Source organism: Martes martes (genome assembly GCF_963455335.1).
Source record: "Martes martes genome assembly, chromosome: 10".
Taxonomy (NCBI): Eukaryota; Metazoa; Chordata; class Mammalia; order Carnivora; family Mustelidae; genus Martes; species Martes martes.
In genome coordinates, this window is record NC_137898.1 from 34,435,983 (window position 1) to 34,580,161 (window position 144,179).

Sequence of the window (144,179 nt, forward strand, 5' to 3'; positions counted from 1 at the left end):
GTTCACTATCACCACTGCTATTCAACAAAGTACTAGAAGTCCTAGCCTCAGCAATCAGACAACAAAAAGAAATTAAAGGCATCCAAATCAGCACAGAAGTAAAACTCTCACTTTGTGGATGACATGATACTATATGTGGAAAACCCAAAAGACTCCACTCCATAACAGTTAGAACTCATACAGGAATTCAGTAAAGTGTCAGGATATAAAATCAATGCACAGAAATCAGTTGCATTTATATATACCAACAGCAAGACAGAAGAAAGAGAAATTAAGGAGTCAATCCCAATTACAATTACACACAAAACCATAAGATACTTAGGAATAAACCTAACCAAGAGGCAATGAATCTGTACTCAGAAAACTATAAAGTACTCATGAAAGTAATTGAGGAAGACACAAAGAAATGGAAAAACGTTCCATGCTCATGGACTGGAAGATCAAATATCATGAAAACATCTATGCTATCTAAAGCAATCTACACATTTAATGCAATCCCTATCAAATACCATCAATTTTTTTCAAAGAAATGGAACAAATAATCCTAAAATTCATATAGAACCAGAAAAGAGCAGACAACAATGCTCTGAAGCTAGAACTCAATCACAAGAGGAAATTTGGAAAGAACACAAATACATGGAGACTAAACAGCATCCTTCTAAAGAATGAATGGGTCAACCAGAAAATTAAAGAATAATTGAAAAAATTCATGGAAACAAATGATAATGAAAACACAACAGTTCAAAATCTGTGGGACACAGCAAAGGCAGTCCTGAGAGGAAAATATACAGTGGTACAAGCCTTTCTCAAGAATCAAGAAAGGTCTCAAATATACAACCTAACCCTACGCCTAAAGGAGCTGGAGAAAGAACAACAAAGAAAGCCTAAACCCAGCAGGAGAAGAAAAATCATAAAGATCAGAACAGAAATCAATGAAATAGAAACCAAAAAAATAATAGAACAAATAAACAAAACTAGGAGCTGGTTCTTTGAAAGAACTAATAAGATTGACAAACCCCTGGCCAGACTTATCAAAAAGAAAAGAGAAAGGACACAAATAAATAAAATCATGAATGAAAGAGGAGAGATCACAAATAACACCAAAGAAATACAAACAATTATAAGAACATACTATGAACAACTCTACGCCAACAAATTTGACAATCTGGAAGAAATGGATGCATTCCTAGAGACATATAAACTACCACAACTGAACCAGGAAGAAATAGAAAACCTAAACAGACCCATAACCAGTAAGGAGATTGAAACAGTCATCAAAAATCTCCAAACAAACAAAAGCCCAGGGCCAGATGGCTTCCCAGGGGAATTCTACCAAACATTGAAAGAAGAACTAATTCCTATTCTCCTGAAACTGTTCCAAAAAACAGAAATGGAAGGAAAACTTCCAAACTCATTTTATGAGGCCAGCATCACCTTGATCCCAAAACCAGACAAGGATCCCATCAAAAAAGAGAATTACAGACCAATATCCTTGATGAACACAGATGCGAAAATTCTCACCAAAATACTGGCCAATAGGATCCAACAGTACATTAAAAGGATTATTCACCACGACGAAGTAGGATTTATTCCAGGGCTGCAAGATTGGTTCAACATCTGCAAATCAATCAATGTGATATAACACATTAATAAAAGAAAGAACAAGAAACACATGATACTCTCAAGAGATGCTGAAAAAGCTTTTGACAAATTACAGCAACCCTTCCTGATCAAAACTCTTCAAAGTGTAGGGATAAAGGGCACATACCTCAATATTATCAAAGCCATCTATGAAAAACCCACCACAAATATCATCCTCAATGGAGAAAAACTGAAAGCTTTTCCACTAAGGTCAGGAACACGGAAGGGATGTCCATTATCACCACTGCTATTCAACGTAGTACTAGAAGTCCTAGCCTCAGCAATCAGACAACAAAAAGAAATTAAAAGCATCCAAATCGACAAAGAAGAAGTCAAACTATTACTCTTCGTAGATGATATGTAACTATATATGTAAAACCCAAAAGACTCCACTCCAAAACTGTTAGAACTTGTACAGGAATTCAGTAAAGTGTCAGGATATAAAATCAATGCACAGAAATCAGTTGCATTTCTATACACCAACACAAGACAGAAGAAAAAGAAATTAAGGAGTCAATCCCATTTACAATTGCACCCAAAACTATAAGATACCTAGGAATAAACCTAACCAAAGAGGCTAAGAATCTATACTCAGAAAACTATAAAGTACTCATGAAAGTAATTGAGGAAGACACAAAGAAATGGAAAAATGCTCTATGCTCCTGGATTGGAAGAACAAATATTGTGAAAATGTCTATGCTACCTAAAGCAATCTACACATTTAATGCAATCCCTATCAAAATCCCACCTATTTTTTTCAAAGAAATGGAACAAATAATCCTAAAATTTATATGGAACCAGAAAAGACCTCGAATCGCCAAAGGAATATTGAAAAAGAAAGCCAAAGTTGGTGGCATCACAATTCCGGACTTTAAGCTCTATTACAAAGTTGTCATCATCAAGACAGCATGGTACTGGCACAAAAACAGACACATAGATCAATGGAACAGAATAGAGAGCCCAGAAATAGACCCTCACCTCTATGGTCAACTAATCTTCGACAAAACAGGAAAGAATATCCCATGGAAAAAAGACAGCCTCTTCAATAAATGGTGTTGGGAAAATTGGACAGCCACATGCAGAAAAATGAAATTGGACCATTTCCTTACACCACACACGAAAATAGACTCAAAATGGATGAAGGACCTCAATGTGAGAAAGGAATCCATCAGAATCCTTCAGCAGAACACAGGCAGCAACCTCTTCAACCTCAGCCAAAGCAACTTCTTCCTAAGAACATCGCCAAAGGTAACAGAAGCAAGGGCAAAAATGAACTATTGGAATTTCATCAAGATCAAAAGCTTTTGCACAGCAAAGGAAACAGTTAACAAAACCAAAGACAACTGACAGAATGGGAGAAGATATTTGCAAACGACATATCAGATAAAGGGCTAGTGTCCAAAATCTATAAAGAACTTAGCAAACTCAACACCCAAAGAACAAATAATCCAATCAAGAAATGGGCAGAAGACATGAACAGACATTTCTGCAAAGAAGACATCCAGATGGCCAACAGACACATGAAAATGTGCTCCACATTTTCTGCATCAGGGACATACAAATCAAAACCATAATGAGATATCACCTCACACCAGTCAGAATGCCTAAAATTAACGAATCAGGAAATGACAGATGCTGGCGAGGATGCGGAGAAAGGGGAACCCTCCTACACTGTTGTTGGGAATGCAAGCTGGTGGAACCACTCTGGAAAACAGCATGGATGTTCCTCAAAAAGTTGAAAATAGAAGTACCCTAGGACCCAGCAATTGCACTACTGGGTATTTACCCTAAAGATACAAACGTAGTGATCCAAAGGGGCACATGCACCCGAATGTTTATAGCAGCAATGTCTACAATAGCCAAACTATGGAAAGAGCCTAGATGTCCATCAACAGATGAATGGATAAAGAAGATGCGGTATATATACACAATGGAATACTATGCAGCCATCAAAAGAAATGAAATCTTGCCATTTGCGACGACGTGAATGGAACTAGAGGGTATCATGCTTAGTGAAATAAGTCAGAGAAAGATAACTATCATATGATCTCCCTGATATGAGGAAGTGGAGATGCAATATGGGGTGTTAGGGGGGTAGGAGAAGAATAAATGAAACAAGATGGGATCGGGAGGTAGAAAAACCATAAGTGATTCTGAATCTCACAAAACAAACTGAGGGTTGCTGGAGGGAGGGGGGTCAGGAGAGGGGGGTGGGGTTATGGACACTGGGGAGGGTATGTGCTATGGTGAGTGCTGTGAAGTGGGTAAACCTGGCGATTCACAGACCTGTACCCCTGGGGATAAAAATACATTATATGTTTATAAAAAATAAAAATAATAAAAAGAACCAGAAAAGACCCTGAATAGCCAGAGGAATGTTGAAAAAGAAACCCAAAGTTGGTGGCATCATAATTCCAGACTTCAAGCTCTATTATAAAGCTGTAATCATCAAGACAGTATGGTATTGGCACAAAAACAGACATATAGAACAATGTAAGAGAATAGAGAGCCCAGAAATAGACCCTCACCTCTATGGTCAACTGATCTTTGACAAAGCAGGAAAGAATGTCCAGTGGAAAAAAGACGGTCTCTTCAACAAATGGTGTTGGGAAAATTGGACAGCCACATGCAGAAAAATGAAAATGGACTATTTTCTTATACCACACACACAAAATAGACTCAAAATGGATGAAAGACCTCAATGTCAGACAGGAATCCATCAAAATCCTTCAGCAGAACACAGGCAGAAACTTCTTCGACTTCAGCCACAACAACTTCTTCCTAGAAACATCACCAAAGGCAAGGGAAGCAAGGGCAAAAATGAACAACTGAGACTTCATCAAGATCAAAAGCTTTTGCACAGCAAAGGAAACATTCAACAAAACCAAAAGACAACCAACAGAATGGGAGAAGATATTCGTAAATGACATGTCAGATAAAGGGGTAGTATCCAAAATCTATAAAGAAGTTATCAAAATCAAACACCCAAAGAACAAATAATCCAACTAAGAAATGGGCAGAAGACATGATCAGATATCTCTGCAAAGAAGACGTCCAAATGGCCAAGAGACACATGAAAAAGTGCTCAACATCACTTGGCATCAGGGAAATACAAATCAAAACCACAATGAGATACCACCTCCCACCAGTCAGAATAGTTAAAATTAACAAGTCAGGAAAGGACAGATGTTGGCGAGGATGCGGAGAAAGGGAACCCTCCTACACTGTTGGTGGGAATGCAAGCTGTTGCAGCCACTCTGGAAAACAGCATGGAGGTTCCTCAAAAAGTTGAAAATAGAGCTATCCCATGACCCAGCAATCACACTACTGTGTATTTACCCTAAAGATAAAAACGTAGTAATCCAAAGGGGCATGTGTATCAAATGTTTACAGCAGCAATGTCCACAATAGCCAAACTATGGAAAGAACCTGATGTCCATCAATAGATGAATGGATAAAGAAGATGTTGTGTGTATATATATGTATACACACACACACACACACACACACACACACACAATGGTATACTATGCAGCCATCAAAAGAAATGAAATCTTGCCATTTGCAATGACATGGATGGAAATAGAGAGTATTATAATGAGCGAAATAAGTTAATCAGAGAAAGACAATTATCATATGCTCTCTCTGTTATGAGGAATTTGAGAGGCAGGGCAGGGAGTTGTGGGGGGTAGGGTAGGAAAATGTAAAACAAGATGGGATCAGGAGAGAGAGAAACCATAAGATACTCTCAATCTCACAAAACTAACTGAGGGTTCCTGGGGGGGGGGGGTGGGAGGGTAGGGAGAGGGTGATTGGGTTATGAACACTGGGGAGGATAAGTGATATGGTGAGTGCTGTGAGATGTGTAAGCCTGATGGTTCACAGACCTGTACCCCTGTGGCAAATAATACATTATATGTTAATAAAAATGATTTTTAAAAATGTGTTAAAGAACATTTAGTCTGATTCCTTTGAGTCTTATAAAGGAAAACAGACCTCCAAATTAAATATAAACAGGCATGGAATTAATACATAAATGTGATGGTCAAATTTTACCTGACATTTGAATTCAAATGTTGTCAGTACAAAGAAACCTAGAAGTAAAGCACCATTTCTAGTCATTGCTACTCTTATTTGAGCATTTGTGTTTAATTTGCTAAACCCTGGTTTCATTGAATGATTGTATTATAGTAAAAACAGCATATTACATATGCTTATTAACTAGTTGTGTATTTGTTAGATGACAACCTACCTATTTTGAAACTAGGAAATTAAGATTTGCTGAAGATAAATTAGAGTAATTAATCACATTATCATGTGTCACTCAGACAGGAAAGAACAAGACTGCAGTGAAAGATAGAATCCAGTTTCAAATTTGTAATTTAGGCAAAAATCTGATACCTGCTGAGTAACATTCAGGTTTCAAACATGAATCAGCATCATTTTATTCCCTTAATTGGACAGCATCTTTATGAAGTTTTACTAAGCAGGCCAAGCTAGTTTTGATGAAAATATTTTGCTGCTAGATGCTTGGTTGCCTTGACATCTGAAATAGGTTACCCCAGGAACACAATCATTTCTGCCCTTCATAAATCTAGTAAATTGTCAAATCCTATTTCATTTTTTCATCTTTTCTTTAGTGATTTTTAAAGATTTAAGATTTGATTTGATTGATTGATTGATTGATTTTCCCCAACAAGCATGCCTAGGATGTTGCAAAACAGCTAATGAAGGTACTTTCTCACTCATCAGTCCATAAGTACTTCTGAACCCTTTGCCTGCCCCATACATCATTAGGACCACTGCCAGATTAATACTGGAAAATGCCATTTCTCTCTTCTTGATTCTATAACATCACATGGAATGTATAGTTTGTTATTCTACAGCGCAGTGATTTGAGTCTTTGTGGATACACCAACAAAGAATTTACTGGATATTAAAAAAGTCCCAATTTCAGAGAGTTTATTTTAAATATCCTTACAATGTCTACTGCAATTTTCTGTGCATATCCAAAGAATACTTAAGTTAATATTGCATAATACAGATGTCATATTGCCAAAGAATTCCTGTCATGGAATCAAGATTATACATACAAAACAGAAGACAAAAATAACTTCAGAGCACTCAATTTGGGCTATCAAGAATACATTTTGAGAGTTCAGTAAAGAAATCCTTTGTAATGACAGGTCATTTGACCATTGCTGGATTAGTATGAGGTAGATGAGAAAAGCATGAAGATACAAGCAATAGAGAAAACATCATACCATAAGTGTTTCTCCTCCTTGTTGCATTAAGTTTTTTACTGGGGAACAGTGAAAAACATTACTTGATAGGGGAAAGTGAGTTTACTTTATATAAGACCATGATCTTCAAAATTATTATCAGAGATATAAAATTAACAGGCTAGCTCTCCAAAACAGAGCCACTCTCAATTTTCCACTAATTAAATATATATATTGTAAAAACACAAGCAAAATCTCATAGCAAGAAAAGTCTGACCATTCAATTACTTTCAATATCTAGGAAAATGTCTATAAATTTCTATAAATGACTATAAATGGAAGATTTTCCTTAAAGGGGCAATAAATAATCCACCAATCCTGTAAAAAGTAGTCAAGAATATTCTTTGTTTCTGTCTTCTTCTCCAGTGGTTCAAAAAAATGGGTTGTGTATCCAGAAAAATTGCCATATGTTGTCACTGTATCTTACTTTCTTCATTCGGGTGAATATTTCAACACCAAGAAAGCTATTGAAAGGTTTGTTTTGTTTTGTTTTTGTTTTTGTTTTTGTTTTTTGGGAACAGGACACCCAAGGAGTTGTGGAATCTAGAAATAAAAAAACTGTACTTACTTAGAGGAGATAGAAAAAGCAGCACTGAAAGTGTTATATACTTAGGATTCTAGTCTTTCTTTTTTTCCCTACATGCACCATCGCTTTAAAAGTTTTAAAGAACCAAACTATGGAAAAGCAAATATAAGGTACTACTGCACGAGAACTTCCCATCTAACTGTGTCTGTTGGAAAGGGATTCACCTATCAACTGGGCATAAAAGGTGGACCAAGAAAAATTTCTACACATGGAAGCTAGTCCAAATTTAACAAAAAGATCCAGCAATGTGGGACAAGACATGACTTTTTGAACTAACATCAGAAAGTCATGAAAACAGGTGTTGAAAATAAAACACAATAGAATAAGAGCTGGAATCAATTTTTTAAAAATGGGCAGAAGTCATGAACAGACATTTCTCCAAAGACATACAGATTAACAATAGACTCATGAAAAGATGCCCAACTTCACTCACCATCAGAGAAATATAAATCAAGACCACAATGAGATATCACCTCATACCTGTCAGAATGGCTAGAATCAAAATACAAGAAGTGTTGGCGAGGATGTGAGGAAAAAGGAACACTCTTGCACTGTTGGTGGGAATGCAAATTGGTGCAACCACTACGGAAACAGTATGGAGTTTCCTCAAAAAATTAAAAATAAAATGACTATATGATATAATAATTCCACTACTGAGTATTTACTCAAAGAATATGAAAAAAGCTAATTTAAAAGATATATGCACCCCTATGTTTATTTCAGCATTATTTACAATAGCCAAATTATGGAAGCAGCCCAAGTGTCCCTGAATAGATGAAATAAAGAATATGTGGTGTGTGTGTGTGTGTATAACACACACACACATACACACACACTGGTATATGTGTATATGGGAATATGTATAAGGGAATATTACACATCCATAAAAAGAATGAAATCTTGCCATTTAAAACAACATGGATGGAGCTAGAGAGTATAATACTAACTGAAATCAGTCAGTCAGAGAAAACCGAGTATCATATGATTTCACTCACACATAGAATTTAAGAAACAAAACAAGCAAAGAAAAAAAAGAGACAAACTGAAAAACAGACTCTTAACTGTAGAGAGTAAATTGATGGTTACCAGAGGGTGGACAGATGGATGAGGAGATGGGTAAAATAGGTGAAGGGGATTAAGGGTACTCTTATCTTCATTTGCACTGAGCAACAGAGAATTGTTAAATCATTATATTGTACACTTGAAACTAACAGTCTATTAGACTTTTTTTTCTGTACAACAGAAATAGAAGAGAATGTTAAACTTGGGGCTTTAATGATTAGGAAATGTTTTGAAAGCTAAGGAAACCACCTTAGTTGCATTTTTAATTGTATAATTACAATCATAAGATATACTTCAAGTCCTTGAGAATATTAAAAATATTTCAAAATATTTAAAATATATAATTATGATTTTAATAAGTTGGTTTAAACTCCTCTATTAAAGGATGGATATTTTAATTAGGTCAAAAAATAATCTAAAGGGAAGCTAACATTATCACACAGAAAGGTTAAAAATAAAATAAAAATAAAATGACTATGTTTCAAGCAAACATATAAAATAAAACTTGGGTTGAAATATATGTATTCAATGAGTAGCCTCTAGGGCAAAGTTCTTAGAATCTAAAGTAAAAAACTTTTAACATGCATCACTTCTATTTTTTAATATTCTATAAAGTCACAGACTTTAATGAAGTTTTAAAAATCCCATAACTTTGAAATACACACATCAAAAATAGCTTGAAATAAAAGTGGAAAATAACAACTCAATCTCTGGGGTAAAATTCAATGTAATTCTCTTGTAGATTCCCAGAGAAAATTTTGGAAAATATAAAGACACGGAAAATTCAAATAGCAATTTAAATCATATTACTGATTTTTGTACCCTAAGAACATAGAGTACAGAATGTCAACAAGATGTCAGGATAAGAAGCCCCGATCCCTCCATTCCCCAAGGAGACACTTAACAACAATGCATTGACTAATTCCCTTTGTGACATATCCAGAAACAATTAAGAGGTACCTGTACCCCAGATGAGGGCAAACTAGCTGTATTGAAGCTGGTAGAAAAATTTGTGGCACTCACCATTATCCTTCCCTTTGGCTCAGCATGGCACAATCAGGAGAAAACTCAGAGTTCTGGGTTTCTCCAGGGGGAGGAAGAGGAAGTCTAAAATATACATGCAACCATCAGACATTTGGGAGTTGGGGACCTGCCCAAGGGACTTGTTTCTGTTTTGCCTGACTCTAAGCCCTAATAGGAAAATGTATCAGGTTGGGAAGCGTCGAGGACAAAAATGACAACTTGGACAAGCCCAAGCTCACTGGTCCTAGCCTCTCCCCCTAACTCAACTCACAACGAGCAGGAAGAAATCCCCAATGCCTGTCTCCTCCCTGTAAAGGGAAAGAATAGGAACATGCATCTAGTATTCTAGCTTTTCAGAGAACTGCCACAAGGAATGGGTTCCTTTTTTGTGAATTCCAATGTGCTTGTAGGACCCTGCATACTCTAGGTGTCCGGGACCAAAGAGAACAAAACAGAACTAGGAGGTTTGCCTCAGGACCAATGGCATAGCAGACAGAACTGGTACAGTTTGGAGACCTCTAGTAGTGGCAATGTGGGGGCCAAGGCAGGGAGTCTGCAGATGAAAAGTAGAGTTTGCATGCTATGTTCCTGACTTCAAGATAATTACAAGACTGCAACAATCAAAAAGATGTAACATTGACATAAAAACAGACATATAAATAAATGGAACACAATACTGCCCAGGAATACCGACAACCTAAGTTCCTAAGTTACATAGCACACCCTGCAGGCTCTAATTACTCACTGTATGCCTTCTTGGGAAATCCTATACTCCAACCACCCAGACTAGGCCCCTTCTGCTATCCACCCACCCACATCCAATGGTGTTCATAGGAAACGTTTCCTGATGGAGAACATTAGATAAAGAAGCCAGCTGCTCCAACACTGATTCTAGATGGGCTGAGTGTGAAACAGAGTAATGCCCTGAGTAATGCCTTTCAAGGCAAATGTTCGAGAGATAGGCACAGATGGCTTCCTGAAATGAATTTTAGATACCTTGAAGTTCCCAGGAAAAACAACTGGTCCTGAGGATACTGGGATGGGTGTGTCTGAGTTGCTATGGCCTTGAACCTTGACAGGGGTCCAGTGGAGACGCTGGTGGTCTGCACCAGAAGTCCATGCAGCTTCCACAGTCCCTTGCCCTCTTGGAAATCTATAGATTTGCAGCCCCGATGTGCACTTTACTGGCTTCTTCTGACTCCCAGCAGGCCTTCCCATGCACTGCTTTTGAGCCAGAGCATATTTCCTCCACCTGGCTGGGATTCTCCATGCGGGGCTGCCCCACCTTAATTCTGACTGGCATGGGTCAAGGAGTCCACTAGCACTGGGGATGGCCTGACAGGTGGTTTGAGCTAAACTCCTTATGGAAATCTGGGAAGAGGGGCTTTGACAATGGCACCTGAGTACCCAGATGTTTCTCATTCTGTGACAACCCTGCCAGCTCCCATAGATTAAAAGCAGTATCAGCAACAACAAAACTTTTGGACACAGGTGCAAAGATTTCCCAATGGAGAAAGGATAGTCTCTTTAAAATACAATAAAATGATGCAGGGAAAACGGAATATCTACATGTTAAAAAAAAAAAATGGAAGGGAGGGAGGAAGGAAGGAAGAAAGGGAGGGAGAAAAAAAGAATTAAACTCTTATCTCACACCATAAACAAAAATCCACTCAAAGTGGATTAAAGACTTAAATGTAAGACCTGAAACCATAAAACTTCTAAAAGAAAACATGGGGGGGGGGGGACATATTCACAACACTGGTCTTGGCAATGATTTCAAAAAGCATAGATAACAAAAACAAAAATAGATAAAGGGTACTACATAAAATTAAGAAGTGTCCAGACAGCAAAGGAGAGAGTGAAAAGTCAATCTAAGGATAAGAGAAAATATATGCAAACCACATACTTTATAAGAGGTTATTTCCAAAATATATAAAGAATTCTGACAACTCGTTAGCAAAATACATACATACATACATAATCCAATTGAAAAATGAGCAAAGGACTCGAATAGACATATCTCCAAAGAAGAGTTAAAAGTGGCAAACAAGAAAAGATGATCATCACTAATCATCAGGGAAATTCAAAACGATAATGATATCAGCTTACAAATGTTATAATGGATATTGTCAAAAAACAAAACAAGCAAATAAAAAACTAAAGACAAGTGTTGGCAAAGATGTGGAAAAACTGGAAGTCCTGTGTACTGTTAGGAAGAAGGAAAAGATTATGCAGCCACTATGAAAAACAGTATGGCGGTTACTCAAAAAATTAAAAATAGGACTATTGTACAATCCAACAGTTCTACTTCTGGGTATTTATCCAAATGTATTGAAAAGAGAATCTCAAAATGATATTTGCACTCCTGTGTTCATTGTAGCACTACCCAATAGGTGAAAACACCTAAATGTTCATCATTGGATGAATAAAGAATAGGAATTTTTTATTAGTCATAAAAAATAAGGAATTCCTGTCATATGTTACAACATAGATTAACATTGAAGACATTATGCTAAGTAAAATAGGCAGTCACAGAAGAATAAATATGGCATAATTTCACTTATGTAAGATAGCTAGTCAAACTCATAGAATAAGAAAGTAGGATAGTGGTAGCCAAGGTCTGGAGGAGAGGGAAATAGAGAGTTGCTATTCAATAGATATATAGAGTTTCAGATATGCAATGTGAACAGGTTCTAGAGATCTACCGTCAAGCAATTTACATGCAGATAACAGAGTACTATATAAAATTTAAGAGTTAAAATTTAAAACTTAAAATTCAAGAGTTGGTTTCAGGTTATGAGTTTTTTACTTTAATAAAATATATATGAATATATATCACACTTACTTTTAGAAAATTTATAAAATAAAATAGATCTCAAATAAATTTTAATTGAGCACCTAAGTAAGTCAGAAATTTTACACAATAATTTAGCCATGTCATTACAAAGCCAGAATTTAAAAATAAAAAATCTAGAAGGGAAATTTTAAAGTACACTATGGCAGAAAAATGTTGCATTGAAAACATACCTGGAATCTAAGGTATATTGGGGCACCTGGGTGGCTCAGTGGGTTAACCTTCTGTCTTCAGCCCAGGTCATGATCTCAGGATCCTGGAATTGAGCCCCACATTGAGCTCTCTGTCCTGTGGGAAGCCTGCTTCTCCCTCTTTCTCAGCCTGACTCTCTGCCTATTTGTGATATCTGTCTGTGTCAAATAAATAAATAAAATATTTTAAAAATTTAAGTAAAAACATCTGCTCTTCAACACACACAAACAGATAATCACATAAAAAAAAATGGGCAGAAGACATGAACAGACACTTCTCCAAAGAAGACATACAAAAGGCTAACAAACATATGAAAAAATGTTCATCATAAGCCATCAGGGTGATTCAAATCAAAACCACATTGAGGGGCGCCTGGGTGGCTCAGTGGTTTAAAGCATTTGCCTTCGGCTCGGGTCATGATCCCAGGGTCCTGGGATCAAGCCCCACCTCGGGCTTTCTGCTCAGCAGAGAGCCTGCTTCCTCCTCTCTCTCTGCCTGCCTCCCTGCCTACTTGTGATCTCTGCCTGCCAAATAAATAAATAAATAAATAAATAAATAAATAAATAAATAAAATAAAATATTCAAAATAAACACACACACACACACACATTGAGATACCACCTTACACCAGTTAGAATGGCCAAAATCAAGAAAACAGTAAACAACAAGTGTTGGAGAGGATGTGGAGAAAGGGAAACCCTCTTACACTGTTGGTGGGAATGCAAGTTGGTGCAGCCACTTTGGAAAACAGTGTGGAGATTCCTTAGAAATTAAAAATAGAGTTACCCTATTGCCCTGCAACTGCACTACTGGGTATTTACCCCAAAGATACTGATGTAGTGAAAAGAAAGGCCATCTGTACCCCAATATTCATAGCAGCAATGGCCACAGTAGCCAAACTGTGGAAAGAACCAAGATGCCCTTTAATGAACGAATGGATAAAGAAGATATGGTCCATGTATACAACAGAGTATTATGCCTCCACCAGAAAGGATGAATACCCAACTTTTGAATCAACATGGACAGGACTGGAAGAGATTATGCTGAGTGAAATAAGTCAAGCAGAGAGAGTCAATTATCATATGATTTTGCTTACTTGTGGAGCATACAGAATAACATGGAGGGCATTGGGAGGTGGAGTGGAGAAGTGAGTTGGGAGAATTAGAGGGGGAGACAAACCATGAGAGACTGTGGACTCTGAGAAACAAGCTGAGGGTTTTGGATGGGAGGGGGTGGGGGGTTGGGTGGGCCTGGTAGTGGGTATTATGGAGGGAACATATTGCATGGAGCACTGGGTGTGGTGCGTAAACAATGAATGCTGGAACACTGAAAAGAAATAAAATAAAATAAATTGAAAACAAACAAACAAAAAACACCTGCTCCTCATTAAGACTTAGGAAGCAAAGAATAGAATACTTACTAAAGAACATGATATCATAAAACAATACCTGGCGTGATACTTAATGAAACATTGGAAACATTCCCACTGACAGCAAAAGCAAGACAATGATGTAGACTATTTCGACTATTACTTAGCATTTTCCTGGAAGTTCTATCCCAAATCTAGACAATGTTAAAAATAAAGAGGTAGGAAAATTACCATTTTTTGAAGATGATAATATTACAAGCCCATAAATTCCCACATAATAAGTTGAAAATTCCTAGAATTGGAGAGAGTTGAATAAGAATATTTTTAAATTAACAAATATTTACTTTTTTATATAAAACAATGACAACCAGTTAGGAAATACAAAGGGAAAAGTTTTGAGTTACAATAGCTGTAAAATACAATCTAGAAATACCACATAGAAGAAATTCATAAGGTCTGCATGTAGAAGTCTACAAAACTTTTCAGAGATATATAAAAGAGAATTCAATTTAAATATGGGATGCAGTTATTCCATATTCTTCATGGGGAGACTAATATTACAAGGAGTGAAAAGGACAGTTTTTTCTATATCTTAGTAGCATGTCAATACTTTCCACTTTTTCTATGAACTGGCAAAACTCTCATAATAAAGGAAAGGTAATAAGTATACTGAAGGAAAAATGTCTGAATGAGATGCAGTTGCAATCCATTGTGTACTTTTCCAAAATAAATAATAAACAGAAAATTGAGTGATATAGCAAGATCATCTAGGGGAAAAGCAGAGTATGAAAGACCAGAAAGAATACAGCTGTGGCAAGAACTAAAGAAAGAAGGGAAACAGTGAAAAGGAGAAACATCTTTGAAACAGAATTGACAGGATGTTATTAGAATAAAACAGAGAATATGAAAGAAGAATCCAAGACAACCACAGGCATTTCATCCTAAGGGACTAGACTATGGAGTGGGTGAAAACCAATATGAGGAATGCGGAAGAAAACTAGATCATGAGGTCCAGTTTGGACATGGTGTGTCTCAGGAGCAGTAAGGTGTTCTCAACAAGGTCACAGGATAATCTATGCTGTTCACGTAAGTTAACTACAATAATAGCAGTACTTAGAATGCAAACACCATGTAACAAGTTAAAAAGCCTTCAAAGATAGAGGGCACTAAACTGGTGGGGGTTAGACAATAGTGATAATGAGAAATGGAGGGTTAAATCCTCAAATACTATGTTTCAAAAGAGAATGGAAGAAGGAACTGTATTTAAAACAAATATTAATGTTGTTGCTTAATTTAACAAAATGATTCTGTTATTTTGAAGAATATGCAGCATTGTCTATAAAATGAACTTAGTAGAAAAGCCATTATGATTCTGGCTTAAAAACGTAGTCTCCATGTGACTCTCAACAATTTTAAGTCTAAAAGTCAGTCTGTTTTATAATTCTATAGATCAGAAGCTCCTTGAGGGGTAAGGGTAAATCTATTTGGACTTTACCAAGTCTATATTTTATAGTGCAGTGCTAGGTTGCCTCTGAATCACAATGAAGAAAATCTGGCAATACAAAGTCCCACATAGTTATAAAATCTTTTGAGTCATCACGGCTGATACGCACGAAGTTCTTTAGCACAGGTGTTTCTGAAGTTGAGACACATTTGGGGAGTTCAAAATACCTATGGTTCTCACACTCTTATTTCTCCTGGTGTGATTCTGTGCTAATGTTAGTACACAGAGATGTAACATTAAATGTGCCATATTTCTGGGTGACTCATTAGCTGCTAGGAATTTGTTATAGGAGAGCCAGAGCTTTCCAACATGTCTATATTTATTTGGTAGTTTCTATAATTATATACCTTCATTTAAAGAAAATTCCAGAGACTATGTAATCACATGGAAATCATATGAATTGATTAAATTTTTTATACCATATATTTTTGATATACTCCTATCATTGAAAGTAGAAATTCCCTTGTCTGTGTTCCTAAAATATATGCATACATAATGTAACTATTTATATCCACATCTAACTTCTTCACTATCCTGAGAGACCCTTGGCACACAGACCACATTTCATTCATTTCTATATTATTGTTTATAAAAGCAGTGTCTTGCTATAGCAAGCATTCACTAAATTTTTCTTAACTAAGTAGATGAACTAATCAAGTTGCTAATTTAAAAGTTGCATTCTCGGGATGCCTGGGTGGCTCAGTTGGTTAAGCAGCTGCCTTCAACTCAGGTCATGATCCCAGCGTCCTGGGATCGAGTCCCACATCGGGCTCCTTGCTTGGCGGCGAGCCTGCTTCTCCCTCTGCCTCTGCCTGTGCTCGCGCGCTCTCTCTCTCTCTCTCTCCCTCTCTCTCTCTGACAAATAAATAAATAAAATCTTTAAAAAAAAAAAAGTTGCATTCTCATGAAGCAATTATAAACAATTCAGTAAGAACCTCCAAGGTAAACTATATTAATTATTCAATTTCCTGAAATGTGGGAGTTTGATTAAAGAGTTTTCTGGTTACCTCATCATTTCAATTTCCAAATATCATTTGGTTTGAATCCTGGTTTAGAAATTCTTTCTGTATACTGTTTTCTTGCCTTCAACTATTTGAGCAAAAGCAATATGTTGAAGGTATTTACTTAATTGTTTCATAATTACAAATTTTGTAGATTCTCAGAATTTGCTTCTCTGTACATCACTCTTAGTTGTAAAGGATGTGAAATAATGATACAAATTGTAAAGGAAAAGGAGATTTTAGTGATTCTATGCTATGTGAGTCAAGGATGTTATGCGCATCAATGATACCAGATTTTTGTAACTCTCAATTTTTCCTAAAACTTAATGCAACATGTTGCCAAAACAACAAAACATATGTTTTTTTATGTATTATGCAGATAATATATATAGTAAGACCTTATAAAGTACAGAATTTGAAAATTTTGGTACTGATATTACTCTGCATAAATGTGACTGTCCATATGCACAGAATGGAGGGCTTGAGGTCAAAATTAAATTCAACTCAATAAACATTCATTCAGCATCCATATGGGAAGGCTCTGTGCTGGATGCCACAGTCTCCATAGATACAAGCCCCTTTTGAGCTCAAAGTCCATTGGGAAAATCGTGCTTGTGAATTACAACTAAAGCTAATAAGTATAACACATGATGTTCTATCTTTATCAGTATAAACGAGTTCTATAACATTTATAATCCTGTTTCCTCATCTTCAAAATAGGGGAGTAATAGAACCTATTTCACATTATTGTTATAAGAATTAGATAAAATAATGTATATATAACTCTTAGCATAGTGTTTGGCATATTAAAGTCACTCCACAGTGCTATTTATTACTGGTAATTTATTTACATAATGCAGAAAGAGGTATCAGACAAAAAATAATTAGCTTTATTTGTAGAATTAGGGGGCAAGGGATTGAATTACTTCAGAATAATTTACAGAAGAATTTATATAAATTTATAAAATATGAAAAGATAACAAAGCCTCAGGTACAAAGATGGGTTTTACAATGTATGTGCCATGAGATTCCGTAAAGCCTTGGAGACTGTTTTTTGATCTGTGCAATAGAAGTTATGATATATATACAGTCCTCACAGGACTGTAATGAGGGGTAAATAAGACAATGTATGTGAAAATATTGCCTGACTCATAGCAAGCATTGATAAAAAGAAGAAAGGAAGCGATGGAGGGAGGGAGGGAGAGAGGAAGGGAGGAAGGGATGAAGAAAGGAAAGAAGGAAGGAAATAATAAGACTGCTAGAGTGTTATATCAGTTACCTATTACTATGTAATAAATCAGTCCAAAACTTAGTGGCTTGAAACATCTATTATTTCACTGTTTGAGTGGTCATGAATCCAGGCCCAGAATATCAGGTCCTCTAACTCAGGCTCTCTCACAAGTGAGAACAGTTAAGGTATTGGCTGAGTTTGCAGTCTTCACTAGGCCCAACTGGGGAAGGATTCACTTCCAAGCTTACTTACATGGTTGTTGGCAAGAGTTAGTTCTTCACTAGATATTGGACTGAAAGCCTCAATTCCTTGATGGCTGTTGGCCGTAAGCCACTGTTAGTTTTTTGCCAAGTGGGCTTCTCCATAGGACAGCTCACAACATGAAAATTTGCTTCATCAGAAGGAAAAGCCAGAGAGAGAGAGAGAATAATATGGAAGTCAGACTTTTAGAACAGGATCTCAGAACTGATATCTCATCGCTTTTGCTCTATTCTATATGAAGCAAGGTTTTAGATGTAGCCCTCACACATGGGGAGAAAATTGCATAAGGGTTGAGTGCCAGAAGTCAAGAATCAGTGGGGGCCATTTTACAAGTTGCTTATCACAAGGGTTCATAGTGATGGTGGACATTTATAAATACATAGTTAAAAACATGGACTCTGGAGCCATACTGCCTGCATTTAAATCCTGGTTCTGTTACTTAATTTATCATTTATAATGAGTTATTTAATCTCTTTATTTCTCTGCAAAGGGTAGAGGAAAACAACTCCTACAATACTCAGAGTAAATAATAAATGTATTTAAACAGTGACCCAAACAAAGTAAACCCTCAGTAAATGTTAGCTTTTGTTGTTGTCAACATCATTGTTGTAACTGTAGAAAATAGAGGCAAAATGTACCAAGTTACAGAATGACAGAAAATAAAGGAGAAAAATGACCCAAGTGAGTCTACTTATTCTTGCAACACTTCTCCCCAAGGTATCCTGGAAGGCATGTTGTCTGGATCAGGCTGGCAGTTTGAAGCAAACCCTGCAAATTGGGGAGTGCATTATGTTCTATTGCAACAGGAAGTCACATGGGGGCAAGGAGACAAGACTTCCCCAATGCCTAGAAATGGGATGAACCATGTCACCATTGCAAAAGGAGAGTTTCCTAGTAATTCCTCTGAGACAAGCCCACAATTTTAATTAAATATATCAAATCAGAATATTACATCCTAGCAACTCCCTCCCTCAGAATAGAAAATCTAGAAATATGGGAGAAGCAGTTGCAGTTTTTATACATGGGAAAAGCTGTTAATTTTGCAGTGAATTTTATACATGTTTTATCACAGCAGAGAAATCGTGTTATTTCCAGCTCCTCTTTTTATTGCTGGTAAGCCTTACAGAATTATAACCAGTGAAATATTCCCCTTTTCTCTTGGGTGGTAATGAATTTCCCAGAGGAAAAGGAATAGTTTCATGTTCTCACTACATAACAACTCAAATATTTAGGCATGTTGTAGCATAACACTTTAATTGTTTAATCAAGAAGGTGTCTTATATGCTTAAATATCCAGATATAGTTTTTTTTCTTTGTTAACAAGGAATTATATAGGTAAAGAGGGCTCTTCAAATGAAATAGCCTAATGCTCTCATTTTAAAGATGAAATGACACCAAAGGGCTAAGAAATTTTCCAAATTTACACAATCATTGGACTATAATAGAATAATTCATTTCATGTACTTATAATAATAATGTCAATGCTAAGTCAAACATTCTGCCAGATTCTTCCTATATTTTTTTATCTCATTTAAATCTCACAACAAGTATTATTATTATTCCCTTCCTAGATGAAGAAACTGAGGCTGGGAAATACATTTATTCATTACTTTAATTAATGTTTTTTGAGCACTTTCTGTGTGTTGCTTTGTGAGGTATTGGCTTTAGGATAATGAGAAAACAGACCTAGTTTCTGTCCTCGAGGAGTTTGTCTCAGTATAGGGAGCAGGAGGGTGAATAAACAGACATGTTAATTCAAATTGTGATAGGTGAAGAAAGTAACCAGAGAGCTGTGATGAACGCTAAAGAGTAGAGGGGTCAAGATCAGTCTAAAACAGGTGTCTTTGAAATAGTAATGCTTAAGCTGAGCCTGGAAGAATGAGAAGTAGTCAGGAAAGGAGAGGAAGTGGATCCACTAGAAAAGGAACAGAAGGGATAGAAGACCTAAGACAGGAAAGAATCCAACTGTTCAAAGAACTGGAAGAAGTCTGCTATGGTGAATAACTTGCCTGACTTCACTGAGATGAATACCAGAGTGGATGCCACACCAGGGCCATTTGGCTCAATCTATGCTCTTCCCTTCACTGTGCCCCCCAGGTGAACAGGTGTTAGGAAAAGGGAGTAGGGAACCATAATCCTAAACCATTGAATGTTCATAAAAGTCTACCTCCTAAAGATCTTAAAAAATAACAACGATCCTAACAAATCATAATAAAAATCCTGACCATTAAAATTGACCATGAGAAGACAGAGAGCCTCTTATGTTGTTTCCTCATGAACACAAATTTCTAACATGAGAAAGACCATACAGGAGAAACAGGGTTCCTTCCACACATCTCAAAGTAAGAATACACAAGAACTGAAAACAATAATGAAGCCAACTCCTCTCCTCTCCCTGAGGCACTGCCAGCTGAAGGTAATGCCAGCTCCCCAGAATTGAAGGCTAGAACCATTGTTGAAAAAAATATATATACATATATATTTTGATATAATATAATATATATAATAAATATATATATATAATTTTGATGTTCCAGTGGCAGTTCTAGCTACAAAAGTTACAAAGTATTAGCATTAAATGGAGAAGATCATTAATAGTTCTTGACCACCTATTGCATGTCAAGTAATCTTATAGGCCCTATGCTTATAAGCAAGTCATTTTTTTTCTTCATAGCAAACTAAGATATAGGTCTTTAAAAATGTATTTCAGAGAAAGTAGGATTTTTTACTCAAATTCACACAAATTGAAATTTAAAATTATGCCTAATTTACTCCAGATTATACTTTTTTTTATATTTTCTCAATATAACTCTGTTTTCTGAGGTAAAATATTGGGATAGAGGGTGAGAGTAGCATGGATGGAGGAGTCTTTCATTCAATATTACAATATACAAGTAGCTTCTGGTTTAGTAGTCCCATTGTTGGGTACCTTACCAAGAGCAGGTTAGTGACAGATTATAGTCCATCTAATTGGCAGATAACTGGATACATTTTGATATATCATGATCATTTTTGGGTCATTATATTGGCAGCCATGGATAAAATGCAGAGAAACCCTATGCTATAACTTACCATTTAAATAAAGACCCCTAAATTCCATTCTTTAAGAAAGGAAGATGCAACAAATCTCTTAGGACAGCCTCTGGCGTAGGCATACAATCTGGCACCAAAGGCAAACACCCCCATACATCCTACATTTGTGTGCTGAGTCAAAATGCTATAGGAATATAAATTACTGCCCAGCAGACTCTGGGACTCCGTGCTGGTTTCAAAGATATTTTGTGAGGTGCTGTCCCAATTCTCCTTCTCTACACTAATGGGCAGATTGCCTTACAAGTACAAGTCATTATCAAAATAGACCAGGGATTTGACAGTACCTTTCATCAGCAATTTCAAATGCACTAGCTGAATGCTAAGGTAAAATGAATCAACCTGTTCCTAAAAGCAGGTGAGCTGAGCTACAAGTTAGTTTCTGGAAAAGGCAAGTGTAAATGAGCCCCACAGTCCTCTGTACTGAAGAAAAAATATTTCAATGCAGAAAGGTGTTACTTTTCTCCATTTCTCCAAGCAGTTCTTAAAATTTAGATTGACTTTTTTTTCCTCCTTTTAGCTTTCATGCTCATTTAAAAAATGCCAAAATATGAGTGTTAGATTTCAATACCCCCCTTTAAAGTTTATATAAGGAGATGCATTACGAGATTACCCAATTGAGCCTTTGCAAGTAAAAATAATGAGTGAATGAATGAATGATCAAATGATAAAAATTGTGATAGTAAATACCAACTAACAGTACTGAGCCTATAATGTGCCAGGCACTTGTGATATGAAATTTACATCTTAACTTGGATGTAAAATGAAATGTTTACTGTTCTCTGAACACTTTGGCTAAAATTACACACCCAGAGAAAATGGGAAATAAGCCCATCTCTGTTCTGAAGGCAGCACTAGAGTAGGCATATTAATTAGTCACCTTGTGTCCTCTAGAAGTGGTCACACCAGCCCTTCAACCATCAGCTTATTATTCCATCCCACTTATATAAGGTCAGATGGAAGAGAGTTGCCAGCTTAGTGGGGACTGTATCCATTTTTTCTTCTAATGCAAGAGAGAGGTAGGTAGTTCTATAATGCCTACCAGCCAAGAGACCCAAGTACCAGGATAAAAACTCACAAACATCTAGAATGCCTGAAAAATGAAAAGGGAAATCTCCCTTTAAGGCTGTGCTTGATGACCTAGAAAAATCCATAGGCCCAGCTCAGTGCTGTAATGACTGCAGGGTGGAAAGAAACATCATAGGATCTTGACATGTATCCTCTAGAGTTTTGTCCTAATCAAGATTAATATCTACTTTCCATCAGAAAATTCTGAAGGTGGGAAGCTTACTAGAGAGGCTTTGGAGTGCAAGATGAGAGGACAGGGAAGCAACAGAATGATCACGCATGTCCACATTTGTCAAGGGAAGAGGAAGAAGTCTCTTTGGGCCAGATGGATTCTACAGAAGATATTGAGCTATATTATTCAGACTACTGAAGACAAAAGGATCCTATAAATATCTTGAGGTGATCTACTGGAAAAAGAGGTGAACTGGTTAGTTGATTCAACCAACTAATTTCAGCAACTACCCAGTGTGGAAGTCTGCAATGAGCATCCATCTAACCGACACATTTGTGCCATCCAAAACCAAGAACATATGCCAAAAACAGAGGAAATGACAGGTAGTATACGCCAAGATAGAACTTCAAACAGGATGAGATAAATGCAAAATACTTTAACCTTTTTCTTCATCTTCTTCTGAACCCCAGAGGATTTGAAGGGTGAAAAGGTGGGGAGACAGAGGAGAAAAGAAATATTGATAAATATTAAAAGGAGAAGCCATTCTATCTCTACAATATAGATATAATAGAATTGAGACTGAAGTTTCCAATTTATATTTGTCTAGATGAAAACTTTTAGATACCTGAAATTTAATCGTTATGACCAAATGGACTTTATTCTCATTAAAATGATTTAAACTGTAAAATATTCCTAAATATTGCTGGAAGAAAGGAAATACAACAGAGCATGATTGAAGAAAACTTTAGACTTTAGAAAAATAAGACCTTAGAAAAATAAGAGTTTCTGATTGAACCACACCATGTCCACTCTACTCAATAAATCAGTCACATGTTATATTAACTTCATCACTTCCCTCCTACATAGGGATGAAAGCAATAAAGCAATTAATTCAAGTCACATGTTTTGTCAATGATTGTTCTAGGGGTCACACTAAAGTACTTCTGATTCTCCAGTCTCTTCTGTTCCCATTACATGATGGATTCCATATGAGATATACAATACAACCTGGAATATCTAGAATTAGGTTTCCGTGGGCAAGTGGTTAATAAATTTATCTGGAGGGACACCTGGGTGGCTCAGTTGGTTAAGTATCTGACTCTTTATTTCAGCTCAGGCCATGAGCTCAGGGGAGTGAAATTAAGCCCCTAGGTCAGGCACCGTGCTCAACAGGGAGTCTGCTTGAGGTTCTCTCTCTCCCTCTCCTTCTGTCCCTCCCCCTGTGCACTCTCTCTCTCAAATAAATAAATAAATCTTTAAAAAATTTATCTGGAGAAGTGAGGAAGGGAAATTATAAGGAGCTTATGTATCATATAGTAAGAATTTACTGTGTCCTTATCTTATTCTTCCAATAAAACAGGAATAGAGATTTGACAGATGGCCTGAAAATGGGGACAGAACTAGAAAAGGATCAGATATGGCAGAAGGTGGAGGGACATTTCAGGAAAAATGACAAGAGAAGAAGAGACATGTGGGTCTTCCTTTCCATTTGCTCTTTCTTTCTGAGTTGCCATCCCCAGCCCCTGCTCTTACCCATCATTCCATTGTTCACATTTATAATGATTTTCTGACCTTATTCATGAGAGTTAGTATTTCTTTCTCTCATTTAACCGTTATAGTACTTTACTTTAGACCACACTATTCCTCTTTAATTTTATTTCCCCTTCTCCTGTCTTCTCTTCAGATCCTATTTAAGCAGTAGTAACAATGAGTTCTATCTACCTTTGAATATCCTATCCCTAGCAGAGCAACTGTTGAATATCTTGTCTGAACACAAGACACAGGGACAAGGTTTAGGGAGGAGGACTGAAGCAATCAAATTTCACCTATGAGAATCGAAATCTCTTTAAGAAAGAATTCAAAACTCACGAATTCAGGTGGTATTCCAGGAAAAGTAGGCGTAGTTTTGAAAAAGAGGTAGATGAGGTTTAATTGGTTGATGAATTGACAGATTGAAGTTTTAGAATCATAGAATGAATTGCATCTTCACAAATTCTGAAGCTTGCAGATGTAGTCCCCTTTGTCAAGATAAATTTAAGTTAAAAATACTCTGTATGTATGTATATTAATTTAATACTTAATTAGATGTTGTGGTAGGAAGGATAATGACCTTCCCCAAAGATGTTCATGTTTTCATCCCTGAAACCTATGACTATGCAGTGCTACATAGAAAGGGGATGTGGCTGTTAAATTTGCAGATGGAATTAGGTGATTAATCAACTGACCTTAGAATAAGCAGATTTTCCTAAATTATTCGGGTACACTCAATATAATCACAAGGGTCCTTTAAAGTGGAAGAGGGTGATAGAAAAGGAAGAGTCAACAGGGGATTTGAAGATGCTAATGCTGCTGGTTTTGAAGACCAGGGGAGTGTTTAGGAGTCAAGGAATGCATTCAATCTCTAGAAGATGAAAAAGACAAAGAAACAAATTCTCCTCTAGAGCCTCCAGATGGAACACAGCCCTGTTGAAACCTTCATTTTAGCTCAGCGAGTCCCATTTAGACTTCTGACTTCCAGAACTGAAAGATAACAAATTTATATTTTTAAGCCATAAATTTGTACAAACTCATTATAACAGCAATAAGAGACTCAGAGAGATGTTAAAGTCCATGTTAATGTAATTGAATGGTAATGTTTGATAAAAACCTAAAGACAAGAAAACAGTCATCTCACATATTATTAATTGATTTACAAAGTGAATCATGTAGAAGAATCTCAACTTTTAACAAGTGTCTCCACCTCATGTGGGTGTGTGTGTGGGTTTGTGTGGGTGTGTGTGTTTCCTTCACCAATGGTGACTTTTGCCTATCCATAATCCTCCTCTCTTCCTTATCTGTAGCACTGAATTTGAAATTCAGGACTTGGTTATGCTGATTCCAGATAATAGTGTCATGTAGCCACTAACTTATTTTCTGTTTTTAGATCATGTTTTTATTATCTCCAAATCTGAATCCATATTTTTAGCTGAACACAAAGGTCATTTTCCAACTGGCTCAACTTTTTCCTTGTTTTGCTCCAGGAAGCAATTCCTGGAATAACTGGATTCTATTGTACACATAGAAGAATATTAAGAGATGTTCCCAAATTAGGTCATGCTTTATTACCACATACATGAAACTAAATTTATAGGCATACTCTCCTTCCACCTAAAGGATACTTGTTAAAAAAAAAAAACTTGAAGAAAATAAGGCACACCTTTGTATAAGCACAGCTAGGTTCATAGGCTCCCTATGTCATATAAGCAGGGAACCCTACGAGAGTTGAAGGGGCTGCATTACTTCTGTAATATCTAGGTGCTTAATAAGTGTTTCTATTTGTTCTGATTACCTAAAATCTAAACTATCCCTGCACAAACAGGCTATCCCAACAAAAACATGGTGACTCCTTTCTTTTTCTTCTATTCAGTATCTCACTGATGTCATTTTAAGCCCTCTCTGCTATTTCTTGTCATTATAGCTCTCTGCGGACATTTGCTCTTACTCTAGACAGTAACCTGTAACATTCTGTCGTGGTTCAGGTTGGTTTGTTGTCCTGTTGGGAAGTCTTATTAATTATTTAAGTTCCACAAAGTGCCAATGCCTGAGTTGGGCTGAATAAAGAGGTTGGCAGGAAATGTGACCTGGGCAGAAACATTTTGTCCCGTTCCTGTCTCTCACTTCCCACACATCCCCACTCTTTTTTCCCATAAACATTAAGAATGTGCAAATTACAGTTCTCTCTCCATCTCTTTCCACCAATGAAAAATGCATCAAATTTAAAGTGTTAGTATCTTCTATAACCAAGTGTCCACATTAATTCTATGTGCAATAAATGGAGAACCCTCAGAGAGTACTTGTTCTAGAGGTTGTGGGAAGAGAACAGTTTTGTGACAGTTAAATATATGAGCATTTTCTCCAACATGCCTCTGACCTTTACACTGAGACAGGCATTTTGGTGGTAATGAAATCCTTAGCCTCTACTGACAGAAAAAGCATTTACAAATGACAATTTTTATCACATAGTAAATTGTCCCAAATGCAACTAAGCTAGTAGAAGTTTTGTCAAGTAGAAGTCTCAGAACTCAGCTCAAGCTGCCAATAAAATCTTTAAAAATAAAATAAATAAAGTAAAAACAGCAAAGCCATCCTTGGCACCTATTTACCTTTATGTTCTTTCCCCTGAGGTTCAAGTACTGAAGCATGCTTTATGCCAAAAGAGATCACTCCCTTGCCATGAATGGAAGCTCAACATAACATATTCCTTTTCCTTCATAAAAGCCTCTATGAGATTCCATTGAAAAGAAGTCAGTATAATATCACTCTATCTGTATCTCTCACACTGCACTTTATACTCTGGTTATTTATGTGCATGTCTTGTCTCCCCAGCCAAACTTCAACTTTCCTTTTGGAATAGGGACTTAGATGGTAGTGATGGAAAAATAAGTATTTGTCATATACTTGAGACACCGACTTTCAACACTAGGCTGAACAACTTACTGGAGAGCTAACCTCTGGGAAATCATTATGCCTTTTGAGCCTTGCTTTATCCTATTTTTGTTACAGGTCATTTTAGACAGAACTGGGTAATATAAACTCTGGTGTTCCTTACCACTCATTGATGATTTGCATTCACTGTTCTTCAGAATATCCCACCTTAACTTTTTGTTCTAGTTGCTATATATAATCTAGACACTTCTATTGCTGCTGGACATGGGGCAAGACCCAATTATACTCTTTATATGGCATAATTAAATGTCAATTAAAACATGGAGTTGAGGGACATTGGAAGGGGAGGTGAACCATGAAAGACTATGGACTCTGAAAAACAACCTGAGGGTTTTGAAGGGGCGGGGGGTAGGAGGTTGGGAGAACCAGGTGGTGGGCATTAGGGAGGGCACGTATTGCATGGAGCACTGGGTGTGGTGCAAAAACAATGAATACTGTTACGCTGAAAATAAAATAAAATAAAATAAAATAAAATAAAATAAAATAAAATAAAATAAAATAAAAACATGGACTCCTTAGTAGTTTGAGGTTTATTCTGGAACACAAGATGCTGAGTCTCCAAGTCAAAAAAGTGTCAGAAGAGATAGATGGGGGCATCTCTCACTGAATTAGCAGCAGAAAGCCAAGTAAAGGGTCTTTAGACTTATCACTTCGCATTGTAATAGTGATAGATAAGAGCTAAAACTTGGAGAAGTTCGAAGGATATTATCATGAAAGGAGTTGCTGTTGCTACTGTTCTTGTGGTTATTTTAATCACATATGCTTTGTTCAAAATTGAGCCTTTGGAGCTGGGCAAGGGGAATCTTAATTCCTATGGTTTGTTGTTAATAAAATCACTTTAGAATCCATAAACAAGAGAGTTCTCTCTCTTCCTTACCAGTCTACTAATTCCCCTAAAAGGCCATGGTTCTTAGAAAAAGACAGTCCTAGTGTTATCATCTATGTCAGAGAAGTTTAAGGATATTTATTAGCAGAATCTTATTTTGTGGGAGTAGTAGAACAAGTGTCTGATTAAAAAAGAATAGTTCACAGCCTGAGAGTTTTGAAGGGGTGGGGGGTGGGAGGTTGGGGGGACCAGGTGGTGGGTGTTAGGGAGGGCACAGATTGCATAGAGCACTGGGTGTGGTGAAAAAAAAAACGAATACTGTTACGCTGAAAAGAAATAAAAAATTAAAAAAAAATAGTTCATAGATTCGTGCCTCATGTTGAGGTCTTTTATCCATTTCAAGTTTATCTTTGTGTATGGTGTAAGAGAACGGTCAAGTTTCATTCTTCTACACATAGCTGTCCAATTTTCCCAGCACCATTTATTGAAGAGACCGTCTTTTTTCCACTGTATATTTTTTTCCTGTTTTGTCGAAGAATATTTGACCATAGAGTCGAGAGTCCATATCTGGGTTCTCTACTCTGTTCCACTGGTCTATCTGTCTGTTTTTGTGCCAGTACCATGCTGTCTTGGTGATCACAGCTTTGTAGTAAAGCTTGAAATCAGGCAATGTGATGCCCCCAGTTTTGCTTTTCTTTTTCAACATTTCCTTAGCAATTCGGGGTCTCTTCTGGTTCCATACACTTAGGATTGTTTGTTCCAGCTTTTTGAAAAATGCCAGTGGAATTTTGATTGGGATGGCACTGAAAGTGTAGATTGCTCTAGGCAGTATAGACATTTTAACAATGTTTATTCCTCTGATCCACGAGCATGGAAAGCTCTTCCATCTTTTTGTGTCTTCTTCAATTTCTTTCATGAGTGTTCTGTGGTTCCTTGAGTACAGATCCTTTACCTCTCTGGTTAGGTTTATTCCCAGGTATCTTATGGTTCTGGTGCTATAGTAAATGGAGTTGATTCTCTAATTTCCCTTTCTGTACTTTCATTGTTAGTGTATAAGAAAAAAACTGATTTCTGTACATTGATTTTGTATCCTGCCACATTACTGAATTGCAGTATGAGTTCTAGTAGTTTGGGGGTGGAGTCTTTTGGGTTTTCCATATAAAGTATCATGTCATCTGCAAAGAGAGACAGTTTGACTTCTTTTCCAATTTGAATACCTTTGATTTCTTTTTGTTGTCTGATTGTTGTTGCTAGGACTTGTAGTACTATGTTGAACAAGAGTGGTGAGAGTGGGCATCCTTTGTCATGCTCCTGATCTCAAAGAGAAGGCTGTCAGCTTTTCCCCATTGAGGATGATATTCACTGTGGATTTTTCATAGATAGATTTTATAAAGTTGAGGAATGTTCCCTCTATCTCTACACTTTGAATTGTTTTAATCAGGAATGGATGCTGTATCTTGTCAAATGCTTTTTCTGCAACAATTGAGAGGACCACGTGCTTTTTCTCTCTTCTTGTATTGGTTTGTTCTATCACATTGATTGATTTGTGAATATTGAACCACTCTTGCATCCCATGGATAAAACCCAGCTGGTCATGGTGGATAATCTTTTTAATGTACTGTTGGATCCTACTAGCTAGGATCTCGTTGAGAATCTTAGCATCCATATTCATCAGGGATATTGGTCTGAAATTCTCCCTTTTGGCGGGGTCTTTGCCTGGTTTGGGCATCAGGGTAATGCTGGCTTCATAAAAAGAGTCTGGAAGTTTTCCTTCTCTTTCAATTTTTTGAAACAGCTTCAGGAGAATAGATGTTATTTCTTCCTTAAATATTTGGTAGAATTCTCCAGGGAATCCATCAGGTCCTGCGATCTTGTTTTTCAGGAGATTTTTGATCACTGCTTCAACCTTGTTACTAGATATTGTTCTATTCAGGTTGTCAATTTCTTCCTGATTCAGTTTTGGAAGTTTATAGGTTTCCAGGAATGCATCCATTTTTTTCTATGTTGCTTAACTTATTGGCATATAACTGTTGATAATAATTTCTGACAATTGTTTCTATTTCTTTGGTGTTGGTCGTGATCTCTCCCTTTTCATTCAAACAGATGTAATGCAAAGAAGAGCCATCTGTACCCCAATGTTTATAGCAGCAATAGCCACAGTCGCCAGACTCTGGAAAGAACCAAGATGTCCTTCAATGGACGAATGGATGAAGAAGATATGGTCCATATATACAATGGAGTATTATGCCTCTATCAGAAAGGATGAATACTCAACTTTTGTATCAACATGGACAGGACTGGAAGAGATTATGCTGAGTGAAATAAGTCAAGCAGAGAGAGTCAATTATCATATGGTTTTGCTTACTTGTGGAGCATAAGGAATAACATGGAGGACATTGGGAGATGGAAAGGAGAAGTGAGTTGGGGGGAAATTGGAGCAGGAGACAAACCATGAGAGACTGTGGACTCTGAGAAACAAACTGAGGGTTTTGGAGGGGAAGGGGATGGGGCGGTTGGGTGAGCCTGGTGATGGGTATTAAGGAGGGCACATATTGCATGGACCACTGGGTGTGGTGCATAAACAATAAATTTTGGAACACTGAAAATAAAATAAAATTAAATTAAATGTAAAAAAAGAATAGTTCATAAACTATTAAGTGAAAAGGGAATTTATAGAAGCAGTGTTACATTATTTCTTCCTGTTTTTCTCATACTACCTAGTAGTACTTCAGTTTATGTTGGATAAATAGATGAACACACACACATGCACAAATGCTGTTTACCTTTTCCCTATAACACTGGCATTTTCATGTACCACAGAAGATTCATCATCACTTGAACTAATTACCTTAATTATCACTTCCTTTACTTCCCTGACTAGGTTAAGTTCCCCATTTTAAATGCTGTTATAACAACCTCAATTTTTCTTTTCTAGCACTTTACACAAATCTAACTAATTACTTTGTTGGATTATCAGTTTAATAATTATATTTTCTATTAGATTATTTCCACCTCAACTGTAATAATCATATTTATCTTATTATGACTAATGAGGTTCTAATGTATTGTTAAATATTTATTTATTTAATGAATAAATACAAGTACAATTTTATCCTCTGCAAAGTAGTGATAAAAGATATATGTTGCTTCTATTTTTGTTTTGGGGTTTAATTAGCCTTTTTAATCCAATTAATGCATTTATACTTAACAAGATGTTCAGCATGAAGTCATGGTAGAAGAAAATTTAACCTCCTAACACAGCACATAAATCTTCATGAGCACATCCTGAATTATTCTCTTCAAACTTTGATGTACCATCATGCATCCAATTTTCTAACCACACTAGACTATTTATTACTCTCAAAACACTTAACACTTTTTGTAGTTTGTGAACTACTTCAAATACTTTGTGGAATGAGAAGGAGTATAAATAAATAAATGAAGTTATTAAGATAAATCCTCTCATGCTCTTGTGTTCCCTTCCCTTCTCCTCTCTCTTTACTAACCTCTAAGCTCTAGTTCAAATACCTCCTTTGTGAAGTTTTTCTTGATATTCATCCCACACTACCCCTGGAAAACCAGGCAAAATTAATCACTCACGTGTCCATGTTTCTAAGGCACTAAGATGCCTCTATATTTTATCATATTATGTTATAGTCCATTGTTTATTTCTCTCTCTGTCTCTCTGTCTGTCAGTCTCTCTATCTTAGCTGAGGGAACCCATGAAACAGGAACATGTTGTTTCCACTGTCTCAGTATACACAGAACCTAGTGCAATGTTTTACACATAATTGATGCTCAGTAAATTATTGAGGCATCCATGAGAACTAAAGCCAGAAACTTGTTATTCATCTTTAACTCATGCTTCTTCTTTATCCCTGAAAAGTAAAATCATTATGAATCTAAACCACATCTAAAAAAAAATAAGAATGGGGTGCCTGGGTGGCTCAATGGGTTAAGCCTCTGTCTTTGGCTCAGGTCATGGTCTCAGGGTCCTGGGATCGAGGTCTGCATCAGACTCTCTGCTCAGCAGGGAGCCTTCTTCCCCATCTCTCTCTGCATGCCTCTTTGCCTACTTATGATTTCTCTGTCAAATAAATAAATAAATCTTTAAAAAATTAAAAATAGAAATACCATATGATCCAGTAATTCCACTACTGGATATTTACCCACAAGGAAAACACTAATTTGAAAAGATTTACACCCCATATTTACTGCAGCATTACTTACAATAGCTAACATATAGAAGCAATCCAAGTGCTTATCAACAGATGGATGGATAAAGAAGATGTGGTATACAAACACACATGTACACACACACATAACGGAATATTACTCAGTTATAAAAAATGAGATATTGACATTTGTACAACATAGATGGACCTAGAAGGTATTGTGCTAAGTGAAATAAGTCAGAGAAAGACAAATACCATACAATTTCACCTATATGTGGCTTTACTTATAGGTGGAATCTAAAAACCAAAACAAACAAACAAAAAAAAAAACAGAACAGACCTACAAATACACAGAACAAACTTAGGGTTACCAGAGATGAAAGGGGAGAGCAGAGGGGCAAAAGTGGGTCAAGGAGAGTAGGAGATACAGGATTCCACTTATGGAATGAGCAAGTCATGGGGATGAAAGGCACAACATAGGGGATATAGTCAATAGTATTCTAAGAGTGTTGTACGGTGACAGCTAGTAGCTACACTCATGGTGGGCACAGCATAAGGTATAGATGTATCAAATCACTACATTATATACCCGAAACTAATGTAACATTGTATGTCAACTATACTTTAATAAAAAACAAAAAGACACAGATACCCAAACTCAAACAAGAGCTTTCCAAGTTCATTACATAGTTCTTATTTATGTATGAATAATCAAGCTTAAATTTAAATCCAAACAGTATGCAATTCTCATTGTTTAGTGTAATGAGAAAATCATGATTATATAATCACTGTTTTCTATATGTTTTATATTAATTTATAACTATTTTATGTTTATATTTTATAATTAATTTATAATTCATAATTATTTTATTAACTTAATTAAAGAGTAACTTTCTAGTCCCAGAAGTGGAGCCATAAGCAGGCACTTTCATCCCTTAAATAAAGGAGTGAGTTTGTATAGAGAGTATAGACCAGATTCTTACATGAGAAATAATTATATAGCACCTCCTTATGGGGTTCAAACAGGTGTAGTTTAGAAGTACCCCAGCATTTATGGCTAAACCACTAATACATAAGAAATTCACAATCCCTTGCAAATATGTAGCAATGTGGTACTCTTTTTTTTTATTTCATTTATTTATTTGACAGACAGAGATCACAAGTATGTAGAGAGGCAGGCAGAGAGAGAGGGAGAAGCAGGCTCCCCGCTGAGCAGAGAGCCCCATGTGGGGCTTGATCCCAGGACCCCGGGATCATGACCCGAGCCGAAGGCAGAGGTTTTAACCCACTGAGCCACCCAGGTACCCTGCAATGTGGTACTCTTAATCATACCTTTCAAACAAAGTTTTTGTGTCTGAATACAAACTGCTATGTCATAATCAGGTTGTAACTTCCACTTTTTATATAAAAGTCCAGAATTTTTCAATACTTCAGGAGAGAGTCTAATAAACAAATCAAATCCTTGTTAAGAATAGATACCTTTTTAGGAGACAGAATTTTAGATTCAGGACTTCTAAAAAGATATTTGTCCCTAGGAACCGCTTACCAAGACAAGCACCAAGTTAAATATCCCTCCAGGATAAAAATAGAAATAAGCACTAAGTAGTCCCTAAATAACAATTGCAGTCAGAGTATATGCTGAAGGTGAACACCACCAGATAAAATGTGTAGGCATGTATTTATGGTGTGTGTGTCTTAATGGTAATTTAAACTTAGTAATTCCATCTAGGTATACTACGCTACAATTAATGAACTTCTTCATAAAATGCCACACTAATTTAAATGTCCAAAGATTTCTTCCCTTGATTCCTGGCTGTTGTAATAATGTTTATAGTATAAAAAAATGGTTGCACATAAAAACATATAGTTGAAAATATACTGGGCTTAGAATATAGAGCCCTGAATTTTACTTCTAACTCTTCCACAAACTAGTCTTCTGATTTTATCAAATTCCTCTTCTGAAAAATCCCAAAGGCCATTTTATACAGTAAAGGCCATTGATAACACTTGACACCAAAAGTTATCTTAAAAATACCCAAATATTACCTTTAGAAAAATCGAAGTATTTATGAGACTTTAAAAGGTGTCCCACACATGCACTTTAAAACCTCCTTACTTGATGAATTCCATGATTCATGCTTGCAGTAACAATATGGCAGTAAGAAATATTTATCTATTTACTTACTTACTTTTGCATTTTCCCAAGTAATATGTTTTCCCTACTATTTCCCAAACCTTTCTTTTTTATTTTTAAGATTTATTTATTTATTTTAGAGAAAGAAAGAGAGGAGGGGGAGGGGCAGAGAGAGAGAAAGAATCTTGAACCTAAGCATGAAGCCTGCCATGGAACTTGGTCCCATGACCCTAAGATTAGAACCTGAGTGGAAATCAAGAGCTGGATTCTTAACTGACTGAGCCATGCAGACGCCTGTCCAACTCTTTCAAATAGAGCATGTTAAATGGAGTATTCCTTATAACCAGTTCCGAAACACTTTTGATATCAAATTCCTTGCAGCATATCTGATATGGGATTATTACATTTTGTTTTCCTCTCCTAAAATCTATTCCAATATAGTTCAGCAGAGAATAATCAGCAACGCCCATGTGAATGGATGATTTTTTGGCATCTTCATTGTGGGATATAAAATGTGGGTACACATAACAGCCATTTTAGGAACAAAGGTACACAAAAGGCTTATCATTAATATATTGAAAACCAACTCTACTTCTTCTTTTTAAAATTTTTCAGTTAATGGACAGTGCAATATTGTTTTCTGGATTAGAATTTAGTGATTCATCACTTACATACAACACCCAGTGTTCATCACGATGAATGTCTTCTTTAACACCCTCTAACCTATCCCCCCCAATCCCTCCATAAACATTGTTTGTTCTCTATTGTTAAGAGTCTTATGGTTAGTTTTCATCTTTCCTTTTTTTGTTTTACTCCTTCCCCTATGTTCATCTGTTTTACTTCTTAAATTTCATGTATGTGAAATGATATGATATTTGTTGTTCTCCGACTGACTTATTTTGCTTAGCATAATACACTCAAGCTGCATCCATGTCATTGCAAATAGCAAGATTCATTTTTTGATGGCTGAGTAATATATACCACATCTTCTTTACCCATTCATCAGTTAATGGACATTGGCCTCCTCCATAATTTGGCTATTATTGATAATACTGCTATAAACATTGGCATGCATTTACCCCATCAAATCTATATTTTTGTATCCTTTGGGTAAATACCTAGTAGTGTAATTGTTGGATTGCAGGGTAGTTCTGTTTTAAACTTTTTGAGAAACCTCCACACTGTTCTTCAGAGTGACTGCACCAGTTTGCATCACTACTAATAGAGCATGAGTGTTCCCCTGTCTCCATATCCTTGCCAACAACTGTTATATCTTCTATTGTTAATTTTAGTGTGTATTGTTAATTTTTAAAATATCTTATCCCATTCCATAGGTTGCCTTTAATTTTCCTGATTGTTTCCTTTGATGTGCAAACGCTTTTTATATTGACATAGTCCCAATAGTTCAGTTTTGCTTTTGCTTCCCTTGCCTCTGGTGACATGTCTAGTAAAAAGTTGCTATAGCCAAGGTCAAAGAAGATTCTTCCTGTGTTCTCCTCTACAATTTTGATGGTTTCCTATCTCACATTTAGGTCTTTCATCCATCTGAAATTTTTTGTTGGTGTATGGTGTAAGAAACTGGTTCAGTTTCATTCTTCTTCACCTAGCTCTCCAGTTTTCCCAACATTATTTGTTGAAGAGACTGTCTTTGATTCCATTGGATATTCTTTCCTGTTTTGTTGCAGATTAGTTAGTCATAGAGTTATGGGTCCATTTATGTGTTCTCTTTTCTGTTCCATTGATCTATACGTCTGTTTTTGTGCCAGTACCATCCTGTCTTGATGACTACAGCTTTGTAATATAGCTTGAAATTGAAAAGTGTGATGCATCCACTTTTGTTTTTCTTTTTCAGAATTGCTTTGGCTATTGGGAGTCTTTTGTGGTTCCATGAAAATTTTAGGATTGTTTGTTCTACATCTGTGAAAAATGCTGGTGGTATTTTGATAGGGATTGCCTTAAATATGTAGATTTCTTTGGGTAGTATAGACATTTTAACAATGTTATTCCAATCCATGAGCATGGAATGCTTTTTCCATTTCTTTGCATCCTCTTCAATTTCTTTCATAAGTGTTTTATAGTTTCCGGAGTACGAATCTTTTACCTCTTTGGTTAGGTTTATTCCTAGGTGTCTTATGGTTTTTGGTGTAATTGCAAATAGGATTGGTTCCTTGATTTCTCTTTCTGCTGCTTCATTACTGATTTATAGAAATGCAACAGATTTCTGCACATAGATTTTATATCATGCAACTTTGCTGAATTCATGTATTAGCTCCAAAAATTTGGGGGGAAAGTCATTCAAGTTTTCTACATAGAGTATCATACCATCTGAATATAGTGAAAGCTTGACATCTTCCTTGCTGATTCTGATGCCTTTTAATTTCTTTTTTATTTTCTGATTGCTGAAGTTAAGACTTCCAGTACTGTGTTAAGTAGTAATGGTGAGAATGGACATCCTTGTCTTGTTCCTGACAGTAGAGAAAATGTTCTCAGGTTTCCCCTTTGAGGATGATATTAGCAGTGGGTCTTTCATATACTTCCTTTATGATGTCGAGGTGTATTCCATCTATCCCTACTTTGTTGAGGGTATTATCAAGAAAGGATGCTGTATTTTGTCAAATGCTTTTTCTGTATCTATTGACAGGATCATATCTTTTATTAATGTGGTGAATCTCATTGATTGATTTGTGAATACTGAACCAACCCTGCAGCCCAGGAATAAATCCCACTTGATTTTGGTGAGTAAGTCTTTTAGTGTATTATTAAATTCAATTTGCTAACATTTTATTGAGAATTTTTGCATCCATGCTTATCAGAGTATTAGTCTGTAATTCTCCTTTTTAGTGGGTCTTTGTCTCTTTTTGGAATAAAAGTAATGATGGCTTCATAGAATTAATTTGGAAGTTTTCCTACCATTTCTTTTTTTCTTTTTTTGGAACAGTTTGAGAAGAATTGGCATTAACTCTTCTTTAAATGTCTGGTAGAATTCCCCTGGGAGACCATCTGGCCCAGGAATTTTGTTGGGAGAGTATTGATTACAGATTCAATTTCTTTTTTGTCATGGGCCCACTAAAATTTTCTATTTCTTCCTGTTTCAGTTTTGGTGGTTTGTAAGTTTCCAGGAATTTGTCCATTTCTTCCAGGTTGCCCAGTTTTTTGGCATATAATTTTTCATGGTATTCTCTTATAATTGTTCATATTTCTGTGGTGTTGGTTGTGATTTCTCCTCTTCCATTCATGATTTTATCTACTGGAGTCCTTTCTTTTTTTGTTACGTTTGGCTAGGAGTATATCAGTTTTACCAATTCTTTCAAAGAACCAGCTCTTAGTTTCATCAGTTTTTTCTATTATTTTGTTGTTGTTGTTGTTGTTATTGTTGTTTGTTTCTATATTGTATAATTCTGCTCTAACCTTTATTATTTCCCTTATGCTGGCTTTAGGCTTTATTTGCTGTTCTTTTTCTAGCTCCTTTTGGTGTAAGGATAGGTTGCGTATTTGAGTCTTTTCTTGCTTCTTGAGGTAGGCCTGTATTGCAATGTATTCCCTCCTAGGATTTCCTTTCCTGCATCCCAGAGGTTTTGGACTGTCATGTTTTCATTTTCATTTGCTTCCCTATATTTTTTTAAATTTCTTTAATTTCCTGGTTGACCCATTCATTCTTTAATAGGATGTTCTTTAACCTCCATGTAACTGAGGTCTCTCCAAATTCTTTCTTGTGATTGACTTCAAGTTTTACAGTGTTGTGGTCTGAAAATATACATGGTATCATCTCAATCTTTTTGTACTTTATGGCTGATTTGTGACCCAGTAGGTGACCTATTCTGGAGATTGTTACCTATGTACTTGAAAAGAATGTGTATTCTACTGCTTTAGGATGAAAATGTTCTGAATATATCTGTTAAGTACCTCTGATCCAGTGTGTCATTCAAAGCCCTTTTTTCTTTGTTGATTTTCTGCTTGGATGATCTGCCTATTTCTGTAAGTGTGGTGTTAAAATCCTCTACTATTATTTATTATTATCAATGAGTTTCTCTAAGTTTATTACTAATTGATTTATATAGTTGGGTGCTCCCAAGGTGGGGGCATAAATATTTACCATTATTAAATCTTTTTGATGGATAGACCCCTTAGTTATGATATAATACCCTTCTTCATCTCTTGTTATAGTCTTTGTTTTAAAATCTAGTTTGTCTGATATAAGTATGGTTATTTTTTTTTTTTTGATGTCCATTAACATGGCAGATGGTTCTCCATCTCCTCACTTTCAGTCTGCAAGTGACTATAGGTCTGAAATGAGTCTTGTGTAGGCAGCATGTAGCTGGATCTTATTTTTTTTTTTAATCAATTCTGCTACCTTATGTGTTTTGATTGGAGCATTTAGTCCATTTACATTCAGAGTAATTATTGAAAGATATGAATTTAGTGTCATTGTGTCACCTGTAGAGTTGGTGTTTCTGGTTATGTTCTCTGGTCCTTTCTAGTCTTTATTGCTTTTGGTCTTTTTTCTCCACTCAAAGAGTCCCCCTTAAAATATCTTGCAGGGCTGGTTTAGTGGTTAGGGTTAAAGTTAGGTTTTGTTTGACTGGGAAACTCTTTATCCCTCTTTCTGTTCTGAATAACAGCCTTGCTGGATAAAGAATTCTTGGCTACATAATTTTCCTATTCAGCATGTTAATATTTCCTGCCACTCTCTTCTGGCCTGCCAAATTTGTGTGGACAGATCTGCTGTGAGCCTAAACTGTCTTTCCTTGTAAGTTAAGGACTATATATATATATATATATTTTTTTTTTTTTCCCTTGCTGTTTACAGGATTCTTCCCCAGTCTATTGTGTAGTTTGTGAATTTAGTGATAGTCAGTTTTTGTTGAATTCTGTGGGAAGTCTGTGCTTCATGGATCTTGACATCTGTGCCTTTCCCCAGATTAGGAAAGGATGATTTCCTATAATTGTTCAAATTATAGTTATACTTTGTTCAAATAAATATTATGCCCCTTTTTCTCTCTTCATCTTCTGGGATTCCTATGATACAAATGTTATGTGTTAATAAGTCTCTGAGTTCCCTAATTCTACCTTCATGATCATTATTTTTCTTTCCTTCTTTTTTTCAGCTTCATTATTTCCTATAATTTTAACTACTGTGTCACTAATTCACTCCTGCTTCAACCATCCTCATTTTTCATCTTCCATTTATGTTTGCATTTTGGTTACAGCATTTTAAATTTTGACTTGACTAGATTTTAGTTATTTTATCTCTGCTATAAGAGATTCTCTAGCTATAAGAGATTATAGATTCTCTATAAGAGATTCTCTAGATATCCCTTATGCTTACTTCAAGCACAGCTAGTATCCTTACAATCATTTTAAATTCGAGTTCAGACATTTTATTTATAACTATATTGATTAAATCCCCAGCCTTGAATTCTACTCCTTGTTCTTTCTTTTGGAATGAATTTCTCTGTCTTGTCATTATGTCCAGAAAAGAAAAGAAGAAAGAGAAAAACAAACAAACAAGCAAACAAACAACTAGTTCGTGGGTGTTTTCATCTGCTAGTTAAAGGATCACAAATACATATATATATATATATATATGAGAAATATATATGAATATAAATATATATGTATATATGAAATATACATGAATATAAATATATATGAAATAAACAAAAATTAAAGCATATTTATAAAATGTTTATAAAAATAAAATGAAAAAGTTAATAATAAAATTTTTAAAAAGGAATTGAAAGAATAAAGTAAATGAAAAATAATAATAAAAATGAAGGATAAAAGTAAAAAGGACAGTATAGCCTATTTCCTCCAGAGCTGAAGTTTTGCAGCACCCTATTCAGCAGAACTGGTGTGAGTTAGTTGTTTGTTCTGGTCTTCTGGGGATGGGGCCTGTGGCCTGATTGTCAGGCTAACTTGTTTCAGAGAAATATGCCTCCACCGTGTAGGGGCAGGGCTTGGTGTAAGCAATTCCAGTACCCACTAGGTGGCACTGTTTTGCTCCCTGAAGGCATTCAGCATTGACGGGTAGGATGTATATGGCTGCACCCCACTCTCTAGCCCTGGAGCTGGAGGTTCATACCCCCCCTACTCTTCAGCAAATCATCACAGAAAAGCAGTCAATCAACCCTCTTGTGTCCTAAGTTTCCATCTAAACCCTGTGCTCAAGCTGCCTGCATCCAAGCTTTTTTATCAGGTGTGTGACTAAATTTCAAAACTCCAAATTTTAGGGACTCCCAGGGCATGGACTTGCACTGTTCCTCCAGAGGAGGGTCTTGCCACACCCTTGCCATTTGCTGGCTGGTGCAAGGAAAGCAGGCACAAAATTGTTCAGCAGTTCACAGTTTATGGTAAAACAGAACAGAAAACTAGCACCAATGCTGACTGCCCCAGCCAGCTTTCCTGCTCTTATGCCTGGGAACACTGCAGCCAATTGGCACCACCTGATCTTCCAAACCAGGGGATCCTCAGACCATGTGGCCACTCCTGGAATTCTACCCCACACACCACCTGAGCACCTTTAAGCCAGGCACATCCCCCATGGTAACAGACTTCTAAAAGTTCATATTTTGTACTCCATCACTTGCAATACTTTGTGGTAGCCAACATAAACAGGGTCCCTCCCTACTGCCATATTCATAGTTATATCTCCCCTAATTCAACTCTCCATACTTCCTACCTTCCAAAAAGTGTTGCCTTTCTACTTGTTCTTATTCTCTTAGATGTCTGATTGATTTCTTGGGTGTTCAGAATGATTTAATAACTATTTAGCTGTGTTGGAAGGACAAGACAAGCTTAGGGTCCCCCTACTCCTCCACTATCTTGACTCCTTTCAAAACCAATTCTATTTCATTCCCTTGAAAAAATCAATCAATCTATCTATCTATCTATCTATATACTTATCATCTGTTTTGAACTTAAAGCCAAACAGTAGGTCTTGATGTAAAGCTAGAGAAAATTAGTCTTACTAATTAAATGGCCTTTTACATACAAAAAAGGAGCAATGCTTGAAGCTCAACTTATAATTGAGAAAATTGTTTTGTGCTACCAGTGAAGAGTTATAACCTAATTATTTATTCCTATTCTAAGTTTATGTAGATTGTATGTTCCCAAACAGAAGAAGCCACTAATTGGTACATAGTAAAATTGCTCTTGCTCCAAATAAGTGACATAAGTAGCAAGTGAGACTTAAAAATAATGAAATGCTCATGACATACCCTCAAGATAAAAAATGAAGATTAAGTGATTTTGATAAAATGAATTCCATTTAACTTAAGAACACTGAATTAAACTTTCTACCTCCCTTTACACCTCCTCCTGAGAGAACCCCTTTTTACCTGAAATGTGCCCAAGTTTGAATGATAAAATATATATGAATAGCCTATTTAGAGACATCAAGTTCTTACATAACAGTTGCTAGCAAAATTTACAAGAACAGTCCTAGACATTGATTAAAATATCTGTTTTCATGAGCTCCTTCTTAATTTTTCCAGTTGCCAACTTTTAAACATTATCACAGAACATCACAGTACTCATCAAGGCAGAGAACCGACTCATGCATATGAACATGGAAGATTATAACAGTGAGGGAAACCGGTGCTCTTCCTGGCCCAGAATTGTTTCTGTCATGGATGCTGAGGCAAATGTTGCAAACTGGCAGCCTGTAGGCTGAAAAAAATCTCTAGATACTTTTTATGAGCCTTTGAACATTTTAAATTTGGCAGATTTCATATAAAAATACAGAGTTACAGTTTTTCTTAAAAAAGCCAAATACCTGGCAACATTGACCCAAATTCCCAGAGGGCAATAATAGGCAGGACCTACATAGCAGCTTGCATACCATGTGTTCTCTGGCATATGACAGTCCCGTCATTACTCTACACTCAAACTTCTCATTAAACTACCTGCCTGGCTCCCATAGGCAATTGAATTTGCTACTTCAGGGTTAGAAAATGAGAGTAGAAGTTGCCACAATGCTTGCTTTATGTCCTAAAGATATGCCCCTATTTTTTCCTATTTGACTAGACCTTAGGCTAACCCTGTGATATTTTAGACCTCTCAGCAGCATCTCTCTTTCCCTCCCTCCCTCCCACCCTTCCTTCCTCTCTCCCTTCCTTCCTTCATTCCTTCATTCATTCATTCCTTCCTCCATTTTCTCCTCCCACCTTCCTTTTTCTCTTCCCTCCTTCCTTCCTTTTTCCCTTCCTTCCTTCCTTCCTCCCTTCCTTCCTTATTTCCACTGAAGGGCAGTATTCTCTAGACCTCCATCCTAAAACGTCTTATTCTTCTTACTGTCCTTGGACAAATCTAATCATATCTAATCATACCTATGGCCTCAATTCTTTGTGCACATCTCTTAAACACACACACACACACACACACACACACACATCTGTGTGTATATTCATCCGAGAACTTTCTTCTGACCTCCAGGCCAATATATCCAACTATATAGACGATATTTCCCTTGAAATATCCCATAGGCATACCACCAAATTAGTCTAAACACTAATTCATTATCCTTTTTTACAAAATCTGCCTGTTATAGTCTCCATTTTAGTGACTACATTATCATCTAACTGAAACAAATTCCTCCACTCTTTTACTTAACTTTCATGTTTTGTTGAATCTGCATCCATATCCTTCTTTTGCTACCCCTATTCATGCTTATTTCTATTTTCTTACATAATATCTTTATTACTTATTAACTGAATTACTGAAATCACATTTAGTTAGTGGTTTTCCCTATATATAACCTCTTCATCTAATCCAGCCTTGAAATGCTATCAGATTTATTTTTCTTCAAATCACAGATATGATTATTTTATTCCTCATATTTTAATTCATAGAATTAAAAATGAAAGTCAAATTATCTAACTTAGCAAAAAAATATATATATATTCACAACCTAGTGCTAGTCAGCCTTGTAGTCTGTCAGCCTTCTCTCTTGCCAAATAAGAGTTCCCTGCAAAAGTTATTCTATGCCTTTGATTATGATATGGACTCTTCCCTTCTCCATAAAGGCAATTGCTTTTACCCTTTGAAGTCTCAGCTTTAAGCAATACTTACATGAAGTCCTATCTCCTGGCCAATTTCAAGGTTAGGTGTTCTCATACTATATAAATTCATCCACCATAGTGTGTAATATTATATTACATACTCTGGGTTTTTCTTGATAATATGGTATGGCACATAAGAACTCAATAATAATCAAAGTTTTTGTATGATTAATCAAGGTATTCGAAGAAATGCTGAGTTCAATAGCCACTGAAAATTGGTGAAATTTAATTGATCATACTATTTACTCAAGTCAACTAGTCCATTCTCTGAAAATGCTGGTTTATTGAAAGTCCTTTAATTTTTTTTTCCCTAAAATTTATTTTAAACCTTAGGAAAGGGGATGGTTTAGGAAAGGAAAGATTACTAATGTTATAAGATTTGACGATGATATTTGTGGGTCCTGTATACATACCAAAAGTGATTTTATATACATAAATCTTATATCTATTTTCAGGTCTTATCTTTATTGACTGAATAGCCCAGACTAGTTTAGGTTCACCTGTGCAAGCTAATCTCTCAATGGTCATGTTAGGTTCTCAACTCTGGCCTTAAAGTGATTACCACACCTGAAACCTTGAATTATAAATTTAATGTGATGCACTTTTTTTTTCTTTATCCAACAGATATAATTATATAAAACTTATCTAAGCTGCAGCAAAATTGCCTTTTGTTATCATTGTTTTGTAAAACAGAAACCTAAAATATGGGGATGGGGAGAAGTGATCATCTGAGTGTATTTTTCAGAAAAACACTTTGAAAAATGTAGTTCAAATTTGATTCAGCTAAAAAAATTAAAGGGAATTTAAGTTATCATGACTTTCCTTTAAACTTATAATATTTATAGTCAAATATTTGTTGCCATGAATCCTTCGCTATATTTAGAGGAGTATTCTATCCTAAGGAGGCATCTTCCTGACAATAAAATTGATAATTAACAAACATCAGATCTTTCAGTAGCCTCAGTGAGCAAGTATGTGGGTGGAGGGAGCAAAACATGAAAGGGAATCAAGAGTTATATCCAAATTTTCTCTCTGTTCTTTAAATTTATGCTATTTAGGTTTTCAAAATGATATGAATTAAGTATCTCTTATTCCAAACTTTGTGTTTTAATCTGAATAATGTCCCCCCAAATATGTCCATGGACTAAGCCTCAGAAACTATGAAGATGGCAAAAGGAAACTTGCAGATATGATTAAGTTAAGGATCTTAATATAGGAAGAGTATCTTGTATTATCCAGGTGGACCCACTGTAATTACAATCATCTTTATGAAATGGAGGCAGATGGTCAGAAAGAATGAAGGCAACATGACACTGAAAATGAAGATCTGAGCTATATACTTTGAAGATGGAGAAAGGGGCCATAAGCCCAGGAAAGCAGATGACCTGTAGAGGCTGGAAAAGGCAAGGAAACAGATTCTCTCACAAATTTTCCAGAGGGATCCAACCTACAAACACCTTGTCTTTATCCCAGTGAAATTTACTTCAGACTTCTGGCCTCCAAAATTATAAGAGAAAAAAAATTATAATGTGTTAAACTACTAAGTTTGTGGTAATTTCTATACCAGCAATAAAAAAGTAATATATCTTTTTTCTCTTAAAAAGTTGAAATAACACTTGTCTAGCTTGAAACAGTATAAAAATATAAATTAACTACTAAGAATGATACCATGATCTACTTTTATATAAAATTTGAATATTAACTAAAGTGGCATTGAATGAATAATAATATGGGTGGCACATGTTAACATAGGGAGAAACTCAACAGTATCATGTAGAATATATACTTTGCAGGAAAATCACTGTGTTCTATGCCTGGCTGGACTTGCTTATTAGTTGAATGACATTCTCATGTTATTTGTCTTCTGAAAGCCTCAATCTTCCCAGTTATTAAAACACTGTCTATAGAAATGTTGCAAAGATTAATTTATAAAAAATTACAGCTTAAACATATATAGTAATTTTTATGTGGCAAGGAGTATTTTAAGCACTTTCTATGAACTCACTTAATAGTGACAAAAACTCTGTTAAATAGGTTCTATTATTATCCCCATTTTACAGAAAAGGAAACTGAAGTATATAACTTATTCAAGGTCACACAATAAATAAGTGTCAAAGAGAACATTCTAAACCAGAGAAGGTTCTAAACCAGAGACAGTTGCCATATTCTACACTCCTAACCATTGCACTAAACGTAGGCCAGTGCCCATAGAAAAAACATAATAGTTACATTATTAAAACTCTTTGCGTCTGAATTAAGAGTTCTTTTTTTTAACATGAATCTATTTTTTAAGAAAAATAGTTCCAGAATTATAAACGTGTTTTTTGTTTGTTTGTTTGTTTGTTTGTTTGCATTTATCCCCTTTACCCAGAATTACAAAGGTCTTTGAATAACCCCTACTCGGTTAATCTCTCAGGTCCTTACCAGTTCAATGAATCTATGAAATGGTCACTGCTAGTCCTCCCAAAAATTGGGTGGCCAAACATCTTGCTTTACAAATATAAAATGAAACTCCTATGTGTCCAGATGTTTTGATTAACTGACCACTTCTATCCCTTCCATTGAATCTATAATTAAACTAGATCCATTGAATCTATAATTAAACTACCAAGGAGAAACAGTTTTGTAAAAAGTACTTCATTACAAATATCATTGTTTTGAAAGACAAAAATGATTGTCATTGGAAAAATATTTGGTCATGAATTAATCCCAACCTGTCCTTTCTGGAAATGTTTATTATAACACAAATTAAAGTTTTTGCTTCAGTACAAGATGTAGAAGAAAAAATACAACCACCCCCTAAAAGATCTTAAAGGGTTTTTTAGCATATTTTTATCTTCAAAGGAACTGAAAATATTTTTAAAGAAAGCCATAAAATGTTTCCCAGTCTACCCGAAGCATTTGCATTTTCAGAGTGACACTTTATTTAGCCCACTTTGTTCGTATTAATTTTCAGTGCTGTGAGCAAGCATGTCAGTGTATATTAACACCTGATCTATAAAGGGAACGCTGAGGCCTTACTCAAAGTATTAGTCACCGCACCTTGGGGATGCTGTTGTGCTTCTGCTGTTGGCTTCAATGCAGAATGATGCACATGCTTTGATTCTTAATGAAAAACGCACACAACCAAATTCATCACCAAGAACACTAAATTTCAACAACTTTTTTCAAGCTCAGAATGATCTTCCAGGCCTTTTCTGTTTTCTTAACCACCAGTGGTTTGTGATATGTAAAACACCACTTCCCAAATAGAATGCTGGAAAGGGAAATATAATGTGAAAGAGAGCGGTCTTTCTGCAAGGCTCTCATGTGTTTAACACCTTTATCAAAACCTTCAAACCTGACATTCCCTAAAGTTTAGACTTCATAAATCAGGACTTAAAACCTCAGTTCATCTTACTTTTCTCTCTCACTTTTTAGGTTGTACGTTATGTAAGTTGTAAGTTATAAATTTTAAGTTATGTTACTGTACCATAATCATCTTTGTATCCCAAGCACTAGTTTCATACATTATAGTAAGAGAAGATATTTGGTATGATTTCAATCATTTTAGAATCACTAAGACTTGTTTTGTACTTTACCATGTGATCTATCCTGGAGAATGTTCCATATTGTGCTTCAGAAAAATATACATTTTGCTACTGTTGAATGGAATATTCTGTACATATCTGTGGGGTCCATTTGGTCAATTGTCCCCAGAATTGCTTTATATCCCAAATAAGTTTCTAGTTCCCAAGCCACTTTCTAGTCTTCTTTTATTGCATTACTTTTGCTAGATTCCCTGAGGCATAATCAGCTGGGAGAGATTTCTGCCTTTGTTCTTTCCACAGGCATCATAATTAAATATCCTCTAGTGTTTTAGGTACATTGAGTGTTTTGGTTCCTTGAACTAAAGGAATCCAACACATGCAAATAGACACACACACACACACACTCACACACTCACACACACACACACACACACACACACACACATATATTTGTATGTACACACCCACTTCCACATCATACCTTATTTCCTAGTCCAAAGAAGAACAAGTAGAAAATTCTTAAGCCGCACATCAAAAGACAGGGAAAAAAAAAGATGCAACCACTAAAACATTTTCATTAGGAGCTACTAAATATAAAGAACATACTTCTTCCTGTTTTATAACAGTTGGCATTTACAACCATAATTTTGGATCACTAAAGAAAATGTAATATGATTATTCATGTGGTTACAAAGTAAAGGAAAGGTATATGTATATTACTTCAGTCAGAAGCTATCAGGATACTAAAAAATTAAGAGTATTTCAGTACTTAAAATAATAAACATCATTTGTAATTTTAGGAGAACATGTCTCACATTTTTTTCGAAAAAGAAGAGGCTTTAATGTATTCCCTTAGAGTTTATCTTATAATATCATTTTGAATTTTTACTGCTCCCTGTGTAGTGGTCCAAGGAGCCCTATTTATATCTTGGCCCTCTGAAGTGCATTTTGAGCTCTCTAGGCAGGAGCTAATATATATTTGTATCATTCCTCTTAAGGAGAATGTATAGGAACATTTAATATTCTCTTACACAGATATAAAAACATAAAATCCTTATATTATTTTAAAGCACACAGCTCTGAAATAAACTCTAGCTCAAATATAACAGAGAACATTTTTTAATCATTAGATTAAGCCTGTTCATTGTCAGTGACATGAGGATGAGACTGGGAAATAGAATATCATTTAGTCGATGATTTAGATGAGGGATAATAATTTGCATTTGTAGTGCAGAGCACATTTCATTCACGAAGAGGATGAGTAACTAGATTTGTTTTCCTTCCCCATAAATTACTGGAATTCAAGTGGCATAGTAATTATGAGTGGACTGATTGCTTTCCATGTTTGCAGCCTTGATTTTCAGAGCTACTTACAGTATTTAATATAGCATTTATTCAAGCTCCCCAATTTGGGTTTCAATGATGCCTTCCATGTTTTAAAAATCCAACTTTAAGTCAATTGTACAATAAACTATTTGGTCTTGGGTATCAACTAGGTGCTTTGTTTATGCGTAGTTTAGGCTGGGCTTTTGAGGGCCTAAGTGTTTAAGGAATCACAATTATGAGATAGGTAACGAATGAGTAAAATTAGAATACCAAAAGAGACAAGGATTGGATCATTTATGTATAGATAACCCCTTCTATAATCTAAAAACATTTTCCAGAAGCAATCAGAACATCTCCAAATTTTGAATTGAAATCAAATGCCTTGATTTTCCATGATGAATTGGGTGCTTCATAGATATCTATGAATCTGTGCTACAGATTTTTCTCTGTATCTTTTACCAAAACTTCACTTTGTATGCCAAAAATTAAGAGCTTTTGGATTCGGGGTTTTCTGAGACCCAATGGCATTATAAAGCATACCTGCAAAGTGGTATAAGCAGAGGTTTATCCATAAAAGGAGGTCATCTCTTGATTTCCTTGTTTCTTAAATTATTCTTATCTTTGCTAAAAAACAAACAGCAGCAACATGAAAGTTCATTTTCATTTGCATTTTTGCTTCCATTGGACATTCTTTATTATTACATTACTTACACATATGGTACACTACATATTATAATAGAAAAATACATTAATATAGATGCTACTGCTTTACTAAAATAGGGTTTCAAGACATGGACACTTTTCATTATTTTCTTTTCCCCTCTCCAAATATACATACTATTGTACATAATTTATCCTTTTTTAGAAATACTATTTTCTTTTTGAAATTCGAGGTGGTAATTTCTAGATAGCTCTAAGATCTGATGATTCAGTTAAGTGCTGATAGCAGTTAAGAGTCTCATGCTCTACCAACTGAGCTAGCTGATAGCAGTTAAAACCATGATTGACATAAATCTAAAGATGGAGACCTAAATTTGAATAAAAGATAATCACTATGAGAGAATCAATTATCTTAAATTTTTTTAAAGTTTTTTATGTATTTATTTGACAGAGAGAAAAACACAGTGAGAGAGGGAACACAAGCAGCGGGAGTGGGAGAGGGAGAAGCAGGCTTCCCGCCAAGCAGGGAGCCCCATGCAAAGCTCCATCCCAGGACCCTGGAACCATGACCTGAGCCAAAGGCAGCCACTTAAGCGATGAGCCACCCAGGTGCCTGATGAGAGAATCGATTCTCTTAATTTATTGAAAAAGAAGAGAAGGTGTACAAACAAGTGAAAATGGAAACAAAACACACCAAAACTTATACCATGTGGAAAAGCAATTCTAAGAGGGAATTTCACAGCGATAAATGCCTACATTAAGGGGGAAAACAAAAGGTCTCACATAAGTAACTTACCTTCACATCTCTAGAAACTAGAAAAAGAAGAACAATCCAGGACCCAAGTTAGTGGAAATAACACAGCAGAAATAAGTAAAATAAAGAATAGAAAAACAATAGAAAAGATCAATAGAACTAAAAGTTGTTTTTTTGAAAGGATAAACAAAATTAACAAATCTTTAGCTAGACATAGGAAAAAAATTGAAACCTTAAATAAATAAAATTGTAAATGAAATAGAAGAAGTTACAACTGATACCACACTAATACAAAGATTCATAGGTTACTACATGAACAATTATATGTCAACAGATTGGATAACCTAGAAGAAACGTATAATTCCCAGAAACATATAACCTACTAAGATTGAATCATGAGGAGAGAAAATCTGAGCAGATTAATAATGAGTCAAGTGGTTGAATCATGGGGTGCCTGGTGGCTCAGTCAGTTAAGCATCTACTTTCAGCTCAGGTTAATCCCAGGGTCCTGGGATCAAGGCCCACATCAGGCTCCCTGTTCAGCAGGGAGTCTACTTCTCACTCTCCCTTTGCCTACTTCCCTGCTCATTCTCTCTCTCTCATGCTCTCTATCTTTCTCAGATAAATTAAAAAAAAAAAAAAAAAAAAAAAGAGGTTGAGACAATAATCAAATCTTCCCAAAAAGAAAAGTCCAGGACCAGATGACATCATTGGTGAATTCTAGAAAACATTTAAAGAATTAATGCCAATCCTTTTCAAAGTCTTACAGAAAATTTAAGAGGAGGGAAAGCTCCAAACTCATTTTACAAGGCCAGAATTATCTTAACACCAAAGCCAAATAAGGACACTACAAGAAGATAAAACTGCACACCCATATTCTTAATGAACATAGATGGAAAAATTCTCAACAAAATAAATTACGGTATCATATATTGAAAGTTGCTGAGAGAGAAGATCTTAATTGTTCTCACCATAACAACAAAAAAAACATGGTAATTATTTGAGGTGAAGATGTCTTAACTAACCTTATTGTTGTAATAATTTCACAATGTATATGTACCAAATCGTCATATTGTACACCTAAAACTTAAACAATGGTATATGGCAATTATATCTCTATAAAGCTGGGGGGGGGGGGAAGATTACTATACCATTTTGAACAACATGGCATTTACTCCAGGAAAGCAAATATGGTCCAGTATTAGGAAATCTGATTATATAATTCACATTGATACATTTAAAAGGAATACAATAAAACATCACCCTAGATGTTAAAAATACATTTGATAATGTTTAAAATAGATTATTTTCAATGTAATAAAAAAGAAATAGAAGGATAACTTCTTAACATGATAAATTAGGTACCTTAGTCCCAGAATAAGGGACTAAGAATATTCTTAAATATAAGAATATTTATTGGTGAAGGTTTTTCAGTATTCTTCTTAAAACTCAGAGAGAAGAAATTTTGCCCACTATTATTTAATGTTTTTCTAGATAAAATATAGAAGATTATACAATGGGTTGTTAATATGGGTTATCTGGAGTGGGGAGATTCTGTGGAACGTCGAGACAAGAAAAAGAGGGAACAAAGAACCCAACAAATAGGAAAAGATTATGAAAAAAAAAACCACAAGGAACATGGATATGATTATATTTATGTAACAACACATCTATACATATGCACACAGGTAATGAAATTACATAATCCTCAAATGATAACAATAACCACAAAAATTGCTATAGTGTTTGCAGCAGTACTTCTCGAACTAAACTGATGAAAGGCCAATCTTTTTGCTTTCAACTTACCATGCTTAGACAATTTTTAAAAATACAATAAAAATGAATTTCTATAAGTCACAACTACACTAATGTCACAAACATGTCAAATTGCCCTGGAAGTTTCTAAATGTCTGCTCTTAATTTTTATTCTTATCTTAACTGCAGATTTGTACCATTTCCTGGACTGTTTTAAAAAAGAAGACCCAAAAATTGCAAAAAAAAATCCCCTATTCTTGAAAAAAAGACTCAATTTCAAAATGATGCTAATTCTCTTTAAATTAATCTATAATTATTATAAAATCACCAAAAGATACCAAGAGTTTTTGGATTCTAAAGTTCATATGAAAAAATAAACCAATGCATTTTGTCAAAAATAATTCTGAAAATAAAAACCAATGAAGAGGGATTAGACCTACCAGCTGTAAACATATTTTGGAATTATAATAATTGAATATAATAAAGTATATCTATAAACATTCTAGATTAAAACATGGACTTTAAAAAATGATCACAGAGTGAGAAGTTCCTTCTATATAAAATACATGAACCCAGAGGGATAAAAGAAAAAGGTGGTAAGTTTTACTATGCTTTCTAAAATGTGCACTGTAAAAACAAACACCTTAACCACAGTTAGAAGGCAAATTTCAAACTGGGGAAAAAAAATGTAATAATAATAACAAATGATTCAATTATTTAATACATAAATAATGTATACAAATCAATATTAAAAAGCCATAATCTGATGGAAAAATAGTCAAATGCTATTAATGGTTTATAGTAAAGAATGTGCAAGTATATCTTAAATATATGAAAATATGCTCATCTTTGCCCTTTAAAAAAAGAAATATAAATTAAAACAATGGTCATTTACCATTTTGGTCTTTGGCAAAGATCAAATAATACAATTAGGCATTGTGTTAAAGAAGGTGAAAAAACTAACTCTCTTATTAATAGTTAATGGAAATGTTAATGGAAATATATGGTGTTATATAGGTAACATCAATATTTATAAAAATTTTCATAATTTACATCCTTTTTGAACCAGCATTTCCATGTTTACAAATATCTATAGATAGAATCCCACATGTTAAAAATGATATTATGTAAATTATATTTATTGAAATATTTTAAATCATGAAAATATTTGGAAAAAATAAAATCCCTTACAGACTAGTTAATTTAGTGAGGGGCACATCCATGTAATGGAATACTATATAGTTATTAAAAGAATGAGGCAGCTCTTTCTATGTACTATATGGAATGATCTCAAAAATATATTGTTCAGTGATAAAACAAGTTGAGGAAAATGTTGTAGAGAATGTTAAAATTTGGTCTTATAGTATGTACACACATATTTAACATATGTTTGCATATATATAAAACAGACCTGGACAGAATACATAAAAAATAGAATCAAGGGAGGAAAATAGTGTGCCCTAAGTAAGAGGATGGAAAATAAACTTAATTTCATACATTTTTAACAACTTATATTTTTGCACCCTATATTTATAGTAACAATTTTTTAAAAGAACAATTTATTAAAATATATAAAATAAAAACAATATAAAATATGTAAACTAAAAGTGATAATATTATAGGTAGACTTTGTCAAATAATATAAATTAAGTGATAGTTTCTCTCCAGTTGACTGGTTCCTCATCCATATAATAATTTTGATTCCTGTGAACCCTTCCAACTATAAAAGTTTACATCTATGTTATGGAATTCTCTCAAAAACGATACATGTGTATTATGTTGTTTGGAAAACAAATACTATGTAATATGCTAAGAGAGCTAATTATGAAATAAATAATTATCTTGCTTAGCTTTGTAAATGTAAAGTAACCCAGTCAAATGCAATAGAGTCTCCAATGAATTAAAATTAAAATTGAAAATTCCAGTCCTGGGCACAATACTGTTGGCTGGCCTCTAGTCACTTAGATTCTAAGGAAACACACCTTCTCAGACATTTGAAATAAATGTCTTTTTTTCTGATTTATTCTGGGCAGAACTAGAATGTATGTTGCTAAGATTATATATCTGTTGAGGAATATATGAATAAATGAATAAATATGTGGATCACAGATACAGGCATTAACCATTACAAGGCAAACTAATTAGCTGAATCAAAGAACAGAGTTAAGGGGCCATTTAGGAATAAGGTTCTAAATGAGTTTCATACTGCCTCCCTACAGGCCCCTGGAAACAAACCTCAAGACTTTCCTAAACCTTAAAATTCTTTTAATGGTTTCATTTTGTGGTTGGGTTAAAATCCAAACTACTTAACACGGCATTCAATGCCTTTGTGATATGACCAGTGCTAACTTCTGGAGACTCATTTCATATCACTCTCCTTCTTCCAATTCAACTTTGGTCATTTTAAACTTTCAATTCCTTGGATGCACCAAATTTTCACTTCCTTCTAGATCTTTGGACATATTTTTAAACTGTGCTTACCCTCAACCCACTTTAGTTTTCTTGTTGTTCATTTCACATTTGGCCTTAATTTTAAGGTCAATGTACCCATAAAACCTTTCCTGACTCTTTAGACCACTCGATGTTCCCTTGCACAATGACCTCATCTCTAGCATTATATATATCTTTTAAGGACCCACTATCACAGTGTAATACAATTATTTGTATAATCATTTTTCCTATCCACTAACCTATAAATTCCATTAGCATGCCTATCTCTTTTATTACTTTTTCTCCAAAATTTAGTATGGTGTCAGCATTATCCTATTTAAAATTGCTGCTCCAACACATACACACATACACACACAGACACACACACACACACAATATCCCACTTTTTTGCCTTATTTTTCTTTATAGCTTTTTTCCCATTTAGCTTATTGTATTTTAATTTCATTTTACTATCTGTCTTCTCCCACTGTTACACAAACTCCATAGGGCTGGAATTTTATACCATTTTGTTCAACTGTTCCAACCCGGGAGACTGAAACAAAATAGACACCCAATAAGCATTTTTTTAAAAGATTTCATGCGTGTATTTATGTATTCATTTATTTTAGATAGCACATGCATGAGTGGGGGGAGGGGCAGAGGGAGAGAGAGAATCTTAAGCAGGCTCCACACAAGGCTCCATCTCCTGACCCTAAGAAAGCAAAAGCCAGATGCTCAACTTCCTGAGGCACCCAGGTGCCCCTAAACATTTCTTAAATGAACAAATTAGCGAATTAATAATGGTAGGTAAGCAAGTGAAAAAATTGTGTTCTGAGTGAATTCATCCTGCCAAAAGGCAGGATTGAGACATGGTCTATAATTTAAAATTAGTTACTTGGGATCCTTAAGGCTAACAAGTACCATCCTCCACCTTCATCAGTGGCTAGACCCTCCTTGAGAGCTAAAAGGTGGCACCAGTCCATACCTTCACCTGATTCTCCTTTGATCCAGTTCTTATTACATACTACAAAGAGAGCACTCATCACTAGAATCCAGGTTTGGAGTGTCTTAGCAAAGGCAGAAAAAGAGTCATTTTCTTACATAGCCCATCAGTTTATTATATTTACAAGGTTTCAGATTATCTTGGTCTTTTTTGTTCATTGTCCCTCTGAAAAGCAGACGGGATTCCAAGTTACTAATTATAGGTCATAATTTGCTTTATGCACTGTTAACACAGAATATCTTTTTGTTAATGCTTTCGCCTATTGATACAGGCAGTACCGTTGGGGGGGGGCGGAGTTAAGAGAATAGGTGTAAGAGACACTTCTGCCTCATGCTGCCTCTATTTCAGAAGTCAGTGGATTTCACAAAATCTTTCCCAGAGTTAACAGCCAGTAGCACTTTCAATATATGCATGGTATACTTATTTTGGAGGGGAAAATTTGGTGAAAATTTGAACCAAATTATCCAGCATAAACATATTCAGAAAGTCTACTGACTTCTAAAGGAAACAGTGCATACTGTGTGTTATATCCAAGGGGTGTTGAATTTAAAATGATGAAACACATTACATACATCTTATTATCATTTATATTTTTTAATCCAAAGGTAATTTTTACCAATAATTATTCTAAACCAGCTGCCATAAGAATCACTGTGACCTTATTCCCCCTTTTGCAGATAACACTGGCTCTATGTTGAATTTGGGTATTTGATTCTAAAGAATGCAACACCAATGTCAAATTCTCCATAGTTCCTAAGATGCAGCAATTGAAGTAACTGACATTGTAATACTAGAAAAAACTCTAGAACTGCATAAACAACATATTTGTGTACCCCAAAGCACTATCACATTACTGAAATATGATGATAATAAAAAAGTACTTCTTCTAAGTACAAATATGATATATAATTTAGGCACAATCCCTGTGACCATAGATTACCATGCTTTACCATTCCTTCCAAACATGTTTCTGGCCAATTTTCCATCAGAAACCTATTTCCAAGTTACAAAGAGAAACAGCAGAGAAGTATGACATAAATACATATAGGCATACATATGTACTTATACTACTAACTTTGGATGGGGACCAAGTAACACAGTCAAAACAAATGAAAATTCTGAAGAGAACTCTGTATGTGAGGACAACAATTCCCAGGGAAAACAGATGATATGTTGTTAGAAATAGCTCGAAGATGGAGAAGAAATATCAGTCAGTTGGCCCTGGGACCTAGGACAAGATACAGCTTGGAATACTAGGACCCAGAAGAAATGTCTCAAAGACCTTTATAAATTCTAAAAGTAAATTGACCTCTAACTTCCATCAGGAAGATATTGTGTAGCTTAAATGTTATGAAGCCCCTTTCCTTTCTCTGAGACAATCTGTCTCTTTGCCTTTTTCATTCTTCAATGCCACACCAAATCCATGTATCAGATTCACCCTGAACAAGATGAGAAATTACATTTTTTTGCAATAGTTTGGAATTTGCTGACATTATGAAGTTTTCACTCTCTGTGTTAATGTGTTTTACACCTGTATCATTGCTAGACCCCCCCAAAAAAGAATTTCCATATATTTAGAAAGAGAATCCCTGAAGCTAAAATAATGAAAATCAAGTAAATCCAAAGTCAGTTTTCTTTAACTAAGCAGTTTCTAGACATTACCCTGTGAGGGTAAGCAAACCAATACTGGATGAATGACAAGAAGACTAAAAGCTGCTACTTGGCATATTTTGCTACTTAAATATTCACCCCAAGACTTAATGTCTTTTTTTTTTTAATTTTTTTATTTTAATAAACATATAATGTATTTTTATCCCCAGGGGTACAGGTCTGTGAATCGTCTGGTTTACACATTTCACAGCACTCATCATAGCACATACCCTCCCCAATGTCCATTTCCCCACCACCCTCTCCCATCCCCCTTCTCCCCCGCAACCCTCAGTCTGTTTCTTGAGATTGAGTCTTTTATGGTTTGTCTCCCTCCCAATCCCATCTTTTCATTTTTTTCTTTTCCTACCTCCCCCCAAACCCCCCCACCTTGCATCTCCACTTCCTCATATCAAAGAGATCATATGATAGTTATATTTCTCCGATTGACTTATTTCGCTAAGCATGATACCCTCTAGTTCCATCCACGTCGTCGCAAATGGCAAGATTTCATGTCTTTTGATGGCTGCATAGTATTCCATTGTGTATATATACCACATCTTCTTTATCCATTCATCTGTTGATGGACATCTAGGCGCTTTCCACAGTTTGGCTATTGTGGACATTGCTGCTATAAACATTCGGGTGCACGTGCCCCTTCGGAGCACCACGTTTGTATCTTTAGGATATATACCCAGGAGTGCAATTGCTGGGTCGTAGGGTAGCTCTATTTTCAGTTTTTTGAGGAACCTCCACACTGTTTTCCAGAGTGGTTGCACCAGCTTGCATTCCCACCAACAGTGTAGGAGGGTTCCCCTCTCTCCGCATCCTCGCCAGCATCTGTCATTTCTTGACTTGTTAATTTTAGCCATTCTGACTGGTGTGAGGTGGTATCTCATTGTGGTTTTGATTTGTATTTCCCTGATGCCGAGTGATGTGGAGCATTTTTTCATGTGTCTGTTGGCCATCTGGATGTCTTCCTTGCAGAAATGTCTGTTCATGTCCTCTGCCCATTTCTTGACTGGATTATTTGTTCTTTGGGTATTGAGTTTGATAAGCTCTTTATAGATTTTGGATACGAGCTCTTTATCTGATATGTCGTTTGAAAATATCTTCTCCCATTCTGTCAGTTGTCTTTTGGTTTTGTTAACTGTTTCCTTTGCTGTGCAAAAGCTTTTGATCTTGATGAAATCCCAATAGTTCATTTTTGCCCTTGCTTCTGTCGCCTTTGGCAATGTTCCTAGGAAGAAGTTGCTGCGGTGGAGGTCAAAGAGGTTGCTGCCTGCATTCTCCTCAAGGATTTTGATAGATTCCTTTCGCACATTGAGGTCCTTCATCCACTTTGAGTCTATTTTCGTGTGTGGTGTAAGGAAATAGTCCAATTTCATTTTTCTGCATGTGGCTGTCCAATTTTCCCAGCACCATTTGTTGAAGAGGCTGTCTTTTTTCCATTGGATATTCTTTCCTGCTTTGTCGAAGATTAGTTGACCATAGAGTTGAGGGTCTATTTCTGGGCTCTCTATTCTGTTCCATTGGTCCATATGTCTGTTTTTGTGCCAGTACCATACTGTCTTGATGATGACAGCTTTGTAATAGAGCTTGAAGTCTGGAATTGTGATACCACCGACTTTGGCTTTCTTTTTCAATATTCCTTTGGCTATTCGAGGTCTTTTCTGGTTCCATATAAATTTTAGGATTATTTGTTCTATTTCTTTAAAAAAAAATAGATGGGATTTTGATAGGGATTGCATTAAATGTGTAGATTGCTTTAGGTAAAATAGACATTTTCACAATATTTGTTCTTCCAATCCATGAGCATGGAATATTTTTCCATTTCTTTGTGTCTTCCTCAATTTCTTTCATGAGTACTTTATAGTTTTCTGAGTATAGATTCTTTGCCTCTTTGGTTAGATTTATTCCTAGGTATCTTATGGTTTTGGGTACAATGGTAAATGGGACTGACTCCTCAATTTCTCTTTCTTCTGTCTTGTTGTTAGTGTAAAGAAATGCAACTGATTTCTGTGCATTGACTTTATATCCTGACACTTTACTGAATTCCTGTATAAGTTCTAGCAGTTTTGGAGTGGAGCCTTTTGGGTTTTCCACATATAGTATCATATCATCTGCAAAGAGTGATAGTTTGACTTCTTCTTTGCCGATTTGGATGCCTTTAATTTCTTTTTGTTGTCTGATTGCTGAGGCTAGGACTTCTAGTACTATATTGAACAGCAGTGGTGATAACGGACATCCCTGCCGTGTTCCTGACCTTAGCGGAAAAGCTTTCAGTTTTTCTCCATTGAGAATGATATTTGCAGTGGGTTTTTCATAGATGGCTTTGATAATGTTGAGGTATGTGCCTTCTATCCCTACACTTTGAAGAGTTTTAATCAGGAAGGGATGCTGCACTTTGTCAAACGCTTTTTCAGCATCTATTGAGAGTATCATATGGTTCTTACTCTTTCTTTTATTAATGTATTGTATCACATTGATGGATTTGCGGATGTTGAACCAACCTTGCAGCCCTGGAATAAATCCCACTTGGTCGTGGTGAATAATCCTTTTAATGTACTGTTGGATCCTATTGGCCAGTATTTTGGTGAGAATTTTCGCATCTGTGTTCATCAAGGATATTGGTCTGTAATTCTCTTTTTTGGTGGGATCCTTGTCTGGTTTTGGGATCAAGGTGATGCTGGCCTCATAGAATGAGTTTGGAAGTTTTCCTTCCATTTCTATTTTTTGGAACAGTTTCAGGAGAATAGGAATTAATTCTTCTTTAAATGTTTGGTAGAATTCCCCTGGGAAGCCGTCTGGTCCTGGACTTTTGTTTGTTTGGAGATTTTTGATGACTGTTTCAATCTCCTTACTGGTTATGGGTCTGTTCAGGTTATCTATTTCTTCCTGGTTCAGTTGTGGTAGTTTATACATCTCTAGAAATGTATCCATTTCTTCCAGGTTGTCAAATTTGTTGCCATAGAGTTGCTCGTAGTATGTTCTTATAATTGTTTGTATTTCTTTGGTGTTGGTTGTGATCTCTCCTCTTTCATTCATGATTTTATTTATTTGCGTCCTTTCTCTTTTCTTTTTGATAAGTCTGGCCAGGGGCTTATCAATCTTATTAATTCTTTCAAAGAACCAGCTCCTAGTTTTGTTGATTTGTTCTATTGTTTTTTTAGTTTCTATTTCATTGATTTCTGCTCTGGTCTTTATGATTTCTCTTCTCCTGCTGGGTTTAGGCTTTCTTTGTTGTTCTCTCTCCAGCTCCTTTAGGTGTAGGGTTAGATTGTGTATTTGAGACCTTTCTTGTTTCTTGAGAAAGGCTTGCACTGCTATATATTTTCCTCTCAGGACTGCCTTTGTTGTGTCCCACAGATTTTGAACTGTTGTGTTTTCATTATCATTTGTTTCCATGAATTTTTTCAATTCTTCTTTAATTTCCTGGTTGACCCATTCATTTTTTAGAAGGATGCTGTTTAGTCTCCATGTATTTGCGTTCTTTCCAAATTTCCTCTTGTGATTGAGTTCGAGCTTCAGAGCATTGTGGTCTGAAAATATGCAGGGAATGATCTCGATCTTTTGGTACTGATTGAGACCTGATTTATGACCCAGGATGTGGTCTATTCTGGAGAATGTTCCATGTGCACTAGAGAAGAATGTATATTCTGTTGCTTTGGGATGGAATGTTCTGAATATATCTGTGATGTCCATCTGGTCCAGTGTGTCATTTAAGGCCTTTATTTCCTTGTTGATCTTTTGCTTAGATGATCTGTCCATTTCAGTGAGGGGAGTGTTAAAGTCCCTTGCTATTATTGTATTACTGTCAATGTATTTCTTTGATTTTGTTATTAATTGGTTTATATAGTTGGCTGCTCCCATGTTAGGGGCATAGATATTTAAGATTGTTAGATCTTCTTGTTGGACAGACCCTTTGAGTATGATATAGTGTCCTTCCTCATCTCTTATTATAGTCTTTGGCTTAAAATCTAATTGATCTGATATAAGGATTGCCACCCCAGCTTTCTTCTGATGTCCATTAGCATGGTACATTGTTTTCCACCCCCTCACTTTAAATCTGGAGGTGTCTTCGGGTCTAAAATGAGTTTCTTGTAGGCAGCATATGGATGGGTTTTGTTTTTTTATCCATTCTGATACCCTGTGTCTTTTGATTGGGGCATTTAGCCCATTAACATTCAGGGTAACTATTGAGAGATATGAATTTAGTGCCATTGTATTGCCTGTAAGATGATTGTTACTGTATATTGTTTCTGTTTCTTTCTGATCTACTCCTTTTAGGGTCTCTCTTTGCTTAGAGGACCCCTTTCAATATTTCCTGTAGAGCTGGTTTGGTGTTTGCAAATTCTTTCAGCTTTTGTTTGTCCTGGAAGCTCTTTATCTCTCCTTCTATTTTCAATGATAGCCTAGCCGGATATAGTATTCTTGGCTGCATGTTTTTCTCGTTTAGTGCTCTGAATATATCATGCCAGTTCTTTCTGGCCTGCCAGGTCTCTGTGGATAGGTCTGCTGCCAATCTAATGTTTTTACCCTTGTATGTTACAGACTTCTTTTCCCGGGCTGCTTTCAGGATTTTCTCTTTGTCGCTAAGACTTGTAAATTTTACTATCAGGTGACGAGGTGTGGACCTATTTTTATTGATTTTGAGGGGCGTTCTTAGCATCTCCTGGATTTTGATGTTTGTTCCCTTTGCCATATTAGGGAAATTCTCTCCAATAATTGTCTCCAATATACCTTCTGCTCCCCTCTCTCTTTCTTCTTCTTCTGGAATCCCAATTATTCTAATGTTGTGTCGTCTTATGGTGTCACTTATCTCTCGAATCCTCTCCTCGTGTTCCAGTAGTTGTTTGTCTCTCTTTTGCTCAGCTTCTTTATTCTCTGTCATTTGGTCTTCTATGTCACTAATTCTTTCTTCTGCCTCATTTATCCTGGCAGTGAGAGCTTCCATTTTTGATTGCACCTCATGAATAGCTTTTTTGATTTCAACTTGGTTAGATTTTAGTTCTTTTATTTCTCCAGAAAGGGCTTTTATCTCTCCGGAGAGGGTTTCTCTAATATCTTCTATGCCTTTTTCGAGCCCGGCTAGAACCTTGAGAATCGTCATTCTGAACTCTAGATCTGTCATGCTACCTATGTCCGTATTGATTAGGTCTCCAGCCTTCGGTACGGCCTCTTGTTCTTTTTTTTGAGGTGAGTTTTTCCGCCTTGTCATTTTGTCCAGGTAGGATTTGCTTTCTCCTGCTGTGGAATTCCGCTGTTCTTGGTGACTGAAGTTGGTTTTGGATGGTTTCTTGTTGATCTTCTGGGGGAGGGGCCTGTTGTAGTGATTCTCAAGTGTCTTTGCCGCAGGCGGAATTGCACCGCCCTTGCCAGGGGCCGGGCTAAGTAATCCGCTCGGGTTCGCTTTCGGGAGCTTTTGTTCCCTGAGCGCTTTCCGTAGAGTTCCGGAGGACGGGAATGAAGATGGCGGCCTCCCAATCTCTCGGCCCGGAGGAGCCGAGAGCTTGGGGTTCCGCTCCTCAGTGCGCTCTCAGAGCAAAGCGCCCAATAGCCCCGCCTCCCTGGCTTGCGGTCGCGCCTCGAGGAAAGCAGTCAATTGTTGGAGCTGGAGAAAAGCGCCGGGTCGCTTTTGTCTCCGCGGCCTCCGGCCGCGCTCCGAGCCCACCCAGCCTGCGACCGGCACAAGGTAACCCTGGGCTTAGAGCTCACTCCTCGGCTTTGTCACTATAGCCGGCTTCCCCGCTCTAATACCTGCGAGCTCTGCGGCACTCAGACACCCCCAGTCCTTCTGTGACCCCGCGGGTCCTGGGGTTATGCTGACCCCGCCTGGGTTTCCCCCCAGTTTAGCCTCTGGAGCGATGTCTCCCAGTGGAGCCGACTTTTAAAAGTCCCGGTTTTGTGCTCCGTCGCTCCGCCACTTGCCAGGTGCCGGCCCCTCCCCCCGGGGTCTATCTTCCCGTTGCTTTGGATTCACTTCTCCGCAGGTCCTACCTTTCAGAAAGTGATTGGTTTTCTGTTTCTGGGATTGTTGCTCTTCTTCTCTTCGATTTCCCGTTGGATTTATAGGTGTTCACAATGGTTAGATAAGCTATCTAGCTGATCTCCTGCTACCCGATGTCGTCTCAGCCTGCTACTTCTCCGCCATCTTGACTCCTCCCCCCCCAAGACTTAATGTCTTAAAAAAAACCAAAAAATTATTATTTCTCATGATTCTGAGAATTAACTGTGCAAATTCAGAATGGTCCAGCTCAAATAAGGCTGAATGGTGTTGGAAGGTCTCACTGATGTGACAAATGTTTGACTATAGTAAGTAGAATGATGGAGATAACTTGGTCATTGTATCTTTCATCATCCAGAAGACCAGGCCAGTTTAATTTCCCAGCCCAACTACACTTACATTCCCTAAAATAACAAGATAAACTCCAAAGTTCAATCACTTTTCAAGACTCTCCTTGAATTACATTTGTGAAGAAACTTTGTCCAAAACAAGACCTGTGGACAACTGAGATTCAAGGGGTAGAGAAATAAATCCCACCTCTCTTGATTAAAGGAGGTACAAAGTTGTGCAAACAGGAATGAGAAGAATTATGGTACTTTTATAATCCATTAAAGGTACCACAGAGGAAAGATGGTTTGTGAAACTAACCTTGTTCTAGGTACCCTACAGAAAGTTCATGTATAAAATTTATCTTAGAAGACTTTGTGGTTTCTTGTTACCAGAAATTTCCCGTGAATTGAAAAGATATTTTCTTGACATAAGGACATATTACAAGGTACTATCATTCTGAAAGGAAATATTGTATGCAGATGAAAACAAACACAGCCCAAAGTTACTCAAGCACAATGGAAACCTACTGGGTGGAGATTGCCAGCCATTGGAGACAAACAATTCCTGGGTACTGTAGTTATTCTATCCTGTGTTGTTTGTTGTAAATTACAAATCCAACCAGTCAGAATAGTGGCTTGAGATGTTAACAAAGATATAAATATAAGAAACTCACTATTACAATAAATAAGTAAACAAAAACATTACTAAAAATATGTTTATTTGGTGACAATAGCTAAACATGATATTTGGTTTAGTTACCTACATCCTAGTGAATTCTAAGATAGATTTTTGAGCAATTTTAGATCCTATATTCCATAAACTTTAAAAGACTACTTAAAAAATAGTTCCTTTACTATTAACAATATAATTCATAGTTAATGACTTTTTCTAATGTTATATTTATTTACCATCAGTAATAGAATTCACACTTTTAAACCTCAGACTAATATTTTTCTATTGTTCAATGAATAGTCTTTATTAGCCCTGGACTTTCTTGGATTAATGGCAGAGAATGAACAGCACATTCTACAATGGAATGAAGTGTTCCTTCAATATTTCAACATTCACAATGAAAGCCAGTCAAGTTTGAAAATATTTTTTTTCAATTCAATCAGATATTACTGGATTAGCTACTTTATGAATCTATTCCCACCTGGTCTAGGTTCTTTCTAATTTTCTGAAATAATTCAAGCAACAATACTTATTAGCCTTGGAACTTCAAAGAACATTAACACTTTAAGGAAATGTAATTAACCCCTAATTCAGATATTTGCAGGGTTTTATCTCATTTGCCAACTCTAATAATTTAGTAGTTGCTGCCAGAGCACATATTGAGAAGGATTCTGAGTTCAAGCCTGGTCTCAGGAGGAAAGAATGCAGTAATTGATTAGTGATGCCTTCTATAGAAACCAAGGAAAAACACAAGTACCATCAATGTCCCATTCTGCTCTAAGTCAAATTTGTCATTTTATTTTATTTATTTATTTATTTATTTATTTATTTAGAAAGAGAGAGACAATCTCAAGCAGACTCCACACTGAGCCTGTGGACCCCACCCAGGGCTGGATCTCACAACTGCAGGATCATAACCTGAGTTGAAATCATGAGTTGGATGCTTAACAGACTAGAGCTGCCCAGGCATCCCTCAAATTTGACATTCTAAAGACAGAAAAAGACAGCAGAAGGGACTCCATAGTCTCACTGTATTTAATGATAAAGTCCAGGCTTAGAAGTTCCATATGACTTGGAAGCCAGTATTTATTTGAAGTAGACGTTTGCCTGGCCATCATTCACTTCCCACTAATTTTTCTAGTTGCTCACTGTGTGCAGACATAGTTGGAAGACAGTTTCTAGTGTTTCCCTTCTATTGCTGCTCTTATCCCAAACCACAGAAACAGGACCTTGCTCTACCATGAAATAGGCCACTGAGCTGGACTTTGTTGATAAAGTGTTTGCTCTAGAAGTCTGAAACTTGAATGCGCAATGCAAAGAGTGAGGAAATATAGAGGGAGTCAGATGATTCCAACCATAGCAAGAGCATAGATCAGATGGTTGTGCCAGTGTGACTTTGATGATTTTAGCCAGTGTGACTTTGATTTCCTTCAGCCCCACCTGCAACTCTCCATTTTCTAAGCTTTAGACTACAAGCCAATTATCAATTATGGGCAGCCCTCCTATTTTTCCAATGTGTCTTCTTTTGGTTAAAGGCCAGAGATAATTTCTGTTGCTTCAAACCAGGAACCTGATTGATGCTTTATTCAGTCCTACAGTCATGAGTATTAATGATGTAATGTTTTCCTCAGTCAAGTCATACATTTCCATTTATAACCCCAAAATTGAATAAAATGTGTTCCATTGGAAAATATGAAAAATATGGTTATTTGACAATTACAAACATCTACAATCATGTCATTTCTGTTGGTGGAATTAGCTCAATTATTCCACTATATGGCTCTTCAAATCTCATCAACATTATCTTATTGTTTCAATAACCACATAAAAACCAAACAAACAAACAGAAGTTGAATTGAAACAAAGACTTTATACATTTAATGAGAACCACCTGGGGAAAATTCCCTCACTTTCCTCTAATCTGTCTATGCTCAGAATATATTACATTTGCTAATTATAGGTTATAAAGAAAATATACTTTTAAGACTAAAGGTTGGTTTATAGATAATTGTTCATGTAAGATGTAACAAACCCATAAAAGTCCTGCCACATACAAAGTCTGCACTAATGTATATTTGGCAAATATTCTACTCTTAAGCCCTGGTTTACTTATCTGCTGTCAGGAAGAAAAGGTAAGAGGACATGCTGTCCGGGAAACTCATAATGTACTTCCATCATACTAGTATCACTTTGAGGCCAACTCATGGAGTATACATTACTCTTCTTGGCTATTTACATTAAGACTCCATTAAAAAAATGTCCTTTAGTCTTTCTGTTTTTATTAATGAAAAAATGCTACATTAAAAAATTTCTGCTTGCTTTTCCTTCTTACTTCATATAGAGACCCATGTGTAATCTGCAAAACAGTCTGAGAAGAATGGCACAAGCAGTCAAAATATTTACATATTTCTCTGTAAATTATTTCATAGAAAGATTTAACAAGCATAAGTAAGCTATGACAAGCATGTTCACTTATCTGAAGAGAAATACTTCGAGCTGATTTCCTGGCACTGAGAGGGAAGCTGGTTAAGTGACATCTCCCTTTATGGAATGCAACGATTAAACCAATGAGTTGTGTTTTACCTTCTCCAGGAAGGTCAGTTTAATATGGATTTGTTTTTCATAATGCTCAATATACTACAGCCAAAATTGTAGAATCTGTCACTAATATTGGTAAGTAAGGCAAGGCTTAACACTGAAGTTAAAACAAAAACAAAAAACAAAAAACAAAACAAAAAAAGAAACCAAAAGCAAAAACAAAACCCTAAACATCCACCCCAACAACAATAAAAACACAATTGTCTGAAAATCTGATATATATGGATAGTTTCATACAAAACTGAGAAAGCAGTAAATGCTTAAATACTAAGAAATAATCTTACATTTGAAGACAAGAAATGGGGTATCTCGAAACAGGATTATACACAATGATTGACCTATACACAATGTAGTTTTTATTTCCTCCTGAATTGAGAGGAACATAACTGGAGAATGTTGCCATGATCTCATGTAGAGTCTTTAAGAAAAAAAAAGAATAGGGATGACTGGGTGGCTCAGTCATTAAGTGTCTGCCTTCAGCTCAGGTCATGATCCCAGAGTCCTAGGATAGAGCCCCACATCGGGCTCCCTGCTTATTTGGAAGCCTGATTCTCCCTCTTCCACTCCCCCTGCTTGTGTTCCCCCTCTCGCTGTCTCTCTCTCTCTCTGTCAAATAAATAAATAAATAAAATATTTAAAAAAAAAAGAAAAGAAAAGAAAAAAAGAAAGAAAGAGAGGAATGAATGAGAGCATTTATGTAGATGCCCAAACTCTGAAATTCCCTGTCTACTATCCAGAGAGCAAGCTCTAATTTCACAAGTTACAGAGAAGTCTCATGGATTCTCCTATGCTGAAGTCATCAGCATTTCACATCACAGAGTATGCTATAGGGTGTAAAATGATGAATATTGGGAATCTGGAAGACTACATTCCAGCCCAAATTCCTAACCTATCACAATGACCTGAACTTAACCTCTACTTCCCACTCTTCCTTACCTGGCAGTTGAAGAAAATTATTTTCCTTGAACATGATTTCAGAAAAGAAATGAGTAAAACATTGATAGCATATGCAAAGTACCCTACTTTAGAGAGGAGCAGTAACTTAAAATAACAATGTTGGATTTGGTTCCTATTACGCTGAAAAGAGCTGGCTACTATAACCCCTCCCACCAAGACTACCATAATATATTGCTTATCAGTGAAAGACCTCCTTGTTAGCAGCTCTGATCACAGAGGTTTCATTCTAATCTCTCTTAAATTGCTCAGCTTGGAAAAGCATAGGCAATAACTCTTAGCTAACAGGATTTCAATAGCCTCATAAATTCTATCTTTGGAAAATATTCAAACCGAGACATCCATTCACATTCTTCACCCCTTCTACTCATTTGCACAAAATAAGATGTCAAGTTTGGTCTCTTAGAAGACCCATTTCTGGTTGTTCGGCATCTAGGATTGATTCCCTACCAGTTTACAAAAAAAAAAAAAAAAAAGTGCGGTCAAGTGAGGCAGGGCTTCCATCCTAACCTAATAGCTCAAGATTTAAAAGATGGCAATCTGCTTGTTCCAAAATGACTCTCAATAGAATTGATGGCAGTCGTCATTTTTTTTCAATTTAATTTGTCTTTTGAGACATTTTTTAAACCAAACAGAAGCAGTACTATTTCTTTTTTAATTTAAATGTTTTTTTTTCTCCTTGAGTTTAGAGATATCTGGTAAAATGTTATTGTTTTTATTAAAAAGAATGTGAAAATACTGAACTATGAACAAGATTTTTTAAAACTGAGGGGAAAAAGACAGCCATATTTCTTTGAACTTATCCTACCTATAGTTCTTTTTTCTGTCCCAGAAATAATAAGATGGATGGACTATCCTGGGCTGCAAAAGTGATTTGCTGTCAGGAGACATTTCAAATCTTCATATGAGCATGATAAAATATTTTTTAATAAAAATGTTTTTATATCTACCAATTTGAAAGTCAATGGGTATGTGTAGGATCAGTTTAGAACACGGAATATAGAATACAAAGTCACGGATGTCAGGGTCCAGTCCCAGCTTTAGTCATAGCTGTATTACTTCATTCTATGTTTCTTTCTTCATCAATAAAATGAGACTAATAATAATAATATGTATTCCATGAGGTTTTTTAAAATAGTAAATGAGATGTCAAATATAAAGTGACTACTAGGGAATTTTTTTGGGGGGGGTAAGGCTCTTAAAAAATTAGTTTTATTATATACCTAGATGACAGCTAGGTAGGCCAGTAACTTACTCATGAGCCTTGGTCATCCATGGCTGTATTCTTACTTTCCGGTTACCTGTGTCTGTAGGCTTCATCCCCTTCATCTTCCCTGGATTGCCATCCTTCTGTTATTAAATTCATTCTCTTTCAATATTTACTGACAGCCCTCTGTGTACCTGGCACTGTGATATATGTTCAGAAGGCAAAAAGAGCCAAATGTACTATAGTCCCTGTCCTCAGGAGCTAGCTGCCTTTCAGGTGTGTATATGAGATGAGGAGGGGAGTAGGTAGGAGGAGGCTGACAACATTTATAATGTATACAGTAATCATGATAGAGACGTATAGGAGTTGGTAATCTGCCCTCTTTGGGGTGGGCTGGAGGAGGTAGCCAAATTCATAAACAAAATATTTGCTGAGGTGAATGTGATTTCAGAATTAATTCTCAGTATAAGGTGCAGTTACATGCAAAAACAGTAATTTCCTGCAAGAGAAAGTGTTGGATGTAGTTGGAATTCATGGAAGGATCAGGATCAGTGACAGTTAAGTGTAGGAATGGGGTGTTATCTTCTAGAATTATGGAATTACAAACTAGAATGAACTTAATGAATAGTAAAAGCAATAAAACAGCAATAATTATATACCATTTGTTATGTGCCAGGACACTTTTTACATACTAACTTTTTTAATGATTAGAAATACTCTATAATGTAAATATTATTATTATCCTCATTTTAGAGGAGAGAAAACCTGAGGTATAGAAAGGTTAAACAGGGGCACCTGGGTAATTCAGTTGGTTAAGAGACTGACTCTCAGCTTCACTTCAGATTCTTAATCTTGAGATCTTGCAATGTTGGGATTGAGCCCCAGGTAGGGCTCTGTGATGAGCATGGTGACTTCAGATTCTTTCTCCCTCTCCCTCACCTTGTGTTCTCACCCCTCTCTCTCTCTCTCTCTAATAAATAAATAAAATATTGAAAGAAGGAAGGAAAGAAAGAAAGAAGAAAGAAAAAAAGATTAATCAGTTTCCCCACGAATATCTCACCTAGTAAGTAGCAAAGGTGAGATTCAAACCCAGCCAGTTTGGGTCTGAAGCCAGAGTCTCACATGCAATGGTATTCTGCTTCTTTGTTTTTGTGTTTTCAACTAAGGAAACTTGTGCCCAGCCAGATAAATTATCAGAGCCCTAGGTGAGGGAGGGGCCTCCTATTACAGTGGCTTTATCAGGCCTACCCTGACAAGCTGCCACTAGAGAAACAAAATTGCGTAATTGCCTAACCATCTGTACTGAAAAGTGACATCAAATCCTTGTAGCTAAAACTAGCTCACAGCATGTGCTCATGATAGTTGTGGAACAAAGATAGGAAATAAAGCCAAAAATACAAAGCAATGAAGAAATAAGGTGTGCAGGCTTTAGGGTTACTTCATGCTTAGTGTATAATTCAGGAGAAATTACAACTTCATAATGCAGGGAAGATCCAGTGTCACATGCTCTCCCTTAGACTGAAACATAGTAAAGAATGGTTGTTCACTTCTTCCTTTATTCTTTTTCCACTTCTTTCATTTTCCCTTCCTTCCTCTTTGCCTCCATACCTTTCACTATCCCTCCTTCCCTCTCTTCCTTCTTTCCTTCCTTACACTTATTCTTTCTTCCAAATTACTATCTAGTGACTCTTCCATTCCCTGAAAGGTATTTTGTTTTTGTGTCTAGTAATAAAGCTTTAATGACAAAAAAACAAATAAATAAATAAGGAGAAATACACTATTTCTGAGAACTATTGGTGAATACTCACAGAACTACTAGATGGTTTAGGAAAAGGTAGAATGATCTAATCCTAATATAAAGCTCAGAATCATAGGTAACATTGAGTTAAATCCATTTATGGTCCACACTGAAAAATATTTCAAGCTTTTAAGATACCGGTTATTTGTAATACCATCCCCTTGCCCCACCACTCAAGGGCAACTGTTTGGTAAGTAATATAATAAAATTGTTATTTAAGAACAAATTTCAATAGAGTTACAATCGTAAACCTTAGCATTGAAAGGCATCATGAAGGAATACACTCCCAAAACTTGGTCCAACTAAGTAGTAGTTCTGAACTAGAAAAAATATACATTCAGTCAGAGAGGTCCTGTCTTTATTTTAAATTTATACATGTATTTTATGTAGGGGAAAAATACTTTTTATGATAGTTTCATATATACTTATTTAATGACCTGTGAACACACATTAATGCATATTTTCATTTATACACACATGATATCATTAGTAAAAATTTTCACAAAACTAATCTTTACAAGTTTCAAAAAACATGTGACTTCTGAAATAAACTGAAGGTAACAAAAGAAAATAACTGAAGACTCCAAAAGAAGTCATAATTTCCCTATTTTTAATATTCCATCCATTAGTTGTTTGTCTTATAAATGAAAGTATGAAGCAAATATGTAATGTATTCATGCACCATCTCCTTAGGTATAAAGGTTAAGAAAAATTGATTACAAACAAATGAGATCTATGACAAAGGCAGAGAAGTAAGGTGGCCAGCCCCCCAAGTTAATCAGCATTTAAATTAATCTTTCTTCCAAACAAAAAGTGGAACAGGAAGCATTGTCATCAATAATCTACTATGCCAAGACATTCTCTAGGATGAATACTAATGAATATAAGCAAATAGTAGCCGGATGAGTAATGTAAATGTTTAAAAGTTAAGAGAAAAAGTCTGAACATTTTCTAGTCTGTGAACTATGTTTTAAATGTCTTATTATTATCAAAAATAGTGCTATTATAGTAATTGATCACCATTTACAGGGCACCTACAGAGTGCCCCACACTATGCAAAGAAGGTCCCACATGCATTCTGTAGTTTTTACATTTATCTTGCAAGGTAAGTACTATTGCATCCATTTTTATAATTTCAGCAACTGAACTTCAGGAAGTTTAGGTGTTGTACCTATATATCTATAACAATGACACTAGGTCTTGTGATTCCAAAAGCTAGACCCTTGCCACAATGTAGAGAAAGACAGAGTATTTTTGAAAAAGCATATAATTTTAATGACATAGTTTTTGTTTTTATAATCATGGTGTTCATTGACTATTATCTTCAGTTTATTTCAGAAGTTATATTTTTTTTTCTACAAAGTTTCATATTATCTTTTAACCACCTAACTTTTCACTTGTTCTAGAAATGACTGCATAAAGCAATCTGGACAAGTGAAGAACCAAGATGACCATCTAAGATAAAGACAATATAGTTTCACTTACTTGTGGAGTATAAGGAATAACACAAAGTACATTGGGAGAAGAAGAAAATCAGTTGGGGGAAATCAGAGGGGGAGATGAACCATGAGAGACTGCGGACTCTGAAAAACAAACTAAGGGTTTTGGAAGGGAGGGGTATGGGGGTTAGGTGAGCCTGGTGGTGGGTGTTAAGGAGGGTATGTCTTGTATGGAGCACTGGGTGTGGTGCATAAACAAGAATCTTGGAACACTTGGAAAAAATAAAATAAAATTAAGATAAAAACAATTTCTAAGAGGATGAACTCTCCTAAGGATAGATGATTTTTTGATGGTGACCTCACATCATTACACTTCACACGTGAGTTTTCCCTCTTATTCCTCCTCATTAGAGGCCCTTCAATTCCCTTCTGTTAAGGACAAGAATACATGGAATTCCTACCATCTCAAACCCAACCAACATGCATGATTATAAAATGTTCTAAGGAAAAGAGTAGTCATACATTAGTTCTTAAATAGACATTAGAAAAAGGTAGGAAATTTGCAAAGTTGTGAAATACTGACAATAAAATTACATACGCTATGATTGAGGAAAGAAAAAAAGAAATTAAATATTGTGTGAATGTGAATAATTTTTCTCTCTAAATCAGTTAAATCTTACCTTGTAAAGCTCAGGTTGCATGGTTGTTCAAAACATCTTTGAATAATGTCTTTTTTAAACAATGTGTTTAATGGGTGCCTGGGTGACTCAGTCAGTTAAGTGTCTGACTTTGACTCAGGTCATGATCCCAGGGTCCTGGAATTGAAACCCATATCAGACTCCTTGCTCAGTGGGGAGCCTGCTTGTATTTTCTCTGTCTTTGTCAAATAAATAAAGTCTTTTTTAAAAAATGTGTTTAAGAAATACCTGGGTGGTTCAGTTGATTGAATGTCCAACCCTTGATTTCAGCTCAGGTTATGATCTCAGGGTCCTGGGATCAAGCCCCACTTCATGCCACTCACTCAGTAGGGAGTCTGCCTGAGATTCTTTCTCTCCCCCTCCCTCTGTCTCAACATTTCACTTGTGCACACTATTTCTCAAATATAATAAATATTTTTTTAAAATGTGTTTAATAATTAAAAACACAAAAAATCAGGAGGAAGCAAGATGGCAGAGGAGTAGGAGACTGATAATAGCAATAGGAGTTTAGCTAGATAGTTATCAAACCATTCCAAACACTTACAAACTCAACAGGAGATAGAAGAGAAGAAGAGCAGCAATTCTAGGAACAGAAAATCAACCACTTTCAGGAGGTAGGATGTGTGGAGAAGTGAATACAAAGCAATGGGAAGATAAACCACAGGGGGAGGGACTGGCCCCCAGCAAGCAGTGGAGCAGTGGAGCACAAAATCAGAATTTTTAGAAGTCAGCTACACTGAGGGACCTTGCTCTAGAGGCTAAGTGGGGGTGGAACCCTTGCAGGAACAGTGTGGTTTCAGAACCTGCAGGGTCACAGAAAGATGGGGGTGCCTGAGTGTGGCAGAGCTTCTGGGTATCAGAGAGGGGAAGCTGGCAACAGAGATGGAGCAGTTTTATTTTGATTTTTTCCCCTTTATTCTCACCACAGTTTCAGATCTCTTCTGATTTGGTTAGCATATATATTTCTGGGGGCATTGTCACCCTTTTAGTATTTTATTGTTGCATTCATATATTCTTATCTGGATAAAATGACAAAGTGGAAAAACTCACCACAAAAAAAGAAGAACAAGAGGCAGTAGCAATGGCTAGGGACCTAATAAATATGGACATTGGTAAAACGTCAGAACTAGAGTTCAGAATGACAATTATTAATGTACTAGCTGGGGTTAAAAGGCATGGAAGATATTAGAGAATCCCTTTCTGGAGAAATAATGTCCCTTTCTGGAGAAATAAAAGAGCTAAAATCTAAGTGAAGAGAGAGGCTAAAAGTAATAGACCAGAGATCCAGAGTCAAGATGGCGGAGAAGTAGCAGGCTGAAACGACATCAGGTAGCAGGAGATCAGCTAGATAGCTTATCTAACCATTGAGAACACCTACAAATCCAATGCGAAATCGAAGAGAAGAAGAACAACAATTCTAGAAACAGAAAATCAACCACTTTCTGAAAGGTAGGACCGGCAGAAAAGTGAATCCAAAGCAACGGAAGATAGACCGCGGTGGGAGGGGCCGGCTCCCTGCGAGCAGCAGAGCAATGGAGCACAAAATCTGGACTTTTTAAGTCTGCTCCAGAGGAACATCACTCCAGAAGCTAAACCGTGATGAAGCCCATGTGGGGTCAGCGTAGCCCCAGGTCCCCCGGGGTCACAGAAGGACCATGGGTGTCTGAGTGTCACAGAGCTTGCAGATATTACAGTGGGGAAGCCATCTACAGAGACAGAGCTGAGGAGTAAGTTCTCAGCTCGGGGTTACCTTGAACTGGGCACAGGCTGGGTGAGCTCGGAGCACGGCCAGAGACCAGGGAGACAGAGTGATTGAGCGCTTTTCTCCAAATGCGTGGCTGGAGGCCAGGGGGACAGAGTGACCAAGCGCTTTTCTCCAAGCATGCAGCTGGAGGCCGGGGAGACAGAGCAACCAAGCGCTTTTCTCCAAGCACAAGTGAATGAGTGCTTTTCTCCAAGCGCAGCCAGAGGCCAGGGAGACGGGAGCAATTGAGCACTCTTCTCTGAGGCACTGAGAAGCAGGGCCCCGGGCACTCGGCTCCTCTGGGCCGGAGACTGGGAGGCTGCCATTATGATTCCCATCCTCCAGAACTCTACGGAAAGTGCTCAGGGAACAAAAGCTCCCGAAAGCGAACCCGAGTAGATTACTTAGCCCGGCCCCTGGCAAGGGCGATGCAATTCCGCCTGCGGCAAAGACACTTGAGAATCATTACAACAGGCTTCTCCCCTAGAAGAAACCCAGCCAAGACCATCTTCACTCACCAAGGAGAACAGCGGAATTCCAGAGGAGGAGAAAGCAAAGCAAGGAATTCACAGCTTTCTCCCCATGATTCTTTAGTCTTGTAGTTATTTTTTTTTCTTTTTCCTCTGCTAATTTTTCTCTTTTTTTTAAATCTTACCCTTTCCTCTTTTAACATTTTTTTAAACTAGTTTATCTTAACAATACCTTACAAAAAAATAATAATAATCTTTTTTTAAACTTCATTATTATAGTCATATTTTATCCTCTATTGTATCTAACTATATTTTTTGTATACACATAGGGTTTTTTCTTCTAAAAAATTTGGGGTACAACTTCTAATAGATCAAAATATAACCTAAATCTAGCTCCAGGCTTGTTCTAGTCTCCAGCCTGAGCAAATTCTCTCCACTTTCTTTTTCTTTATTCTCCCAACCAACTTGCTTTATCAACTCATTTTTTAGAAATTAAAAAAAAAAATCTCATATTTATAGGCTTATTCCATCTCTTCATTGTGCCTACCCTTATATATGTTTTTCATCCTTTAAACTTTTGGGAGGTAGTTCCTACTGAGAGACCAAAATACTACCAAAATTAAGTGAGTGACCTTGTTCTATTCGCCATATATATATATATATATATATATATATATATAAACACAAGTCACTTGTTCTATATATATATTTTTTTTTCTTTTTTAATATTTTTTCTTTACTTGTTTTCTTTTCTTTTTCTTTTAACTTCTTTTTTACTCCCCTTTCTCCTTCCCACAATTTGGGGTCTCTTCTGATTTGGTTAAAGCACATTTTCCTGGGGTCTTTGCCACCCTTTTAACATTTAATTTGATCCTTTATACATTCTTATCTGGACAAAATGACAAGGCGGAAAAACTCACCAAAAAAAAAAAAGAACAAGAGGCAGTACCACAGGCTAGGGACCTATTCAATACAGACATTGGTAATATGACAGATCTAGAGTTCAGAATGACGATTCTCAAGGTTCTAGCCGGGCTCCAAAAAGGCATGGAAGATATTAGAGAAACTCTCTCCAGAGAGATAAAAGCTCTTTCTGGAGAAATAAAAGAACTAAAATCTAACCAAGTTGAAATAAAAAAAGCTATTAATGAGGTGCAATCAAAAATGGAAGCTCTTACTACTAGGATAAATGAGGAAGAAGAAAGAATTAGTGACATAGAAGACCAAATGACAGAGAATAAAGAAGCTGAGCAAAAGAGAGACAAATACTGGACCACGAGGAGAGAATTTGAGAGATAAGTAACACCATAAGATGATACAACATTAGAATAATTAGGATTCCAGAAGAAGAAGAAAAAGAAAGGGGAGCGGAAGGTATATTGGACAGAATTATTGTAGATAATTTCCCTAATATGGCAAAGGGAACAAGCATCAAAATCCAGGAGATGCAAAGAACGCCCCTCAAAATCAATAAAAATAGGTCCACACCCCATCACCTGATAGTAAAATTTACAAGTCTTAGTGAAAAAGAGAAAATCCTGAAAACAGCCTGGGAAAAGAAGTCTGTAACATACAAGGGTAAAAATATTAGACTGGCAGTGGACTTATCCACAGAGACCTGGCAGGCCAGAAAGAACTGGCATGATATATTCAGAGCACTAAATGAGAAAAACATGTAGCCAAGAATACTATATCCAGCTAGGCTTTCATTGAAAATAGAAGGAGATATAAAGAGCTTCCAGGACAAACAAAAACTGAAAGAATTTGCAAACATCAAACCAGCTCTACAGGAAATATTGAAAGGGGTCCACTAAGCAAAGAGAGACCCTAAAAGTAGTAGATCAGAAAGGAACAGAGACAATATACAGTAACAGTAACCTTACAGGAAATACAATGGCACTAAATTCATATCTCTCAATAGTTACCCTGAATGTAAATGGGCTAAATGCCCCAATCAAAAGACACAGGGTATCATAATGGATTAAAAAAAAAAAATCAATATGCTGCCTACAAGAAATTCATCTTAGACCCAAAGACACCTCCAGATTTAAAGTGAAGGTGTGGAAAACAATGTACCATGCTAATGGACATCAGAAGAAAGCTGGGGTGGCAATCCTTAGATCAGATCAATTAGATTTTAAGCCAAAGACTATAATAAGAGATGAGGAAGGACACTATATCATACTCAAAGGGTCTGTCCAACAAGAAGACCTAACAATCTTAAATATCTATGCCCCTAACATGGGAGCAGCCAACTATATAAACCAATTAATAACAAAATCAAAGAAACACATCGACAATAATACAATAATAGTAGGGGACTTTAACACTCCCCTCACTGAAATGGACAGATCACCCAAGCAAAAGATCAACAAGGAAATAAAGGCCTTAAATGACACACTGGGCCAAATGGACATCACAGATATATTCAGAACATTCCACCCCAAAATAACAGAATACACATTCTTCTCTAGTGCACATGGAACATTCTCCAGAATAGATCACATCCTGGGTCATAAATCAGGTCTTAACCAGTATCAAAAGATTGGGATAATTCCCTGCATATTTTCAGACCACAATCCTCTGAAGCTAGAACTCAATCACAAGAGGAAAGTTGGAAAGAACCCAAATACATGGAGACTAAACTGCATCCTTCTAAAAAATGAATGGGTCAACAAGAAAATTAAAGAATTGAAAAAATTCATGGAAACAAATGATAATGAAAACACAATGGTTCAAAATCTGTGGGACACAACAAAGGCAGTCCTGAGAGGATAACATATAGCGGTACAAGCCTTTCTCAAGAAACAAGAAAGGTCTCAAGTACACAACCTAACCCTACACCTAAAGGAGCTGGAGAAAGAACAACAAAGAAAGCCTAAACCCAGCAGGAGAAGAGAAATCATAAAGATCAGAGCAGAAATCAATAAAATAGAAACTAAGAAAACAATAGAACAAATCAGAGGAGCTGGTTCTTTGAAAGAATTAATAAGATTGACAAACCCCTGGCCAGACTTATCAAAAAGAAAAGAGAAAGGACCCAAATAAATAAAATCATGAATGAAAGAGGAGAGATCACAACCAACACCAAAGAAATACAAACATTATAAGAACATACTACGAGCAACTCTACGCCAACAAATTCGACAATCTGGAAGAAATGGATACATTTCTAGAGACATATAAACTACCACAACTGAACCAGGAAGAAATAGAAAACCCGAATAGACCCATAACCAGTAAGGAGATTGAAACAGTCATCAAAAACGTCCAAACAAACAAAAGCCCAGGGCCAGACGGCTTCCCAGGGGAATTCTACCAAACATTTAAAGAAAAATTAATTCCTATTCTCCTGAAACTGTTCCAAAAAATAGAAATGGAAGGAAAACTTCCAAACTCATTTTATGAGCCCAGCGTCACCTTGATCCCAAAACCAGACAAGGATCCCACCAAAAAAGAGAATTACGGACCAATATCCTTAATGAACAGAGATGCGAAAATTCTCACCAAAATACTAGCCAATAGGATCCAACAGTACGTTAAAAAGATTATTCACCACGACCAAGTAGGATTTATTCCAGGGATGCAAGGTTGGTTCAACATCCACAAATCAATCAATGTGATACAACACATTAATAAAAGAAAGAACAAGAACATATGATACTCTCAATAGATGCTGAAAAAGCATTTGACAAAGTGCAGCATCCCTTCCTGATCAAAACTCTTCAAAGTGTAGGGATAGAGGGCACATACCTCAATATTATCAAAGCCATCTATGAAAAACCGACCGCAAATATCATTCTCAATGGAGAAAAACTGAAAGCTTTTCTGCTAAGGTCAGGAACACGGCAGGGATGTCCATTATCACCACTGCTATTCAACATAGTACTCTAAGTCATAGCCTCGGCAATCAGACAACAAAAAGAAATTAAAGGTATCCAAATCAGCAAAGAAGAAGTCAAACCATAAGTCTTTGCAGATGATATGATACTATATGTGGAAAACCCAAAAAGCTCCACTCCAAAACTGCTAGAACTTGTACAAGAATTCAGTAAAGTGTCAGGATATAAAAATCAATGCACAGAAATCAGTTGCATTTCTATACACCAACAAGACAGAAGAAAGAGTAATTAAGGAGTCAATCCCATTTACAATAGCACCCAAAACCATAAGATACCTAAGAATAAACCTAACCAAAGAGGCTAAGAATCTATACTCAGAAAACTATAAAGTACTCATAAAAGAAATTGAGGAAGACACAAAGAAATGGAAAAATGTTCCATGCTCATGGATTGGAAGATCAAATATTGTGAAAATGTCTATAGTGCCCAAAGCAATCTACACATTTAATACAATCTTTTTCAAAATTCCATCCAGTTTTTTCAAAGAAATAGAAAAAATAACCCTAAAATTTATATGGAATCAGAAAAGACCTCCAATCGCCAAAGGAATATTGAAAAAGAAAGCCAAAGTCGGTGGCATCACAATTCCAGACTTCAAGGTCTATTACAAAGCTGTCGTCATCAAGACAGTATGGTACTGGCACAAAAACAGACATATAGGTCAATGGAACAGAATAGAGAGCCCAGAAATATACCTTCAACTCTATGGTCAACTAATCTTCGACAAAGCAGGAAGGAAAGTCCAATGGAAAAAAGACAGCCTCTTCAACAAATGGTGCTGGGAAAACTGGAAAGCCACATGCAGAAAAATGAAATTGGACTATTTCCTTACACCACACATGAAAATAGACTCAAAATGGATGAAGGACCTCAATGTGAGAAAGGAATCCATCAGAATCCTTGAGGAGAACGCAGGCAGCAACCTCTTTGACCTCAACCGCAGCAACTTTTTCCTAGGAACATCGCCAAAGGCAACGGAAGCAAGGGCAAAAATGAACTATTGGGATTTCATCAAGATCAAAACCTTTTGCACAGCAAAGGAAACAGTGAACAAAACCAAAAGACAACTGACAGAATGGGAGAAGATATTTGCAAACGACATATCAGATAAAGGGCTAGTATCCAAAATCTATAAAGAGCTTATCAAACTCAACACCCAGAGAACAAATAATCTAACCAAGAAATGTGCAGAGGACATGAACAGACATTTCTGCAAAGAAGACATCCAGATGGCCGACAGACACATGAAAAAATGCTCCACATCACTCGGCATCAGGGAAATACAAATCAAAACCACAGTGAGATACCACCTCACACCAGTCAGAATGGCTAAAATTAACAAGTCAGGAAATGACAGATGCTGGCGAGAATGTGGCTGAAGGGGAACCCTTCTACACTGTTGGTGGGATTGCAAGCTGGTGCAACCACTCTGGAAAACAGTGTGGAGGTTCCTCAAAAAACTGAAATAGAGCTACCCTATGACCCAGCAATTGCACTACTGGGTATATACCCTAAAGATACAAACGTGGTGCTCCGAAGGGGCACGTGCACCTGAATGTTTATAGCAGCAATGTCCACAATAGCCACACTATGGAAAGAACCTAGATGTCCATCAACAGATGAATGGATAAAGAAGAGGTGGTATATATACAATGGAATACTATGCAGCCATCAAAAGAAATGAAATCTTGTCATATGCAATGACGTGGATGGAACTAGAGTATTATGCTTAGTGAAATAAGTCAATTGGAGAAAGACAGCTATCATATTATCTCCCTGATCCAAGGAAGTGGAGATGCAACATGGGGGGTTGGGTGGTAGGAAAAGAAAAAAATGAAAGAAGATGGGATCGGGAGGGAGACAAACCATAAAAGACCCAATCTCAGAAAACAGACTGAGGGTTGCTGGGGGGAGGGGGGACGGGAGAGGGTGGTGGGGATATGGATGTTGGGGAGTGTATGTGCTATGGTGAGTGCTGTGAAATGTGTAAAACTGGCGATTCACAGACCTGTACCCCTGGGGATAAAAATACATTATATATTTATAAAAAAATTTTAAAATTAATATAAAAAAAAGAGCCAATCAATATGAAAAGGATATCCAGACCATTGTTAAGACCAGTCAGTGATCACGGAAAAGGAAATCGGTATTGGTTTTCTCATCTGTGAAGTAGGAGTGATAAGACCTTATCTCTATGATTCATTGTATAGACCAGAGCCAATATATACAAAGGGCCTCATCCAGTGTCTTGCATTCAATTAATGGTGGCTATATTTACAATATTTTTTTTAACATCGAACATGTCTGTCTTTCAAAGAGCTGGTGATTGGCCAATGACAGTTCCATGAATAACGGAAAAAGCTGTTAAACACAAAGAAAGATCCACATTCATGAAATGAGACAAAGAGTAAGAATTGCTGTTTACCCATTGGTTTGCACATTTTTAACCTCCCTTTATCATAACCTTTTTCCACATTGGAAGGTGTTGTTTTAATTATTCATAAAAATGGATCCCTCACTTTATTTTCTCCAACTGAACTTGGCACAAACAACCAGGCATCAATGTAGGAAAGAGACTTCAACAACATGCCAAGCCCACCTCAGCATGGTGACCAAAGGCACGGCCCAGCCCTTTGTCTACTCACCAGAAGGGAAAGATAATGAGGTGGCTGATGAAAAATATGGCAGAGAAGATGAGAAACAGGGTGTTACAGGTTTGCTTCCATCTGGCATAAGAAAACATCTTAGCAGACTGAGAACAAAAAAAGCAATTGTATTCAGATAAAGTGATGTTAGAATAAAATTCTTAAATATTTATAAATGATACGATGTCCGGGGGGGAAAAAAAAAAAGTAATAGACCAGAAAGGAACAGAGACTATATACAGTGATAATCACCTTACAAGCAATACAATGGCACTAAATTCATATCTTTCTGTAGTTACCCTAAATGTAAATGGGCTAAATACCCCAATCAAAAGACACAGGATATCAGAATGGATTAAAAAAGAAGAAGACCCATCAGTATACTGTCTGCAAGAAACTAATTTTAGACCCAAATACACCTCCAGATTTAAAGTGAGGCGGTGGAAAACCATTTCAAAAAAAGCTGGGGTGGCAATCCTTATAGCAGATAAATTAGATTTCAAGCCAAAGACTATAGTAAGAGATGAGGAAGGACATGATATCATACTCAAAGGGTCTTTCCAACAAGAAAATCTAACAATCTTAAATATCTATGCCCCTAACATGATAGCAGCCAATTATATAAACCAATTAATAACAAAATCAAAGAAACACATTGACAATAATACAATAATAGTAGGGGACGTTAACACTCACTCGCACTGAAATGGACAGCATCTAAGCAAAATATCAATAAGGAAATAAAGGCTTTAAATGACACACTGGACCAGATGGACATCACAGATATATTCCATCACAGAATATTCCATCTGAAAGCAACAGAATACACATTCTTCTCTAGTGCACATGGAACATTCTCCAGAATAGATCACATCCTGGGTCACAAATCACATCTCCGCTGGTACCAAAAGATTGGGATCATTCCCTATATATTTTCAGACCATAATGCTCTGAAGCTAGAACTCGATCACAAGAGAAATGTTGGAAAGAACTCAAATACATGGAGGCTAAAGAGCATTCTACTAAATAATGAATGGGTCAACCAGGAAATTAAAGAAGAATTGAAAAAAAAAATCATGGAAACAAATGAAAATGAAAACACAACTGTTAAGAATCTTTGGGACACAGCAAAGGAAGTCCTGAGAGGAAAGTGTATAGCCATACAAGCCTTTTTGTATAAACAAGAAAGATCTCTAGTACACAACCTAAACTTACTCCTAAAGAAGCTGGAGAAAGCACAGCAAAGAAAGCCTAAACCCATTAGAAGAAGGAAAAAAATAAAGATCAGAGCAGAAATCAATGAAATAGAAACCAAAAGAATAGTAGAACAGATCAACAAAACTAGGAGTTGGTTCTTTGAAAGATTTAATATGATTGATAAATCCCTGGCTAGATTTATCAAAAAAAGAAAGGACCCTAGTTAATAAAATCATGGAAGAAAGAGGAAGCATCACAACCAACACCAATGAAATACAAACAATTATAAGAACATATTATGAGCAACTATACACCAGCAAATTTGATATTCTGGAAGAAATGAATGCATTCCTAGACACTTATAAACTACCAAAACTGAACCCAGGAGAAATAGAAAACCTGAACAGACCCATAACCAGTAAGGAGATTGAAGCAGTCATCAAAAATCTCCCAAAACAAACAAGAGTCCAGGGCTAGACATCTTCCCAGGGGAATTCTACCAAACATTCAAAGAAGAATGAATACCTATTCTCCTGAAACTGTTCCAAAAAATAGAAATGGAGGGAAAACTTCCAAACTCATTTTATAAGGACAGCATTACCTTGATCCCAAAACCAGACAAAGATCCCATCAAAAAGGGGAATTACAGACCAATATCCTTGATGAACACAGATGCAAAAATTCTCACCAAAATACTAGCCAATAGGATCCAACAGTACATTGGAAGGATTATTCACCATGACCAAGTGGGTTTTATTCCTGGGCTGCAAATTTGGTTCAACATCCACAAATGAATCAATGTGACACAATACATTAATAAAAGAAAGAACAAGGACCATATGATACTCTCAATAGATGATGAAAAAGCACTTGACAAAGTACCACATCCTTTCTTTCTTTTTTTTTTTTAAGATTTTTTTTTTAATTTATTTGACAGACAGAGATCACAAGTAGGCAGAGAGCAGGCAGAGAGAAAGGAGAAAGCAGGCTCTCCACAGAGCAGAGAGCCTGATGCGGGGCTTGACCAGGACCCCAGGATCGTGACCCGAGCAGAAGGCAGAGGCTTTAACCCACTGAGCCACCCAGTCACCCCTCTTTTGTTTTTTTTTTAAAGATTTTATTTATTTATTTGTCAGAGAGAGAGTACACACAAGCAGGCAGAGAGGCAGGCGGAGGCAGCAAATGAAGCAGACTCCCTGCTGAGCAAGGAGTCCAATGTGGGACTTGATCCCAGGACCCTGGGATCACGACCTGAGCCGAAGGCAGTGGCTTAATCAACTGAGCCACCCAGGTGTCCCTACCACATCCTTTCTTGACCAAAACTCTTCATGGTGTAGGGAAAGAGGGTACATAACCTCAATATGATCAAAGCCATCTATGAAAAACCCATAATGAATATTATTCCCAATGGAGGAAAAACAGAGCTTTTCCCCTAAGGTCAGGAACATGGCAGGGTTGTCACTATCATCACTGCCATTCAATATAGTATTAGAAAGTCCTAGCCTCATCAATCAGACAACAAAAAGAAATAAAGGGCATCCGAATCAGAAAAGAAGAAGTCAAACTCTCACTCTTTGCAGATGATATGATACTTTGTGAGGAAATCCCCAAAGACTCCACTCTAAAACTGCTAGAACTCATACAAGAATTCAGTAAAGTGTTAGGATATAAAATCAATGCACAGAAATCAGCTGCATTTTTATACACCAACAGCAACACAGAAGAAAGAGAAATTAAGGAATTGATCCCATTAACAAATGCACCCAAAACCATAAGATGCTTAGGAATAAACCTAAACAAAGAGGCAAAGAATCTATACTCAGAAAACTATAAAGTACTCATGAAAGAAATGGAGGAAGACATAAAGAAATGGAAAAACTTTTCAGCTCATGGATTGGAAGAAAAATATTGTAAAAATATCTATGCTACCTAAAGCAATCTATATATTTAATGCAATTCCTATCCAAATACCATCAACTTTTCTCGAAGACATGGAACAGATAAGTCTAAAATTTATATGGAACCAGAAAAGACCCCAAATAGCTAGAAGAATGTTGAAAAAGAAAGCCCAAGTTGGTGGCATCACAATTCCAGATTTCAAGCTCTATTACAAAGCTGTAATCATCAAGACAGTATGATATTGGCGCAAAAACAGACACATAGATCAATGGAACAGAATAGAGAGCCCAGAAATAGATGCTCAACTCTATGGTCAACTAATCTTCAAGAAAGCAGGAAAGAATGTCCAGTGGAAAAAAGACAGTCTCTTCAACAAACGGTGTTGGGAAAATTGGACAGCCACATGCAGCAGAATGAAACTGGAACATGTCCTTACACCACACATAAAAACAGACTCAAAATGGATGAAAGACATCAACATGAGACAGGAATCCATTAAACCCTTAGAAGAACAGAGGCAGCAATCTCTTTGACCTCAGCTGCAGCAACTTCTTCTGAGAAACATTCCCAAAGGCAGGGGAAGCAAGGGCAAAAATGAACTATTAGAACTTCATCAAGATCAAAAGCTTTTGAACAGCAAAGGAAACAGTCAACAAAACCAGAAGACAACTAACAGAATGGGAGAAGATATTCACAACTGACATATTAGATAAAGGGCTAGAATCCAAAATATATAAAGAACTTATCAAACTCAACACCCAAAGAACAAATAATCCAATCAAGAAATGGGCAGAAGACATGAACAGACACTTCTGCAAAGAAGATATCCAGATGGTCAATAGACACATGAAAAAGTTCTCAACATCACTCGGCATCAGGGAAATACAAATCAAAACCACAATGAGATACCACCTCACACCAGTCAGAATGGCTAAAATTAACAAGTCAGGAAAGGACAGATGTTGATGAGGATGTGAAGAAAGGGCACCTTCTTACACTGTTGGTGGGAATGCAAGCTGGTGTAGCCACTCTGAAAAACAACATGGAGACTCCTCAGAAAGTTGAAAATAGAGCCACCCCACAACCCAGCAATAGCACTACTGGGTATTTACCCTAAATATACAAATGTAGTGATCTGAAGGGGCACGTGTACTCAAGTGTTTATAGCAGCAATGTCCACAATAGTCAAAATATGGAAAGAACCTAGATGTCCATCAACAGATAATGGATAAAGAAGATGTGGTATATATACCACATCTTCTTTATATATATATATGGTATGCACACACACACACACACACACAATGGAATATTACTCAGTCATCAAAAGAAATGAAATCTTGCCATTTTCAGTGACATGGATGGATCTAGAGAGTATTATGCTCAGTGAAATAAGTCAATCAGAGAAAGACAATTATTATATGATATCCCTTAGATGAGGAATTTGAGAGGCAAGGAAGGGTATTCTGGGGGGTAGAGAAGGAAAAAAATGAAACAAGATGGGATTGGGAGGGTAGAAAAATCATAAGGGACTCAATCTTATAAAACAAACAGGGTTTCTGGGGGTTGGGGCATAGGGATAGGGTGGCTGGGTTATGGACATTGGGGAGGCTATGTGGTATGGTGAGTGTTGTGAAATGTGTAAGCCTGATGATTCACAGACCTGTACCCCTGTGGCAAATAATACATTATATGTTAATTAAAATAATTTAAAAAAACCACACACAAACAACCTAAAAGTCCATCATGACACATTATGGTATATATCCATGTAATACTATATTTTGCTCTCATCTGTATGGTAACATAGAACTATATTTATAAGCAAGAAAGATAACTACAGTACATTGTTAAATAGAAAACTAGATTATAGAGGTGTCTGGACAGCTCAGTTGGTTAAACGTCTGACTCTTGATTTCAGTTCAGGTCATGATCTCAAAGTTGTGAGATCGAGCCCCAAATTGGGCTCTGCACTCAATGGGCTGTTTAAGATTCACTCTCACCTATGCCCCTCCCCCACTCATATTCTCTCGCTCTCTCTCTCAAAAAAATAAATCTTTAAAAAGTAGATTATAAAAATATTAAATATAATATGAACCCATTTTAAAAGCATATTAAAAATCATGTATTTTTTTCATTAAGGGAAAGTTATTTTTATAATTCTGGATATATGAATAGTTTTGATAGTTTTTAAAAATCAAACTCTACTGAATTTACATAGTAAAGAAGAAAATTAACATGTGATTATACTAAAATATACCTACGGGAGAATTCATATATTCAGGAGCCATTCTTAAAACAAATTCTAGTTTAATCACAGAAAAGTAATTATCTAGATATGATGGACAATTTTTACTATAGTAAAACAAGCAATGAACATCATATTAACTATTGAAATGCCAAGACCATTCTAACTAAAATGAGGGGAAATATTGGAATACCACCATCTGCATAATTATTCAGCATTGTAAATAAGCTAATGCAATTTAAAAAACCAACGTGACATGTAATTATTGTAAACAAAAAGACAAATACTACTAATTGTAAGTTATTTTATAGTTAAAATGAACTATAAAATATATAATAAATACTAAGAAAATCTTATAACTGCCTAAAAGAAAACTATTTTTATGTGCTTTTTTAAATTCTAAAAACCATTGAAATATGCATATTAATACTTTGCTGACAATAGTTATGAAATTATAATGTACCTTGTAATAAATTAAAAATGAGTTATTAAATATTTTAAATAAATTAACCTGAATAAATAGAAAGACTAAATGATGTCTATACAGTATTCCTGATTTATAAGACAATATCAAAAAAATTCTCTTAGTACATATTAATGTTAGTTAATACATATTAACATTAGATTTCTGGTCACGAAAAAAACAAAAATCTACATTCAAGTCACCCCTTCCAACTGCTGACTCCTAAACTATATAATTATATTTATTATATTATATCATATTATATTATATTAATTATATTTATTATATTAGGTGAGGTCACAAGTAAACAGAATAAAACAGCAATTGAGAGGCTTAATTTAATGTGACTCTATTCAAAAATCAAAATTGTCAAAAGAAAGTGTGAAGATTTTTTTACATATATATGAAAATTTATATTTCTAAGAAACTTATTGAGGAAAAGATATAAATAAATGCCCTATTATATATAAAATTTATTATGTTAGTTATTGAACTCAAAACACCGTTCTTAGCAAAAGCAAAGACCAAAAACAAAGCAGAACAAAAACAAAAATCAGGAAACAAGTTGCAATATAGACATAACTCTAAGTATTGTGGAAAAATCAATTTATTTAATTGTGATATTAGCATAAATAGCTCTACATCTTAAAGTGAAAACATTTAATATCCTCTTTGCAGAATAAAATAACAGATATCAGAAGGATTGAAATATAAATATAAAAAGCCAAACTAAAGAATAACAAATTTAAGGAAATATTTATATAGCATAAAAGGTAAGGGGACCTTTACTAAACAATAAATCCAGACGCTATAAAAGATTGCACTGATAGATAATTGCATAAACTTTGAATAGAAAGATGATTAATTCACAATCAAAATAAAAATAAGATTTAAGAAATTGTTTGACAAAAACCTTAATATTCCTCTCTTTGCAGAGATCCTATAAGAATTATTAACAAGATAAATTATATTATTTAATGTAAAAAAAATAGAAATAAAAAATGTACACAAAAAAGGAAAGACAAAGGGGAACCTTCCTACAATGTTGGTGGGAATGCAAGCTGGTGCAACCACTCTGGAAAACATCATGGAGGTTCCTCAAAAAGTTGAAAATAGAGCTATCCTACGACCCAGCAATTGCACTACTGGGTATTTACCCTAGATACAAATGTAGTGATCCGAAGGGGCACGTGCACCCGAATGTTTATAGCAGCAATGTCCACAATAGCCACACTATCAAAAGAACCTAGATGTCCATCAACAGATGAATGGATTAAGGAGAGGTGGTATATATATACAATGGAATACTATGCAGCCATCAAAAGAAATGAAATCTTGCCATTTGCACCAACGTGGATGGAACTAGAGGGTATTGTGCTTAGTAAAATAAGTCAATCAGAGAAAGACAATTATTATATGATCTCCCTGATATGAGGAAGTTGAGATGCAACATGTGGGGTTTGGGGGGTAGGAAAAGAATAAATGAAACAAGATGGGATTGGGAGGGAGACAAACCATAAGAGATTCTTAATCTCACAAAACAAACTGAGGGTTGGGGGGGGGAGGGAGAGGGTGATGGGGTTATGGACACTGGGGAAGATATGTACTATGGTGAGTGCTGTGAAGTGTGTAAACCTGGCAATTTACAGACCTGTACCCCCTGGGCTAATAATACATTATATGTTAATAAAAAAATTATATTTTTTTTAAAAGGGAAGACAAATGGCAAAAAATCTTTAGAAAGATGTTAAGAGTAAACTGAAAATATTCATCAAATCAACATTGAGATTTAATCCTCTTCACTCTGTTGAAATTCTAAAATGTTAATCACATTCTCTTCTGGGGAAAATGCAGGAAAACAATAATTATATATTGCTTGTAGGAGAAAAAAACAACTTGTGTAAAATTATATATCAGTAATAACATTTAAAACTATATATTTTAACTCAGAATTTCTATATTGGCAAAGCTATAGTACAACTAAAAGCATACAATCATTATAATCAACTTATTGTGATTATAAATTCTATATAAAGTGTGTAATATATATAATATTTTTATTAAATTATATAAAGAACAAGAGTCAAAATATCCCAGAAATAAACAACAATAGAGAGGCTTAAGAGTCAATCTTAGTAGCCACATGGTACTGAGGAGACAGAAATTACAGTTCGGTCATTGCTGAAATGAGAGACATTTGGAAACACTTTAGGATTTCTCAGTTGACAGCAACGTAGGATTAATGTGACACTTAGCACCATAGTCTAGAAGTGAAGACCATGTCCTATATATAAGGGCAAAATTTAAGTAGACCATGTTCACAAAGCCTAAAATCAAATCTGAACAGGACTATGGTAATCTGCTAGTAACCTATACACCTGAAGGCTAAAAAGAAAACACAAGTTCCTTTAGAAAATTGTCCACCATCACCAAAAGCAATTTACACATTCAATGCAACCCCTATAAAAATACCATCAGCATTTTTTCACAGACCTGGAATAATCCTAGAATATGTATGGAACCAGAAAAGACCCCAAATAGCCAAGGTAATGTTGAAAAAGAAAAACCAAAGCTAGAGGTACCACAATTCCAGACTCCAACTGTATTGCAAAATGATAATCATCAAGACAGTATGGTACTGGTACAAAAACAGGCACATAGATCAATGGAACAGAATAGAAAACTCAGAAAGGGACCCTCAACTCTGTGGTCAACTAATCTTTGCAGGAAAGAATATCCAACAAATGATGTTGGGAAAGTATATCCAACAAATGTTCTTGGGAAAATGGGACAGTCACGTGCAGAAGAATGAAACTGGACCATTCTCTTACACCATACACAAAGATAAACTCAAAATGGATGAAAGACATAACTGTGAGAGAGGAACCCATCAAAATCCTAGAGGAGAACACAAACAGAAACCTCTTTAACTTTAGCTGTATCAAATTCTTGCTAAACATGTCTCTAAAGGCAAGGGAAACAAAAGCAAAAATAAACTATTGGGACTTCATCAGTATAAAACCTCTTGCACAGCAAAGACACAATCAACAAACTAAAAGGCAACCTATGGAATGGGGAAGATATTTGCGAATATATAAAGGGCTAGTATCAAAGACCTATAAAGAACTTATAAAACTCAACATCCAAAACAAAAATCCAGTCAAGAAATGGGAGACGACTGGGATGCCTGAGTGGCTCAGTCAGTTAAGCATCTGCCTTTGGCTCAGGTCATGATCCCAGGGTCCTGGGATTGAGTCCTACATTGGACTCCCTGTTCATCAGGGAGTGAGTTTCTCCCTCTGCCCGCTGTGCCTGCCACTCCCCCTACTTATACTCTCTTTCTCTCTTTCTCTGACAAATAAAATCTAAAAAAAAAAAAAAAAAAAAAAAGAAAGAAAGAAAGAAAGAAAAAAAGAAAAAAGAAAGAATGGGAAAAAGATATGGGAGAACACATGAACTGACTTTCTGCAAAGAAGACATACAAATGGCTAACAGATGCATGAAAATATGCTCCACATCACTCAGCATCAGTAAAATACAAATCAAAACCACAATGAAATATCACCTCACACCAGTCAGAATGGCTAAAATTAACAATTCAGGAAAAAACAGATGTTGGTGAGGATGCACAGAAAGTGTAACCCTCTTACACTATTGGTGGGAATAGAAACTGTAGCAACCACTCTGGAAAACAGTATGGAAGCTCCTCAAAAAATTAAAAATAGAACTATGTTATGACCTAACAATTGCACTTGTAAGTATTTATCCAAAGAATATAAAAACAATGATCCAAAGGGGCATATGCACCCCAATGTTTATAGCAGCAATGTCCGCAATATCCAAAATATGGAAAGATCCCAGATGCCCATTGACAGATGGATAGAGGTGGCATATATATGTGCATATGCACATATATATGCACAATAGAATATCACTTAGCCAACAAAAGGAATGAAATCTTGCCATCTGCAATAACATTGTTGGAACTAGAGGGTATTACACTAAGCAAAAAGAGTCAGAGAAAGACAAATACCACATGATTTCACTCATATGTGGAATTTAAGAAACAAAATGGTTGAATGTAGGCAAAGGGAAGGATAAATAAGATAAAAAGAGAGAGAGAGGCAAATCATAAGAGACTCCTACCTACAGGGAACAATCTGAAGATTGCAGGATGGGAGGTAGGTGGGAGGATGGGGTAATTAGGTGATGGGCATTAAGGAGGGCACTTGATGTTATGAGCACTGGGTGTTATATGCTATGCAACTGATGTATCACTGAATTCTATCCCTGAAATTAATACCCTATATGTTAACTAAATTGAATTTAAATTAAAAAATTAAAAAGAAAGAAAATTATCCATCATGAAGAGCCCCTGTAAAGTTTTATCCATCAAAAAGTATAAGGTACACACACACAAAAACAAAATACTCACACCAACAAACAAAAACAGAACCAAATGATTCAAAGTCAAAAGAAAGAATAAACAATAGAAATAGACCTGAAGATGATTCCGATATTAGAATAATCCAACAGGGATTTTCAAATAACTAAGATCAATATTTTCAAAAAAGTAAAATGTGAAGTAGAAGAGAGAGAATTTTAAATAAAAATTATAACATAAAAAGTAACCAAATGGATATTTTAAAACTGAAAATTAGAAAAAAGGAAATTTAAGATCACAAGAAGTACCAAAATTCAGAAATCACTTGTTAAATCTATGCATAATTATTGAGCAACTACTACCAGACACTGTTCTAGGAGAGAAAGGAGCGAAACAGTGAACAAAACAAAATCTTCTTCCTTTTTAGATCTTATGATCTAATGAGGAAAACAGAAAATAAAACACATAAGTAAAAAATCTTACAATATATTAGAAGGGAATGACTGGAGGTGATATCAGATAGGAAAGAGACACTGAAAAGATTACAATTGAATGAAGGAGGTAAAATAACATGGTACATAAAATCTAAAGAAAGACCTTCCTGGCAGAGGAAATAACACATTTAAAGGTCTGAGAGAGTAGTGATTTGTCTGCTAAAGAAAAATAAGGAGTTTAATGTGGTTATAGTAGTAGAACATAAGCTTTTAACCAACGTAAAGGCTTCGGATTTTACTCTGAGTGAGATGAGAAGGTATAAAAGGGTTTTAGGGAACAGGGACATGATCTGATATACATTTTAACATTTTTGCATTTGAGATTAGACTGTAGGAGCTAAGAACAAAATTAGAGTATTTTGGCATCTATTGCAATAATTCAAGTAAGAGATGGTAGTAGGGGGCCTGGGTGGTGCAGATGGTTAGGCATCTGTCTTCAGCTCATGATCTCCAGATTCTGAGATTGAGCCCCATGTCAGGATCCTGACTGGTTCAGCTGGGAGCCTGCTTCTCCCTCTCCCTCTGCCTCCCTGTCTCTCTCTCTCTCAAATGAATAAATAAAAACTTTAAAAAATGTGTAAGGGATGTTAGTGATTGGACCAACATGGTAACAGCAGAGAAAGTAAGAAATATTTATATTCTGGATGTACTTTAATCAAGAGTCAACAAGGAATATAAAAGATAGAGGGGATCTTCTATCAAAGAAGATAGAAGAACTTCATCCCTACAATGGAAACTTCATCCCTTCAGTTGATCAGGTGAAATATTTGGAGGTGGTTTTTTTTTTTTTTTGACAAATTTTTTTGCAAATTTTTTGCCTGATAAACTGAAGGGATAAAGTTTCCATTGAGTGAAAAATGGAGAAGTGGTGGGGGAAGATCAGGGGTTGAGTTTAAAATATGTTGAGTAGGGGATACCTATTAGACATCTAAGTAGAGAGCCAAGTAAAATGTCAAGTACATGAGACAGGAATTTTAGGGAAAAAATCCAGAGAGGATCCAAATCTCAGGAATTTAAATATATAAATTATATTTAAAATCATGAGCCCAGATGAAATCCCTAAGGTGCAATAAGCAGATGCATGTGAAATTTTAAATTATTGTTCTCTGAAAAAGAATAAAACAAGGATAGAACAAACATTTGTTTATGGAAAGTGAAATGGTTTGCTGTTTGGAGTATTTTTTAAGATACATTCTCTCATTTTATCTGATAGTAAAGAACCACCTAGATATAATTTTCACACTATATAATCTTTTTAAAGTAAGGGTGATCTTCCTAAAATTATAAAAAAACCCTAGAAGACAGTACAGGCAGTAATTTCTCTGACATTGACAGTAGCAACATTTTTCTAGATATGTTTCTTTAGAGTGGAGAAATAAAAGCAAAAATAAACTATTGGGACTACATCAAAATACAAAGCTTCTGCACAAAGAAGGAAATAAATAAATTTAATAGGTAAACTACTGAATGGAAGAAGATATTTGCAAATGACATATCTGATAAAGGGTTATTATCCAATAATATAAAGAACTTATAAAACTCAATACCCAAAAAAGAAATAGTCCAATTAAGAAATGGGCAGAAGACATGAACAGACATTTCTCCAAAGAAATACAGATGGCCAACAGATAAATGAGAAGAGGCTCAATATCACTCACCATCAGGGAAATGCAAATCAAAACCACAATGAGACATCATCTCACACTTGTCAGACTGGTTAAAATAACAAATGCAAGAAACAAAAGTGTTAGCAAGGATGTGGAGAACAGGAATCCTGGTAGGAATGCAAACTGGGGCAGCCACTGTGGGAAACAGTATAGAAGTTCTTCAAAAAGTTAAAAATAAAATTATCGTATGATCTAATCATCACACTACTCATTATTTACCCACAAATTATAAAAACATTAATTCAAAGAGATACATGCACTCTATGTTTTTTATATTACTATTTATAATAACAAATTATGGAAGCAGCTCAAGTGTCTAATAATAGATGAATGGATAAAGTTGAATATATATATATATAGTATTTATATATATAAATACATATTTTATATATAAATATAAATAAATGGGTATACAATATACAGTATATAAATATACAATATATAAATAAATATAAATATAAATACATATTTGTATATAGTTATACATATATATTTATATATATAAATATACATATATATATAATTCAGCTATAAAAAATTAAATCTTGCCATTTGCAACAACCTGGGTGGAGCTAGAAAGTATAATGTTAAGCAAAATAAATCAAAGAAAGACTAATATCATATGACTTCATTCATATGTGTGATTTATGAAACAGAACAAACTAGCAAAGGAAAAAGAGAGAAAGAGAGAGAGAAAAACCAAGAAACAGATTCAACTATAGAAAACTATAGATTTCAACTATAGATTCAATTATGGAAAACAAACTGATGGTTACCAGAGGGAAAGTGCATGGGGAAATGGGTCAAATAGGTGATGGGGATTAAGGAGGGCACTTGTTGTGATGAGCACCAAGTGATGTATGGAAGTATTGAATGACTAAATTGTACACCAGAAACTAATATAACACTATGTTAACTATAGTGGAATTAAAATACTTAAAAAAAAATAAAGTAAGGTGATCTTTGTAGGATACTAGTAAATCAATTCTTTATTTGAGGACTTGTAAATAAAAAGGGAAATAAAAATCAGTCATCTATCTTGATTTGCCAATCAAACTTTGCCATGCAGTAACCAAATTGTAATTTAGGGGAAATTTTTCCTTAAAAGAAGTATTCCAAATAATAATACAGTAGAGAAATAGAATTAGAAAATCACCATTTGTCATCCCCTAGATAATAAGAATCAGAGGCTGCTAAATCCATTTTAAAAAAGAAAAAGGTTAATATGTACTTCCTGAAAGAAGCAGTCTAGTTGCAGACAAACAAAAACTAACCTGAATCTTATAAAGTCCAGAGTTCCATCTACCAATTTACAGGAAATTCAAAGGTTTGAGGGATGATTTAAATGGTCTGCTTAGAGGGCAAGAGGAAAGAATGAGGTTCATCTGAAATGACACGAGCAATTTGGATAAAGAAGGTAGCATGTGAGTTGGACTCCAACTATTAATTATGATTTCAAAAAGAGAAGGTATTTAAAAGGGTTTCTCATGTTGAAGGACCAGTCTGAGCAAAGACAAGGAAAGTCTGATATACTAATAGATGGCCAATTTTCTGTGTAGCTGAGGAAGAAGTTTAACAGAATAGTGAAATCCATTACAAAGTAAGGTTGGGAGTATGTATGTATGTTTCTTATCTGTGCTTTCTAAATTTTCTAAAACTGACAAAGAATTTTTATGTAATAAATTTATTTCTATAATCATATAAATTCAAGTTATTTAGTGGAATTAAATAAAGGGAGTTTTGAGCCAACAAATGGGAGATTTCAAATATCATGATCAAGATGTTTTACCTTCTTCCCCTCACCAGTTTTGGTTGTGCAACCTAAGATATATTTGGCTGCAATTCTGTTGTATTAAATATTGATGCTAAGGGTGACACCAGTCATGAATTTTAGAAAAAATTAAGTAGTTTTTACAGAAATTTAAAATCATTATCATTACTGAAATTTTCAATTTGAAACCCAGTTAAAGAAATACAAAATTCCTACTCTCTCTTCAGGGAAGTCATCCAAGCATACTTAATGTTCATGCCAATAAATTTTAAAATACACTGTGAATGTAAACAGAGTCAACATAATTTGATATAGGCTCAAATTAAGACAGATATTAAAGCTATAACTTGATTTCCCAACTGCTATTCATCCTACAGACTGGGAACAATTTAAAATCTGATGATAAATGATGGCCAGTCAAATGGAAGAAGCAGAGACATGTGAGAGAGAGGATACAAATGGGAAGAGTTATCAGCTGAAGAGAGACAGATATTTAAAAGACTTAAGAACTGCAAGGACTTGAGAAAAACTCAAGTCTCAGTCTCTGGTTCCTTGCAAAGGGGGAGGCTAAGGTAGGGTTCAGGGAACCAAACCAGGTCTGCTCAGACTGTTACCCAAACTGGTGAAGAGTACATACACTGCAAGGGGTATGAACAAGTTTTAGCTGAAAAAATAAACAAACAAAAACAAAACCACACACACACACACACACACACACACACACACTCACACACACCCCAGAGCCAAAATCTATTCAGAAAAATGGTATCAGACCCAAGAGGAGTGTTTAACTCAAGATATCCAGGTCTGAGGAGATCAAGACTAGATGCAGAAACAGAGCAGAGATGTCAGGAGACACAAGAAATCAGAACTTTTGAGACCATCAAGGATGCTAAGAATAAAACAGTTTTGCTCATTGGAAAAGGCAATGCCAGACTAGACCCTCACATTTTGTCTTACTATGTTTTATTTTAGGAAAATTCACCCCAATTTGTGCTCTTTCAAACTTTTCTCACCTTTATTAATCAATATATATTTGATGCCAACTAATTAACATTTGCCTATATTTCTCCATTCATACGTTATTTGGATAATATTAAATTATTCATGAATATTTACAGTGTATTTCCTGTTGAGGGCACCAAACATTCATTCATCCAACAAGTAATAATTGAGTACATACTATTTGTATTGTTGAAAGTGCTAAGTGTAGTAAAGCAGACATGACCTCTGTTCTCATGGAACACATTCTAGTTGAGATATGAATATTAATAACCAAATGGTAACAAATTCTAGGTAGGGTGAGACTTGGAAGAATGAGATGTCACAGTGACCCAGTGGCTACATTAGATTGGGGTGGTCAGGTCAGGAAAGATCTTTGAAAAGGTAGCATTTAAGCTGCATCCTGAATTATAAGAAAGCCAGCTGAAATGAGTGGGATTTAGTGCCTAGGTGAAGGATATGGGATAGAGACAAAACAAGAGTTTTGATCTGATACCTTGGAAAATGTTTGGAAAAACCACAGGTGTTTGAGTCTAATCTCATCTGTACTTTGAGCCTCTTTTTTCAGAAGCATCTCTAAGAGAAAAATGCCCAGAGGGAAATTTTTTAAAGTTTGGAATCTTCTCTAACAGAGAAACATGAAGAACTACTACTAACTTGAAAGGAAAATGCAGATTTCTGCAGAGGAAAAGAGATAAAGCCATCAGGGTTTTATTGTACAAGCTGAGCTTCAAAGGTGAATTTGATACTTGCTACATCCCCCGCACGCCTGCATGAAATAAATGAGAAATGCAGGAGATGAAGGTACAAATCCAATTTCCCTTTCGCAACAAAACAGTCAGTAAGTCTTTGCTGCTTTCTTCATTTGAAAACTCATCCATATTTTATCTTCCTTCATAAACAATGTTTAGATAAACCCAGTGAATAATGGGCTTGAAACCAAATTTTAAAGGTCATCTTGTGTATACCCCTTGCTTCAGGCAAGACTGTATTCATGCCCACCCAAGAAGCAGCCTTCTCTTATGTCAGGTTTTGTTTTGGATAATGTTTATTTTTTCTAGGGGGGAGTTGGGGTAGGGAGGAGAGTAATGAAGAGCATGTTTGCCTTAAAAGCAAAAGCAGAGTTATTTTTAATGTAGGTGCCCTCCCCTCCCTATAATGTCAGGGGCAGAGTATTCTCCAAACGCCTTATACACTTACTTTCAGCTCTAAATGTATTTGTGCAAATCTCATGAATCATCAAACCTTTTGAAAATATTTATAGGGAGAGAAACTCTACCCTTTTCATTAGAGTGAGTAAAACTCACATTTGTATCTTGCTATTGTTTAAGGAGAACAATGGATGGGTGGATGAAAGAGAATGTCAGCTGGATCAACAAACAGCTGTTCCAACAGAAGTCCTGCTATCCTATACAGGAAAGCAGTATTAATTGCTGCCTTCCCTGGAGTCTGTAAAGATGCTTGATCAGTACACAGTACCCCATTTAACTAAAATCAAAAGTCAGGCCTAAAAGGAGACTTTCATCTCAGTGGCCACCTCACCTCTAGAGAGAAAGCTATAGGCCTTTAAAGCTTTCTTCACTTGATCTTCCAAAAAGACTCCACCACCTTTCAGGGCAGTATATTCTAGTGTCTTCTTCAAATGATCTAATTGAAAATTCTGCTGTTGCAACATAACCCAATGTCCTCATGTCCAGGCTTTGCTGGAAGCAGGAACTCTTATTTTTTATATTCACACGTGGCCCTTATAATATTCATAGCCTCTTGCAGAATTATTTCCTCTAGCCCAAAGAAATCAAATTTTTTCTTAAGGCAGCATAATATTCAGTTAAAGGTATAAGAATTAGACCAACTTTAGATTAGAATCTTGGCTCTACCATTCATTAATTGTATGGGCAACTTGCTTACTAATTGTGAGACCTGGTTTACTCAACGTTCTTTGAGAAAGTTTTGAGCATGGTTGTGAGGATCAAATGTGATAATGTATAAAAAATCATTTACAACAACATGCTAAACGCATATTAGTTGGCAATTTTTATCACTGTTGATCCACTTTTTCCCCTTATTAATGGATGTTTTCCAGGTTTGTATTTTTTTTAAGATTTTTATTTGTTTATTTGACCAAGAGAGAGAAAACACAAGCATGGGGAGCTGCAGTCAGAAGAAGAGAGAGGCTGAGCAGAGAGCCTAATGCAGGACTCCTCGGATCATGATCCACGCTGAAGGCAGACACCCAATAGACTGAACCACCCAGGTACTGCCCCCCAAGGTTTTATCTATTGTTTGAGCCATAGACTGTGGATATAGGTTCAGTTATCTAAAAACCATAATTGATCCAAGTAATGGAAAGATAATTTTATACTTCATAACCAATTCATATATCCAAACACTTCATTAACAATAAAGTATGAATATTGTAAATTCCTATTTTCCTTCTGATCCAAAATGACCCACAAATCTTTTTCTGGAATCTGCTTAAGCCTGACCTGTGTAACATATATTCAGAGATTGTTTTTCTTTTCTTTACATAGCAATTACAAATAATATTAAATCATATCTTCCTAAGGCATTTCAAATATAACTTTTTTGCTCTTGGAGTCAGATAATATATTTTGGCTACAACAGTATTGCTGGTCACTATTCTGCCATACAAATTATAAATGAAAATACTAAATAGGTCCATTGTAATTATCAATTTTGGGGGTAGAACATGATATGTCTTGTATATTCAGGGCCTGAAAATGTGCTTTCAAACCAAGTTTCCTTGTACCTGTCAGTTATGCCACAATTTTTTTTTTTTTGGATTACCTATAATATGCCAGGCACTGTGGCAAGAAACTTGAATAACATATTCTTGCAGACTTCAATTTAAGGAGAACCAAAAAATGAAAGCATGTAAGATGTTTTTTGTTTTGTTTCGTTTTGTTTTTTAAGATTTTATTTATTTATTTGACAAAGATCACAAGTAGGCAGAGAGGCAAGAAGAGAAAGAGTTGGGGGGCAGGCTCCCTGCTGAGCAGAGAGCCTGATGTGGGGCTCAATCCCAGTACCCTGAGATCATGATCTGAGCCAAAGGCAGAGTCCTAACCCACTGAACCACCCAGGCACCCCGAAAGCGTGTAACTTTTAACAAAACTTGGCAAGTGTTAAAGCAGATGTACAAGCAAAGTGTCAAGAAACAGTTCAGATAGAATATTTGAAATAGTTTAGATACAGCATAGTATAATGGATTTACTAGCCATAAAACTTGAGGTTTTCTATTCATGTCTGCATGGTTCTCAGTCTCCTCATTTGTAAAGTGGAGATTTTATTTCAGGGAACTTATAGAATTAAGATTTTAGGGTCTGTTATAGAGTCCTTTTCTTTCCAGAAATCCAAGATCCCTGTTAATAGAAGGCAATTCCAGATAGTTATCATGCTAATTATTTTGATTCAAGATCATCTGAGTCCCTACTTTCTGATGCTAAAATGAAGTGCAAATTCTCTACCATGGTTTAATGGTTCCCCATTATCCTCTTCCATGTATCTTTCCTGCCTCATTATTCACTACCCTCCCCAGAGAAAGAAGGAGGCAAAAGCATTCCAGTCAGAAAAACAAATGCAAATGGATAACAGACACATGAAAAAAAATGCCCATCATCATTAGCCATCAGGGAGATTCAAATCAAAGCCACATTGAGATTCAACTTTACACCAGTTAGAATGGCCAAAATCAACAGGACAGTAAACAAGTGTTGGAGGGGATGTGGAGAAAGGGGAACCTTCTTACACTGTTGGTGGGAATGCAAGCTGGTGCAGCCACTTTGGAAAACAGTGTGGAGATTCCTTAAGAAGTTAAAAATAGAGCTACCTTATGACCCTGCAATGGCATTACTGGGTATTTACCCCACCGATACAGATGTAGTGAAAAGAAGGGCCATCTCTACCCCTGATGTTCATGGCATCAATGGCCACAGTCGCCAAACTGTGGAAAGAACCAAGATGCCCTTCAGTGGATGAATGGATAAAGAAGATATGGTCCATATATACAATGGAGTATTATGCCTCCATCAGAAAGGATGAATACCGAACTTTTGTATCAACATGGATGGGACTGGAAGAGATTATGCTGAGTGAAATAAGTCAAGCAGGGAGAGCCAATTATCATATAGTTTTGCTTATTTGTGGAGCATAGGAGTAACACAGAGGACACTGGGAGATGGAGAGGAGAAATGAGTTGGGGGAAATTGGAGGGAGAGACAAACCATGAGAAACTGTGAACAAACTGAGGGTTTTGAAGGGGAGAGGGGTGGAGGGTTGGGTGAGCCCAGTGGTGGGTATTAAGGAGGGCACATATTGCATGGAGCACTTGGTATGGTGCATAAACAAAGAATTATGGATCACTGAAAAAAAAATTAAATTAAATTTTTAAAAAAGCATACACAAATAACATCTCAGCGATGTGAAAAAGCATGGCATATTAAAGAATATGACAGTTTGTGGTAGCTGGAGAAGATGGAAGCCATGTGAAGAACAGTAGGAAGTGGTCCAGCGTTGGTTGGTTGAGATGAGATTAAATATGAAGATAATGAAGTGGACTTAATTTTATAGGCAACAGAAAACTAAAAGAGAGAGTTAGCCCCTCATTTTTTTGTTTTTATTTTGCTTGGGACAGAAGTGAGTTCTAATAAGTTTTGTTTTGTTTTTTTAAATATCACTCTGATGGTGGTGAGGAAGGTGAGGAAAGTGAACTGGGTTAATGGGTCCAGTTTGAAAGATCAGACAGTCAACTCTGGAAAAGTTCCAGGTGAGGATGATAGAGGCCTGATGAAAATCTATGCTAAATTAATCTCCTTTTCATAGAGTCAAATAATAAAGTACTTTGGCAATTATGTGCAACCAGCAAATTAACTCTACAATCCATCAATGAACACAGGACTGAAAGGAATCAGAGAATATGTTTCTTTCAACTTCCCATATCATGTTTTAGTCCTCTCTATCTTGGGAAGTGAGGTTTCAGAACCCAGTTCTTGGGTTCCATGATGACTGCCTGCTTGAATTTACCAGCCAAATTAACAAAGATGATACAAATCTGATTACATATTTTTATTATATATATTTTTTTTTTCTTTAAGAATCCCTTTAACCTTGGAGAGCTTAGAGAACCCTACTCCATCCATCCCTTGACAATAACCTTCAGCTCAATTTTAAATGTCCTACACTTTGCTAGTAAATTGCCTACACAAAGACTCAGAAATGAAACCCAGTTTTAACCCTATTACAGTCTACTCTGGAGGCTCTGTTATCTTCACTTGGTTTAGAGTAGATGGCTATTACATATCCCAGGACTCCAGAACCTGGTGCTCCACTCAAAGGAACATAGCCTAAAGTCTCCCATATACAAGGCTTTGTCAGTTGCTGATAAAGCTAAGAGATTATAATGATCATAGCAACCATTTCACTGCCCCTGAAGTAATAGTCAAACATTATCTAAGAAGAGACTATCAGGATTACAATGTAGGCAGCAGCTTGCTGAGATCCCCTGTCTTAGCTCTGGCCCAATGTATCTCTTTCAGCCCCTTAACTCCAGTGGTGTCAGAACATTGCATGAGTCTATTAAGACTTACCAAGATATTTACACTTTGCTATCTATTAAAATAAAAGCCTTCTTTTTTAACCTTTCCTTCTATGTACCTGACATTCTCTCCCAATAAAAGCACCTATGCACTCCTCAGGAACAAATGTCGATTTCACATTTTCCACTACTAACTTTCATGACATCCATAGATGTCTGACAGCATGTAACTTAAACATTTCAGCAGAGCTTAGCAAATTTTCTCAAAAAACAGTTGGTGGAAGTGGAAAGTAAACAATATACTGCCAGCTTCTGTCCTTCTCTTTTCCCTTTCCTTTTTGGTTTGTCATGCTGCCATATTACATGTGTCATGAGTGCTGGTGTTTATAATTTAAAATGAAGTATAAACCTATTATAGAAAATATGAGGAGAACTATGGATCAGACAAGATCAGACCCATTCAGGGTGATATGGCCGTAGACATGGAAAAAATATGGAAAAGTAGAAAAAGTAAGAAAAAAATCAATCTCCAATAAATCAATAATCATTGTATTGGAACAGTTCAATACAGTATTTTTCCCTATGAATAAAATTTTGGAATTTTGGTGGATTTTTATCTGTTTTGTTTTTAGTGTGTTTACATCAGTAGGATCCAGACTAACTTTGTCACACTCAGAAAACTCTTGGTCTCAAGTGACGATACTCCAAATTAAATTAGTCTAAGAAAAAGAAGAGATTAGTAAAAAAAGAAGAAAAAAGTTTATTCATTTATCTTAGAAGAGCAGGGGTAGACCATATGTTTTTCTCAATTACTACAAATAAGAAACACTTACATAATATGGCAAGAGAAGAGCAATTTCCCAAGAAAAGGGAGCTGCTATTTCTAAAAGCATAGCTAGGAGGAATAATGGATAGTCAAAATCAAAAGATGAATATTTTTCTAATATCACAAATGATTAATCTTCCACAAAGAATATTTCTTATCCTAGGAAGAAGGAGAGTAGCCCAACTTCATTAAGTGCCTTTCAAAATATACCTCTGTCCTTTGTAGAAGATTTTTATTTATCTCTCATTGCTACTTCTGCTGTGAATCTCTACATAGTGAACCAGTGTTACAGATAAAAGATGTTGCATCCTTCAGGTGTGTTGGGGTAGATTAAGTATCAATTTATCCACAATTAGGTATCATTATTTATCCACAAGTAATGAATCAAAGTGTACATATCAACTGATCTATTGCTGGAGATTTAGGTTGTCTTTTACTATTTTATATAATCCTACTTTGAAGACAATTTTCTAAATGTACAATTATATAAGACCATTATCTAGAAGTAGAATTATTGGTCCAAAGAGTATAGTTCATTTTAAGACTCTCAGCACATACTCCCTGGTATCACTTGAACAGTATTTCAATGGTCATAGTTTCCTGGTGCTGGTTGGGCTCTCTGGTTTCTTTTGGTGTTAATTGACCAGCAGTTTACTTGTATCAGCTCATTTATTTATAGTTGTTACCACTAAGAACAGTGCCTTGCATATGAAATGCATTCAACAAATGTTTCTCAGTGATGAACAAGAAGGTGCTGATGCTGATAGTCCAGGGATTTTCCTAATTAATCTACATTTAAGATGAAGGCATGAAGAGGAAATTTCTTTTATATATTCCTGGATACTGAAGACAAATGACTGAGAGAGGAAAGTCACCTCGTTCATTAAGCATAAGGGATAATTTAAGTTTCACCTGCCTGTCTGCTGCTGGCAGGAGCTTAACCTCCTCCATATGTCCAAAGAAGATTAAGCAAACCAGTATTTATGGAAAGAAGCCACTTGGTGCAAAGACTGGTAAGAGCTCCAACACTAGAGTCATGAGATGTAAGCTCCAGTAGAAGCTCTTAACTTCTCCTAGTACTGATTTCCTTATTTGATCAATGAAGCTAAGAATGCCTGCCATAGCCACTTCTCAGGGGTTTCTATAAAGAATGAACACCCTAATGCATAAAGAAATTCTTTGTAAGTTGTCAAATTTTTCTTACCATTATTATTGCAAGCTCAGAAGATTTTTCTCTTAAATGGTTTGAGGTTGTAGATCTTTTTGGAAATGTAATTCAGGTCATGAGCTCTCTCTCCCAAAAAAGGCATACACTTAAAAAAAATAATGTAGAATTTCAAGGAGTTTATGAAATTTCCAAACTCAGAAGTACATGGATTTCAGGTTGAGAATTCGGGGCTTAAAAAATTATAATATTTAAAAATTATAAACTATTTCAAGTGTCAGAAAGGTCCAGAAAATTATATAATTTATATAAAGTATATTCATCACTGACATCTAAAAAATGTTAATTTCATGACATATTTACTACAGATATTTTGTTAAGAAATACATTATTGCAGAATAGCCAAATCTATACATGCCACTTAATCCTTGAGAGTTATAGGCAAATAAAATAAAAAATGTTCTCTCTGATCCCAAATCACTTGCTCACTTACACTCTAGTCAAAGAGACATGCAATAAAAAAAGAAAAAGAAAAAAGACAGAGAGAGAGAGAAGCAAACAGGATGTGGTAATTATGAATGATTTTGTAAAGAAGAGAGAGAAAGCTTTTTCACTAGGAAAGCTAAAGCTATCCAGAAAAATCATCATGCAGGAGGCTTCTTTTGAGATGTACCAAGTATCTTTGTTAAAAATAAAAGGCAAACGATGTGTGGATAAGAGATATCTGACACACAGTGAAAGTCAGGAAACATAAGTCCCTATTGTGTCCAGGCACTATGCTGGGTCTTGGTCACATAATACAGATAAGTTAGACATGTTTGTTAATCTTAAGAAGCTCCTGCTAGAGAGAAACAACACAAATTAAGGAAAAACAAAGAGAACGTGATAAGATGAAGTCTGGTACTTTTTATGGGAAGGCACACAAAGCTTTTCTAGAGAAAGTTTCATTTCAGGTTGGTTTTAGAGTGTGAATAGAATATAAGTAGAGATGGGGTGCCTGGGTGGCTCTGTCGGTTAAGCACCTGCCTTCGGCTCAGGTCATGATCCAGGAGTCCCAGAATGGAACCCCACGTTGAGCCCCGCATCATGCTTCTTGCTCAGCAGGGAGTCTGCTTCTCCTTCTCCTGCTCCCCCTACCTGTGCTCTCTCTCTGTCAAACAAAGAAATAAATTTTAAAAAGTAATAATTTAAGTAGAGATAATAACATTTTGAATGAAAGAGTGATCTAAAAAAGTATGCTATTATTACTGGAACATAATGGAGATCCATGGCAAGTGCAGTCAGAGCCAGAGTGGACCCAGAGTGCTTTTCTAAGGAAGAAGCACATCATCCTGAAGGTAAATCCAAATTTCCTGGAGGAAAGGAATAATCAAATGTCATATTAAAAACCAGATTCCTAGTCACCAGCCCAAGATTCTCATTCAGAAGATGAGCAGGAATTTCTAATGTTTACTGGTGTTCCAGAGGATTATTATTTTCAGGTAAGTTTAGAAAATAATATGGGAAATAATGAATATTTAGTGAGGGGTTTTCGGCTGCGAAAAGGTATAATCAGTCCTAGAATTTGGAATCATTCTTTTGATAGCAGTGTGGATTCTTATTAGATGAAATTTGAGTCAGGAAAATATTGTGATACCCTCTGGTAACTCATCACAACACGTAATAGCGTTTTTATATCTAGCATATCTTTATTTCATTTATTCTTCCTTAACCTCAGTGGAGATAACCAATATAGCTGCTTGTGACCTCCTCTATCAAAGCTCATCATTTCATATCTCAGTTCCCTTTCTGATTTCCCTTGGCCCTCATGGATTCAGCCTATGTTTTCTAATGCCTTAATCTTATGCACTATTTGCTTTAGCTTATGCTTTGGTCTCCTCAGGTCTTCACCACATTTACCAAGTTCTGGAATGCCAGTAAGAAATGCAAGAGATTATTTACAATGCTAGGCCAATTTCTTAGTAATTTCCGTACCTTTTCTGTGCTCGACATTTTGCTTACATTCATGTATTAAGTAACTAAACAAAAATGATGACACATAGTCAATTAATTCTGCCATTTTTTTCATGCAACACATAGTGTTTACCTATTATATGTTAGGCACTATACTAGGTACTTGGAACACAAAGATGAATAAAAATAAAAGTTTATGCTTTCTAGAGTTCGGAGTGTAGGTGGGGAGGGGGGCAGAGAGCAAAAAATAAACAAAATTGCCAAATATTTACTTACGTTTGGAATAGATGGGAATAAAGTATTTGGGGGAGTACAGAGGATGTAATCATCTAATGTTGATTTGTGGGGTCAAGGAAAGTTTCACAGAGAAGGTAACATTTGAATTGAAGGGATAATAGAAAGTTTCAAAGTATTAAGAGGATATGGTCACAGGAGGGGAGCAATGTACTCTGTTCTACATTTTTTTTTAATATTTTATTGATTTATTTAACAGAGAGAGACAGAGAGATCACAAGTAGGCAGAGAGGCAGGCAGGGGCGGGGCGGGGGGAGCAGGCTCTCCACTGAGCAGAGAGCCCGATGTGGGGCTCGATCCCAGGACCCTGAGATCATGACCTGAGCTGAAGGCAGAGGTTTAACCCACTGAGCCACCCAGGCGCCCCTGTTTTACAACCTTCTTTACCAGTTTCTCTCATTTTAGTTTATCCCTGATCCTTGTTAAACTTTTCCCTAGACATTTATGATGTTTTGTCCTTTTAGCTTCACGGTTTTAAGTCACAGCTAGGTGAGAGGATTACAAACATTTCCCTGGGTTTAAGCCAGGAGAATTATACAAACTTACCCAGGTTCACTTGAACATTCTATAACTATTGTCTGAGTCTCGCTTTGGAAACCAAACCTGAAACCAGATAATTTTCACGTGGTTTCAAGTTTCACCATCAACAATTCACATGATACCAGGCCTGATTCATGTATTATATAAGCAGGTGTAAAATTTCAGCCACAAGTCACTATGGACATATGTTGAACAGGATTTGAACTTCACCATAATGATTTGAGCTTCCACAGATAAAATATTTCCATTTGTCATCACTGCAAGTATTCTCCCTTCCAAGATGTACACCAATAACCACTGGTCTAATTGTGGAAATAACACTTCCTGATTTGCAAAGCTCAGACAACAGATGCACCATCTCCAAACTGACAGCCTGGTATGTCGAGGCATAACAATGGCCAGCCACAAAGCTTAGTGAAAACTAACACAACGTTTTAGAATAATGTGGGATGATGAAATGGATCTGCAATGAGGACTTAATATGTGATTTTAAAAACACTAAAATATGAGGAAACTTTCCAACATACAACAGTGTTGAAAGTAATGCAATAATATGTTTGATTAGAAAGTACTTCAGGATGTATTAATGTAAGCACTTAGCAAGTCTCTCAAACATACCATTCTGCAACAAGCATATAGATTTTTTCAAACATATCCATTTCCACTTAGGTTGTGCTCTAGCTCATTGCTCTAAATGCAAGGGAAATTCCACATGCTCTTTTATTTTATGTACACTAAATTCAAATCCCTTGATCCCATTTTGTTTTGATATTTTTAAATGGAAAAAAAAACAAAACACTTGAGTCTCTGTATTTCTTTATAAGCTGTGCACATTAGCCTGTTTCTGAAAGTATCTTTCCATTTTGATCCTTGTAAAACAGTCATTTAACACTATATTCTTTCCCTTGGGTTCTCTGGGGATCCTGATTTACTTTAAATTCAAAAGGGCAAAAGACTCCATCAGATAATAAATCAATAGTTAACCTGGAAAGACTGATGTTTAACTAGTCTCCTTGGCAATGTTTGAGTTCAGCTGTTCTGACATAAGGAGCAACATTTGAGAAAAAGAATGCAAGACTCAGGGAAGAAAAGAAAAAGGTTTCTTTAGACATAAATAACAGAAAAGTGTGGTAAACTAGAAGTTGTCTTAAGACTGAGTACCACAGGTGAGTTTGAGAAAACAGAAAGATACGTAAACAAAAGGAAAAAAAATACTGAGGAAAGGCTGCAACTGTAAACTTAAACATGGGTTTATCCTCAATGGGCAGAACCCCATCAGAAAATGAACCAGGAGGTCTGGCTCACTTCCATGGCAATCTGACCATTAGCAAAATGCACACGGAGAAGAGAGGACTGCGTGCAGGGAAGAAGCACCACCCGTAGCAGCCTGCCTAGAGCAGCAAAAGGGAAGGCTATTACTTTAGAGGTACTAACTTGGGTGTTCACCAAAATCACCTGAGGAGCTTTTAGTAAGAGTACACATGCCTGGTCACTAATCTGAAAATCTAATTCTCAATTGCAAAGTATAGACTTCCCTCAATACTCCTATCATAAGAATCTGCATCTTTATTTTTTTAATAACACCTACAGTAATTTTCTCAATAGTCATGATTGAAAACATTTTCTCACCTGCTGCCTTCACAATGTCCATAATTTTTATTAGTGTCACTGTAATCCTCCTACAGATCCATACTAGTTTCTAGATGCATTAAAATATCTAAATCTTTGTCCCTAGGTGTACTAGTTTCCTAGGATTGCTATAACAAAATACCACAAGTAGAGCAGCTTGCAACAACAGAAATTTACTGTGTCATAGTTCTGGAAGCCTAGAAACCTGAGATCAAAGTATTTGTAAAATTGGATCCTTCTAATGACTCTAAGAGAGAATGTGTCCCATGACTCTTTCCTGGATTCTATGGGTTTGCTGACAATCTTTGGGGTCTCTTGGGTTGTGGAGGCATAACTCCAGTCTTCACATAGCATTCTCCCTAATCAGCTCTCTCTGTGCCCAGATTTCCCCTTTGTATAAGGACACTGCCATATTGGACTAGGGCCTGCTCTAATAACCTCATCTTAACTTAACCATATCCAAACAATGTCACATTCACAGGTATTAGGGGTTAGAATGTAAATATATTTTGATGGCTGGGAGACACCATTCAATCCCCAACGCTAGTTCCTTTATTCATTTAGGCAAGAATTATTTATGGATTAAAGTCTGTGAGCTAAGAACTGTCCTAGACAATGCATGTGCCAAAATTAACAAGACAACATTAAAATAACTGAATTTCCTGTAAGATGTTGATACTAGTATTTATTATAAGAATAATGAATACATCATATTCCTGGGGAGAAGTAGCTCATTTATTAACTTATTCATCAATTATTTCTATCATGTAGGATATCATGTTAGAAGCCATAGATGAAAAGACAGCATAGTTCCTGCCCTTAGGATGCAAATTCCCTAGTAAGGAACACACACAGTGATTGGTTATCACTGTGTGATACATGCTAGAAGAGAGAAATATGTATTATGGGAAAACAAGGCATCTAACTGAAGCAGGAGGAATCAGAAAGTGCTCCAAGAGAAGAAGATACTTGAAATGTGTCTTTTTTGTAAAAGATTTTATTTATTTATTTGAGAGAGAGAGAGAATGAGCAGCAGGAGGGGCAGAGGGAGAGGGAGAAGCAGACTCTGCTGAGTCCCAAGAGGGGCTCCATCCCAGGACACTGTGATCAGGATCTGAGCCAAAAGCAGATGCTTAACCAACTGAGCCACCCCAGTACCCCTTGAAATGTATCTTAAAGGACACGCAGAAATTGGGTTAAGGGACAAGGGATTTAGGATGTTGTAACCATAGAGACATAAAAAGAGCACGTGTAAAGCAAGGAGATGGAGGGAAAGTATGAAATGTTGGGAGAACTGTGGGTGAATCAGTTTTTCTAGGAAAGCATGAGTGTTGACATGGGATATGACAAGAGAAAGTGCCCTGTACAGAGTGTCTTGGAGTCTGATCTTCACCCAAGAAGGTAGTGGAATCAAAAGAAAGGGAGTGATGGGACTGGATATGAGTTTCAGGAAACTCATTTTGAGAACAGTGTGGATAAGGGGGTGGAGACAGTCCAGGCACGAAGGCTATGGTGGTAGTCCACAGAAGAAAGAATGAGGACCTGAGCAAAACAGTGGCTGCTGAACAGATAAGACAGGGAGGCAGAGCTTTAGGAGATATTGGGGAGATCAAATTTATAGTGACTAACTACACATGTGAAAAAACTTTTCAACTGGGGTTTAGCGTGGTGGGGGAACAAATAAAAACAATGAATTCTGGAACACCGAAAAGAAATAAAATAAAATAAAATATAAACCTAAAATACATACGTTATCAGAGAAGTTAATTTGTTCCCAATTTGGGGATGCTTTGAATACTTGCTCTCTGCCTGAAATGTGTTTTCTTCCATGAACAAGAGAGAACTCATCTTTTAAAATTCACTCCAACATCATGTCTAGAAAGCTTCCCAGTTCATCTCTCCCCAGTCTATTCCTGTAATATATTTTATGCCCATATTCTTGTGAACTTTGTGTATACATTTTTTGAAATAGCATACCCTTACCCTCAGCACAATGATTCAGCACATAGATACTCAAAAAATATTGGTGGAATGAATTTATGTGTTTGATACACTTTCCACCCAGACCATATACGTTTGGCAATTTAGACAGTTTTCTACTAAAATAAAAAAAGTAAAACATGAAGTCTGTATTACTGGAAGAGTTAAGCTACGGTTATTTGGAAAATTTGATAAGTTTAGCTAAACATTGCATCCCTCTCTCTTGTACTTGATAAAAACTGGCTTGCATTTGTACTTAACATTGGAAATAATTACAGCAAGATTTCTGTCTCCCAGTCCTTTAGTTTTGATACCTCATCAAACTGCAATGCAGGAGGAGACATACTTGTACTACAAATGGAAGTGGGTTGGATACACTCTCAAAAAAGTGCTCTTTTTTGCCCCACCATTCTCCCTGAAATCTTTTTTCCTAGCACACCATCCTTGGAAAATGGCTTCAGGCAGGCCCCCCACATTTTCACTTTAGTTGGGCTTTTAATGTGTTAATGAAGTTGATTGTTGAAGAAAGGAGGACATTCTCCCAATGTTGGAAGCACATCCAGCCCGGCTTCTTTAAACTTTGGTTCCAAAGGCATTACAGGAATCTATGAATGAAATGAAAATGTTTTGAAACCCAAGTCTCTTTAATAGCCTAAGCAATCATCAGTAAATTGCCGACTTTACAGGTATAATTTTCAGTAAGGGTCAGGGAAATTCATTCATTAGAATTACGGGAGATAAAAATTTAAACGTCTCTGTAATATTTATAGGAAAAGTGTCATCAGTATAAAGCGGCCTTAAATCACATTCATTCATTATTAAGCACTCCTCTACATTTCTGAGTGAAGTTTCTAATGGGATGAAATCTCCTCAGCTACAGTAACATCATGATTGTCTATTTATAGCCGAGTTGTCTTTGGTTATGGTAGTGCCTTTTTAGGTTGAGTATTAAAGCAGGTTTTCCCTTTGAAAGGAGACCTCTAACTAAATGGATGTAATCCATTACTTGGTAAGTAGAAGAGCTCGCTGAAATTGGAAATACCTACTAATTATAATTACATAATGCCTGGCATGCACACATAGTACTACAGTTGGTCTAAAGTTCGGTATTTGACTGAGTTTTATTCTGTTTTGTTTTTAAGGACTAGGATTCCACTTTCTATTTTATAATGGAAAAAACCTTGAGACCAGGAAGATGTCTGCTTGTGTGAGAAAATCAGGTTGAATATATTTCCCCTTCACCCTTACGCACTCTGGAGGTCAAGTAGACCATTCTGTCTTTATACCATTAAAGACCGGTTATTATCCTATTAATGTTAATTTCCTTCCCACACATACCTGAGCCTTTGACAATAATAGCCCTCTCATAACTATCATTAATAAATTGAGAACATGCTGTTTAAATACACAAACCTGAAGACACACCAATGTCTGTTCATTTCCTATTCATAAATGATATCACCTATGTAATTATTTGCTATTCAATTTGCAAAATTGTGCCTTTTGCTAAGAAAGCCTCAGGGAGCAACCGAATCATTAATTACGATATGTAAAATATTTAAATCTAGTGGCAGCACTAGTGAAACGTAAGAACAACGCAGCAGGAGCAGAGCTTAAAAATAGCAACAGGCAGCATTCATTGCCTGTGCTTCCCTACCCCAATTACACAGATAATTCAGGCATGAGCAAGGATAATTGAGTCATTCTTCCACTTTGTTCTGAAATTGTAGATCTGGCCAAATACCGGCATCCACCAGGATTGATGATATTTCTTTTAAATATGCCCAGAGGCCAAAAAATGGTAAGCGAAAAGAGTAATGAAATGTACCCTCAACAATTGCTAGGAAACATTCAATTTCATACCATAGGTATTTATTTGAGGTGTAACTCACTTTATGAGACCAATTTAGCTGCTAAACGTTTACCTCATGGAAAAGTTTAAGAACCAGCAGCCCAAACAGAGAAATTCCAAAAAGTGTAACTACAAAGGGGAGAGAAAGGCAGACTGACAGGTCAAACTAAAATGAAAAAAAAAAAAGAAGGAGGGGAATCAGAGTATCTAAATTATAAACTTGGGAGAAATGGGATTGATAGAAGTTAGACAAAACCCTAATGAAGCTTTTGGAAGTTGCTGGTCAATCTGGATTTCAATGATTTTATTCCAAGTGATTTGGTGACTCAACATGTAAACCCCGTGAACCCTTTATCAAAGAGGGCAACCTTGCAACAGACTAGTCAAATCACCTAGGACCAAGGACCATAATGGGCACCCTAAGGAACAAAGATTGAAAGTCAAGGAAACAGCAAGTAAAATCCCCTTTTGTATGTAACCCTTTCTGAAAATGAAAACACGTAGGTAACATGATTACTCTTTGTGATAACTTTTCACCCCTTACACTAGAATGGTGGTCAAAACTCAGTTAAAGGGATTTTTCATAAAATCAACAAAAATTATGTTACAGTGAAAATAATAAAAAGGGGATAAACCTTTAATATGTATTGGGCACATACTGGGCCTAAACATCAAAATCTTACGCAGCCCTCACAAAAACCCTATGAGATGGGTCTTACACGTGAGGAGCTAGTCAGAGCATCGAGATATAGATCAAAATTGGATTTCATAGCTCTCTATGTTTGATGTTATTTTTTTAATAAAAATTAGTTCTTTTCTATCTAATATCTAATACCAGATTTGCATTCTGGCAAGGGATCCCACAAACATATTATATCAGTAGTTAAAACTCAGAACTCAGTGTGTTAGTTTTCACTGCATTAAACATTGGTTTTCTACCACAGTCTGTCAAATCCCCTTGTGAGTATAACCAGGCACACAGACACTCGGGCCTCTACGCCCACCTTAACTCATCACCTTCTGTGCATGCAGCTGTCAGCATCCCTCACTCATCTCAATATTCTAGTGCATTGTCCTAATATTGAGATGTTTTTGTTGGTTTATCTTAATTGAGGCCTATAATAGTATGCATTTTAAAGCACCTTCACTAGAATGAGCTTTCCTCTTTCTCTTTCTCTACAATCTATTCTTTTCTTAGGAAATCTTTTCTACTCACTGTTCAAGTTTCAGCTATCCATTTTGTCACACAGTTAGTCTTTCACATATACTCTGAAACCAGTCAGTGCTTTGATGCTTTGTAGAAAGAATGAGTATACATGAGATAGGCCCTGAGGTCCCACGTTACATGTTGGGGAACCAAGAATCCATACAGACTGCAGACACTATACTATAAGGTTATTCATGCCTTGTCAAGGGCTAAATTTCATAAGCTTAAGTAAAATATAAAGTTCCAGAATTCTGCCTCTATACCAATGAAACCACAGACTAATTAATATATCAATTCCCTCCTCCCCATAACTTTCAGTCCATTGGAATTAGTTCTTTACCTGAAAATTCCCCTACATAAATGTTACTAAGTTAGTACATTCTGCAGCTTTTATTTTTTTGGCATTTAAAAATCAAATCATAGTACACTGTAAGTCTGGGAACCATGTGTTTTAGAGAACAAACACTTCTAACTCAGGGTACACCAAGTCACAGCTACAGCTGACCCACAATACAAAATCACCCAATGTGTTCAACAAAACCCATTCTTATTCACTATATAATGTTTGAGCAATAAATTCTGAAAACATTTTGAGCCACTTCTTTTTTCATTTGATGGGAGGGCAGTTTAAATGGAAACCAAATATCCACTACAGAAATCTTAGGTACTCCAGCAAGTGTAATTGGGGCCTTTCATTCTTTTCTAGTGGTCATGCTGTTGGTCAAGCTGATTCAGAGTTGGGTATTTCTCAGATCTTATATTAGCCCTTAAAGAAGTATTCATTCTCAGGTTACAGAGCTTGACTCTACCACTGGCAATGAAGATCCTTTTACAGAAGGTGGTGCTTCTTCTACCTTCCAGCTCTTTTGAGTCTCCAGCAGTGCTGGAGTGCATCAGCCAGAGCCAGGCATATTTCACTCTGATCCTGAAAGTTTGTTTAACGTCTTAAGTGAAAATCTCTGCAGGTCTCATAGGATGGGTCTCAGCTTTCTCAGTACGCAATAGCTTCCTTGGTAAAAATGCAGGCAGAGAACTCAGGCAGCATGTTCCTAACAAGAGATACAAAAAGGGTTTGGTGGCAGCAGGAATCAACCAACCACATGATAGGCAAACCAGGAAGACAAGTGAGCCTGACATTCAGACTAGAAAAATAAAAAAAAAAAAACTCTGAATAGGCTTGGGGAGGATGGGGGAGGGCTTATGATGAGCTGTACACTGACTAGGAATGAATAAGGCAGGTGCTTTTGACAGTATGGTCATCAAAGGACCAATGAGCCAGTGTGCATAGAGAAGCATTCAGAAAGGTGATTTGGGAAATATTGCTTGGATACTGTTTCAATCCCCTATAAATACAAGAAATGCCTTAAAAGTTGTCACTGATTGAAAATGTCTCAAAAAGCTTTGCCAGTTTTTCCCAAATCAATTAGAATTAATTTCTTTCAAGGAAAAGCTAATTTGACAAAAGAAAATGTAGAAGAATCTAGACAGAACAAGACTTAATATATTGAAACTCTTCTTTGCTCATGTACACACATACACTAGATATATGCAAATATTTATCAGAATTGAAATGAGAAAAACAATCGATATTTGTTTTTATGAATATTTTAGACAAAGAAATAGTCTGTATTCTGATTCACCTTTTACATCTTTTGAAAACCATCCTATACTTTCTATGACATGATATGAAATTTTCTGGCACTCTTTCAGAAGGAACTTCTAACAATGTTCTATTGACTGAAATTTTGTGTTCTTTCATTTAATCTACTTGTCTTTATCAAAAGAAGTGATTATAAAGTCTATTATATATATGTATATATATATATGATGTCTTCCTTAAAATACTATATATATATGTATATATGCATATATATATGTGCGTGTATATATATATGAATGTGTGAGTGTATATAACCTTGAACAACATGGGTTTGAAGTTCACAGATCTACTTATACATGGATTTTTTTACAGTCAGTACTGTAAATGTATTTTCTCTTCCCTATGATTTTCTTAATAACATTTTCTTTTCCTTAGTTTACTTTATTCTAAGAATGTAGTATATAATACATTTAATATACAAAATATGTGTTAATCAAATGTTTATGTTATTGTGTTTTGGTCAACAGTAGGCTATTAGTAGTTAAGTTTTGGTAGAGTCAAAAGTTATACAAGGATCTTCAACTACATGGGGAATTGATTCTCCTAACCTCCACTTCTTCAAGAGTCAGCTGTGTGTATGTATATGTATGCTTGATGATTTAAAAGAATGGCATAGCCAGTCTTCCTTATAACTCTCATTTCAGTCTTATTTAAAAAGCAAGAATATGTCATGCAAATGTCTACAATCATAACTTTTATCATTATGAAAAGTTATGTTGACCCTTGATCATTTTCCTTCTAGCCTGCTCTTTTCCAGTGTATCCAAAGAAAATCCTCAGGCCCTCAAACAAACTTTTGACATGGATGACACAAAGAATCATTGTTCGCTTTCATAACTCATTATTTCATTTTCAGTGAGGTATTTCCAATTTCTAATAAAGCGTGATTTTATAAGTGTTCTGGTTTCTACCTTGGCAAAGTAAAGGAATACCCTGAAATTAGAGAAAAATTAAGTGAATAATAAATGTAAAAAATAATTGTTGCCAGAGTCATGAAAATTAAATAAGATAATCAATGAAAACACTCTCTATGATACTGAGGATATTGAAAGCATTCCATAATTTCCCCTTCTGTCATCTGCCTTTTGCAATGTTTTCTATATATGTATTACCTGAGGCAGTATACTTTAGGGTAGTGGCTAGGAGTACTATTTTGGAATCAGAGAAACCTTGATTCAAACCTTGATTCTGCCATACAACCCTAGATAAGCACTGAATCTTTTTGAGAGTAATCTTGTTTTTCCCTCTTTATAAAATGGAAACAATAATGCTACTACCTAAAGTTTTAGTGGTTATTGTATGGAATAACACACTTAAAAGTCTTTAACTTAGGCACCAGCCTATGGTAGATACTCAATAATCTGTATCTATTAATTTTTACCTTCATTTTTTTTTTCTGAAGCCCTCTGAGTTCATTATTTGCATTTTGTACTTACGGAAATTAAGGGCAAAGAAATTAAGGAACTCCCCAGTTGCTAAAGAGAAGATAAGGAAGACAAGAACAAACATCTTTGGACCCTGGCTAAGCCACTCCTTTCCCAATGGAGGGATGGAATTATGGTAGTCTACATACACAGAAATCATCTGGAATGCATTCTCCATTGCTGGCAAAACCCAATAGATTCCAGGACAGTAAATAAAGGCGTTGAAATGTACTTACCACATTAAAACATTTAGTTTAATAAGTGAAAAGCCTACTACTCATTTAATGGGTTAATTTCAATAAGGTACACATTGAAAGGGAAAATTCACTATAATTTTAATTTGCTGTGAATTTAAAGACTTGAGGAAGAGTAATGTTGAGTCTTTTTAGATAAACTTTACATGTAGCTATGGGATCTCCTTCTCAATATCTTTCAGGTTGATTGGTTAACATTATTATGGTCCTATTTAAATTTTATATCATTTTTATATAGGTGTGCTTTCTGCAGATTTCTTGTCTGGTATAGTTCTCATCCCAACTAATATGGAAAAGAGAATCTGTATCTGAATTGTTTCTATAGAGATACAGGGCCTAAAAAGGGATAAAAAAAAATTCATTCTTTAGATATCCACTGTGAGCTAGCTCCATGTTTGGTTTAATAACAATCATATTAAGTTTAATGAAGTAGCATATGTAAAACACTATTTTTCTCGTCATTTCAAATCTAGTATTAGCTGTGAGTTCACTGATTAGGCAGATAGTAAATTTCCCCAATGAAGATGTCAAATAACAAATTATACAATGAGAAGATCCAAGTATCTACTATTGATTCAGCAAAACTACCTAAGCATATCTACATATCACTCTTTAACACAACCTTATCACTCTTATCACAAACTCAAAATCACCTTAACATGTGCCATGGTGAAATCTTTTTTTTAATAGCTTCAAAAAATTACCACACATATAGACTGAAGTTTAAAATGTGGAGAGAGAGATATATATCTCTCTCTCCACATTTTAAACTTCAGTCTATATGTGTGGTAATTTTTTTTAATTTTAATTTTTAATTTTTATTAAAAATTAAAATTATTTAAAATTAAAAATTAAAATTATTTAATTTTTAATTTTAATTTTTTAAATTTTTTTTAATTTTAAAAATGTGGAGATATATATATATATATATATATATATATATATCTCCACATTTATTTATTTATTTATTTATATCTCCACATTTTAAACTTCAGTCTATATGCTTGTAGTATAATTTAGTATGAATGGATTAGTATGATTGTGTATGAATGATACACCATCAGGTATGTTTGGCTTTTTTTTTTTTTTTTTTTTAATTAGAGAGAGAGGAAGAGAGAGAATTCAGAGAGAATCTTAAGTAAGCTCCATGCCCAGCACTTGGCCAGATGCGGGGCTCAATCTCACAACCCTGAGATCATGACCTGAGCCATAATCAGCAGTTAGATATTTAACCAACTTAGCCACCAAAGCACCCGCTACTTTTAAACCCAGCTTGATACTTTTTTAAATTGTGTTCTTTCATGCTACTAGCTGATTATTTTTCCTATCTTTCCAAAGCAGTGTACTAACTCTACCACAACTTACTTGGATGAACTTGGTAGCCTTGTATCATTGCTCAAATCTTAGTTTTGTTATCTCTAAAATGGAGGCATTGAACAAGACATTTAAACTCATTTTCCAGCTCTGACTCTTGGATTTTGCCTCCATTGAGGAAACCAAGCAAAAGGCACAAAGGTTATTAAGAACTCTGGATATACTTTTAGTTTCCTATATCCTCTTAAGTTCAAAGTACACTGTTTCCCCAAGGTGTTGCAGACACACTTCATAGGCCTGTTGAATAAATAACTTCTGTTGAGTGTTATATGACATAGGGCATATGAAAGACCCAGTAGTTTAAATAGCATTGATGAGAAGGACAAGTTGTGGGGTCAGGTAGACCTAGATTAGAGTACAGATTTAATCATTCATTTAGTCTATGATCTTGAGTGAGTCACTAAATCTCTCTGAAGAGATCAATTTCCTCATGTGGGGCTAATAATAATATTTATTTTATGGTTTAAGTGTTAAATGAGAAATTGGGCATAAAGTTTTTAATATGGTACCTGGAACAAGAACCCGGTTAGGAATAATTTAGTATCTTTTTTTATTGAAAAGATATCTTTTTACTTTCAAGTCTTTTTTACTCCAGTTAGTTAACATATTTCTTTCCCACTGGAAGCCCTCACAATTTTCCCTAATAAGTAAAGTATTCTGGTTTCTCTAGTATTATACTTTTACATGCAGCCTAGTAATGCAAGAACGTTGGGGGAAAACTCAGCTCCAAAAATGATTCAAAGATGGCAGAGAACCTTGAATTTAGGCTAGGAAAAGATATTATTAGAGCTGATTATGGCTTAGAAGACCATTCCCTCATTTCAAAAGACTCAACATTCATTTAGTGAATATTTATTGAGCTCTTCTCTGTTCCAGCAATCCTGGTTTCTGTCCTCATGGAGCATGTATTCTAGGAGGTAATCAAGAAAATTCAAAGGAGTGTGATGCATGTACCAGTGTGAAGTTCACTGTCTAAGTTGCACAGAAGGGACACCCATTCCCAACTTCATGGATCAGGTAGTTTCTCAGAGATCTAAAGGATACAGAAGAGTCAAGAAAGTGGAAGATGAGTATACTTGGGAGAAGAATGAATGTATTTCCTTTTTTCACTATCTGATATGTCCCTTTATGGAGGAACTAAACTCAGAAAATTTCACCTGTTCATCTTATCAAATAATTGTTCACGTACTTAACATATTTCACCAAGAATGTCCTATATTCCAGACTCTGCACTCTGTGAACAGAGCAAAACAGTAGTGAACAAATTAATGAATGCCCTGCTGTCTCGAAGGCTAATTTCTAAAGCAGGAGTCAGATAATAATGAAATTAATTAGACATACAGCACAAGGTTAGTTATTGTAAAGTTTTACAAGGAAAAGTACAGTGGAGAAGGACATAGGATGGTTTTTGGTAGTATAAGCAGGAAAGGCCTCAGAGGAGGTAGCAGCTGAGTAGAGATTTGTTCGGAAGTATGTTGACCCTATAAATATTAAGAGAGTATTCAGAGCAGAGGGATTTCAAGTACAGATGCCCTAAGACAGAATTTGATTGGCTTCCTGTGCACCATGTACTATGCTGGGCAATTAGCAACCAGGGGCAAGCCATAAAGCTTTGGCAATCATGGAACCTAGGGATTAGACTAGGTAGAGTCTGGAAGAGAGACAGATGATAAATGAATAATAATAAATAATAATGTCAGTAAAAAAAAAAAACTATAAGGGATATAGGTACTTAGGGCAATGATTGCACATGGTAGGTGGAGATGATGAGTCAGAGGATTTATTGCAGACTTCTCTTAAAAGGTAAAAGTTCACTTTCTTGATTTCCACTGAATTATGAAATCACAAAACACAGAATACAGGGACCAAATTTCCTTCAGATGGCTACTTCTTTACCTGTTAATATACATATCTATATATATGAATTTTATGAGTATATGTAATATTAATATAAATAAATTATTATTGTATGTATATATATGAAAAGGACTGAACTGTGCCCCCTCAATTTACATATACTGAGGCCCTAACCTCCTAGGTGATTGTATTTGGAGATCAAGATTTTCAAGAGGTAATTAAGATTAAATGAAGTCATAAGAGTGGGATCTTAACTCAGTAGGACTGGTGTCCTTATGAAACAAGGAAGACATCAGGGCTCATTCTCATTCTTTCCATGTGTGCACAAGGAGAAGCCATGTGAAGACACAGTGAGAAGCCAGCCATGTACAAACTAAGAGGCCTAACCAGAAACCAGCCCTGAGAGCATCTTGATCTTGGTCTTCCAGCCTCCAGAACTGGGAGAAAATAAATTTTTGTTGTTTAAACTACCCAGTCTGTGTCATTTTGTTATGGCAGCCCAAGCTGACTAAAACATGATGCATGTAATTAACTCTACATATAATTTGTCTCCTATTTTCCTATGCCTTTGTTTAACTTCTATTAGCTACTTCAATGAACTGGTCTGCCTTTGAGTAGATTGATGAATTTCCTGCTTTTGCATGCATATGAGCAGCAACCCCTTCCTAGCATGGACTGTGACTGACGCAGCTACCAGCAGCTGCTGAAGAGGGTCTTTATTTTTTTTTTATTTTTTTTTTTTTAAAGAATTTATTTATTTATTTGGCAGAGAGAGATCACAAGTAGACAGAGAGAGAGAGAGAGAGAGGAGGAAGTAGGCTCCCTGCCGAGCAGAGAGCCCGATGCGGGACTTGATCCCAGGACCCTGAGATCATGACCTGAGCCGAAGGCAGAGGCTTAACCCACTGAGCCACCCAGGTGCCCCGAGGGTCTTTAAATTGAAATCAACTGAGCCTCAGTTTACTTACTGCCCGCTGGTGCTTAAAGGGCATAAAAATAGAAGAGGGATAATACTGTGTCCTGTGTTCCAGTCAAAGTATAGACACCAAAGAATTGTTAGAAGAAATCTTTCTGAAGTCAGCACATTCTCTCCACTAAGGCAAGAGGGAGGTAGGAGAAGCCCCTTCATCTTTAAATACCTCCAGAGGGATGAAGTAAAATGTTTCTTCAAATCATTTTGAAATGATTTGAAAAGTTTAAAAATAAAACCTTACTTTTCTTCAGATGACAATAATAAAATGGTTAATGTTTATTAGATTCTTTCTGTGTATCAGGAATTGTGCCATGAGCATAACATATACTATTGCATTTTAAAAAACAAAGCAAAACAATAGCTAACATTTATTAACACTTAAAATGTTTTGGGTGCTGTTCTAAGGACTTCCTGTGTATGATCTCATTTCATCACATAGCCCTCCTACGAGGTAGAAGAACTAGTCCCATCTTATAAGGAAACTGATGTTTAGAGAGCACACAGGTGACTTAAAGTTTCAACAGCTGGCAGCCTGCAGAGACAGCATCCCATGCCAGGGGTCCTCTCTACGTGGCCGCCATGACTTAGCAGAACATGGAAAGAGAGGGAGAAACTCAGGAAGTGGTCACACCACTTGTTAAGAGGCTAGATCCAGAAAATATACACTGGGAGCATCTCTTCTGAACCCCTCATTCTATGAGAGGACAAACAAAAGGCCAAAGTTGGGAAAGTCCTTTCCTGACATGCTCACTGTCCATGTGAAACATATGGCTTCTTGCAAGAGAGAACCTGAGTCAGTCCATAGGAAGAAAAGGCATTGTTCAATGAAACATATAGAGTCCTGGGGGAAGTGTAAAGTCCTGTCCCCCTCTTTTCTTTCTATCCCAAATAAGATAGCATCCCCAGCCATATTATCCAGGGCCATGTTCTCCCAGTCTCTGGAGTATAGGCATCAAGAGGGCTTTGATCCTTGAGGGAATCTGTATTTGTTTTTTAATAGGAAAGATGAGGGATGAGACCACAAACTCCTGGTGAGGTGTGGGATACAGTAAAGCAAAGACAAGTCTGTTTTTACCATTTAAACACAAATGTCACTGTAGGAGTTAATTATTCCCCCCTTGTTTAACCTTTTGAGTTCCTTGGGTGCAAAGATGTTATCAAATTGTGCCATCTCTTCTGGTGTGGTGAGGCCCAGAGCCAGTACAACCCAAGGGAACAGCTAGGGGGAATAGACAGGAGAAACTTTTGCTTTATTTTTGTTTTTGTTTGTTTTTGTTAGGTGTTTCTTCACAAGCAGACGTCCTGGGGATTCAAATCAGAGGAATCCTCACTTGATGCTCCCAGCGCTGGCTTTCAAACTGGCCAGTGACCCATCCTACAGGTTCGTGGACTCACCCAGGACCCGCTGGAACTCAGACATGGTCCTAACGCTCATCTCCTGACTTTCACCTCCAGGAAGCAGCTTTCCTGCCCTAGTTCAGGGAGGTTCTGGAGACATCATGAATGCATCAGTATCACTAGGAATTTCCATCATAAGAGCTATGAAATATTTCTTCTCTGCGCTAATTTCTGGAGGCAGTTTCAGAAGTACATTGAGAAATATACATGTAACTTTTTTTTTTTTCTGTCTTAAATACCTCCCCAAAGCTGGGGGCAAAATATAAGATTTTCTGTCATATTGGGACAGTTATAAAATGACATAAATAGCTGAAAATACTTTGGGGAATTACCTGAGTCCCTTCAGGATGGATGCCAGAGTTTGTCACCAGTTGTGTCAAATTTTCTATTGCTCCTGCAAGAAAAGCATTTTAAAAGTAATGAACATTTAAATTGAGGGTTAGCAGGAAAAATAGCTTGTCGTTGTTGCTGTTGATTTGTTTTGTTTTGTTTTGTGCTTTTAATAAGCAGAAGGTTCTGTATATCCAGACTGCTAAAAAGACCCTTTTGACCTCAGTATTATCTTTCAAAGCAGGGACATCAGCCCCTTTCAAAAATATCCTTGTTTACTTTTTTCAATAATCCATTCTACACTAGTAATGCTATGGAAAAATGTTTTTGAAACAATAAACTAATAAGAATGAATCAAATTGATAAAAGCCCATGAAATGTAATTTCGGAAGGCAGAACAGAGGTTTGAAACTACATCCTCCAAGGCTATAAACAGTAAAGAGAAAATTCTCTTTGCACAAGAAAACAAATTTATTTACATAATTAAAGGGTGTGTTAGGTTCAGGGTATAGATAATCTCTGCTCCCCATCACTTGAGGACAAAATATTATAAGAAATGTAGAAGCCTGGGCGCTTCGGTGACTCAGTGGGTTACACCTCTGCCTTCGGCTCAGGTCACGATCTCAGGGTCCTGGGATGGAGCCCCGCGTCGGGCTCTCTGCTCAGCAGGGAGCCTGCTTCCCCTCCTCTCTCTCTACCTGCCTGCCTCTCTGCCTACTTGTGATCTCTGTCAAATAAATAAATAAAATCTTAAAAAAAAAAAAAAAGAAATGTAGAAGCCCTCCGATGAATTCAATGCATTTTAACATCTTATTTGCACTAAAGAAGTTTTGAACACTCCCCAAATCCAGAACATTTGGTGGAATTTGGTGTGTTAACAGCTGTGGTTGAGTTCTTGTTTTGCCTAGTAATGCCGTGCAATTCCATATGTTGTATATGTCAAAACTGAAGATAATTTTTCTTTTGATTGAATAAACAAACAAACCCGTCTTCTCAAAGGAGAGAGTTTTACAGAATTGGGCAGACTGGAGCATTATGTGTGTTGAGAAATATTAATAATCTGATAAAACACACCTGTGGATTAGTAGCAGCATATGGCACGCATATGCATGAAGCACCACCTCCCAGGGCATGTTTTATTTGCTTACAAGAGCAAAGTAGATGCTGACTAACGCTGTGTATAGAAGCAGAGAGTGGATTTTGTCTCATGAAAGCAAAATCTCACAAATCATGGCAGCAAATGCAACTTCAAATGCGAATGCAGAAGTTACAATGAATATCAGATTGTCTAATGGGCTCTGAGTCTATGGAAAAAAAAAAAATCTAAACCCAGGTGTTGGCTCCACCAGTGGTTGAAAATATAGGTTTAGTTTTCTATGGGCTTTTTGCCAGCTGTGTTCTGCCTCAACTCAGAACTACAGATAATCATAGCACCTATTCACTGAGTTGACAGAAAGATAAAATGATATTTTTATTTAAGGATGTCCATCGCATTATTTATAGTATTAAATACTGAAAGCTCTAAATGTCCAATGATAAGGGGTCCATCAAATATGTGATGGTTTATCCATGCGGTATTACATTATAACCCCATCGATGCTTTCACCTTAGAGATCACAGTACAATTTGCAACCACATATTCATAAACTTATATGTTGAATAAAAATTACAAGGAAACACACCAAAATGTTAATCGAGTTTGTGTCTGAGTTGTAGAATTTTGAGGGAGTTTGGTTTGTCTATTTGTCACATCTTCTATAGTGATCTGATATTTTTTAATATTTTTTAAATCAGAAAAAAAATTAGCTTATAAAATGAATGAATGAAGTTCGCTTTCCAGAAACACAAGAGTGAAGTTTGCTCTTCTACTTACTACTTGAGCTATGTGATGCAACTCACTAACCTTCCTGTCCCTGTTTTTTCTTCTGTACAGCAGGAAGTTGCTTTGAAGGTAGAATAAAATTATACATAAAATCTCCTTATATAATGTTGTCACAACGTAGATGTTCAATAAATATGTAATAAGTATTCCACATGCAACTACATTACAGAACTTTTATTTAAAGATTTTATTTATTTATTTGACACAGAGAGAGAGAGAGATCACAAGTAGGCAGAGAGGCAGGCAGAGAGACAGAAGCAGGTTCCCTGCTGAGCAGAGAGCCCTGAGATCATGACCTGAGCCAAAGGCAGAGGCTTAACTCACTGAGCCACCTGGGTGCCCTCTACATTATAGAACTTTAAGAGCCTGGGATGATATTTCTCCAAGCACTCCTCTCCATAATGTTGTTGCTTATTTAAGAAAAATGACCCAAAACTGAGGTAAGGCAAAAAGATAATGACACTGCTTTTCAGAGCCATACAGAAGTGTTGTTGAACAAGCCCATGTGAGGGTCCATTTTTGCTCTAAGGAGAGGCAACTGTGTTTGATTTATAATTGTCTTGATTAGGGCCTGGACTTGGAAAAGTTAGAGCTTAACTTACACAAGATAGATAAGCTGCAAATTACCTTTGTCCAGTAAAGATGCAAATAATTTTTGTCCAGAAGGAACTACAACTCAAAAGGTTAATATTTTATTATACTTCAGGATATTAGTCAGCTTGGAATCTAATTTTGCAACCTTATTTTAGTATTCTTTTCTTCTACTGACCATATAAATTTTTTTTTTCTCATTTTCTCCTTTGAACTAGGTTTACCATCCTGCTGGTTCCCTTACTAATGAGGTAAATAAATCTTTGACACATGCTTACTGTATATTTGTATGAGAGCCATGTTTTTAACTTATTGAAAATCATACTTTAACTCTGATAGCGAACATTTTTTTCATTAGAGATTCAAAATATATTAACAGATGTTTAACTTTGTAAGCATAACATATAAGGTTTTATCAAGCAATGAATATACCAGTTGTGGGGCACCTGACTGGCTCAGTTGATTAAGCATGCGATTCTTGATTTAAACTGTCCTCTATTACACCCAACACTAGAAAATTGGAAGAATTTTAAATAATAACATGTTATTTCCAAATTGTTTTTTTTTCTTTCTTTGGAAAATATATTTATATTTTTTAAAATTTTTTATTTCTTTTCAGCGTAACAGTATTCATTATTTTTTCACCACACCCAGTGCTCCATGCAATTCGTGCCCTCCCTAATACCCACCACCTGGTTCCTCTGACCTCCCACCCTCCACCCCTTCAAAACCCTCAGGTTATTCAGTGCATTTAAGGGAAAAAAAAAGAATCTATGTGTTACATTTCTCAAAAGGTACTTTAGTACATCGTTTGGAGTGCATAGTTTGGAGCTGAAGGCCATGGAAATTTTCTCTAGGAAGATAATTGTATCATGTCAAGAGGATATGGAGAACATACAAAGAGGAGTGATAATTTACATAGTTTCTTTCATCTATAGATTTGTGATACTTAGGGAATATTGCCTCTGGGAGGGGTAGTCTACAGCATTCAAAAGATAAGTCAGGGGGCACCTGGGTGTCTCAGTTGGTTAAGTGACTGCCTTTGGCTCAGGTCATGATCCTGGAATCCTGGAATCGAGTCCCACAAATATATTTATATTTTATTTTTAAATGTTATTTATGTTGATACATAATGTGTTATTTTAAGATTAATAAATATGTATATTTTAATTTTTAATATAAAAGGAATCAATACATATTTCCCACATAAAAAAATCTCTTTGGGATCCTCAATAATATTTAAGAGTGTAAAGGGGGTCCTGAGAACAAAAGTCTGAGGATTACTGTTCTTATATATTGAAGCAATAAAGATCTCTCTATGCTCAATTAGGTTCTTCATCTAAAGAACAAAATAATCTTTTACCTGGTTTAGCATAGAAAAATGAGGAATTTAGGAACTTGGGGCATTACATAGTTTGGGATTTATTTCAGGTACAAAACTTTTGTGAAGTTTTCACAACAGATTGAAAGGCAACCAATGAAACTATGGTTTGGTAAGTAATTTGTATTTATTAAATATCTGGGAACAGCTCATTTAAGGCTTCCAATTAATAGACACAATGCTTCTTTTAAAAAGCATTTACTTTATGAGTATCTACATAAAAGACTTGCCTTTGCAATAATGTTGATATTAGTTCTTTTCTGTGTGTTAATCTATAACCAAACATACTAGCGTACCTAAAGTTTGCACAGATGTCTAGAATAAGAGGTAGAGGGGCTACGTTTGATTTCCAGTTGCTTTCAAAATGGAGGCAACGTGTTTATCAACCTGGCAATAGAGGTTTTAGAAATCCTGTCATTAAATATCCTTTATTGATTTTACTTATTTTTTTTTCCACATGAAATTCCCATCACAATAATGAATCACAATATTCCACTTAGAGGCCAGGCAAATTCTGGGTATGTATAGGCAAAGTCTCTTCCTGAAATTAGAATTCCTGATATGTTGTCTGTTGGCTTTTAAAATGGATTCTTATGTGTTCTTCAAACGCTAAGTATTAATCTCTGAGAATCTGAATCCAATATGTTAACTTCTGCTGGTTAACCAAAAAAAAGTGAGGAAAGAGCACAAAAAGTAGCCAATCTCACTTAAGAACAAAAATGATGATGACGATAATGATGAAATAATGGTAAAAGGAAGAAGACAATGAGGAAGAAAAGGAAAGTATAGATTTCCTACCTTTCATTTTGCCAAGTAATGGCACTAAAAAAAACTCCTACTATCTTCTATATCCACTATTTAATAAAAGAAAAAGCATTTTAACATCAAGAAAAATGTGAATGATACAATTTCAAGACAAAGGACAGTCTTTCCTAAGATAAACTAGCTGACAACCCTATATTGATTAGATAGGAGATAGGTAGGTAGGTAGAATGCATATTTATGGTTGTGTACTCCTTCTATATAAGTGCACACATACACAGCACAGTGCCTAGAAATAAAACAGTGTTTGGTAAGACAGTATCTATTACAAGTAGGTCGTGCACAGTTAGCTTTTTAGAGAGGGAAGGAATAGTAGGTGTAACACTAACAGGAAAACATCAATGTAATTAAAAAATATTTCTGCCTCCCTGGGTTTCTGTCTCATTTTATATTATCCCACTTCAGAAAAAGTTTGAAATCACTGAAGATAAATCTCCATGTTTTCCATGAAATCTTCTACATGGGCCTCCAAAAGTACAGAATAAAGAATCTAAAATAATAGTAAATGCTATTTCCAGATGCCTGCCACTGTTTAAGAGACCTTGGACTTATGTCAAAGCAGGAGCTGTTAATTTTCTTTAGAAACACTCCCTTTCAAGAGTTTCCAAGTCAAGCAGAAAAACTTGCTCAGCAATTAAATTAGCAATATGTCCTCAGCTGAATCACAGTAGCAATCCTGTATATAAATAAGTTGATAGTAGGCATTTAATCAGAAAATAAACTATCCATACAAGTCCTTGGAGTTACATGAATTTAGCCACTTCAAGCCCAGGGAAGTCAAATAACTTAAAATGATGCATTTACTTCCTTCTCCCATATCCATCTCAGGCATCATATTAACCGTGCTTCTCTCTCCAACCAAGTGTGGCTAAAAGAGTCTCAGAATACCTTTTTTATTTGTCACTTGAGGCTGAAAGTACCAACTGACCAGATTTGGCAAAAAGGATGAAATGCATTTTCTATTCCTATTCTAAACTTTCTATTCCAACATCTATAGATATTGTCAGTGAGGACGTTTACTCCAAAAACTTCACTGACTCATTCATTTAATACATATTTATTGAGTTCCTTACATGCGGTGAGCACTTGGCTTAGGTGCCTGGAATATGGAGGCGGATAGAATGAATTGACCTCAAAAAGCATACAGACTAGTGGGAGAGATAGAAAATAAATTACTAATTACCGTACAGAATGCTAAGTGTTGAGCGGAGTATACTAAAAGTACTGTGAGGACACAGAGGAGAGGTACAGGCCCTCTTTGGAAAAAGAGTTTTGGAAGACTTTTTTTTTTTTTGAGTTTTGAAGGGTGAGTAGGACTTCACTAAACTTAATGGAGTTTATGGGGGAAATGTATCTTAAGGAGAGAAAAGAGCATCTGTAAGTCTATGAAGTTATAAGCCAAAATAGAAAATTCTGGGATGCAAAAAATTGTTAAGACTGGAGAGGGGGTGGTGTTCAGACAAAGTTATAGAGGAAGAAGTGGTTCAGTTCATAAAATTTTAAATGTTGGAATAGGGCCATACTAGGAAACTAGAAGTTCCTGTGTAGTTTAATAAAATTCAAATGTGTCCAGGATCTTATACCTACTTAGCAAATATTTCAACAGTTTTTAAACAATTGGTTTCATATAATTATATATATTCATATATATATATGTATATATACACACACACATACTATATATACATATATATACTAAATATAATTATGAGAAACTAGCTCCAGATATAGATAGATATCTTAATATTAATTTACAGTATTAAAGTGATACCCCAATTCAATCCCCTGACCTAGCTGCATGCCCTGACCAGGCATACAGATTACTCAGGTTTACTTGTAATCTTTACATTTTATGCAGGACAGTGGTATAGGCAATAGGTAATTTCATGTTATTGTATACTTCATAGGAGTTTCCAGTTCTTTTTTAGTGGTTTGCATGAAACTCTTTAAAAATTCTACATCGGGATTTTTACTTATTGCCTAATTAATTTAGCCTTCTTGATGTCACACTTAAAAGTATATCAGAATCTAGTTAATCACCAAAGCTGAAGAAGAGAAGAAATATGCTTTGTGGTTATCAGTGTATTGTATCTCTCTTGGAGATAGGAATCAAATGATCCAGAGAGAGCTATGTCCCTCGATAAACTGCTTAACATTACTGAGCATCAACTCTTTTTTTAAAATTTATTTTAAATTTTATTTATTTATTTGAGAGAGAGTGTGTGTACACGTACGAGAGAGAGAGAGTGAACATGAGAAGAGGGGAGCGTTGGTGGGAGAAGCAGACTCCCCACTGAGCAGGAAGCATGATATGGGGCAGATCCCAGGATCCTGGGATCATGACTGGAGCCTAAGGTAGATGCTTAACTGACTGAGCCACCCAGGCACACATCAAGTCTTTGGTTTTTAAAATGAGGTGAGTAAAATGTTTCTAATAGAGCTACTTTATAGTAGCTTTACAGTAGTCTATAGTACTTTATAGTGGTCTTTATAAAGACTGAAAAATTGTGATACTTGTGATGACATCTTATGAGATTTTCCTCTCACAGTTTCCAACTCTTTGTAAATTATACCTTCCTCCTTATAGGTTCACACATTAAAGATGTTGGATTTTCCCTTGACTCCTTTTTCTCTTCCTTTCATACCCCACATCTGGTCAGTGAGCAATTCTTCTTAACTCCATTTTCAAAATATATCTATAATCTCTCTCTTTCTCACCTCTCCATTGCTATCACTCTCGTCCAAGCCAGCATCATCTCTCACCTGAATAATTCAGTAGCCTCCTTCTCCACACAGCAGCCAGAGTGATCACATTAACATGTACATCAGATAACATCTCTTCAAAATGCCAATCCTACTCAGCACCAAAGCCAAAGTCTTCACAATGACCCACTGGCCTCCTGCTCCCTCTTTGACCTTCTCTCCCTCATTTTCTCCCTTGCTCCTTCCATTTCAATCATCCAGAACTTCTTGCTGTTTTGCAGACATGTCAAGAATACTCTCACCTCAGGGCCTTCACCCTGGCTGTCTCGTTGGACAACAAAACTCTTCCTCCAGATAATAATACCTTCCCCACTTACTTTCTTCATTTCTGGACTTAAATGCCACCTTATCATTGAGGCCCCCCGTGACTGCCTTATATAAAACATCATTCTCATTCTCCCCACCCACTGTTCTCTAGTCTCTTTACCCTGCTTCATTTCTCATCCAGACCACCTCTCCCTGTATGTAGTCACCTTCAGGGCAGTTCCACACTCCTCCCAAGCAGGTGGCAACATTGTACTCCCTACCTACTTTGACATTATGCACAGACATGTGACCTGGCTTTGCCAATGAAAAATGGCATGTGTCTCTTCTTGGTAGGGACTTAAAGAGTCAAGGCACAGCTCCTCATGTTTCTTTTGAGGATCACGGTACATGTCATGAAGGAACTTCTATCCTAAACCCTATGTAATGTGAATTGCAGAGCCCCTTGCCAATGTGTTTTAAATATTGGGTGAGTGAAAAATACATTTTTATTGTGTTAAGCCATTGAGATTTTTTTTTTCCTGCAGCACAACTTAGATGATCCTTAATATATCATCTGATACATATATTTACTTTTTCATTCAGATATTAACTGATTCCCTCACCAAAACACAAGGTCTATGAGGGCGGGATTTTCATCTATTTTGTTCACAGATACATCCTTGGCACATAGAATAATGTGTGTACATAATGCATACACAGTAACTACTGGTTGAATATATGAGTGTATGGATGAATGTTATCTTTATATGAGGTAGGCACTGTTCTAAGTGCTTTGCAGCTATTATGTGATTTCCACACTGTCACCTTATAAGACTGGTACCATTACTATTATATCCATTTTGCAGATCAGGAACTAAGAGAAGGGCATGGTACTTGGTATGAAGTAGAAAATTAGTACACACAATTTCTTTGTCTTTCTTAAGAGAGAATAGGAGTAATCAGTTTTCAATCCCCTCACTTAATAAATGCTCAATTTATGATGGCTAAAATATTTGGGTAAAGGTAGTATCAAAGAATCTACTGATGTTACTTTAAAAATGATCAATTTCTACCTTCACTATTCTCTAATGGTGTATTATGAAGAGATTTTATCTAATGGTACTATCTATTCTCATTCAAATTAATATTCACCTATAATATTCAGGGTCCTTTCTTCATGGGTATGCATTCAGTTTTTAGGCTAAGCTCATGATGAAGGCAAAGTGGACAACTTAAAAAAAAAAGAAAAATTCAGAAGTGTGGAGGGCAGGTATTCCTGGATTTGAATTCCAGCTTGGAACCTTGCTAGATGTGTGGCCCTGGATAAGTTATTCATTAATATAAGTGTCCATTTCTTCATTATAAAATAAAGATATTTAATCCCTATTAATAATGTCCCTGTGATGAATAAAATGAAATTATGTATATAAAGTCCTAGAAAGAAAGCTGATCCATAAAAGGTGGTAAAAAGATGAAGAATATGAGGCCCTTCTCTGCCCTCTGTTCTACTCTATGGTGGTAGTTCCTAAAATGCATCTTAGAAAATGCTAACTCTTTGGCATTTTAAGTGTTGTTACCAAACAAAAAAGGTGTTTATTGTGATTATATATTGGAGAAGTATAGCATTGTTTCCAGCTGCATGGGTTTTGAAGCTGCACTGCTAGACAATCCATCCCATTTACTAAGTGTGCATTGTAGGCCACTTTCTTAAGCTCTTGGTGACTCTATTTTGTCAACTGTAAAATGTATTTAATAATTGTATCTAACTTACAGGGTGATTTTAACTATTAAATGAGATTATCTACATATTGTGTAACTATATAATTTGTCACCCAACATTTTATTTTTAAAAGTTGAAAGAACATTTACCCACCATCATATGTATATCTACTATGCAGAAACTATAATTAACATTTTTTTTCTGAATATCTTAGTCACATATACATCCATCTATCTTTCTAGATTTCTTTTTTCTTTTTTCTTCTGGGACACTTTTAAGAGTGAAAGAAGACAGTGTTAACATTTATGCGAGGACAGACAGGTAATATAGGGACTCTCCCAGGCACGCCTAGATATATGGATGGTCTCCTTATGTATAATTTACTTAGCATAGTAATTGGTCATTGTAAACAAACAATAAATGATAGTATGATAGCTTCTAGTAAAGTTCTGAGAGTTCTTGGTTAAACAAAGACACAGGAACAATCATAAATAATCTCCTGATTGCTCAATTCAATGATTGTCTGAGATCGCCTTCCTGTGACTGCAACTTGTATTTTATGATACCCAAAGATTCAATAATGTTTAGTTATCACTGTGGTATTTTTGCCCCACCCCTGAAACCTTGAGAAAATTAATAAAACCTAAAGACCATCTTGGCTAAGAGGCATAAAATGACATTTGCACAGCTCGCCACACTGTAAAATAAAGTCCACTTCTGCTTGCAGTTTCCCAACTGACCACTCAATAACTGTCCTACTCAAATTTAGCTTCCAGTATGCAGACACTTGTTTGGTTTTTTGCAGCTGAGTGATTTATCAGAGGGATTAAAGAATGGGCCCACTAGCTAGGTTTGTAGACATCAGCCATCTTGGCCAAGGAGAGGTATACTTACCAATCAATTTGATGTAGAGAAGAACAATAAGGTAATAACAAAATATAACTACCATGTATTAAACACTTACACATGCTGAAAAAATGTGTTCGGTACTCCACATAGAGAAACTCTGGACATGGCATCCAAAACCGAGTTTATGTCTCTTCTTTTGCAATCTGATTATGTGACATTTAGTGGGTCATTTAACCAACTCATTTATAAAATCTGGACAAGGATACCTGACCACCCTGCTTCTCATGATTGTTGGGAAAACTGAATATGATGTTTTAAATAAATGTCCTCTGTCAATGCTACACATAATACATTACTTTATGTCGGTTATCAGTTCTTTTCCAGTACCCGATAAAAACTGAACATGGATTCTATTAGTTCAATAGCAGATGCTGATAAAAGAATATTAAAGTTGTAAGGCCTTGGGAGTTTTACCTGGGTAGGGAAAAACATGCTTCTTTCTCATAATAATATAATAAATACATAATGATATTATAAACACACTTTCCCACCATATGTAGAACTTGGGACACATCAGCTTGAGGTTCTATGACCTTGCTTGTGATTCTTTGACCTTAGATAAATCTTCTGATCCCCAAATCCCTCATATTTGAAGTAAGGATACTATCATCTGCAATATAAGGTTGTTATGAGAAATAAGATAGGATATATAAAAGCAAGTTACAAAACTGAAAAGGATTACTCAGATATGATATAATTACTCTTTCCGTGTACCTGAATAGTCACAGCTTCTGTACTATAGAGGATTTAGATTTTAGAACTTCTTAGAATTAGTACTTATGAAACTCCCAGAATGGATATATTTTATATTACTTTCAAGAGGCATTTCACTTAATTTTTAATAGTTTACAAAAGCTTTCTAGATATCCAAACTGGGCTACAAAAAACATGCTACAAAAAAAAGTAGCATGTCATAAAATATTCTGCAAATGTGTATTAAATATCTCAAAGACCCTCCCACAGTAATGTTTATACCCTGATCTCATTTAACACTGCTAAGTGACGCTAGTTGGAAATATCCCCCATCCCACACAGGACATGTAAAATTCTGGCTGAGAGATTGCGTTTGCAGGATAAATAAAAAATGAGAAATACTGATGCTGTCTCATGTTCCCACCCAGTATGATTTTTTTTAAGTTTATGAAATATGCTCTCAATAAAAATCAATCCAGTAATGCAAAATTAGCTTCTGGCCTATGACTCTGTAGCCCTTTGCTAATAAATATCTTTAGAGTTGTCTTGTACTGACATGTAACTAGTAAAACACAGAAAGAGAAAGAGGGAGGTCTGGAGAGAAGAAAAGAAATAGAGGAGATAAGAGCTGCAAGAGTTTTGGTGCATAAGTTCAAAATATCCTCTGAATGTACTTCCTTATTTCTATTTAGCCTTTATTTATTTATTTAAAATCTATAAAATTTATTTATTTATTTATTTATTTATTAACATATAACATATTATTTGTTTCAGGGATACAGGTCTGTGAATCATCAGTCTTTCACAATTCACAGTACTCACCATAGCACATACTCTCCCCAATGTCCGTAACCCAGCCACCCTATCCCTACTCCCCACCCCCCAGCAACCCTCAGCTTGTTTTGTGAAATTTAGAGTCTCTTATAGTCCTTTATTTCTACCTCAGAAGGGGTCTGATATGGCAGAAAAAAATGCAAGCTTCAGCACTATAGGTTTGGAGTTGGGTTTGAATCCCACCTTCAACTCTTAATCTTGAGGCAATCTGTCCAACTCTCCACCCGGACCTTATCTATACAGTGTGTATTGTGATTATTCTAACTTGTTGCAAAAAGATCAAGAGAAGTCTTGAGAGCACCAAGCCAATCAGTTACCTTCTACTTCCTCTCTCTTTTTTCAATCAGTCATTACCTCATTCATTCATTCACTTTATATTATGTAAATAAAGTATAATATTTGGAGACACAAATAATAGTTTTGTTATTTACTACTTGTACAAACTGCCTCTGAGTTTCAAATTCCTCATCTATAATACTGGGAGGGGCCTCTCAGGCTACCCCAGAGGTACAGGAGTGAATGAAAGAGAAGGATGGACGCATGGCAAAGTTCAGGACCCTTACACATCTACCTTCTATCGTAACAGCTTTATGTTTATCCTTGTTATAAATTGAGATTTCTTACAAGATATTCTTATCAAGGAATAATAGCACTGATGTGAAATAAAGAAGAATCTTTGGACCAGCCAAATAGCTAATGATAGCTTTCCATTTCTATTCAAATTTCCAGTGGTTTGAAGTATTCCTTGCAGGCTTATTAAGTGCTCAATCTCAGGGAACCACAGAAGATATGGGAATAAAACACGGACCCAACTGTAAAAGAAATCACATGCTCATGGAGAAGATGACACATCTGCCCATGGACTGTTGAAAAATCATGAGAGAGTACAACACCACTGCAAAAGGTGTCGTGGTTAAGATGTGGGAACTCAAGACGGTAGAGCACCTCAAGGCTTGGCATAGTGGGATTTTCAGCTAGATGATGAAGGAAGAGGAGAAGGTGTTGGCAAAGGGAAATGAGAAGGCTAATAGGCACTGGCAAAAATAGCAAGAGAAGAGAACATGAGACATGAAGAGACATGAAGGAATCTCTAAGAGAGGAGCCATTTCCTACTAGATGGTGATAAAAAGAGAGGTTTTATGAGGACTTAAATAACAAGCTGAAATATTTGGGCTTTAGTTCATGATAAGTAAATTCAGTGGGAGTTTTTTGAGTAGAACATAAGAAAAACCATGCTTTAGGAAGCTAAATCTAATGATATAGAGCAAGTTGGGGTAGAAAGAAACAGAATTCTAGCCAAGGAACACTTCAATCATCCTCATCTTACTTGGTAGCATTTGATCTCTCCCTTGACACACTTTCTTTACTTGACTCACAGAACACTATGGTCTTCTGGTTTCCCTCCTACATCACAAGTTGATCTAGTTTTCTTGTTCCTTCCATCTCTCCAGAGTCTTAACCTTAGAACCCCTTGGGGATCCACCCTCGTACTTCCTCATTTTTCTGTCTACACCAACCCCTTTGGTGATTTCATCCAGTCTCAGGCCTTTAATAGCATCTATATGCTGATGATATTAAACAGTATTTGAGGGGCACCTGGGTGGCTCAGTGGGTTAAGCCTCTGCCTTCGGCTCAGGTCAGAATCCCAGGGTTCTGGGATCGAGCCCCACATCAGGCTCTCTGCCAGGTGGGGAGCCTGCTTCCTCCTCTCTCTCTCTCTGCCTGCCTCTCTGCCTGCTTGTGATCTCTCTCTGTCCAATAAATAAATAAAATCTTTAAAAAAAATAAAATAAACAGTACTTGATGCCAAACTTGTATCTGTCACCTGAACCTCACCCTTGAACTCCATATTATTATAAACAACTGCCTACTTAACATTTCTAATAAGCATCTCAAACTTAAGCACTTCAAATATATTCCTCTTACAAAATGGCAACTCCATTTTTCTAGCTCCTTAGGCCAAAACCTTGCAGTCATTCTATAATATACTTAATTTTTCATACTCTATGTCCAATCAGAAAAATCTCTTTGTTCTACTTTCAAAATATATGTAAGACCCTGGCATTTCTTTCAACCCCCACCTGGCCTACTCTGGTCCAAGCCATCATCATCGCTCAGATGGGTTACTGCAATAGTCTCCTACCTGATTTCCTTACCCTTTCATCTGCCCTTTTAGCATCTTATCTCAATATAGCAGCCAGAGGAATTCTGTTCAGGCATAAGTTATATCAAGTCCTTTCTCCTCTCAAAATGTTTCAATGGCTGTATATCCTACTTGTCATAAATGCCAAAGTCTTTATAGTGGTTCTTTAGGCCCCTGCCAGCCTGGTCTCTGTCCTGACATCTCCTACTTCTTCTCTGACTTATTCATTCTCACCTCGGAGATTTTGCTATGATCTGCTTACTCTCCCTGGAATGTTCTTCCAACAGATATTCACATAACTTGTCCCTCATCCTTTTTAAGTTTTTATGCGAAGATTATCTTCCTTTATTATCTACTAAATATTGTAGTGATCACCCCAAGCATCCCTTATCTACTTTCTCAGCTTTATTTTTGTCCATGGCTCTTCATTTGTCAATATATTTGTTTTCTTAAATGATTTATTTTCTGACTTTATGCTAGAAAGTAAGCTTCCTGAAGGCAGGATTAAGTTAGTTTTGTTTTGTTAACCTGCTATCTAGAACCATGCTCCTAGTAAGAATCAACAAACATTGTTCAGTGAATGAACAGTTTTAAACTTACAGGTATTTGACTATGATGGCAGCAGTGGTTTGAAAAAAGGAAAGAAAGAAAGAAAGAGAAATGAAGAAAAAATCAGAAGTTCTCAGTGGCCTGCTGAAAATATATGAAAAGGGGAAAGATGAAGATTGTCACACTAGCAACACACTGTCACTCATATTTCCTATTGTAGGTACATAAATCTGCCATTCACATAGGTTTTTGCTTTCCTGGAAATAAAAACAACATAAATGAAGAGAAGAAAGCCTCCTATGTTAAAGAAAAGATCTCTTCTCAGAGGCAGATCCTCTCAGTGAGTTAAGGAAGACAAAAAGTAACTCGGCACTTCTCACTTTCAAAAGGAAGTATATGTTTTTTTTAAGACAAAGCAGTTGTCCCCATTGTTTGGTAAGAAAATATGTCTAAATATTAAATAATTTCCTCAAAGGTAGAATAACCATTCCTTAAGCACAAAGAGCCTGATAATTTTTTGGTTTTTTTTTGGTACCTACGACAGTGCCTGACATTTAGTGGACACTTAAAACATACTTCGAGAACTGAGTAGAACTGAAAAGCATAGAGAAAGTTAAGAATTTGGTGTCATTCCAATATGAAAATGCTACAATTTTCACTTTTGTGGTTTAACAGACAACAGTTATATTTTTTTTCATGTGATATCATAGGCTAGCTACTTTGTTGTTAACAAAAGGATTTTGGTAACAACTAATATTTATGTCAACTATAGTACAACAGATAGAAATAAATTATAACATGTGCCATAAACATAAAGAGAGCACAATAAATATTTTTAAATTATTTAAAATCATGTGGTCTCTTGCCCTCAAGAAACCTCCAATCCTGTTGAGAAGACAAGAGTTGCATACTAGGAAGAAACTATTTAAAAATCTGATACATTACCCAAACAAAGTATCAACAAGATATGAAAGACAGTAAGTTGTGAAAACATTCATGTTAGGAAAAAGTAACCTAGGCAAAAAGGCTTTAGGAGACAAAATAAACTAGTCCCTTTTGAGAAAATAAAAGGGAGGGAGACAGGATGACAAAGTGGCAGGTAAGGGTAGGGGAGCAGCAGATGGGAGGATCATCAAGAAAGGGAATTCCAGAACATGTCACAAACAACATAATAAAAAAAATAACTCTTCCCCAATTCCAAAGGAAGACACAATCTCCCAGAAAAACATAATGACCAGCACTTACTTGGGAAACAGCTTCTGGGTCCTCAAGTCTTGCCAGTCCCCTAGGAAAGTAGATGATCGTCAACTCATTTTTAACTTCTCCATGTTACAGGGAAAAGTCAGAGCCACAGGAGATAAAGAGAGGTAGCAGCTCTCTGAATGTCTTCTTCCAAACTAAAGGAAATAAAATCATTGAAAAGGGAGGAAGGAAGAGCCGAACTATTTCTAAATCTTGACTTTGCTCAGCAAAGCACCTTGCTTTAATAAAAATGAAATCTTCACAAGTTATACATATTTAATTTACTGATTCAAAGATGAGTCAGAAAAGGAAAACAATAGTTGTGAACCTTTCAGTGGTAGAAAGAGATGTTTTCTAAAGTGTTCCCAAAGCCTTTCCGAGGTCAGACTCATCCTGAGGTTGCAATAACACAAAGGATTTGTATTCATAGATGTGGCTTGATGAGACCAGAGTAATCATAATTCTTGTGTAGTAGATGTCATTAATCAATAGGAGGGGATATAAAAAGTTGCACTCCTCCCTCCCTGTGCCCGGAAAGAGGATGGCAGTGCATTTCCGGATGTATGCCACAGCCGGCTGAGTGACTCATCCTGTGCCAAAATACCACAGGGACGTGAGGGGAAAAGGAAGAAATGAGGACTGTGACAGGCCAAGAAAGCAGTGGCCACCACAATAAATCTGAAATAAACCATCTCTAATAGCTATAATTGTAAGGGTTTTGCTGAATCAGAGGCCCTTTGAGTTAGAAGGGGCTTCCATCCAAACCCCTTCTTTCACAGATGAGCAAACTGAGTCCCAGGAGAGGATGTGACTGGTCTAAAGGTAGAATGCAAGTGAAGGGTTCAGCCTGGCACAGAGCCAAGATCTCTAGGATCTCGGTCTTCTGAATTGTGCTGCCTTTTATAACAATTTCCCTAACAGTGGAAACATCCCAACCAGCTGCCATCCTGAAACCATTTGTATGTCGGCTGTTAGAACTTAAACTATGGCCCCTATAGAAATCATGATGTGTGTGGTCATTGTCTGAGGATTTAATCCAACTAGAGCTGAGGGTGGAGGGTTATGATGACAATTTCCAGATTAGCCTCAAAAAGTTACTGAACTCACAATCTACAGGAAGGACAGTTCTACAAATAAAATTTCCTTACAGTTGAACCTCTTTCATAACATTTCTCTGGAAAAATGCAAAAGGCAGACATATATATCATATCCTGAGAACAATGCCAACCACTCTTCCCAGAGCATCTTGGGAGACTGAGGCTCTAGAGGGACAAAGCATAGCAAAGGCAGCTGTGTGTCTCAGTAGCATTTCACCAGGAAAGGCATGCCTGCTACTTCCTAGTTGTCCCAGTAAGAGGCTGAAAGACAGGGGGTGCCTGGGTGGCTTAGTCAGTTGAGTCAGTTGAACGGCTCTTGGTATCGGCTCAGGTCATGATCTCAGGATCTGCTTAGCAGGGAGTCTGCTTGGAGGATTGTCTCCCTTCCTTTCCCTTTGCACCTCCCCCTGCCCACGTGCTCTCTCTCTCTCTCTAAAATGGATAAATAAATAAAAACAAACAAACAAACAAAAACACCAAGGTAAAAGGGAAGTCTACCAAAAGGTAGAGCCTGGCTGTGCCAAATCTTCATTCAGATTTAGACTTCATCAATAAGTCTGGTTTTCCAAACCCAGGTGGTTTGCACTAAGATGGATTCTTTCATATAGTCCAACTTGTAAACAAAGGCTGACAGTTGTTATATGGCTACAGAGGGTCGGGTTTGATAGCACGATGATAATAAAAATGACAAATAGCTAAAGATTGTTTATCTATCATGAGCTAGTCATATTATGCTAACTATTTTATGTATATTATAAATAAGCTTTACAAGACCTTTTAGGTTGATGATATTATCCCCATTTTATAGAAGATGAAAATGAGGCTGAGGGCAGTAAAACAACATATTTCTTCAACTTGGCTAATAAATAAGAGATAAAGGATTCTATCCCAGGACCATCTGACTCCAAAGTACAATCTTCTAAACATGTTGTAAAAAATAAATGAATACATGTATGCATACATACATAAATACCTAATACATAAGTACATAAATTTAAAAAAATAAACATGCTGCAAAGTAAAACCATCCGGGCCACATTGGATTTTGCCTCTAGCTATAATTATCACTGAATACAAGCCAAATGCCATGGCCTCCATTTGTCAGTGAGCTGGGATGGAGTAAGTCTAGAATGTAATAAATTTTCATTCATCAAATACATTCATCAAGTGACTTCCTGTAAGGAACGTTGTGGAAGGTGCTAGAATAACAAGATAGACAAAGCCCTGGCCCTCATAACATTTCAGAACCATATACTTGCTGGTCTTCTCATCAGTACACTCAAAAAGAAACCCTAGATCATGTATTTTTTTCACAGCAATCATATGCCCTGAATTTTTCAGGTCAGTTTGTATTACAAAATCCTACCATTTTGTCAGAGCATTCAATCAATGTCTTAGCTTAGATCTTTATCACCATTTCACCCACTAGTTTCTGAAATAATCTTTTGGCCAGTGACTTCTCTTGCCCTTCTACTTTATCATATGTACTTCCCCCAAATTTATTTCCCTAGACTCATAGCTCCTCCTTATCCTGTATTTACAGATGAATAATCTGAGGCTTAGTGAGTGTAAGAAAATTGGCAAGAGTATCACAACCAAGAAGTCATGAAACATGATTCAGAGCCAGGTTCACCTGAATTTCAGTCCATGTTCTTCCTTGCCATCCGCTTCCCCATTTTGGAAGCAGAACCTGAACAGTCATAAAGCTATCAAGTCGTATCACATGGAGGAGCCGTGTGCATGAAGTAATCCATTTTTAGTTGAATAGAGGAAATGCATTTATAACTTTTAAACAGGTTTATCATTTAGGGAAGGTGAGGCAAGAACCAAACTACAGAGTGGGAAGACAGAGGCTTCTTGAAACAAAAAAGAAGAAACACTGAATCAAATATTCTCAGAGAAGAGGGGACACAAGATGGCAGTTAATACCTGTCTCTGAAGAAACAGTGACCATGTCTCTGTTAACAATATGGTAGAGGTGTATGTCCGAACTTTCCTACCTGGTAGCCTGTACAGAGAGCTTCTTTCCCCGAGACCCATTATAGCTTCTGAAGTCAAAGCACTGAATCTCGGAAATAGGCACTTGACTGCTAAGCACACACTGCTCTGTGGCTTACAATGTTTATATTTTTAATTTAACTGCAGTATTATTATTTGTGTTATGTCTTCCTGAGATTGAAGACTCTCTTTCACTCTTTCAGATCTCCATGTTGAGTAGCTTGCACATCGTGAATGGAAATCCTTATAAATATTTGTTCACTGATTTATTCACTAATCTCTTCACCAATCAGTCAACATATGGAGCCAGATTATGCTTTGAATAGAAATACAGAGGTGGCCTATCGGTGATTATACAATAATGTGCTCCACTTATTTAAAGATTTATGGCAATGTCATCCATATGAAACATAGCCACAAAGCAAACTTGGAAGAAGGAAGGCGTGGAAGAGAAAGAAAAATAACTCTCACAAAGGCCGTGTGCTTTTTGCATAGAATGAACTGAAGCCAACCTCAGATCACCATAAAAGATTGAAGGCCTTCAGGATTTTAAACGTTTTCACGTAGTACGGTAAAAAATAAGCTTTGGTATTTGTTTCCCAGATACATAAGTTTCGTATCAGCAAATAAGAAGTAGGAGAAGGGTAAGTAGTACTGGAATACAGAGAGTCGAGAGCTAACAACCTATTAACTGCATAGGAGATAGAAAGAAGTAAAATTACTAAAAATAAACAAAACAAAAACAAAAATACTCTATAAAATATCACTCAAACCTGAGGTCAGTTAGCATTGGTACAACTAGTTCTACTTCATTAAGTAGTATCTGATAAGATTATACCTTTGTACAGTAAATTTCAGAGTATCTAAGGACCGTAGTGATATGATTCAACCACTTCATTATTTAGAGGGTAAAAAAATGAGGGCAGAGAAATAAGTGTCATGTCATCATTCAACTAGTTACCAAAATTCAATAAGCATTTGGCTCAAATATACTACACATTAATATATATGTTATATATAGAGAGAGACACAAACACACAAATTTTAAATAAATAAAATTCCATCTTTGCCCTCTAAGAGCTCATTTGTTCAACTGAGCATTGATACTACTGTGCAATCCCCTGGCTAACACTTCTCTGTTCCAGCATAGATAGAGTAGGGATTGATGCCATAGTAAGGAAAATATTATGAAGATAGGAAAGGGGTCATGACAATATCAACAAAGTCTAAATTCCTTGAAAAACCAATGTGATCAACAGCTGCAGCATTTCACTAATCCAGGCTAATAATTCTAGCCTAATAGAAGATAGGGTTAATGGGGTTAATGTGTTTTTTGTGTATTTAGTGATCCTTTACTCACTCCACATGACCATTAGTGCTTTCTAAGTGCTCACAACCACACATTCAATAATCTACTTTGGAATTTTGCTGGGAATTAATCCGACATTATTTAACTTATACTTTCTAGAATTTATTTCTTTTCTCTATAGAGAGCTAACTCAAAATTTGAATATGAGGGATTCATGAAGCCAACAGAGTTGAAGGGGGCAACTCATGGCAAAAGTGGAAAGGTACTGTCATCAGCTGCCAGCAGGGGGCAGCAAATAGCAGTTGAGGATTGGAGTTAAAGATGTACACTTCAGTGAAGGGTACAGATTTGGGGTACCCACCACTGTAGTTATCTTCTTGCAGAGAATGAGATGGGAAAAAAAAATAAGAAAATGGAAACTCAGAGTTCCAGGTTGTATGCAAAAGTCATTAGGTAGTGGTATAAGCAGAAATGTATAAATAAGTTTATTACAGTTTAAGAGTGTATAGAAGGGTGGCAAACACTTTAGAAACATTGTCACTAAAAGCAAGCTTTGGGGGTGCCTGGGTGGCTCTATCAGTTGAGCTCAAGTTCTGATCTCAGGGCTGTGAGATCAAGCCGCCTTTCGGGCTGTGTACTCAGGTGGAATCTACTTGAGAGTCTCTCTCCTTCTCCTTCTGCTTTTCCCACTCATTCATTCTCTCTTCCTCTCACTCTCTTTCTCCATCTCAAATAAACAGATAAATCATAAATAAATAAATAAATAAATAAATAAATAAATAAATAAACGCAGTTAGGCTTCTTATAAATGTTAACAGATATGAAGAACTGAATTTCTGTTATCCAGAAAACTCACTTTTTCTGGAACATGCCAATTGCCAAAGTTACTATTTAAGTGATGTCTAACTGAACTATCTACAGGTGTGTATGCAAGTGTGTGTGTACCTGTGTAGTAGGTGGAGAAAGGAGAGGAAGGGAAAGAAAGGAGGAACTAATTAAAAGTGAGAGAGAGAGAGAGAGAAGAGAATCCACCCCAAACTTACTCTCCAAGTTTTCCCATAGTCTCCTTAAAAATAAGTTCTTCTTAACCTAAAGGTGTCCACACTTCATCTGAGCTCTAAGTTGAATATCTTTTAAAAAGGTTTATATGAATCCCTTCAGCTCCTTTTTCAGTTACACTGGGATGAATAAAGCAAAAATTTTCTATTCTATAAAAAGCCTGCAATGATTTTTTTTTTTTCTCTCCACTCCTCTAACTTAACAAATAATCAAAGCTAGAAAGTTCAAGGTTGGCAGGATTTTAGCTCTCTTGGAAGAAGGAAATCCATGCCAAATATTCAGGAAAACAATGGTTAAGTATTTTTAAAAGGATAGAGCTTGAAATTATAGGTCTCCGCGTGGGTAAAACACTTCCTTTAGTGTTGTGGGATCTTTTGTAAAGTCAGCTCTGCTGAGGTGTTCCACAGTTAGGGTGTGAGCTATTCCACTAAGGCCAAGGTGCTACTAAAAGAAAAGGATGGAGATATTAAAAACAAATAATTTTAGGGAGGGTTGTCAGTTGTGGATTTGCTGTGATAAATTGCCTACACTTGGTTTCCTGAAATTATGAAAGCAGAAGCCTCTGGGTCATTAAAGATTTAGGGAGTTGTGGGAAAGGAGCAGAGTTGAATGGGAATTTGAAGTTGTTCAAAATAAATCCTCAACATGCCCTTCCGCCTTCTGCCCTTGTTTTCTACTGCTTGCTATGTTCTCTATAGTCTAACCACAATCCTCTTTCTTCCCAGACTATCACAAGCCTCCCTACCTCCCCGATTTTGTTCTCACCCCCAGCATCCTCACCGTATTCTATCTAATGAACTCCAAAACCCCCATTTATATTTCAAAGGCCAGAATTCCTTGGTTTTTTCTAGTAGAAATAATCACAGAATTCTAACAGAATTCTGAACTTCTCTCTATAACCCCTTTCCTAGGTTATTATAATTGTCTATACATTGTCTCCCCAGTTAACTGTGACCTCTTTGA